Genomic DNA, 143,382 nt, shown 5'->3' on the forward strand with positions numbered 1-143,382 from the left:
CCCTGCCCTACATGTAGCCTCTCTCCCCACCCCCCGCCCTGTTTCCACCATACCTACCTATACAACAAACTCAGCCCTGCTCTGGCCATGTTGTTAGGAAAGGGGTTCACCCCAAAAGCCAGTAGAAAGTTGATTAGGTGTCAGGTGCAGAACTTGCTTCGCCTGCGATATCACTGCTGCCATTGTACCCTAACTCAATGGCATTGTGCACACATCCCTGCAAAGTGACTTCTGGTTCCTAGGCAGCCTGGATGCCTGAGTTCCCTGCAAAGGCAGGAGAAATTATGAGTTACACCATGCAGGAAGCCGTGCCTGATGCCAAAGGGTTACTGGACCAGCACCTCCACAGACAATGCTATCCCTGTACCCACTGTGACACCCCACATTTGGGCTTTTTTTTCTTGCCAGGGATGGGATCAGGTACATAGATATCCAGGCAATGTTCAGACTAGCCCACTTGAGATTAGCATAAGGGAACCTGGGTGTCTGGGGGCTGCCCAGCCAGGGAGACAGCGAGAAGAGGATGTGAGGCAGACCCAGACACCCAGGTCCTTGAGAGTAGAGAGTAAATGCACAAGCCATAAAAAAGAGCAAGAAGTTCCACAAGCAAAGTCTCAAGTCCCTCACAGTTGTGGTAGAGGGCAGTCAGGCACATGGCATGGCAAAGGACACCTCTCTCCCACCCCGCTCCAAGATCTGCTCTCACAAAAACACATCTCAACTAAAGCTTTGACTTCCTAAATGCATTACTGCTGCCAGCTCTTACCCCAGCTGCATACACAACTTCCAGAGGCTTTTTGGACATTTATGTGGAAACTGAGGTGCTCACAACTCATTGTGCAGTGAGTTCTGGTGTGGGGAAGAAAGGGCCTGAAACCCCGTTGGCTCTAAGAAGTGGCTGTGTACTGTTGTTACTGAGAGCTTGGGCTGCACAAAAGGGTTGAGACCTCCCCAACATGCCTAACATGCCCCAAACATATTTGCAGGGCCACAAGCCTTCACATGCAGTTGTTCCTATGTGGGCAGTCTCCACAGAGACCACAGAAGGGGCTTTGCACAAAATCCCAGGACAGCTACTTCCCCATCCCACATCCTCTATAATGATGGCCTCATCCTCAGCTATACCTCTTTTGAGGCTACCATGATATTCCTTACAATTACAAAGATCAGTCCCGAGGCCACCATGATCCTCCATATACTCCCATTATCAGAGGGAGAGGGCATGGAGACAGTGGTCATCCTGCAGGCCCCAAACCAGGATGGCCAAGCATTGCCACAGCACATGGCACTGAGTGGGGTGGGTGTCAGGGTGCTGGATGAGGTGGGAGCACCACTGGAAGGTGTTGTCATGGTGGAAAAAGGCACTGGGTCTGCTGTAGGCACGCAAGACCCAGTGCAGGCCCCTGAAGCATCCCACTGCTGGATGAGAGGCAGCAAGACCTCCTTAGCCTGTGACCACCACAAATTCCAGCTCAGCTGGGATGCCAAGAGGATACTGATCCAACATGAGGGGACAGCAGTGCCCCAACAGTAGGACTCTGCAGGGCGCTCCACCCACATTGCAGGCAGGAGGCTGGGGCTCTCTCTATGGTGGGTGCTGCCAGAGTCTCAGCCCTTCCTTTTCCCTCTAACTACAGTCTTTGAGGCCAGGCCCTTGTCATCCCCTTTGGCCAGCTTGCTGCACTAAGCTGCCCTCTTTACCTGTCTCCAGTGGCCTCTTGGGCTATCTTTTTTTTTTTTTTTTTTTTTTTTTTTTTTTTTTTTTTTGGGGGGGGGGGGATGCACATTGTCTTGGGCTCAGGATCCAGGTGTGTTTGGTTCAGTATCACTCCATTCTGGAGCTGAGCAGGAGACAGGATTTTACAATGGTTCTCCAGGAGAGGACTTGGCCACCATTGGGTTCTTCCACTCTCAACTGTATAGTGGTCTTGGGGAGGAGAACAGAGAGGAAAGGATGTCAGAGGAAGGATAAGCCTGCAAAAGCTCTTGAACCAACCCTTACTATACCCAGCCCGGTTTCCATACGATAGAAGGGCAGAAGGTGTCCCCAGGCACAACCTCAAGCTACAGCTAGGGCAGGAAGCCTTCTCTTCAACTTCCATCAATCTCTGCCCACATGCCATCATAAGATATCCTAATTATAAGTCTTGGCCAGAGACACAACTTCAGCACAGGTCTCAAGGCTACATTCTCATACCTAGCACTGCACCTCTGGGGACAAGATGCTCAGAAACTGCTCCAGTGTCCACTCCTGCATCAGTCCTTGGTGCAACTACAGACAGCAAAGCACCTTCTGTGGCCTCTCTGGCTCCCAAACCCCTAATGTTGAACTCTATTTCTAAGCCCCAACCCTACATTTAGCCCCACCCTCAACCCCTCAAATCTAACTTGAACCCTAACTAGCCTCTGATCCAAACCCTAAACCCCAAACTCACCCCCCAACATTGAAGTTAAAACTTAAGCCTAAATCCTGCCCTGAATATGAAACCATACTCCCAGTATTATGTCTTAATCCTAAACCTTGACATGGTACTTAAACCCAGTCTTGAATGCTAACACTCTCAACTCAAATTCTAAATTAACTAAGCCCTAACAACTGTAATGTGATTCCCTCCTTAAACCAAACCCCATAATTTAAAGCCTAACCTTCTTCTTAAATTAACCATGCTGTCAATCCATTTGAAACATAACCCTCTTACCTTAAGCCTACCATTACCACCACCACAGCCTTCCTCATCCAGTTCTTCTCATAACTCTTCATCCTGGAATCTGCCTTATGTAGGATACAGAGAAGGATATTACCCCCTCCCCCAAGCATCTTGCAACTTTGTTCCTTTATAGAATTATCAGAAATGCACTTGTTTCACCAGTTCCCTCTGTTGCTTCTTGCTCTGCAACACTCTGTCATAGAACTAGAAGTATAGCAAGAAGGCATCAAATTGCATAGCACCAACCCAGGGTGGAGCCAGGCATGTTTGAGGGCTAGACACAGTATGGAAAAACAGTATGGAGAAACACAAACAAACAAACCAACCAACCCACTAGTCATAACACAAGGCTGAGCAGGCAAAAACAACTGAAGCGTGAAAGCTTGGTGCAGCACGGTGGTTTTAAAGTTCAGTAAGTGACAGAAATGGAGAATGATGAATATAGTTCAGATAGAACAGATACAACATTTGGAAAGGAGGCATACTATTAAAAACCTATAGAGCTGCATGAAGTGCATGGCAGAATATCTGTAAACAGCACAACAGAAAAGGCAGGAAGCTAGAGGCACAGTGACTCTCAGGGAGTAGTGAGGACCAGCTGCTCCATAAAGGACAGGGAGCCAGGAGTTGAGCACATTAAAACAGCAGTGAAGGCAGGGGGGCTGACCAGCCAGAGCCCAGCCCAACAGTTTGCAAGCAAGATGAGCAGGAGGAATCTGGAGATGGTAGCTAGGTTCAAGCAACTGTCTAAATCAACAGGCAAGCTCATGACAGCTAAGTATACCTCCAGTCAAGCCAGGAAGTCAACCTGCACATCAGGATCCAGTCCAGCAATGGTAACCAGGGTCAGACACAATCCAGTGATCACTAGGCAGGTTTGAGGTCAAGTCAGGAAGTCAATCCACCAGTCAGAATGAGCAAAATCGATGGCTGAGCATAGACATGGCTGTGACTAAGCAGAAGATAGGCAAACACAACATAGCTCAAGCACAGACTGAAAGCCTACGACAGAGCTTAAATGGAGCTCCTGGGCCTGTAGGCAGGGTGTGTGGGTGAAGGCCTCAGGTGAGGTTAGTCAGGGCCACTAAGGCCTATCAGTGCACTAAGGGCCCTGACAGTGGCTAATATGCACCCAGTGTTGGAGGGAAGACACCCAAATAGTGGGGACCAGTCAGCCTCAAGTTTTAGAAGGCATTTAGAATAAGCCACTGTTCTGAAGATAAAAGCTTTGATGTCTATATATGAACTGAGTGGCTAAGCTTGCAGCCTGCTTAGTGGAGTCTGGAAAGCAAAGTACCTCAACCTGAAGCAGATTATCTCCTAGCTGCTTAGCTATGTCATGCCCTAAAATTTGTTTGCCTTGAGTAGCTCTCCTTTAACTGTTTCTTGAGTTTGAGCTGAACGCCTGCCACAATTTCTGCAACAGAATTACTCTGTCTAAACTTGTACTAAAAGCCTAACTTTACCTTTCAACTCCCCTTGCTAAGGACATCCTAATCTATCTTTGTGTATTCACCCATGTGCTCTTCATATTGTTCTCACGAGTGTTGGGTTTAATCAGAGAAAAGCAAAGAAACAAGAAACCCACTGCTGAACATCTGTGTTCCTCCTCTTAGAATCCTGGAAAAAATACCCTGCCTGTTGCTGCTGCTGCAAGAGGATAACATACATGGGATTGTTGTTACTGCTTGTGATGTGATTGCTGTTACTATTATTTGCTTTCCCTCCCCACAGTAGGAAGTGGGTGGGACCCTCAGTTTTTTGAAAGCAAAATTAACTTTTGTCTCAACTGCATTTCCTTGGCAACCTTCTATCTAGCTGACTTCCCTGCCCCCAGGTAGAATACCTATATAGACATACAGGATTTTTTATGAAGCTTGTTTGTGTAAAGGATACTACTTCTACTTTCCATTTCACTGAGTTGCAAGCTGAAATAATTCTAGGTCTTCCTTTCCACTTTCCCCCTTCTCCTCTCTGTATCCTTACCTTGTTCTTTCTTGACAGTCTGTTGGGCTAAGAAACCTTAACTGCAACCAAGAAACAAAGCCCTCTTCACTGAGCTGGTGGATTCCATCTTATGCATTCTGTCAGCTGTTTCTAATATTAATGGCTGTTTGTACGGTACCTCTGTGGGAGGCTGCTAGCTGTTTGCACAGCTTGTGCCAACTTGCTCTCAGCACCCAAGTTCTAGCCCCAGCTGCAATTAGTTTATTGACAGTAAATGATAATAATGATGAAGAAAAATGCACACCAAATGACCAAGCACAGAAACTAGGCCTTTCCAAAGTTATGGATTTCTCATCTTTATCACTTAAACTTGTTCGCAGTTGAATACGGCTGAACTGGATGAAACTCCTACTTTTGGAGTCCAGTGAAGATAAGAAAGACCTGCAGGGCAACAGTTCTCACTTTTGTCAAATCCCATTAAAAGCTGTATGTGTATGCCTCCAGGTATGTGTGCATGCACACAGGTGCGCAGACATCTGAAAAGCTGAAAACGTTTTTATCAGAAGCAGAAAGAAACCAGCTGTTTCAAATCATACCTTATAATGGTAGCAGAGGCATTTAGGGTTGCATCAATTTCTTACCATGGACTGGTCTAAATGTTTCTTATTAATTAGCCCTGGCTTGACCTGTAATCCTCAGGTCTCTAAGCAGTTTTATATAGATAGCAATCTCTTTCTAGCCCTTAGATATGAATTTCTGTAGCAGAAACTTGTGGAAAAAAAGGAACTCTTACGATATTCCTTTCATGTACAGGAAGTGATGGAATTTTCTTTGTTGAGATAGATGTAAGGTAAGCAAAAGAGATACAAAGAAACAAAGTATTTATTGTTAAAAGCTTTTCTACGAATCACTCAGCATCATACAACGAAGTTACGGTGGCTACAGAATAGAGGGAGTCTCTCCCCCCCCCATACATGTATTCTTTCACACACTCAAACCCACAGCTGAGTTTTTTGCTTTTTTTTTTTTTTTTTTTTTTTTTTTTTTAATGGAATTTCTTTCTTCAATGAGATTGGAAAAGGTGTTTTATCATACAGGATCTGGCAGCACAGACACATCCTATTAAAAAAACAGAGCAGTTACAGAAAGGAGAACTCTCTCTTCAAGAAAAAAAAGGAAACTTTCATCCCCCCCCCCATCTCTTTTACTGCCTGTGGAAGAATTCTCAACACAAAGAAAAAAATAGACAAAATACTTCCAACACCTGATTGCAGTCTCAGCAAAACTAGGAGCCCTAGTATGTGAATGAATATTGATCTAGGCACCAATACTTTCACTCAGCTTCAGCAGGATACACTCTAAAAACTGTGGTATAAAGCAAGCTGTCAGCTGAACTGATGTCTGCACTAGAACTACCAAGTCTGCTAAGTGGAACAGCTGAATCACTGTTGATAATGGTGGGAAATGTTTTGACAATGTGTCTCAAAGTTACTTGCAGAACATTTGGCTCTGCCCTGCATGCCAGGCTATACACCAGCTGAGACTGGCCCTCTCACATCTGCTCTATGTACACACGCATACACACATACACACAGAATACACCGTATCACATGGACTGTGATATTTCCAACAACATTCTACACATTATCCTGTGCTACAACTTAATGGCACTTTAGTGGTTCTCTGCTCCATCTTTTTTTTTTTCCTCCCCACTACTGTATTTTTCCCTCTAGTCTGGCATTCTCTTTCCATGATCAAACATTTGTTTTCCTTTTAATTTCCAGAAAGCACTTGTTCTGAATCCTGACTCACTGCCAACAACACTAAAGACTAAAAAATGTGCTTCAAATCTGTCACGTCAACGTCAGCTCCAAGATACATCTGTCCTCTATTGGTACTCCAAGAATTCTGCTTTAAGCCTCCCCTAGTTTTATGCTGTATTTTCTAACAACCTGTATTTTTATATTATTTATATATTAACTACTTTTATGCACAGAATGCTTTGTTGCTGTATACACAGCTTTGCTGTGTAGTGTGGCAGAAACTTGAAGTGGCAGAACTGAACTAAAAATCTTCCTGTCCTCTTTTAAACAGAAGAAACACAACCAGTTTGAACTTAACATGAATTTATCATTCCAAATCTGCCACAATTACATGCCTGTTCAGTACCACTAGCCTTCATTTTTGTATGCCTAAGCAGTATTTAGTCCAATTCCCACCAGTATTGCCCCACTGTTTCTCTTCACATATAATTTCTCTTTTTTGCAAACTGACATGTTCCTAGCTGCACTCCTGGAATGCAGGACAGACTTTCTCTCTCTGCTTCTCCAGTAAAAGCCCTGAACTGCTTCTGAACACAGGAAAAAAAGAATCAAAATATCAAACCCAGTCTAACCAAAGGAAAGACATCTGACAGCTATTTTTAAGACTCATCACTGGGAGAAGGCCTTTTTATTTACAGTAGGTATAGGAATAGTGGAATAAGCATTTAGATTTTGGCTTGGCATATTCAGCACCATCTATACTGGCTGACTGACATGTGCACGCACACACACACACACACACACACACACACACATGCATGCACACAGTGCAGTGGCATTGGTGCTTAACATAGATTCATCTTCTAGTGATGCTCTTGTGAGTCCACTGGGCAGTGACGCTACATATTACTCTATTTTAATTTGGTCTGAAAGAGACTTGGGAACAGACTCATCCAATCTATTTTACAGACAGATTCTTAAAGCAGATTGGGCTCCATTATCTTGCCAGCTGTGGCATGTGACTGAAATTTCTCTATACAAAAATTTGCCACTTGAATAGGTAAGTTCTTAAAAATAAATTTCCCTGGCAGACATCTATCCCAGTCCCATGCCCACCTCAGATCCTTACATATCTTATTCTGCATTTCTTATTCCTGGAGACTGAATGCATCCCCTGAATGTAGTTGCTCTGTTTACCACATACAGAAAAGAGCTTTATACACTGGACAGCATGCACACAACTGACACAGCAGTGTAATAAATATGGAAGCACAGCAGCAGATGACCCCCACTGTTTTTCTTCATGATGCTTGCTTGTAGTCCAATTAGTGGAGTCCAACAGTAAATAAGATCTCAATGACGTTTACTCTCTGGCAACCTCACAGTCCCTCACTAGACTCAGTTTAAGACTGGAGGATTTCATGTTTAAACATAAGGAGGGGTTTTAACATTCAAAAAAAAAAATCCAGAACAAGCCATTCCCAGCAAAAGGCCTCAATGCCCAGGGCCAAGAGGTACAGCTGTGCTTTTTCTTACACTAGTGGATGTGCATGATAGTACTGCCATGAAATATAAAATTTTCAAGACATCTCTGAACACAGTGGACAGAGAAAAAGCTATGGCACTGCTAATATGGAAGTAGAAGCATTAAATAAAAAGGGAAAAACTTTCTTCTGTGACTGGACAGAAGAAACATTTACATTCAACTAAGAAATTGGCAAAGATAGTAGAGGAGAAAAGGACAATATTACAGCAAAATACATTATTATGAGGAGCTGCCTCCCTTCACCACATACAAACTTGATTCTCTTTCCATGAAAGTGAAAGAAAGGAGGTATAGCATCAACACCTTCTTCTAGGTTACACTATCAGAACACAAAGTCATACTTTGGCAGCTGCTTTTTGAACTAGAAATCACGTTGGGTCATTAATTACAAGCTAATCTATGAATTAAAAAACTTGGGGAGGTGGGGGTAGGGGAATTTGATGCAGATGTTCACTGCTTCCAAGTAAATACAGTGTAATTTCCATAGTATGAATTTGCTGTGCATTTGCAATGAAGACGGTTTCCAAAGGATGCTTCATCTGTGCTACTGAAGGCTGATAGTGCTTTATAACTCAACAGCATCTTATAAAACCAATAAGTATGAAGTATGGGGGACTGAATAATTCACAGGAAGAGGCAGTTCACCTATGATTAGAATGTGAGACCAATCCACGGACTCTCTTAATGTCCAGAAGGAAAGGTAACATTGTCATGTTATGTGAATTTGTACCGCTTGCATTCTGCACCTACTTACAATCAGGGAAGTTTTTTTCGGTGCTGATCCCTAATGGCAAACGGAGAGAAAAATTTAAGAAATGTCATATTTTACATATATGCTTATTGTTAATATCTGCTGTGGTCAAGGTAGATGTCAGCAAAGCACCATTAAGTTACTTTCAGTTTTCAGAATGCCTCATTCACTTCAACTTCAGCTTTGCTAACCCCAGTAATACTGAGGATGCCTACGAGGCTGTTATCCTGGGAATAATTCTCTTCCTCTCAGTATGGCACATTGATCATACCCATGAATATCCAGTCTGGCTGGTGATATATATTTCAGTCCACCTTTCACTGCAGGGGCAGGAAAAAGAATGAGTATTAAGCATTTGCAGAAGAAATGTGCTGACTACAATTCTGTCTTTCAGAGAGGGTCTTCATTTCAGGAATGAAAATCCTCCTAGTTTGTTCTTTGACGTGGTGAGATGGCCTCTGGCACTGCTCCAGCTGGAATGGAAACTCTGTTTGGGAATATAAAGCATTCCACAACTGTAAGAAGGACTATCTTGCCTAATTCCAGAGAATTTACTATTTGGCACTCTTAGGTAACAACTAAAATAACAGGATGAGATCAGCCTTTATTTCTCTACATCTGTAGTCTCCTTTAACACCCATCTCAGCCTCCCCTCCCGCCCCCCGCCCAGCCAATACCACTCATAATTCTATGGCATAGCCCATTATAATTTGCTGGGTAGTGTCTGAACTTTCCACTAAAATTTAATGATGAAACTTAATGAATGAACCTTTAATCTTCTTTAACTTTGACACCTGTATGGAGCACAGAAATCTTCTGCTGTCTCTGGCCTGGAATGGTTTGAGACACACCCCCATGGGCAGAATTTTCAAGGGTCACTCTAAAGCTGGTGTTCTGACTGGTGTGCTGATGGTACATTCTCATCCAGTCAGGAAGCAGGTCCATGTGTAACAGTGAGCTAAGTAACACTCATCAAGTCCACTGGTTCTGTGGTCAAGATGCCAATGGGATCTCATGAGCAATGCTTATGTGTTACGCACTCCCAGAGACTGTTCCAGTTCCTGACGGCGTTGCTGGATCTGAAAAAAAAAAAGAGAAACTGTACAGTTCTGCAGATTTACTTGTTCAGTGGCAGAAAGGTTCATTTATAAGCCAGCAGTGTGGATCATTCCTTTTTACCTTGCAATAGAAATATCTGCTCACAGCCTCTTGGGACCACGGCTCATGATAAAATTCAGCTCTGCGTTCTTCCTCTGGGTTTCCAACCACATCAGTCATCACCTGTGACAAAGATGAAGCATTTTTCACTATAGCTCTTCTACCATGCAGAAAAACATTCAGATTTACCTAGAGTCAAAATGTATCCATGCTACTTCAAAGAAATGCCAAGAGAGCAAGATTTGAACAATCAACAAAAAGAAAAAAAATCTAATGACTCTCTCCAGCACCAGCGAATGAAGGGGAAATATAAAATTAACAACATCTTCTTCAGAGTGGTGTGTTGCAACCATAAGTCTGATTCGGTAGGACAGAACAATATAGGCAAGCCTTTTTGGGATAGGGTGTCAGTCAGGTAGACCACAGAACAGTAGAAAATAGGCAGTCAGAGAAGCTTGAGAACACCTTGGTTTGTAAGCTCTTCAACCTGAAAGCTGTTTTATTTTAACATTCTTTCAGATGCCTATCCTTCTGAATATAATATAAATAATAATTAACTATAATAAAAGTAAAATTTTGGGAGACTAATGCTTAACAAGCTAGATGTCTATTGAATGGCACAATAATTTAGTTAAAATAGTATTATGGCATCATTAATATAACTGTTTTTGAGGTGTCTGAGTTAAAGACAAAAGGTGTGCAACTTTGTGAGAAACAGTTCTTTATTTTTGTTGTCAAACAACTGAACTTCCCTACATTCAAGTTCTTGGGTATCTCAACACTAAGCTCAAAGACAGCTGATATTTAATCTGCCAGTTTCTTAAAAAAAAGATCAAATCATGAACTAACAAAAGCCCCAGATTTGTGTTATTGTGCTACAGGATCCCCTTGCTGAGTTTATAGAGCTCGAATTTTACAATCATATTAAATGAACATAGCCCTGCTCTCCAGTCATACTACTTAACCACAAATTCACCTACCATGTCCATTAAGCACCGTTGTTCCACTGGAAGTGGAGTACAGCTTGACCTGCCTTTTCTGTATACTTTCTGCTCTGGGATTACAGGGTTACACTCAATATCTTTCCTCCACCAATTTTCCAACCTGGACGTTTTAGCTATACATTCCATACATGTAGCTATAATTCTAACATTCTGATTCCACTCTCCATTTTTCTTGAATCCTTAGCTCACCTTAAGATCCCTACTTTGGGATCGGAGAAGGTCCTGAATGTATCCTTTGGGATCTTTGGAGAAACTCAGCATGAAATCACGTTGTATTTTTAACTGGTTTATGGATTCAATTGTCTCATGAATCTGATATTAAAAAAAAAAAAGTAGCTGTTACTTAATCCATCCCGTGCTCCAGTGACCCTGATGTGAGCTCCATTAGCTTCTTTGAGCTTCATATAACATACGAAAGTGACAAATGGATAACAGACTTATGAAGGATCCCATGGTATCTTTCGCCTGAAGGAGGCAGTTACTGCCAATGTTGCAGTCACATTTTGTTCTCACATGTATTTCTGCAATTAAGTATATACAGGATTCTTCTTTACTGCGCTGAACTGCTGGATGGCACACTATAAGCAATACTGAAGAGCTAAGTCACGTCCCTGGACGACGTAAGGATTTCCTTTGCACACTCAGTCTTTTCTGCCATGTCTGAGATTCTTCTGGAAAGCTGCTACATAAATATGTCTTTAAACAGGCCCCAATACAAGAAAGCAATTATTCCCCTGGTTATTCTACATCGTAACTTCGATTAACCTGTCACGATACTTAAAATTTGTTCTCGTGATTGCCTGATCAAGTCCACGTTTAAATAAAGTTACACAATAGCAATGAACTTCTAGACTCTTTCTTGCAAGAAAGCCTATTAAAATCACCGTGACTGTTCCCACCCATCTTTTAGCAATGAGCAATCATAGATATGGAAGGTTTACAGAAAATGAGTCATACCTTCAGAAATATTATGAAAGAATTTTGCATTAACCATTGGGTGAGAATGAAGACTCCAAAGAGGAGTCAAGGTTCTTTAATCATCCTGGATAACAAAACCAAGTATGATCAATGGAAGGACAGTCAACAAATCATTTGGGTATACAGACATACACACAAAAGCAAACTTCTGCTACTCTGTTCCTCTAAAATTCTACTTTAAGATTATAAAACCATCTTGTTTAATTTTCTGTATACATCTGTTTTGCCAAAAGAACTAATATGGCCAAGTACAGGGTGAAAAATCATCCTTCCTGATCTGGCTATGCCAACAAAGCCCCTAGTGTAGGCACAACTATCTGGTATATTAACAGAAGAGAGCCTCTGCCAACTTAAAATCATTACTTATTTGGGAAAATGATGTAGTGATCCTGGAGAAAACCTTCTCTGTTGGCATGCACTGAGTTTCCACTAGAGGACTCTGTGACAGCATAACTATAAATCGTACAGACAACAGTAGAGTAGTCAATGCCTGTTTGCCCAGAGGTGGCCTCAATAACTTCACTAATCACAGCTTACACTCTGCTGTAGCAAATGCTTTAAAATAAAGTGATGAAGACATGAAGAAGGGGGAGATGTCACTGCACTGGGAAAAGAATAAGCCTACATGTGCTGTAGGCAAGCCCATACAGGCTGGGAACCCACTGCGTGAGCAGTAACACTGTTGAAAAGAACATTTCTCAAGAGCCATAAAACAATAGATTAGATTCTTCAAACATTACCAGAATCCAGAACAATACTGGTGTCCAAATTCCCTTTAAAGACCACAGCTGAATATATTTTCCTGTGTTAGGGGTAAACAAACAGGAGCTTGGCCTGACTCTGTGTCACACAAATCAACTCAGTACATTACGTCACACCTCTTTTTCCCTCGCTCTGAGAAACCACATTTGTTTATCCATAAGCTGGCTCACAAGTCCCTGTGACAAGACTCCCTAATACAGCCTATAGAGCTTATCACTGCTGTCAGACAAATATGATTATTTTAAATATGCATGATCCTCATGGTTAATACAGGAAACAATTCTGCCAAACTGTTCCAACTGATTTTTCTGCCATTCATTTTACATGGTTGCATCGACTGCAGTGAGTTTTTCTGTGGCACAATACACATCCAGAACATAAGGTTCTCTTAGATTTTCCTCATAGCAATCTAGCAAGGTACCATGGCTGCTGAATAAAAACTTGTAGTAAAACAATTCATATGGTCCTTGAAAGCATTAAAAAAGGAAATAGCAAGCAGGAATTCTGCATTAATTTACCTCTGCATGGGAGAGACTCATCCTGGAAAATTACCTAGGACAGAACTCAGTTTGAGATTAATATAACTAAATTTGGCCACCTAAATGTTTTGGCATGCAATTATGTTTCTAAGTTCCCATTATAGTCAAAAGAGATCATGACAGTACTGTGGCAATCACACAGCATTTCATCTCATCCTAAAGCAGGTATTTACTATACATCCAGCTGTGTCAAACCCTATTTTCCTTTAACTGTATTAATTAAATTTCCATCTACCATAACATTTAGATAGCTAAATTTTGGAAACAGTCTTGAATAGAAAGTTATTCTTGTAGTCCATATACCAAGAAGAATTTGGAACATGAAGATAGGGTTAAAAAAAGATATATAAAATTATTCTAGGACTGAATATAATGTTCCTATAGTATCTACTTGCTCAGATTCTCCTAGTAGTTCAGCTTTGTTTTCTTCTTCCTCTTCTTTAAGGAGCTCAACATCCTGGCTATCTTACTAGGAAGTTGTGCTAGAGTTCTTATCTCGCTGTTTCCAATGTCTTTGGTGTAGTAGCAAGAGGAAGACTGGGGAAAATGTGGGCCCACTACTGAGTGGGGCGGGAGCCCTGAGGATGAAGGCTACAGAGAAGGCAGAGTTACTGAATGCCTTCTTTGCTTCAGTCTTTACTGCTAAGAATCTGGAAAGGTGATGGAACAGCTCATCCTGGATGCCATCTCCAAGCATATGGAGGAAAAGACGGTGATCAGGAGTAGGCAGCATGGATGCATCAAGGGGAATTCATGCTTAACCAATCTGATATCCCTCTATGATAGCATGACTGGCTGGGTAGATGAGGGGAGAGCAGTGGACGTTGTCTACCTTGACGTCAGCAAGGCTTTTGACACTGTCCCCTATAACATCCTCCCAGATAAACTCTGGAAGCATGGGTTAGGTGAGTGGACAGTGAAGTGGATTGAGAACTGGCTGAAAGGCAGAGCTCAGAGGGTCGTCATCAGTGGCATGGAGTCTAGTTGGAGGCCTGTGGCTAGTGGAGTTTCCCAGGGCTCAGTACTGGGTCCCATCCCATTCAACTTCTTCATCAATAACCTGGATGAGGGGACAGAGTGCTTCCTCAGCAAGCCTGCTGATGATACCAAGCTGGGAGGAGTGGCTGACATACCTGAGGGCTGTGCTGCCATTCAGAGAGATCTGGAGAGGCTGGAGAGTTGGGCAGAGAGGAACCTCCTGAGATTCAACAAGGTCAAAGGCAGAGTCCTGCACCTAGGGAATAATAACCCTAGGCACCAGTACAAGCTGGGGGCTGACCTGCTCGTTAGCAGCTCTGCAGAGAAGGACCTGGGAGTGCTGGTGGATGACAGATTGACCATGAGCCGGCAATGTGCCCTTGTGGCCAAGAAGGCCAACAATATCCTGGGCTGCATTAGGCAGAGTGTTGCCAGCAGGTCGAGGGAGGTGATCCTGCCCCTCTACTCAGCCCTGGGGAGGCCTCATCTCGAGTACTGCGTCCAGTTCTGGGCTCCCCAGTTTTCTCCTAGTAGTGGAGAGAGTCCAGCGTAGGGCTACAAAGATGATCAGAGGGCTGGAGCATCCGCCCTATGAGGAACGGCTGTGAGAGCTGGGTCTGTTTAGCCTGGAGAAGAGAAGACTGAGGGGAGATCTTATCAATGTGTATAAGTACCTGAAGGGAGGGTGTCAAGAGGATGGGGCCAGACTCTTTCCGGATGTCCCATGTGACAGGACAAGAGGCAATGGGCACAAACTGAACGACAGGAAGTTCCACCTGAAAACGAGGAAGAACTTCTTTCCCGCGAGTGACAGAGCACTGGAACAGGTTGCCCAGAGAGGTTTTGGAGTCTCCTTCTCTGGAGATACTCAAAACCCACCCGGACAAGATCCTGTCTAACATTCTCTAGATGACCCTGCTAGAGCAGGGGTTTTGGACTAGATGATCTCCAGAGGTCCCTTCTAACCTCAACCATTCTGTGATTCTGCAAATATCTGGCTCTCTGCTGATACCCAGAAGGCTGCTGCCCTTCAACCTAACCACGTACTCTCTCTTTGCCCCTCCTATTGGCTTCTCTTATTGGCATAAATCAAAGCCAAATTACTTTTATTTCCTGATTTACCAGCACCACTATTAAAACCTCAGTTTCTGCCTGTGAAGACTTCTGTAGCTCAAAAATATACCCCTGATCACTACAGTATTAATTTTTCTTCCATCACTTCCATCTACATCTTATATTTCCCCATTTTTCCTGCATCTTACTATATTTCCTCCTAGCACCTGTCCATCCAAGCTCCCATTTCTTGCTCCACTGTCTTATTAAGCCCTCTTGAACCATCTTTTTAATTTCACACTCATTTCTCATGCCTGCTGTTAAGGCAAGATTAACTTTATGTACAAATAGCAGGTTAGATTTCTTTATAGCCGGTGGAGAGAAACAAGCACTTTCATACTGTCATTCATCTGACCTATTTTAGATACTACCTTAGGATGACATTACTTTCTCCTTTATCTCTCCAGTGATTGCAAAGGGAACTGGAACAATTAGCTCAGATACAGACTTCTCAATTTGGACTTCCACAAATACCATTTCTCCTCTAATTCTTTTGCTGGTAATCCTTCTCCATAATTCCAAGCCTCTTGCACATCAAATCTTTCCCACTACTTCCTTAGATGATCCTAGGGAACTTTGGTGTCATCCTCAACCTCATTCTTTCTGGTTCCAATATCCAAACAATGCCTGGCTTTTACAATTTTTTTCCCCGTACGTCTTCTCTAAGATACAGAATTTCCTATCAGCAGATATAATTAAAATGCCTATAACACATTTGAATTACTATAAGGTTTTTATCTAGTCTTGCTAACTGTGATCTCTCCCTGTTTATATCCGGCAGAACATTGCTGCCCTTGAATCTTACCATGTCCCTTCTTTGCCTTTCCTTAGTGGCTTCTGCTTCTCAGCATTAAACAGAAGTCCATGAGGTCAGTCTTAATTGCCTACTTGTTATATTTTCAAAGACGAATCTTTCTGTTTTGTGTCAGGGTAGGAGAAAAGAAGATCTGGAGGCAAAATATTAGGAATCATTTGACTGTAGTATCTAAGTATCTGCTCTTCTATGCAGTGGACAAACTCTAAGCTTTAATACTAGTTAGTCAAACTTATCATATTTACGCCAGTTTGAACAGCAGGTGTGACAATATTTACAGAGACATACTGAACATAAAGTATTCTACTAAACTGAAATTAAAAAAAAAGAAAAGCTGAAGCTTTGTCTTTCAATATAAAATACCCACCTAGATGAGTTAAATGACTCCTCTTGGCTGTTACAGCCAAGAATACTTCACTTCATGGAGCAACCCTACAACAGTATTCACAAAGCCTGCCTTTCTCTGCACTGAGGGACTATGCCCACCACTCCTGCAAGCACACCTGTGCCACCTCAGCCCCATAATCCTGTCTACCTCATACAGGTATGTGACCATACCTTGAAAGATGGTCCAAACCACGTGTTCTGAAGTGTTTTTAATTACAAACAAGTCACCTTATTTTCCACAGAACACAATAGATCTATTAAATAGTTCAGAGGGTTCTGAAACCTTGTAGCACCCAGAGTGTTCTATGTCACCCACTGGGGAATTCCTTACTTCTTACTTCTGAAACTCTGCTTCTACCACTTCCTACCTTCTTATCACTACCTCTGCAATTGTGTCAGGCCCAAGATCATGCCCTGAGGTGGAATTCCACACCCCCATTGCATGTGACTGATTGAAGCATGTTCAATGGAAATGTATGCATCTCACAACATTACTCCCTTTGATATCTTATACCAAACCCACATATAGATACACACTGAGTGTGTGTATAAGTATGCCATTTGATACTTTTAATTCCTTTACTCCTGAGCTAGTACCTTGTTGTCCAATGCTGTAATCTCCTGCTGATTAGCTGTTGAGAGAAGAAAACTACTCATCTGTCCCTTTAATGGGTCTTCAACTTCTACATCTATGTCGTAACAAGCTGTCTTCTTCTGATCATTGGGGTCAACACTATGGAGAGGATAACAGATCATAAGAATTGCTGTAATGAATCAGAATAAATATCCATCCAGCCCAGTACATACTCTTTGATAATACCTGTTGCAGATACTGTGAGAAGAGTTTAAGAACAGGGTATCTTTATATACAGCTATATCCTAGTATATTCTCTCATCTTTCATCAGTCAGAATTCAGAGACTTCTGAACTGCAAGTTTTATCTGCACCATCAATGGTGCAGCTATTAATGCACACAGTCTTCATTAAATTGTCTAATATCTTCCTTAGGTCAACTGTAACTCCAGCCTCCATGGCAATCCCCACTGATAAATACCATTCATGTATGTTCTCTGCTCTATTGTGTCTTCTTCTGAGATTGAGTAATCAGAGCTGTACACCACCACTCCAGATGAGGGGACATCATGACATTTTATTTGGTTCTCAGTTCCTTCTCTAATAATTCCCAGAATTATAATTGTCTTTGGCAGCTATGCAGCACTGTAATGACTCCCAGATCCTTCTTAAGAACTGGTGAAGTTAGAGACTATCCCTTTGTATGTAACATTAGGATTATTTTTTCCTACATGCATTACTTTGCCTTTGAAAGAATAGGTTCTTCCATTTTACTCTGGAATGTCTCAGCTGTTCAACATTATCCCCCCCCTACTTCTAACAAAGTACTAACCAAGGATAATTTAATATCTTTAAGGGCTTCTGTGAAGGATTATGGGGAAAGTTTTTTTGTTGTTGTTGTTTTTGTTTACACCACATAAAGCAGATCATCATTATCCACATGCTTGTTTAATTCTTCAAAGAATGTAGCCAGGTATGTCTTCCTGTTACAGCAGCCACATCAAATCTTGTCCAGTATAGCACATCTATTAATTCCATTCTCAGCTACAGTTAGTAACAATTGGTCTCCAGTATCCAGGATAATTTGTGGCATCACATTAGTTACTTTCAAAATCCTCTGGCACAGGAGGAGATTTTTAATAGGTAATGCATTATATTTACTAGTTAAGCAATTTCATGTTTGAATCCTGCATGAAAAAACGCTTGCATTTCCTCTTTTTATCTGTGTTAAATATATTTCTATTTGATACTTCAGTCTGATAAAATTTTTCAAACACTCTCTTCCCCCCACCCCCACACTGCATATGTATGGGACCTTCTCTAATCTCTAAATTTAAGATTGATCAAAAAAATGAATTTTCACTAACTTATATGACTTCAAATACTTGATTAGCTTTCAGGAATAGTTCTTTTAAACTTTAATAACTTGTCAGTCTCAGTAACACCATGACAGCCTTTCTACTTCCAATATATTAAAATGAATTATTATGTTATTTTTCATCTTTAACAAGGTAAATGTCAGTATCTTTCTCTGGCTTGTCCTATTCTGACTTTAATTTTTTGGAAGTTTAGACTTAACTCTTTCTTTAGATTTAGGCTCAAGTTTATTAGCAAGAAAGTTGTTTTCCAGCCCAGTTGCTGATGAGCTAGACTTAAGCCACTGTTGTTCATAGCGTATAAATGCTGGGTTCTAAACACTGTTTTTGAAATGCCTAGGTTAAGTTCACCTGCTGTAGCTAGTATAAAATTGGCTCATAATCTAATAGAGCTTGTTTGAATTGGGAGAGCAAGAGGTACTGGCTTTTGTTACTTCTTCTGAAGATGGCAGTTATAGGCCAGCCTAATTCTAAGGAAGCTGCCAGATCACTAGCAAGTATTAGTGTCTGATAATATTAAAAAAAACCAAAAAACAAAAAACTGAGACTGCTTTGTATGTCCTGCTTAAGTAGAAATCAAAGAATGCAGCTCCAGTTGTTCTTTCCTGCACGAAATGGATCAAACTCTAGGAAAATTCCGGACCTAGGAAAGCCAAAGCTCAGTCAGAGCTGGAGTTGAACCTAGCAAGGGATGTGCTGGGCAACAAGAAGGACTTCTACAAGTGAATCAGCAGCAGAAGGAAGACTAAGGAAAACTTGGGCCTGCCGCTCAGCAGGGTAGGGGATTCAGTGGCAAAAGGCATGGAAAAGGCCAAGGTACTCAACACTGTCTTTGCCTCTGTTTTTTCCTGGCAAGGCCTGTCCTCAGGCCTCCTACGCTCCTGAGCCCAGGGTCAGAGTCGAGGGGAAGCAAAGATACTCCGAGGAACCTGGACAGGTTGGAGAAATGGGCCGGCAGTTCAACGTCACAAAGGCAAATGCAAAGTTCGGCTCCTGGGATGGAATAACCCTGTGCACCAGTGCTGGTGGGCATCAACTGACTAGAAGGCAGCTTTGCAGGAAAGGACCTTGGGGTCCTCAAGGACAACAAGCAGAGAATGCGCCTGTGGTATACCCCAGCTGTGAAGAAGGCCAACTGCAGAATGGGCTGTGTTAGAGGGAGTGTTGCCATCAAGTTGAGGAAAGTGGCTATTCCCTGCTAAGCCACACCTGTGAGATTGCATCTGGACTTCTGAGTTAACTTGGGACTCCCCAGGACCAGAAAGACAGTGACACATTGGAGGGAGGACCACCAAGATGACTGGGGGCTGAAGCACACGATATACCAGGAGAGGCTTTGAGAGCTGGGTTTGTTCAGCTGTGAGAAGGTGAAGGGTGAGATCTTATTGTTGTGTGCAGCTGCCTAATGGGACAGCAAGAGATGGAGACAACCTCTTCCTGAAGGTGCACAATGTTAGGATGATAGCCTAGGTAACATTTAGATTTATTATCATATGTTACAAACTTAAAATAGTCAATTTTAAAAGCATATTAAAGAATATTTGTTGCTGATATTCTTCAGGAAATCAAATCATTAAGCTCAGCTGATAATACCAATTAATCACTCAGATTCAGTATTTGACCAAGACCACAAAGGCACTTGGAAAAGATGTGAGTGACTAGCAGCAAGACTGCAGTCCTAAAGAATCCCCCACACACACCCTTTACTTTCTTCCTGTTGTAACATGAAGTGTATTGGTGATGAAGTATCCCCAGATACCTGAAAGTTGTATTTCATCTATTGCAAATACATCTGTTTGGATAAGGATGCCAGAACCTCAGTGTCTTAGTCATGATGACTTCTGAATCTTTTGTGTAAATCTCTTGAGGAACTCAAGAGATATAGCATTTTTAGAGTAGGACTAACTCCCAAATAGCTGTCCCAATCCCAGTACAGCATGCATGGACTGGCCACTGTATTAGAATCTTTTGTATTGTTTTATTTTTTACATAATTACTCAGTAGTTATAGTAATTGCCCACGATGTACAAAATATTACTTCAGTCCCCTTTTTGCTCCCAATCGGATTGAAACTCTTATTTCTCCCACCTTAGGAAAGAAACTCCTAAATGCCCATTCTAGTAGTGATAAGAAGGAATATAAGAAATTTTGCATTCTCCTTTGGAAGTGGTGTCACTCTAGTGAAAATAATTCAGAGTTTTATAGACCAGAATGGCAGAGAGAATGAATGTATAACAAAGTCCAGGACACTCATCTGTCATTAGAAAAACTGTATTCTGATCCCTACTACACCTACTCCTGTGTTTTATACAGTGAGTGTTTTGCATATGACAGTCCTGAGCAGCTTACCTGATTATGTGGTTTATCACTATTGGGTCTGGTGGCAGCAGCAGGTTAGTGAGTCTCTGAGGAATTTCAGAAAACTTTAGCCGTGGACAGTCAAAGATCTGGAACACAATAAAGCATGTTATCCTGGTCCAAAATGTAACTTGCAATTAAACAAGAAAGTAAGAAGTCAAAGGTTCAAAAGTAAGGTGATTTGGAAAACATTCCTCAATTCCAGCTCCATACACAGTATTACTCTTTGGTCATTTCTGCCCCTGTAAATTACCACCACACTTACAATCTAGGCTAGCTGACAGCTCATCAGATGATGACACTTTCAGGTGCCTCACCTGTGGCGAAGGGCACAGCTCACTGTAATAGATCATCAGGATCAACTGTATCAATGATGAGGGGGAAGTGACCACCACCTCACTCACTCTGGGTCTATGGCAGGTATGCAAAAAACCCATGTTTTTCAGAGAAAATGTAAAAGCACTTTTTTTTTTTAATCTGTTTCATAAAACATTTTACGTTAAAGAAAAAAACCAAGAGAATATTTTAGGACTTTAAAACCGTTTGTAATTTTTAAAGTTTTTTTTAGATTAAGAAAAAAAACCAGAATTTCAGTATAGTTTTACTTAATTTTAACCAAAAACCTAAGTAACGTATTGGAAGTGATCCACTCCTTCCCCAGTTCTTTACCAGCTCATTGGTTTCTTTACCACCCTCTGAAAGTTAAATATGTATTACACTAAGAAAGAAAAAATATAATCTTTTGAAAAGGATCAGAGTATGCAATTTTTGAATTTTTTTCTGTGAATAACTCCAATGGCTTGCCATGAACCTAGAACAAATTTTCTGAAATATCATAAGGTACTCCATTTAAAATAAAAAAGAAACTATTTTGATATTAAAATTTGCCTTAAAAATATGCTGTTACATGGAGGCAATTTGTAAAAATCTTGAGGCCTCTGCAAGAGAAAATGAAAATACCTCTTAGGGAAAATAATGTTACCTAATAGAAGAGTGATGCTACTTGCAGTATTGTATCAATGAACAGAATTGTGTTTGGCAGCTCTAGAAAAAAGGATGCAAGCAGCATTAAAAAGGATGGACTATCAAGTGGTAGAACCAATGTAAGAAATCAGATTGTTCACTTATGGAGCCAAAGTTCCTTAGACACAGTATCTTCTCATAATTTTGGAGAGTGAGGGAATTCGGTAGTAGAAATATCTGGAAGACAGCTCTGGCTTCTGAAATACCTTGCAACCTTTCTCTTGCTTTTGTTTTAACAGACTGAATTTCAAATCTGCCCACAGACATAAACACTGTTTCTAAACAGTAAAAGATCCTTCTTCATCAACTCTAAAATCCACCTATCTAATTTACTGGCCTTGTCCCCCTACAAGAATTCAGCCAGTTAGTTTCTAAAGAGCAAGGAAGTATAGAAATCTTCTGTGCCTACAACTCACTATTTCAAATCTGAATTCTGACAATTGATAGCGGTAACTGTTGACTTGCTGCTCAAAACCTTTGCACACCAACTCCAATCTGCTGTTGCCACTGGTTCAATGCTCAGGTCAGACTCCTAACATGGGTGCCCAAGAGAATAGAACTGTAAGGAGAGAAAAGGGAGCAAGGACACATGACAGAGACAGAATTAGGGGGGAAGCAGAAACAAAGGCTGGATGGAATATTTCTAAAGCGCTTCATGTTCTGTCTCTACCTACTCAACCGAAGTTTATCACCTAAAGTTCTATCCAATGCCTCTTAAAATCAATATGGCTATAGTAATTTTGGTGTCCACCGTAACTCATTCAGGGGTAAGTTTTTACATCGTACTGCCTTGTATCATTAGACATAGCCGCAAGGACATCAGCATAGGGTCTCAAAAAAATAGCTTACCAAATGGGAAGCCAGGTATCTAAAAGAAAATGCTAAGGGCAGTGATGTGTTATCATCTTCTGCTTCTCTTAGGAATCTAGGAATTTTCAGCTACGGTTGTGAAATTTTTCCAAGAGTTATGTGTCTCACAGCTAGTTTACTCCGCAGAAATGTCAGACTAGAAATAGCATCAGACTAGAACCCCCGTTTGCTCACTCTCTATATCACAGCCTTAGAGTATCTGGGTGAGAAAAAAAAAACAAGTCAGGTTAAACTGTGTTCAATCAAATGACATATTTCATTTTCCTAACATCAGTTTTGAAAGCAAGATTTAGCTATCTTTAACAATTTTGCCAGAAATCCAAACAGAAGGGCAACACTCAAATGAATCCCAGTCATGCTTTAAATCTATATAAACATTATATTTTATGAAACTATCCCAGACTAGCCAGCTCCTGCAGGGATTGAGGGTCAGCATTCTAGAAGAATCATAGAATCATAGAATTGGTAAGGTTGGAAGGGATCTCTGGAGATCATCTAATCCAACCTCCCTGCTCAGCAGGGTCACCTAGAGCATGTTAGACAGGGTTGCGTCCAGGTGGGCCTTGACGATCTCCAGAGAAGGAGACTCCACAACCTCTCTGGACAACCTGTTCCAGTGCTCTGTCACTCTCACAGGGAAGAAAGTCCCACTCATGTTCAGGCGGAACTTCCTGTGCTTCAATTTGTGCCCACTGCCTCTTGTCCTGTCACATGGGACAACTGAAAAGTGTTTGTCCCCATCCCCTTGATACCCTCCCTTCAGGTACTTGTACACACTCATAAGATTCCCCCTCAGTCTCCTCTTCTCTAGGCTAAACAGGCCCAGCTCTTGCAGCCGTTCCTCATAGGGCAGGTGCTCCAGTCTCTCTCCAGGACTCTCTGCTCATCTTTGTAGCCCTATGCTGGACTCTCTGCAGTAGCTCCATGCCTCTCTTGTACTGGGGAGCCCAGAACTGGATGCAGTACTCAAGATGAGGCTTCCCTAGGGCTGAGAAGAGGGGCAGGATCACCTCCCTCGACCTGCTGGCAACGCTCTTCCCAATGCACCCCAGGAGACCATTGGCCTTCTTGGCCACAACAGCACACTGCTGGCTCATGGTCAATCTGTCATCCACCAGCACTCCCAGGTCCTTCTCTGCAGAGCTGCTAACGAGCAGGTCAGCCTCCAGCTTGTACTGGTGCCTAGGGTTATTCTTCCCTAGGTGCAGGACTCTGCGCTTGACCTTGTTGAACCTCAGGAGGTTCCTCTCTGCCCAACTCTCCAGCCTCTCCAGATCTCTCTGAATGGCAGCACAGCCCTCAGGTATGTCAGCCACTCCTCCCAGCTTGGTATCATCAGCAGACTTGCTGAGGAAGCACTCTGTCCCCTCATCCAGGTTATTGATGAAGAAGTTGAACAGGATGGGACCCAGTACTGAGCCCTGGGGAACTCCACTAGCCACAGGCCTCCAACTAGACTCCGTGCCACTGATGACGACCCTCTGAGCTCTGCCTTTCAGCCAGTTCTCAATCCACTTCACTGTCCACTCACCTAACCCATGCTTCCAGAGTTTATCTGGGAGGATGTTATAGGGGACAGTGTCAAAAGCCTTGCTGACGTCAAGGTAGACAACGTCCACTGCTCTCCCCTCATCTACCCAGTCAGTCATGCTATCATAGAGGGATATCAGATTGGTTAAGCATGAGTTCCCCTTGATGCATCCATGCTGCCTACTCCTGATCACTTTCTTCTCCTCCATATGTCTGGAGATGACATCCAGAATGAGCTGTTCCATCACCTTTCCAGGGATGGAGGTGAGGCTGACTGGCCTGTAGTTGCCTGGGTCCTCCTTCTCGCCCTTCTTGAAGACTGGAGTGACACTGGCTTTCTTCCAGTCTTCAGGCACCTCTCCACTTCTCCAGGACCTTTCCAAGATGATGGAGAGGGGCCTGGCAACAACATCTGCCAGCTCCCTCAGTTACCCGTGGGTGCATCCCATCCGGGCCCATGGATTTGTGGATGTCTAGCCTGCCCGGAAGGTCTCTAATCCTTTCCTCCTCAACCAAAGGAAAGTCTTCCCTTCTCTGGACTTTCTCTCTCATGTCCAGGCTGCAGGATTCCTGGGGGCTGCCCTTAGCAGTGAAGACTGAAGCAAAGAAGGCATTTGGTAATTCTGCCCTCTCTGCATCCCTTGTCACCAGGGCCCCCACCCCGTTCAGTAGCGGGCCAACATTTTCCTAGTCCTCCTCTTGCTGCTGATGTATTTGAAGAAGCCCTTCCTCTTGTCCTTGACATCCCTTGCCAGACTCAATTCCAGCTGGGCCTTAGCCTTCCTCGCAGCATCTCTACATACTCTGACTGCATTCCTATAATTCTCCCAAGTAGCTTGTCCCCTCTTCCACATTCTGTGTATTTTCTTCTTCTGTGTGAATTTGGCCAGGAGCTCCTTGCTCACCCATGCAGGTCTCCTGCCCCTTCTGCTGCATTTCTTACTCATAGGGATGCACCGCTCTTGAGCTCGGAGGAAGTGATGTTTGAATATTAGCCAGCTCTCCTGGACCCTCTCCCTTCTAGGGCCTTAACCCATGGGATTCTTCCAATTAGGTCTCTGAAGAGCCCAAAGTCTGCTCTCCTGAAGTCCAGGGTTGCAATCCTACTTGTTGCCTTAGTTCTTTCCTGCAGGATCCTGAACTCCACCGTCTTGTGGTCACTGCAGCCAAGGCTGCCCCCAGCCTTCACATCTCTAACCAGTCCCTCTCTGTTGGTAAGGACTAGGTCCAATAGGACACCCTTCCTTGTAGGCTCCTCCACCATTTGTGACAAGAAGTTATCATCGATGCATTGCAGGAGCCTCCTGGACTGTTTGTGCCTTGCTGTGTAGTCCCTCCAGCAGATGTCAGGGTGGTTGAAGTCCCCCATGAGAACCAGGGCCTGTGATCCTGACGCTACCTCCAGCTGTCTATAGAAGGCCTCATCAACTTTCTCTTCCTGGTCAGGTGGCCTGTAGTAGACACCCACAACAGCATCCCCCATACTAGCCTGCCCTTTGATCTTCACCCATAAGCTCTCAACTGCCTCCTCCTTCTCCTCCCTGCCTAGGCAGAGCTCGATGCATTCCAGTTCTCTCTCACATAAACAGCAACTCCACCGCCTCGCCTTCCTGGCCTGTCTCTCCTAAAAAGCACATATCCATCCATGGCAGCATTCCAGTCATGAGATTTATCCCACCATGTCTCTGTGACTGCAACGAGATCATGGCCCTGAGATCGCACACAGATCTCCAGCTCCTCCTGTTTGTTCCCCATGCTGCATGCATTGGTATACATGCATCTTAAAGAGGTGGTCATGCCTGCAGGTTTCCCAGGAAGGGTGTACAGGAGTCTCCCATAGCCATGTCCCGAACGCACATCCCCAGCTGCATGCATCCACTGGACGCCCCCCCAACCCAACTTGTGTTTTGTTGTCTACCCTGTCTGTATGACACCCCTCCCACCCCCCCTCCTACCTAGTTTAAAGCCCTCTTTACTAGGCTGGCCAACCCGTTTGCGAAGGCAAATGTGCCCTGCTTGGTGAGGTGAATCCCATCTCTCCCCACCAGCTGTTGGTCATCAATGTTCCATGGTCATAGAATCCAAAACCCTGTTGCCAACACCAACGGTGTAGCCAGTTGTTGATTTGGGAAATCTTCCTACTTCTCCTCCCATGCCTCCCCCTCGTCAGCAGGACCGATGAGAAGACCACCTGGGCTCCCAGCCCCTTGGCCACTGTGCCCAAGGCCTTGAAATCTTCCCTGATTGTCTCTAGTTTGCTCTCTGTATCATTAGCACCCACGTGAAAGAGCAGCAGAGGGTAGTAATCTGATGAGCGTACAGTCCTTGGTAGCCTTTCGGTCACATCTCGTATCCTTGCCCCCAGCAGGCAGCAAACCTCTCTAGAGGAGGGGTCAGGTCGGCAGATAGGTACCTCTGTCCCCCTCAGCATGGAATCACCCACTACAACCACTCGTTGCCTCTTCCGAGTGGTCACACAAGGCACAAGGCTCAGGCAGCTCAGTTGCTTCCCTTGAGGCTAAGTATGGGTTCTCCTCATCCTGGAGTGCACTAAACCTGTTCTTCAACTGTGACTCCAGGTCTACAGGAGGATTAGGGGCCTTTCTTCTTTTTGCTGTGCTGTACTATTTCACACTTCACAGAATCTTCCAGCAACTCGCCTGCTGCGGGGGATTGGGACTCCAGGAGCAGCATGGTCTCTGAGGACGCCCTGTCTGTCTCCTGCTCACTTTCATGCATGTTTCGCAGTCTACGGACTTCATCCCACAACTTCCTGACTTGACAACACAAATCCTCAACAGCAGCACACTTCTTGCAGGAGGGCAGACCATCAGTCCAGGCCCTCTGGAGAGGCTCCAAGCACTCCCTGCAGCCTGGGACCTGTAAGGCAGCATCTGCTACAAGAGGCTCTGTCTGTGTTGACACTTCTGACACAGCTGATACAGCAGTTCCCACAGCCACTGGCAAATAAGCTTTACGGCGAGTTACAACCATGTTAGCAAGAATGGGCGCTAGTGGCACTGGAAGATGTCCTCTTGCACCTAACTGCGCTCCTCCTGCGCAAACTGCTATGCAAACTGCTGTGTCTGTTGGCTGCCTCTGTTAGCTGTGCTCTCAAAGAGAAATCAGTTCAAGAGAAATCTGCTACTTCTCAACTCTCTCATCTGACTGATTATCTGAAAATGAGAAGATGTAGGGCAATTATGGTCTGATGGTATTCCTGAAGGCTATATGCTCCAATACAAAGGAGACCTACGAGCTAATAGGTCCTTGGAAGGTACAGGAAGAGAAGATGGTTCCAGCAAGCTCTCATTCTAACAAGTACTTAATGTTACACTGAAAATGAAAATATATTGAAGCACAAAAATGAAAGGGCTCTTCTGCACTCTTGTAAGGTATAGCCTGCTGTACTGGGTTAGACAAAAATTTGTGTCATCTGACACAAAACCCTGCCCTTGAGAGTGGCCAAAAGCATATGCTTGAATGTAAGAATATAAGAACAGGGGAAAGATATACTGGTACATCCCAAAAGATTCTCTCAACCTTCTCTCAACTTGCAGTTACACTGTATTTATAATAGCACTAGAATTCTTTTCCATTAATTTGTCTTATCACTTTTTGAATCCATATACATTTTTATCATCTGTGATGTCCTAGCACAAGCAGTTCCAAATTTAACTCTGCTTTATTGCTTTTCAATTTGCAACCTGCCAGTTTCAGCTAATGACCTCTTATTTTTTATTAAAGGAAGCAATAAACAATCACTCCTTGTTCACCTTTTCTATTCCGCTTATGATTTTTCAAATCTTTTTCACCCCCCTTCCTCTAATCACCTCTTCTTCAGGCTGACACAAACCAAACAAAGTTGGCTACAGATAAATCGAGATCAAATGACCTAAGCATCAGAGTGAACAGACTACTAATTCTTACAAAAATTCTTACATTTTTTTATGATGGAATTTCCACAATGTATGAAAAAGATTACATACTGTAGTTCTCAAGAAAAACAGGAGGATAGACTACACAATCCAGAAGATCACTTTGGTTCTATATTCCTAAAAATACTTAAAATCTCAGGATTATTTTCCTCAAATGTTCAACAGTCCAGCGCTGTCTTTAGTGTTATTCCAAGCATTAGTCACTACAAAATGTAGTGGTGGAAGGGAGATGAATAACTGCAAACAAATGGTTAAAAAGAAAACCAGGACACACTAATTACAGTATGCACACCCCATGCCCATTCAAATACTATACACTTATCATATCCGTTAGCACTTTCCCTAGGCAGGAGTATGTCACAAACACCACCTTCAGGTACTTTCAAAATAAGTTTGATATGCTGAAGCTAGAGAAAAACAAAGCCCACAGAGACTGTGATAGCTCACATAACATTATCCGTACAAAATAAATGTAATCTTATTAACAGAAAAGGTGGAGATGCATTTGAGTGATCTTTTTGGTTAATTCTAGAAGCTGTTGTGGAAGAAAAAAATCTTAATGTGTCACTTTCAAAACATCATGCAGTTCATTGAGGGTACCTTATAATTTGAAACAGATTTAGGAAAAGTTGGCTTTCTAATTGTATCTGCCATATATTCTGCTTTTCATAGACGGCAAGAAGAGAAGGGGAAAAAATGCAAACATGTCTCTATATGATCTGTCATTCAGAATCAGCAGATTATTTGACGTTTATTGGTACAAAATGGTATAGTCAAAAAAAAAAAAAAAAAAGAAAAGGTGTACTCAAGACAGTGACAAGGTTCTTCTCTCTGGAAGGCCATAACTGGTGTGGGAGTGATGAACCACTAGATACATTTTTTGACAATGCTGGCACCTGAGGAGGGTGCTTGTTACATTAGTAGTAGGGTCTGCTGAAAGCTCTTCAGTACTGAAAAAACTGCAAATTATTAAGGGAAAATACAATTCAGTATCTTCCGCTCATCCAAAATTTGTGAAAAGATATTATAATCTGCCTCTGAAGAGGTACTGCATCCAAAAAGGAGTTACCTGCTGGAAGTATTTGTCGCAGTTAATGTATTCCTTATCATGGGAATCTTGCAGCTTGTTTGTTTTGATGTACTGCCAGAGAGCCTGGATGATGGCTGATCGGGTCTGTGTGTGTATCCCCAGCAAACGGGCTAATCGTGGATCCAATTTAAACTGTGGAGGCTATGGCAAAAAGAGAAGGAGAGGGAGATGGAGAAAAAAACAGACACATGCACAGGTTTAAAGTTTTGGTTTTAATTCTCCAGGGACTTTGCTTCTCAGAAGAAATACCCAACTCAATGGCAGAGTTTACAGAAATACAAGTTGTTCAGATGTGTACCTCCATCATGTTCTGGAAGAACTATGTCTCAGGATGAAAGTAAAGCTGAACCTCTGTGGCTCATTCAATTCCAGGTACATTATTAGCAAAGGGATACTATGACTTTTGCCATGTGGACAGAAAAGATTGAAGTGACAGTCATTAGAAATATGTCAAATACCAATGAGGTTCAGCAGGCATTAGTGGGAATCACTCTAAATGCCACTAATGCCATTTGCACTCTGCTCAATGACATGAAGGAAAATCTTATGACTGGACACACATCCAGTCTTTTTCTTGCCTTTAGTTATAAGATTGGTGAAACTCATTAATGAACATAGATTTAGTAGCCCTTTGCTTGTAGAATGAGCCTACCAATGTGCCAAGCTAATCAATAAAGTACACATTAAACCCTTTAGTTAAAATTGTGAAGTTACCAAAAAAAGGTGTTTTAAAGTCATAGCTACAGATTGAGAATAAGCTGCTCTTGGATCACGCTTCATGCTGCTTCTTGCCATCCATTCTACATGACTGCTCCTGGTCATCCACCTTTACTTGAACTCACTAAATTTGTTGAAACTAACACTCATTTTCTCATAATTTATTTTCATTGAGCTAGCACTGTTGCCCATTATAAGAACTAGGACATCAGTGTTCAAAGCACCGAATAATGAGACAGTGTTGGGCCCAAAGTGCCTATGTCTAATGAAAGGTAAAACATATGTACACCTGTATGACAGGATTACTCTCAGGATTCCTGAATCCCAGACCCAATGATGAAACCACTGTATAATACTGCTCCACAGAGAATGCTACAGCCCCAGTCTTGATCATCAGGCTATGTATCCATGCACAGAGTTTTACCTGAACTGGAACGGTTTCTAGTAAGAACAAGATTTAGGCATGGATAAGTGCAGGTTTTAGCCTAAGGCATGGCTAAACGAAGGATACAGGCAGTAGAACTGCCTCCAGGTTGCACAGGTCCTAAATTCCTGGCTCCCTGTCTATGCTCTGTGGAGCCTTAAAAGTTGAGACCTCTCTGCAATCATGTTGTATAAGCTTACTCCAAGGAACTGCAGACACAGGGTCTTGAGGGAGCCCTCCTACTGGCAACTGCAGGGTAGTACTGCAGCCCTACCAACTGCTGAAACTTATCTACAAAAAAGTCTTTGCTCTTTGTTTGTATTGATAGGTGTTTCTGCTCTAAGTATGAGTGGTCTGGTACCACTCACTCAACAGCACTTGCACCCCAATTACTCTGTTGGTACTGGACCATGAAGTCCCATTGAATGCAGGCTAAAGCCCTGCCTGATCCCTTGCATTACAGCTGCCAGCACAGGGCATCTCCTAGAGAGATCAAAAAAAATCTGTGTATGGAAGGAAGGTTATTGAGAGGTTCATGAGAGAAGAGGATAGACCTCTGCCAGAGCAGCTCCCAGAAGGCCCTCTCCCAGCTCAGCACCTGTGGGGATCACTGTGCTCATAATTCAACTTCTGTCTAAAGATGAGAATAAAATACATTCATTTTCTTAATGTTTCCTCACTTTTGAGATTGTTAGAAGCAGTTACTCTGAGATTTTTCAGCAACATAATGAAATTTAATTTTACAATCAGGAGTGAGCTCCTACAACAGACTTTTAAACAGCATAGCAGGAATTAGGATGAAGCTCAATAAGCTATAGAAAGATGGTAAGATTGAATAAGCTTTCCTAGAGGTCAAAAATGGAGCTACCTCCACAGGGTTTGAAAGGACAGAGGGACATTGTACATATGCTATACACGCAGAGCATCAGTCACATGTTTCAGGTAACAACAAGTTGCATGCAGAATCAGGGAAGAATTTTCCCTTTTCCCCTCAACACACACATTGACTTCAAGTAGTACGGAGGAGAAGAATGGTCCTTCCTCTGAGTTACTGGCAGCTGACCACAGATAGAGAGAAAGAAGTCAGGATGATGCGTCTGCTGTTGCTAGTGACTGCTCGGTTGTCTCACATTGACAAACTCCTTCAGAACTCCATTTCTCAGGAATGTGCCCACCATACTGCTGCATACCAGAAGTTTATCCAACCACAACCAATCAACGAAATATAGTTCTTCTGCTCCTGACTTCTGTGATAGTCTTCAATGACCCTAACCAGCATCTCTAATAATATATACTCCTTGGATACCTTGGCATTTGGTGCCTCTTCAAATGCACTCACATTTAGTATTTGCCACATTATTGGACAAGAGTGACTGTTGGGTGCCAAGTCACCCACGGTCAGTTTTGTAACAAGACAAAATTTAAGCAAAAGAGAACATTTATTTAACAGCATGAATTTGTAATAATGGTAAGCATAACAAACCTCATCATATTTTCTTAGTAATAAAGATTATCACTGGCCATTTCAGCATCTCAGTCAGCTCATATACTCTCAAAATGTAATAGAATTTTCTCTCTACAACCATAAAATGGGATGTCTTTATCTTGGGTGCTATTTGCGTGGGGGAACAGAATGACACAGAACAAATTCTTAGGGTTTTATAGTCAAAGTGCATCTAAGACTGAACAGCCATCGAAAAGAGAGGTCCTGCCTGTTCTCAGTAGTGCATTTCTGTCCCTTTCCTTTGGACAGTAATATTTCTTTCAAGGATGGTTTCAGTCAGATCAGTGAGCTCCACAGCTGCAAAGCTGCATAATTGCTCATTCTAAGAGAATGGAGACTGCTAGTGCACATTCATGAATGAAATGAAAGTGCTTCCTTGGAGCAGTTTCAGTCTTACATCAGCTTAAAACAGTTTGAAACTGTGCGCAGGAACCTTTTCTTCCTCTGTCGCAAGACAGAATGCCCTAATTTTGCTTATTGGGGTTCTTGTTTGTTTGTTTGTTCGTTTGCTGTGACTGGGATCAGGGAACTGATTTAGAAGAAAGTTTTGTTAGCTTTCAAATGGATCAGTTCTATGACTTGCATAATAGTTCAGCCCACAAATACTACTAGTAGAATAAAACAAATCCCAACAAAAGAGAGGAAGCAGGAATGCCTAGCAAGGAGTAAGAATGATGGCAAGTCTACCCTTGCAGGGGCAATGTTGCTTTATGCCAGATTAAAGTGACAATGTAATCAAAATTTAATAACTTAGGAAAGCTGTGTGGTCTGCTATGAAATACGGCTGCCAAAGGTACACAGCTAGTTCAGCTACCACTAGCAAAAGTGGCACTCCTTTCAATTGCATTATGTAGGACCTTACACAGAATTCATTACACATATCTGACTGTTCTCTAAGAAGCCCAAGACTTTGAGCTTTGACTTCATAGTCACTGCAATTTAAGATGCAGTTCCCTATCCTGTATGTACAGCCTTCATCTTTTGTTATTAGCAGTAAGACTTTACAACGCTCATAATAAAAAAATTATTCTTGCTAATGTTCATTTTACAAAATAATCTAGAGATAATTTGGTATAAATAATCTTTTCACTGTTTACCACACCTAAACTTCAAATTTATTTACTTACTAATTTATTATTATTTTACTCAATATATTATTTACTAATAAACAGTTTATACCTCCTTGAAGGTGGCCAATGTAAATATTAATTATCATAGTGCCAAGAACAATTCTTTACTAGACTATACCAGAAATTTACTTGATGTCCCCTTTGCATTTTAAATAATCTGTCAGTTAATTTGGTATCATTCTAACCTCTTTGGAATATTTGACATTCAGAGTCCAAGTATATTGTTTTCTGATGTATGTGACAGGGTGAATTTGCTCTATTACATTGTGCCCCAATGTCTGTATTCTCCATACCAAGAGCAGAGCACTGACCTGGTAATCTAACATGAGGAGTAATGTGCACCGCACGCTGACATCACCAGGTCTCTTCACCTGGAAGCCATCAGTCTCCTGTGTTGTAGGAGTTCTGTGCCACTGTCAAAGGAAAAACAGAGTAAGTCCTGTTTTCTCTAAGATATGGGAAGCTCTGTATGTTCATCAGTGTTTATCTGCACATTACGCCACATGAGAATAAGACAGGTATCAAGCCTTCTGAAGTTCTTGCAACTAAAAAAAAATTAAACTTTTCTCTCCCCTTACAAACCTGCTTTAGTGCACAACATATTCTGATGTCAGTAGACATTACTGCTCAGGAAAATGCACACACATTTCTCATCATTTCATACATTCTGTTATCAACTTGTACTATTTTACTACTAAAAATATGTTTCAATACTGTATAGATTCTGTTAATAAACATTCTTAAAAATACCAAAATTTTGGAATTTTGAAAACTTTGACTGTACTTTAAATGAGATAATGAATGCAAGATAATTTAAACATGACAGACCATGGATGCATAACTGTTTATTTGTGCTAATATCATGTTTGTATGCAAACAACGCATTGAGCATCCTACCTCCACAAGATGGTTGTCAGGTCCATAAAGATCTTTGTCGAGTTCAATGACCAAACTCTTAAAAAAAGAGGAAAACTTACGCTTCTGTTTGCTGAGCTGTATAAACAGAAGAAATAAATGTTAAAGATTACACATATTAGCTTGTGTTTGGTGCTTCCTTCTCAGGCTTTCTCCTTCTCGTAAGCATTAATTCCCAGAGGAACCACATGTGTGATCAATCTAATTGAGCTTTCCCTTTGGCAGCTGCCAAAAGCAGAGAAAGATGCAAGAATCTTGGCAATTGTGGAACAGTATGCACTTAAGGAAAGATTTCCCTGACTCTATTTTAAACTCATCAGAAAAGACTGACTTGTGACCTGAACAAGGACACCATATGCTTTTTAATTTAATGACGTGTATTTTTTAATGAATGCTAAATTCTTGGTCAGAATAATCATGTGGCAGTAAATTTTACAAATTAATCACGCACTAAGTAAAAGTATTTTCTTTCAGATTTTGTGTTTCCATTTAATTATCAGTATTTGCTGTTTACTAGACAGATCCTATATTCTAAATTAAAAGCTGTGAGCTCTATGATCAGGTACTATGACTTTTTACAGAATACAGTCTTGAGGATTTCAGTGAATTTCTTCCTCTTTAATGCAAAGAACTTTTGGAAATACATCCTCCTTCAATTTAAAATTTGCCAGTGACTGAGAAGCCACCCTAAATCCAAGTTGTTCCAACAAGTAAGTGCTTCCTTTGTTAAAGCAGATGTTTTAATTTCTAATTTTGTCTAACTTCAACTTCCAGATGTTGCACTTTGTTACTCTTTCATCTTCTAGCAAGACTATCATTCTGATACATGCACAAGTATCTCCAAACAGACAGACATGTCTTGAAAGCCTTGCCTTCTTCACCTATCTATGTTCTCCATCCGTTATATCACGCTCAGCTTGTGAAGTCTCTGTAAGTAAATGACATCTTTGTTATGGAATTCCAGCCTTCCCAGAAAAATCTGAATTCCATAACTGAGTCTTCTGAGCACTTCAGGATGATGAAACTTTTATTCCATTCTTGCTCTGACCATTCCTACATCTTCTTGCACTCCCTTAGAAAAAGAACTAACCTTTTGTCTTTGTTATCCTATATCTCACAGGAAGCAAGCCTGCTACATACCTGATCTATCACATCTTGCATAGCTGGAATCCTGCCCTATCTTTAAAGAAAACTAATAGTCTCAGCACTGTCCTCTCCATCCCACTCCTTCTTTAAGTCTGACCTAACCCTAACCCTGCTGCCTTCCCTAGCTCTCTCCCAACATTCCCATTATGGCTTTATCCCTCACTCCTGCTGCTGGATATAGTGTCTACCCAGAAGCAATAAGCTGATACTGCCATTCAGAGATGTCCTTTACTAGAGTTCGTATCCTCAGCAAAGTCTATCATGTAACAAGACAGTCTCTAGATCCTTGCCAGCCCCAGTGAAGCATAGGTAAATCATACATCATCCAGGAGTTTCCCCTCCACTCGTAGCTCCCATGATGCAATGCTGCCATCAGAGTCATCAGCATCAGATTTTGCAGGATTAAAAGTGTTGGAGATGTAAAGTCTCAGTTTCCGCTTTTGCTGTTAAATAAATAGAGAAAAGAAATTTACATTTCAAGCGCAAGCTCAAGTCCTTAGGCAGCCACAGGAAAGGTGATATTTAGGTACTCTGCATGTTTAGTACAGTTGGACCAGGTCATATTACAGCTCAATATTTGGATATATATATATATATATATATAAGAAAATTCACTGAAGAGCTGAATCTGATACTCCCTTCCAAAACCTCTGGGAATGCAAACAATTTGCTGTAAGTGGAGAAAGACAAGTGATTGAAGGGCCAAGCCCATAAGGCTAGATAACCTGTACTTCTTTTCCAGACCTTTGAGAAGTCATTATAAGGAAAACAACACATCATGCCCTTTCTGTTTAGATATTGGTTAGATTGCTAAGATTCAGCTGACAACCTCTTGCTTCATGAATGTCTTTCACAGTTGCATCAGTTCAGATTTGTAAATACATTCACAAACACAGCTGATGCTGCAAATTAGATGCCCTGCACAGCTGTGCCCATCTTCATTCTACCATCATGCAGAGTCTGGTAATTGTCTTCCTACATACCCATACCCACTCACACACTGCCTGACCTTCCTATTTAATTCCCTTTTACTCTAATTAAACATTATGGTTTCCCAACCTGCAGCTCCAACTTGCTGTGAGACCTGAGGGGAGGAAGGCACTGTGCTTCATCTCCAAGTCTAGTGCCCAAAACTTTGAGAGATGGAACCAAACCCACCTGTTGTCATTTTATAGACCAACCAAGAAAGTTTCTCACTCAACGTACTGGTTTATGGATATCTTATTCCTCAGTTCCCCTCCTCCCATGTGCATATGGAAAGCCTGGACATTAACTTCGATGTATAGATTTCCAAAGGTGGCAGACACATTGCCAAATATTTCTTTGGCAATCTATCCCAAATATCTGTCTATAACGTAATGACAAAAAATCTAAAAATATCAAATTCATACATTCAGAACAGTCTTCACCTAACCTCAGAAAGGAGTAGTCTTATAAAACTGACACAAATACATAAATATATATACCTATACGTAACTATGGGAGAGAAGAAAGTCTATAGAACAGAAGATACAATTACATTTACAGGGCAAGAATCTAAAAATTGGACATGGCATGAAATACGGGAACATGGGAGGCAATGACGTATGGCCCAAGTGGAATAGGGAAATGACTTTACTTTTGCCAAATCTAGAGAGGACAACAATGGAAAGGTTTGCTGGAAGAATGCCAATAGTATGCAGTGAGGGGGAATAGGGATTTTTAGGAGTGCCAGGAGTCAAGAAAGTGAAAGATTGACATAGATAAGACCAGACAGATTGGTAACAAAAATACTCCTGGAAAATCATATTGTTTTTGTGTCCTTTCTTACAGGACTTTTGTTGCTAAATTACTTTTTCATTATATAATTTTTTTTTCAACATCCTAGAATTTTTCTTTGCTGTGGAGGACTTGTGAAGGACTCTGCATTTCTAAATTCACAACTCTTCAAATTAACTGGCACATTTTATGCATTTTCCTAAATGTTGTCTCCACCTGGATTATTTGCAAAACTGTATCTATGTACATAAGCTGCCGTTTTCTTAAGAGTTCCTCCTGGATGCTATACTGACAATTTAGATTTATATCACTGATTCCATTTCCTCTCCTTCTGATTTCCAGTGACACTATCTACATTCCCCCTTTACCCTAAAAATCTCCTTCCCTCCTCATATCTCATCATATCCAGGTAGCAACTGTGTTTCCTCCAAAGGCTGACATTACCTCACCAAGATCACCCACTGCAACAACATCTTTGTTCAGATCTGAATATTTTAGCTCTCTTCATTTATTCTAGTTTTCAGGCTCCTCATACAGTCCACAACAGAGTTCCTGACATTGTCTAATTCCACTGTGAAACACAAAATACTTCTTTTTGATATTTTGCACTGTTTCCCTTTGCTAACCCCTCATCATTCAAGTCATGCACAAGCCATATGCAGCTTACACTTCAGAACTGGTCTTCTGCTGTGTTCCCTATATTTTCTCAGCTCTGCCGAAGTCAGAATCAGCATACCACTTGTTTGTTTCTCCCATGTCTCTTTCTTCAATTTACTATGTTTTCTTCTATGCAAAGAATGCTTTTATCTCCCTCAAGTTTGAGAAGACAATCTTTTCCTCACTGTAATCCCTATAAATCAGCACGCTTCTTCCACACTGCCATCGGAAAGAAACTTAGAACAACTATAAATCTACCTTTTGTCCTGCTTTCTGTGTATCTCGATTTTACACTGAAAACCATTTGGCCTTTGAATCCACCATGTTACAGGCACTACCCTAGCCAGGACTGACAATCTGTAAGTACTCTGGAATGCTGTGCCTTTAGCTTCTGCTGAACAAAGAAATTCCTTCTGACGAGCAAAATGTGTAACCTCCTCTCTAGAGGTGGTCTTCAGATTTTGATCCAAATGATACTGCAAATTTTTAACACTACCAAGGCTATGATTGGAGCTCTCCCAAATGCAACACAAAGAAAGATCCTTGCTCCTGACTGATAATAAACACTCATAGAATACATCAACTAACAGGCTAACTGAGCACCTGCAACAGGACTCCAACTTGGTCAGAGCTTTGAGATACATTTGCCTGCACTCTGTCCTCAAAGGATGTATGCTAAGAACCCCAAGACAGCTTTAAGTTGAATTAAAATCTTTATTAGAACACAAAGTGGAATAAGGTAACACAAACACAGAAAATTCACATTTGTTGGTTAAAATGGTATAAAAACACAAAAAGAGTTTGTAAACAAATTTTCCTCTGCCCACATATCCTTGAAAATGGTTCACTTCTTCAGGCTTGCTCTTAGTCCAGCAACACTCAGTGATTTCCTGGGTTTCAGAGAATTCTGTATAGTCATTTCTGGGGAGACACAGAAAATTCTCTCTTTTTATTCTCCCAGATCCAGCTGTGTTTGTGCTCCTGACTTCTCTCAGGAGTCTCCAAGTTTCTGCATTTGCTTTAGGTTTCTTACTCATTCTATTTCCCTTTCTATTTACCCCACCCTGTACTTAGGATGGTACAATCTCCCTTCCTGCTGAGGGCTCCACCAGGCTCTGTGCATCTTATAGTATGGCAAACATTAGCCTTCCCTTCTGCCACCAAGCCACCACTTTTAAAAGGAACCTAATACAGTATAGTAAACTGAAAATATGTATCATTCATCACAGTTGTCATAATCAGTAGCTGTAGATCTCAACTGCAGGGTGCAGCCAGATCTGTGTCATGGACATGCTGGTTAGCAGTCTAAAAAATTTGTTAGAAAGGTGTTTGGGCAATGAACATTGCTTGAACAGCCAAACATATCCTCCTTTGTGCAGTACTGTGCTGACCTGGAAATGTTCCAGCCTCCACACATACCTTTCTAAGGCTGCTGCCACCAGGTCCTTCTATCTGTCCCCTTAGGAGCTGCTGCTGCATCTTTCTCTTCTTCCTGTCCTTCCCAGGATTACTGCTATCACCTCTTCCTTATACATGTCTAGTGTTATCAGGCTCTCTGTAAAAACTATCTGAAAACAGCTCATCTCAAGAAATTCTGAGAGGCTGACTATCTTGGCAAAACATCTTCCAGTTCCAAGAATAAGACAAAGACATTGGAACTTACCTTGCGCATAGTTATTAACAATAGTGCTAACACCTACTTTGAGTAGTGGCACTGCAAAATAATACACTTATAAATCTCTGACAAAACATAGATAAGAGCCTTATCCTTACAAATGAGTGTTTTCTTTGGATCAGCAGGCTCCTTCTCCTCCACTAGGATCTTCCTCCTGTCAACGGTGAAACACTACTATCTAACCTGATGAAGCAAGACTCTAGCAGAGATCCAAGGGTATAGTCTGAATCTTCCTGAAGGGATCTACACAGTGAGTAACAACTTCAGTACTTACAGCTGTACTGCTATGATAAAGCTATCCAGTCTTGGACCATGTCACCTCAAAGATCATACAGAAGTCAAAGCTGAGCTCAAGGAAGAAGACTAGAAAGCTGACACTGGCTGGAGATTTTTAGCCCCTATACAGACCATAAAGTATCCTTGACAGAAGATACACACACAAAACTGTTGCATGCAGTTCACTGGCCATACTCCTGGGTTTCACAAGAGTATCAACCACACAGAATCACAGAATAGTTGAGTTTAGAAGGGACCTCTGGAGAACATCTAGTCCAAAACCCCTGCTCTAGCAGGGTCATCTAGAGAATGTCAGACAGGATCATATCCAGGTGGGTTCTGAGTATCTCCAGAGAAGGAGAATCCACAACCTCTCTGGGCAACCTGTTCCATGCTCTGTCACTCTCACAGGAAAGAAGTTCTTCCACGTTTTCAAGTGGAACTTCCTATGGTTCAGTTTTTGACCATTGCCTCTTGTCCTGTCACATGGGACATCCGGAAAGAGTCTGGCCCCATCCTCTTGACACCCTCCCTTCAGGTACTTATACACATTGATAAGATCTCCCCTCAGTCTTCTCTTCTCCAGGCTAAACAGACCCAGCTCTCACAGCCGTTCCTCATAGGGCGGATGCTCCAGCCCTCTGATCATCTTTGTAGCCCTACGCTGGACTCTCTCCACTACTAGGAGAAAACTGGGGAGCCCAGAACTGGACGCAGTACTCGAGATGAGGCCTCCCCAGGGCTGAGTAGAGGGGCAGGATCACCTCCCTCGACCTGCTGGCAACACTCTGCCTAATGCAGCCCAGGATATTGTTGGCCGTCCTGGCCACAAGGGCACACTGCTGGCTCATGGTCAATCTGTCATCCACCAGCACTTCCAGGTCCTTCTCTGCAGAGCTGCTAACGAGCAGGTCAGCCTCCAGCTTGTACTGGTGCCTAGGGTTATTATTCCCTAGGTGAAGGACCCTGCACTTGATCTTGTTGAACCTCAGGAGGTTCCTCTCTGCCCAACTCTCCAGCCTCTCCAGGTCCCTCTGAATGGCAGCACAGCCCTCTGGTGCGTCAGCCACTCCTCCCAGCTTGGTATCACCAGCAGACTTGCTGAGGAGGCACTCTGTCCCCTCATCCAGGTCATTGATGAAGAAGTTGAACAGGATGGGACCCAGTACTGAGCCCTGGGGAACTCCACTAGCCACAGCCCTCCAACTAGACTCCATGCCACTGATGACGACCGTCTGAGCTCTGCCTTTCAGCCCGTTCTCAATCCAGCTCTCTGTCTGCTTCTCTAACCCACAATTCCAGAGCTTCTTTAGGAGGATGTTAGGGGAGACAGTGTTAAAAGCCTTGCTGAAGTCAAGGTAGACAACGTCCACTGCTCTTCCCTCATCTACCCAGCCGGTCATTTCATCATAGAAGGCTATCAAATTCCAGGGATGGAGGTGAGGCTGACTTGGCTAAAGTTGGCGGATGTTGTTGCTAAGCCACTCTCCATCATCTTTGAAAGGTCCTGGAGAAGTGGAGAGGTGCCTGAGGACTGGAAGAAAGTCAGTGTCACCCCAGGCTTTAAGAAGGGCAAGAAGGAGGACCCAGGCAACTATAAGCCCATCAGCCTCACCTCCATCCCTGGAAAGGTGATGAAACAGCTCATCCTGGATGTCATCTCCAGACATATGGAGGAGAATAAGGTGATCAGGAGTAGGCAGCATGGATTCACCAAGGGGAACTCATGCTTAACCAACCTGATATCCCTCTATGATGGAATGACTGGCTGGGTAGGTGAGGGAAGAGCAGTGGACGTTGTGTACCTTGACTTCAGCAAGGCTTTTGACACTGTCTCCCATAACTTGCTCACAGATAAGCTCTGGAAGCATGGGTTAGATGAGTGGACAGAGAGGTGGATTGAGAACTGGCTGAAAGGCAGAGCTCAGAAGGTCGTCATCAGTGGTGCAGAGTCCAGGTGGAGGCCACCCTGTCAGGTGACCCTGCTGAGCAGGGAGGTTGGACTAGATGATCTCTGGAGGTCCCTTCCAACCTCACCAATTCTATGATTCTATGATTCTAAGGGAGAGTCTTCTTTTCTCCTGACATTCTCTCTTGTCTCCAGGCTCCAGGATTCTTGAGGAGTGGCAAAAATTTTGTAAGATTTTTTAGTAATGCAGGTTACTGAAAGGCTGTCATACCTATCCTCCTCGCTGTATGGCATCTTCTCAGGAACAGAGGGAAAAAAATCTGTGGCCTTGTTTTTTACTGCTAGGATTCTCAGGAACCTAGAGTAATTACTGAAGGGAAAACTTACAGCTCTGGAGTAAAAGGAAAGCACCACAGGTAATCTCTTCAAACACACTGAAGTTTTACTGCCCACAAAGACAGAGGGGAACTTAATGGAGATTGGTCAAGACTGTGAATCAAATAACCTCCAGTGTAAAGATCAGTAAATGCTTAACTTGCTTATTCTTGAAATGGAAGACATGCATCTTTGACTTGTCTTCAACAAAATGAACTTGAAATAGCAATCTTATTAAAAAGAAAAGCTTGCCCCCAAAGCACTATATTTCATTTACAATTTCTCCTTGAGAAAAAGAAAAGCGAAAAAGAACCATATGTGACAGAAGACTGGTCACGTCAGCAACAATCTACAGTAAAGGGCTTAGGTAGGATAGCAGCACAAATGGTAGGAGAGCTCATGTGGAATGAAACAGATCCAACCAGGAGGCTGACAGGAATGCTGGAAGAAAAGAACTATAGCTTCTTCTCTCTCTCCAAGTTCTTCAATATCATTTTCAAACAATTCAGTAGAGCTTTAAGTAAAGAGGAGAAATGCTGGAAAGCCATCAAATCCTTTAAAAAGGGAACTCTAGTTTCTTTTGACACATTTTTACAGTTCCCATTAGCATTAAGTTCCCAAAATGTCAAATCAGAAACAAAGCATTTGGAAAGATACCAAAATCTGTGCGACATTCCAAAGGCAAGTATCTCTACTGACTCACATTTAAAGTTTTCAATGAACTCTCAGGGAAAACACAGTACCTCCAGAACTCTTCCAAGAAAGTTTTGCCTGAGACTTCAAACAAATTAAAGAAGGCATAGACAGATAAGCTATTGCTAACTGAATCAAAGAAATCTGGATGCAGATCCTGGGTATAGTATTAAAAACTGTATGCATGTCTTAAGTATGGGCCTCCCTGCTGCACCTCAGCATAGCATAAAAACCTCATGCACAAAGCACAGGAAAGATGAAAATTTGTGAGAGCAACTGTTTAGTGGTTTCACAAAAAAACTTTCAGGAAACAAAAAGAAAGTGAAAGATATATTAGCAAGGAGATCAGAAATCAGGTGAGACAAAAAACATAGTGATCACTAGTAGCAAGTGCTCAAGTGTCATCATTATAGAAGAATTAAATGAAACAGAGAACGTTCATACCAAAACTAGAATACAGAGGTATCACTCACCCAGCGAAGTAGCAAACAGATTTGTCAAAATTTGCAGATGAAATAAAATTAGTTAGGTAATTCATGATCAGAAAAGATTGACAAGAACTTAAAAATGGCCAGCTCAAACCAGGAAAATCAGTGACTTAGTAGAATATGAATGTATTGTGACTATTAAAAGGACTAAAAGGAACTATGCAATATTTAAGAGTTTGAAACACAGGAAAAAAAATCTGTAGACAGTTCTATGAAGACTTCAATTAACAAAAAAAGACCCAAACCCCAAAGAAATACTATAAGGGAATAAAATGGAGAATATTGTGTATAATAGTCTACAAAAATCAGTGATACAGGTCCATTTGGCAGTTGTATGCAGTACTCTCTCAGGAACACTACTGCAGAACCAAGAGGTGTATACTGACAGGTGATAGGAATAGCTAGGTGTACAGAAAAACTCTTTGGGCAGTGACTGGGAGTATAGAAAATTTTATCTTAGAGAAGAGAATATTGAAGAACATGAAAGACGTATTTGAAATATTTGCTGGTCTAAAGAAGGAGACTAAGGGTTTATGTGTTTCCTTGTCTCACAATGCAAAAAGCAGAATACACTAAATGAGTCCAAAAGGCAGTAAATTCAGATCTGATCAATGGATATACATATATATATATATATGCTATACAAAGCGTAGCAAGTCATAATTAGCGTGTAAACTCACTGTCAAAAAACACTGCTTTAAAATGTGCAGGTTTTTAGGCCAGAAGAAACTTTATGATCTGGTTTGATTTCCTGTGCAACACAGGCTCTAATCACTCATCAAACATGGCAGCTCTCTTTAAAGGACATCCAATGTTGACTTAAGGACGTGACATAATGAAAAATCTATTACATCTCTGATACCTTGCTGCAGTGGTCATAAATATGCACATTACTTTAGCCTGAATCTGTCTATTTTCAATGACCAGCTCTTGGACTAAAGCTGAAAGCTTTTATTTCTTAAGAAAAAAAGGAAGGAGGAAAGAGTGGGTATATACGTAAAGATCCCAGTAAAATCCAGTTATACCAATATATGAGATTTTTAAAAAAGATATCAGACCTTTCTGTGTGCAAGTATAAACTGATCTCCAATTACTGGAACTTAGGCGGAACTGTTACCTACAATTGCAGATATTCTGCAATAGTTTCTGTCACCTTCTTAAGAAGTATTTAGTACAAAGGGTAAGCCTTCTTGCACTGTATGGATCCTGGATCCATGTCAGCCTCACAATTCTTGTCATCACTGCAGCTGGGCAGAGTGGGAGGGTTAAACAAGATTTAAGCATGTCAGTTCTCATCAAATAGTTAAGCAAATTTTTGATAGGTTAAGAATGCACACATTTTGCTTGTTTATGCAGAAGGTGATAAACTTTTGCCCTGGTGGATAGATCCAGCCCTAACTCCTTAAAAGCAATTTAATGTGGCAAGGCAAGGGGCACAGTTTCTGATAGCAAGTAACTATCCAGACAATAAGTGAACAGAAATAACACAGTAACACATATTGGTGTGGTCCCATCAACTAATGAAGTATGTAAGAATCCCCAGATTCAGTCAGAGGGAGATCACTGGGAACACCCAGGGCCAAATTCAGATCAATGAGCATGTTAAGGCTAACCATAGCAACACAATCACAAACTCTCCCAATGTATGGCTGACTCCTATTGGAAGACACATTTGTTGCCAGACTGATCTCTTCACACTAGGGAAGCTGTGAGCTACTTTTTTTTTTTAATTTTGTAAATTTTATAGTCGATGGTTAAAGATGAGAAAGTTCCTAATGGCATATTAAATTGAAACTGAAACTATCATAAATTCTGTATTGCCTGCAGCAAAGTCCGAGATGAGTGGTTATATGAGTGGACAGCGAGGTGGATTGAGAACGGGCTGAAAGGCAGAGCTCAGACGGTCGTCATCAGTGGCATGGAGTCTAGTTGGAGGCCTGTAGCTAGTGGAGTTCCCCAGGGCTCAGTACTGGGTCCCATCCTGTTCAACTTCTTCATCAATGACCTGGATGAGGGGACAGAATGCCTCCTCAGCAAGTCTGCTGGTGATACCAAGCTGGGAGGAGTGGCTGATACAGCTGAGGGCTGTGCTGCCATTCAGAGAGACCTGGAGAGGCTGGAGAGAGCTGGGCAGAGAGGAACCTCCTGAGGTTCAACAAGGTCAAGAGCAGAGTCCTGCACCTAGGGAAGAATAACCTTAGGCACCAGTACAGGCTGGGGGCTGACCTGCTCGTTAGCAGCTCTGCAGAGAAGGACCTGGGAGTGCTGGTGGATGACAGATTGACCATGAGCCAGCAGTGTGCCCTTGTGGCCAGGACGGCCAACAATATCCTGGGCTGCATTAGGCAGAGTGTTGCCAGCAGGTCAAGGGAGGTGATCCTGCCCCTCTACTCAGCCCTGGGGAAGCCACATCTCGAGTACTGCGTCCAGTTCTGGGCTCCCCAGTACAAGAGAGACATGAAACTACTGGAGAGAGTCCAGCATAGGGCTACAAAGATGATCAGAGGGCTGGAGCATCTGCCCTATGAGGAAAGGCTGTGAGAGCTGGGCCTGTTTAGCCTGGAGAAGAGAAGATTGAGGGGGAATCTTATCAATGGCTATAAGTACCTGAAGGGAGGGTGTCAAGAGGATGGGGACAAACTCTTTCCGGATGTCCTATGTGACAGGACAAGAGGCAATGGGCACAAACTGAACGACAGGAAGTTCCACCTGAAAACGTGGAAGAACTTTCCTGTGAGAGTGACGGAGCACTGGAACAAGTTGCCCAGAGAGGTTGTGGACCTCCAGTATCTTCTCTGGAGATACTCAAAACCCACCTGGATACGATCCTGTCTAACATTCTCTAGATGACCCTGCTAGAGCAGGGGTTTTGGACTAGATGATCTCCAGAGGTCCCTTCCAACCTTACCCATTCTGTAATTCTCTGATTCCATGATTCTACTTTAAATGGCTTGTGGAGATATTTCTCTTAGAGAGTTTTAAGTCATTTTTTCAAAATCACTGTAGTACCTTCGTACCTGTTTAGCAATGGGCCCTAAGAACACTGCGCTGTCAGCAACAGTTAAGTTTAGGTCATAGGCATCTACAAGAGATAATGGGTTTCAGAAACTCATGAAGATCCAATCTTAAAACAGAGATTCTTATTTCCCCTCCTTGACTTGGAGGAATTTCTCTTCTCTCACAATTATCACCTCTTTCTAATATCAAGTCTAACATTATTCAGAACTGTCTTTTGCCCATTTGTTCGTGTGCCAGCATTGTCCATTAACATTGTCTGTGGCCCTTCTTTTCTCCCCTTCTACAATAAACAAAACCACTCTAGTCCCTCTCAACCTTCATTGTGCTGGCACATTAAAGCCAAGTGATGAGTCTTCCTTTCCTGAGGTGGTTCCAAAATATTTTTTTCCAGAATCATTCCAGTTTAAACTTTTCGAGTATTGATGACACTGTATTCCAGCTTCAACAATCAAATGAGATGTCACCAGGACCTTCTGCTGTTACACTCAAACTTTTTTATTGCTACAGAGAATTCCAGTTACTGATATACCCTAAGGGTTTTTTCTTTTTTCTTTTTTTCCAGGTACATCACATTAAGTATAGGACTGTTATTATGCAAGTAATGAACCTCACCTTTAGTGCTGCTTCCAACCATTTGGCTCCTATTTTATAGCAGAAATTCATCCTATTAATCCCTACATGCACTTAATACTAGTAAGTATCCTATCTCCTTAAGATCATAACATTCTTTCTACAAGATAGTCAAATCTTCAGCATTGAAAAGGCCTGCCAACCTGAGGTCATCAACAGATTTCACCATCAAATTTCAGAATTAGCTTCCTAAATTCTGACTTCGAAGTCATTAATGAAAATACTACAAAGTTGGTCAGAAGTTTTAAAAAAAATTTTTTTTGATTAAGTCAAATAATCAGCCCCCTCTCCCTAAAAATATGCTTTCCAACATTCTCTCCTACAGCCAGTTGCTCACCCATGGGCAGCTCTACCCCAGGAGACAACGGTTCACCAGAATTTCACGGAGGGTCAACTTGGCAAACTCTTCTTGAACTATCCTCTGCATTAAGCATCATCAGTGGCACACGTGCCAGCACCAAGTCGAACATCACAGCCACAGAAGATGAAGTACATTGTCCCAGCATCATAGAGATCAAGGGGCAGACGGGAATCTCCAACAGCTAAAATGCATTAGCCACTGCTCTCAAGTATCTTAAAATTCTTCCAGTAATCTCCATCTCCTCTTTCTCTGCAATATCCCATGAAGAATGAATAAAATGTTTTACTCAAGTTAGCGCAAAGAGCATCTACTGCATTTGTTGATTGTAGTGAGTACAGGCTTGATTCCAGGAGCCGAATGGCAGCTGGGCTCAGAGTATGACACAAAAATCTCCACAGATTATTTGTTCTTCTGCCCCTAAGAGTATCCCTTGCATGCTCCACATTTAGAAGTCAATACATGGACAATACGGCAGTCTTAGAATGACTGAGCAGCAGAGCTCAAATATGAGGTTCTGTGGACACAAAGACATTCTAAGCAAAAATAACACTCTTGATCGAGAGGACACAGGGCCAAGTGGCAACCTTAGTGTTCCAGGAAAACAAAAAAGAAATTCCCTTCTGACAACAATCACACAGCAATACCTCAGTCATCTTAAAACAAACAAAAGAGGAAAGTATCCGAATCTACAAAGTCACTGAGAGACACTGAGACTTTGTCACTGTACTCAGACACTGTTTTTGAACCTAAGAATGTGACTCTGGATGTACATCACTTAATGCGAGGAACCATAACACCAATCCATGGTGAAACCTTGGTTAAGTCTTTGGTTTGGGCGAGAAATCAAATTATTGTCTGTGGCCAGGACTTGGAATAGGAGACTTGCATGTGGGATGGGCCACAAGATGCCTCTCTTTCAGATAGGAGACTCCCGAGTCAAATCTTGGGACGACAATCATCTTCCCCAATTTTAAATCATCATGTTATATCCACAACTGACTAGTTATCAGTCTTTAATGACACTTCTTGTCTGGAGTAGAACCATATAGTTTTTGGTTTCCTTCAAGCCATAGACCTTGATCTATCTGTACGTCCAGTCCCACTGCAGTCCAAAGTTCAAACAGCCCTGTCTGACCGACTGTCTCTTAAAAAGTTCTTTCTGGTATCTGTGGACAAGAATGGGTGGTTCTTTTATAAAATTAGTGTACGGCTTCTTACTCATAAGTTGCATATAGTAAATGCTGGTCTGCAGATGAGAATTCTGAGAATCTTATGATGGGTGTAGTCTAAGAATGTAGGCTAGAGGAAAAGGAGAAAACACACTAGTACCTTAGAGGCAGAAAAAAAGACAAGGCATGATCTGTACTGGAAAAGTTGGCAGCTGACAGGGGCTGCTGACAGTGGTAAAATGAGCTGGCAGGTGGTGAAGGCTGACTTCTCCCCAACCCCAACCAACCTCCAAAATTCCAAGGTCTCCTCCTTGCTTTCTGAGCAATCCCACAGCTGTCATCTCTTTCAGCAGCACAGCTGTTCATAAAAGACCAAAGCAATATCAATAGACCCAGCGTATTTTATGCACCGTCCTTAATCAAAAATAGTTAAATGAATACCCCCCTGTAATTTCTCAAGAATAATTAATCCTTCAGACAGAAAACAAAGGCCTGAGCAATACCAGATTCTAACACTATGGTTCCTGAGGACTCTTCCTGGCTACAAGCTCATCGTTTTGACCAATATGATAACTGTAATTGAAACTGATAATTCCGACCAGTCCTATATATTATCACATGCCTCACACAAGTTTAAATTTTTCCCAGGATTACAATCTCAGTTTGTGAAACACTGCTGAAAGGCAAATTATTTCAAAGTTATATGAGCTTTGGTAGGAGTTTTGAGATGGAAATGCAGAGATAACTTTTACTGCTGTTACCAGTACTCCAACTAAAATAAGATGAAAATATATAGTATCAGAGCAAGCAAAATTTATCATGGCTTAGCTCCATTTTGGTACATCTTGAATTTCACAACTGTTACATCTGAATTCTAGAGGTGAATTTGACAAACATCTGTTGACCGTTTTTTAGAAACAGGTTTAGACATCAAGTAGCTGAGTAACTGGTATTTAAAATGTGTTTGCTGGCCCCTAGATGGAAACAGAATTTTCTGGCTACGGTTTTTGTAGAATATTCTGTCTCATATTCTCTTCCCCCTTACAGACCCTAAAAATCTCCACTGTACAACTTACAGCTGGGAACTCATGCAATGCTCAATTCCATGGTTGATGACTTTGTCACAGAACAATCATCTTCCTGCAGATTTATGAATGCAAATCTGAGTTTTCAGTTACTTTTAAACATGGCCAAGTTCCTAGCTGGTATAAAATAACGGTGTTCTGCCCACATTAAGAAGCTAAGACACATTATATCTTCTGAGAGGCTGATCTACTATATGCAACAATGTCATTTAAACCATCCACACTTCATTTTCCTATCTGTAATATGGGTATCCTATAGAACTTAACTTTTTCCTTTTTTCTTCTGCTTCATCTATTTCAATTGGAAAAACATTAGGAAAAAAATCATCTACATTTCGTACAAATGTGACAAACACAACAGCACCTTGATCTTAGTAGAGCTGATACCTACTACTGTGGTACAAACCAGAATGACAGCTTTACTTCACAGTAGACTTACAGTTACAGAACTCTTCATACTACGGCATTTATTATATGAACAGGTATGACCATTCAATATAATCACAAGAACTACTAAGTAGGACGTAAGAAAAAAAATCTTCACAATGAGAGTGAAGGCCAAGTATTGGAAGAGGTTACCTAGAGAGACTGTGAAACCTCTGTCTTTAACAATTTTCAAAGCTCAACAAGGTCTTGAACAACCATATTTTGAGCAGGAGTTTAAACTAGACGACTTCCACAGCTCCCTTCCAACTTAAACTTTTCCACGTTTCAATGAAGCAGACTTGGAAAACGGAGGAAAAGATCATTGCAGTAAGATGTAATGAACAGGGAAAGTGCTGTACTTGATTTAGCCGATATTGCAGAAAACATTACCCATCCTTTTCTTATATGAATTGTTCTTTTATAGACTATGTAAATGCATGTATTTTTGCAGGCTCTTTAACAATTTCCTCTAAGTAATTCTTCCCATTATATGTTTTATTATCTCAGAAGTTTAGCCTTTAACTGAATTCTAATAGGAAATTCAGCATGTCTTCACTGAACTCCTCTATTTTTTTCTAATTATTCGAATACAAAATTTCAAAAACAGCATTTATAATCCCAGAAGTTATTATTCCCTTTATTAAAGGCTTTCAGAAGCAAGAGCTGGTAATATACACTGAATGTTTTCCACCACCCTTCCATACATGCTGTTCCCCAGCTGCTTATTCATAGCAGCTTTGTCTGACTATTTCAAAATGTCTCTGTTAACAGGACTTTTCCTGGTTCCCCAGTAGCATTTAATACATTTTTTCCCCAACTCAACCTACAGATTTTTTATGACATACCTTCATTGGCCTCTTCAGTGCTTCCTGAATATCCACACGCTTCCGCATAATGGTCTGGTCTAGTTTGCGTTCAAAGGCCAACAGATCCATGTAGGCCTGGGACTCAGGAACCAGCTCTCGGATCTGAGAAGGAAGCAAGGAATATCCAAGCACTGGAAGCAAAGAATCAACCATATTCTGGAACAATATTACTGACACCCGCCCAGCCCTTAGACAGATGAACTAAGAAGAGGCTATCCCTAAGACTGTGGTTCCAAACTAGTGGGGCAGGTTTCAGGGACATGGTCTCAGTAACAACTGTATAACTGAAAAGCTGGAGCACAGAATTCAAGCTAATGAACTCTGGGAGATGCCAGTTGGATCCCCAACCCCTGGAGCACTGCTGACCTTTTCAAGGGAGGCTCAGCTATAAAGAGCCTGGGAACCACTTGTTTTGGCAATACGAAGTATTTTATATTTTCCTGGTTTAAACCAAAAAAGACTGTCTCTCTCTAGACTAGGAATAAAGGCTGGGTGTTCTTTCTCTTCCTTTTTTTTTTTTTTAAGTGCTACCCAGCATAAGTCAAAACTACAATTTAGGAAGGCAATCTTTGTTAATACATCTTCTTGATTAAGGTGAAATCTACCTTCACAAGTAAGTTTCAACATGATCAACTATGAAGTGTCAACTTATGACTGGGCCAACCTTTACTAAAATATTATAAAATATTAGCTAATCTATCTTAACTCTATTAACAAAACCCTTTCTTATCTTCTCTATTTCAGAGAAGCTAGCAGAGAAGGTGATAGGAAGTAGGTTAGGAGGAAGAAAGAGACGGAAGTAAAGAGGAAGACCTAAAAATTTGAGCTGAGTGATGGCAAGCATACACTTATGTAGAAAAGTCAGTTCTTACTTAGGAATAAATCACATAGGCAAACCATAAAAGGAAAAGATTTATAAATAATTATAAACAATATACTGGTATGCCTTAACATATTCACTCTAGCTTTCATCTTTATGACTAAAATACTTAACTACTAGAATATGTCTGTTCTATAGCAATTAAAAGCTAGTTGGCATTCCTGTTTTGCTTTAGAATCAGAAGTCTACAGTTTGAATTCAGTATAAGACAGAAACACACATGTGAGACAGACTGGGCAAAGAGGAAGAGGCCAAGACAAGTCAGACTCCCTGGTATGTGTACAACTTTACCACTATGTATACATTTTGTACAAATCTCTCTTACTTCACAGAAGAAAGCTCCAGCCTTCTCAAGAATTAAGTCAGTCATGGATCAAGATTAGTCAGTTTCTGCTGCAGAAAGAGCCACTAATGCTATTTGGTTCTTGATGCTGACTCATGGACACCTGACACCAGATCTTAAAACAGAGGAGGCTACTCACTACGCTGCCCACTACTGGCATCTGTTCATCTAGCCTGTTGCTCTGTATATAAATTGGTGAAGATCAAGGGGATGCTAGTAAAATCATCCTGTTTTGTGATTTTATCTTGTCCAGCTACCTGCTCACTGTGTACTACGAAAACATAATCACAGAATCATAGAACCAGTAAGGTTGGAAGGGACCTCCGGAGATCATCTAGTCCAACCTCCCTGCTCAGCAGGGTCTACAGCATGTTAGACAAGCTTGCATCCAGGTGGGCCTTCAATATCTCCAGAGAAGGAGACTCCACAACCCCTCTGGGCAACCTGTTCTGGTGCTATAAGAACTGCTATAGTAGGTATTCCAACAATCCATCTATCCTAATACTGTATCTCTGACTGTATTTGGCATGGTGTTGCAGGACCTCAGTAGGCAATGTGTGAAGAAATAGCTGCTTTCGTTCGTTTAAAACCTGCCATCACTTTATGTCTCCTACTTGTGGAGGTGGAGAAGCAGTAGGCAGTCATTCTCCATTTACCTTCTCCGTATAGCTCTATAGATATAAACATCTTACTGTTTTCTGTCATCTCTTTCTTATTTTTTTATTTTCCAGGCTGAGAAGGAAAAACCACTCACTTCTGTATTTAGAATGATGAAGAATATCAAACAAATACCTCTTTAAACCTTATTTATTTGTTTGTTCTGAAATGCTAGAATACCTGTACTATTTGCAGTAGAACTGACACTTTGGAGAAGCAGAAATCACAGAGCCAAAGAAATGCTTTGGTTTTGTCCCATAAAATGTGCTCTAAAACACTGTTTTTTAACTACTTTTCTTCAACAAAGTCTTAGTTGCAGCAGAATAATAAAAGAACATTAACATTTTAGAGTGAAGCATAACCAAGCATTGTCCTGGGAACCCCAAAGAGTTGCCAGACAGCTGCTGAATAAAGAGAGCTAGGAAATATTTCCACTGCATAGTGAGTACAGGTCTTTGGACCAACAGAGTACCACAGTGCCCCTATCCTGTCCCAAACAGAACAGAAGATTCCTCAGTTTCTTCAACAGAAGGAATCGATCAGGTTGTACTGCTATCATTTAAAAATTCTGGACCCAAAGCAAAGTTTTAGTCATTTACCTCTGAATCGCACCACAGTCAGTTCATGAACTCCTAGGCACAAGAGGAAGCTGGGATCCAAATGGATCCAGGAACTATGACATTTCTAGTTAAGTACATAAAAACTGCAGTAATCTTCAATGAACGTTTCTATTCTGAACTTACAATGAATTACATCTCCTATCACATGAGAATGATAGGGCATTTCCTAATCCAACTATAACCAAACTGGATGTTGAACCGCATTTAAGAAAGCATAATTACTTTGAAATTAGTTAATAAACACAAAACTGCATGTAAGTCTCTGAACTGCATATGACTGCTGGTTGGGAGAGTACTTGGGAGAAGTACTGCATATATTTGCCTGTGTTTGTATTTTTTTGTAGGTGTGTGTTACGGCCACAGTGAAGATGGGATACTGGATTAGACCAATAGTCCACTTAGCACTGTTTGGCTGCTCTTCTTTTGCTTTCTCCGCCTACTAGTGGAATAATTTTTTGATGGTAGGATAATGATTCAATCTCATACTGTTTCCTAGTCTCTCCTTAAGTATGAGACACAATTAAAGGGGAGTCCCAGCAGTATCATGATGAAGGATCTTCTTTGTTCCTGGTACATATTATCTCAAAAAGATAAAATGTCCCAGCCAGAATTCAGTTTTCATCATAGCTAACTGAACATCAGCTGTCTTGGTGTTTATGTGATAAGGATCTGGGCAGCTTAAATAATTCCTTCTTGTTGTGTGGTTTGTCCTAACTTAAAAGTTCATAGCTCCATGTAAGTCTCATCTATTCCTCTAAAAAAGTTCTGGGTGTAGGCATGCAGAGTATTTCAAGACCTGACTTCTTTTTTGTGGCCTTTAGCCGTCACAAAGAATCTACAAAAACCACCTAGCAGAAGCATCTAAACACCTGAGGTTCTGAAGTATGTATTTTAAAACTTACTTCAATGCTTAACATGCAAAGGACTTAATGACAAGGATGTGTAATGACAAGAATTGCATTTTAAAAAATCTATTCTCTGTTTCAGTCATGGAATTATAGGGAAAACTAGAACAACTTGTTATTAACATTACTAAGATAGTGCTTCTGTAGGGACTGGGATTCTTTTATTTCTATTATGAAAGTTCAAATGTTTCAAAAATTAAAATAGTAACAAGAGCATGTTATTATTAAGCTATGCATTTTTATGTTTGACTTTTTTTTTAATCAGTGGTGACCAAAGTTTAAGAATGCATCTGTGAGACTGCATCTGGACTCTGGGTTGAACTTGGAGCTCCTCAGGACCAGAAAGACAGTGACATATTGGAGGAAGGCCAGCAGAGGACCACCAAGATGACTAGGGGCTGGAGCACATGATGTACCAGGAGAGGCTGTGAGAGCTGGGTTTGTTCAGCTGTGAGAAGAGAAGGTGAAGGGTGAGATCTTATTGCTGTGCGCAACTACCTAACGGGACAGTGAAGAGAAGATGGAGACAACCTCTTCTTGGAGATGCACAGTGATAAGATGATAGGTAAAGTAAACAAGGTGCAACAGGGGAAATTGAATCAATGCAACTAACACTGTTGCTGCTGCTGTTGTTGCTTTGGTTTTTAAGCGATGATGGTAATCAGACATTGGAATAGGTTCCCAAAGGATGTTGTGGGATGTCCATCCTTGGAGATACTCAAATTCCAAATGAACAATGCCCTGAGCAACCTGGTGTTGCTCATCAAGTGATGTAATTTGAACCTGCTTTGAGCAGGGGTTGGTCCACATGACCTCCAGAGTTTCCCTTCAATCTATATTTTTCTCTTATTCCATACGTGTAACACAGAATAAATTACACAATTAATTTTTATTTAGTACTATGCAACTGTGAATGGATTTAATAAGTACAATATGTATTATAAGTAAAATGTACAAGAAATGTATATAAATTATGTAACATAGGAAAAGAATACTTATATTTTTGCGGGAGGAGCTCTGAAGGAATCCACAGAAATGATAGTTTATCTAATTTCCTGTAGGTAAATTTGAGCTTACCTCTGAACCAAAACTGTGGAGGCCATTAACACTGACAGGAAGTAAGCAATGAGAATAGAGCAGCCATACAATGCAATAGGGTCGTCATCACAAAGTTCAGCTATTCAAGCAAATTGTCTTTTAATAGAGCTAGATGTAGTTATATATCTGTAAGACACCACTATTTACAGAGAAGACTTATGAAGTCAGTCTGATCATTTCTTCTTGGATCAGCAGATTTGTCAGGAAGAGCTTTAGGCTGGAAACCTGAGGAAGATTTCTATCAGAAACAGAAAGTTTTTGAACAGCCTTCCAGCAGTTTCTTGCCCGTAGTACTTCTAAGTATGTTAAGCTGGTAAATTACAAAAAAGTTTGCATGATATAATTCATTGTAGTAACAGCACTCTGGATTCCATGAGCAAGAGATCTTTCCAGTCCCAAGTATTAACTAGAAAGAAATAATTTAGGATACCAGAATAGAGAACAATCTATTGAAAGCAAAAGTAGCGACAAGACTGAGAAGTCTTGGTGAATAAAAGAAAAAAATATGCAAAGTTCATGAGTATAACAAGAAGTGCTGTTACACTTCTCATTGAATAAAGTGGGAAGTAATTGCAAATAAAAGCTTGGTGGCCTTAAGACCTTGCTGAAATCAACATAGAAATAATATGGACATTCCCAGAACGAACATTTTTAAGGCTTTAGACATACTGTGGAGGATATAGAAAAGAGCTAACATAATTATTCAAAGATGACAGAAAATGTCTTTCAATGACACTATCTGGAACTGAGTAAGGCATTTGACCAAGCACTGTGCATGAAATTGTGGCTGAGAACAGGGAGTTTAGCATGAGAATTGTACAATAGGTAAGAAACTGAGTAAAGAGGCCAAGATGAGCTGCAAGGAAGCATCAACCTACAACTGGTATAGGAGTTCAGCAAGGACTGATCTTAGAGGCCAGTCTTATCACATATTTTCAAAACTATCTCAGTATCTACTCTCCAAACCGAAAAGATTGCTCCCTCGGATGAGCTAATGAAGTATGCTGATAATAAACTTGGGTTATCAATTTAGAAAAAGAATTCCAATTTAACATAAATGGGAAATTTAATAGAGTGAAGAAATTTAATCGGGCAAACTGTGATACCATGTACTTTGAAAAAAGTATCTAAATTTCTGTGACAAATTGAGAAATTAAACCTGAAAAGGGAAACTTCAAGCATTTCTGTTAGGGGACACAGATCTACCCAGTCACCAGGGCTATGGTAGACCTTCCCTTCCCCCTGGACACACATTCTCATTCTCTCTGCCCTTCCCCACCTCTCCCACCCTCTCTGTCCCCCTTCTCTCACCCCTCCTCTCTCTCTCTCTTCTCCCCTCCCTTCTCTCCCCTCTCTCTGCTCCCTCCTCTCTGTTTCCCTTCCCCCCTTCCTCCTCTCTCTCTTCCACCTCACTCTCCCTCTTACTCTTCCTCCTCTCTTTCTCCCTTTCCTCCTCTCTCTCTCTACCCCCTACATTTCCAAATATTCTTCTCTTCAGACTAAGATCCATGTTCCCAGAGTATAATATTCCAGTTATCCTGAGGGTCCCTACTTCACTGTAAAAATACAGCAGTGAGATAAAAACCTTTCCTGAAATTTATGACTTTCATTGGCTTCCTTTCATACTCAGTAATTAAAGACAATGATTTTCTTGGGGCTTCCAAGGTGTGGAAAGTAAGTGCAAAGTTGCATGTTAGTGTGTTTTATCTGTAGATGCAGACTGTGCCATGCACCTTCTACCTCTAAACTATTGTTTGGCAAGCCAACCAGCATATAGGAGTCATACAGCACTTCCAATGAGACATTTCAACTCTGAAAAGAGCTAGAAGACTTCTTCAATCTCAGAAATAGAAATAGTTTTAAGTTGAAGATGTGCTGTTCCAAGAACAAATGGATTTAAGCTGAATGTTGATCAATTTAGATTTTAAATCTGAAAAATTTCTAATGATCAAAGCAGTGAGATTCTGTCATCAGAGCAGTAAGAATAACAGGAAGGAGGGGTATATCCTATTTTCTTTCAAGACAGAGCATGATCAGGCAAAGCAGAAGTGAAATTGCCCAGTAATGATACTCATCCTTCCAAAATACTGGTTGAGTAACCTCAAAACTTCTGAAAACAAGAAATTAAGATCTATAGTACATCTTTGTCCTGCCATAGTTCAGATCTGGCACTAGCTACTGAGAACAGCTAATTTTTCATTACTCAAACAAACAAACAAAAAAAATCATGGATTATCTATCTCTTGAAACCCTCAATTCAAAATTGATTATTTTAGTTTGGTTAATAGGTGTATGAGGTAACAGGGCTATGAAAGTAGTAAGGTTGAGAGGGAGAATCTTTTGCTTGGCTGACAGCATGGCTGGAGAAAAACAATTCTGGAAGATAAGGCCTTCCTTCAGGTTTGAAGCTACAGCTTCACAACTGAAAGTAGCACTTTCTGCCCAAAACATTGATCAAGATCAGCTGCAGGCCCACAGTCATGTTTCTGTCACAATACCTAGATTACCTGGTGCACAATGTATGTTGATCTTAAGCCACTTGTCACGTCTGTGAGGACAAAGTCAACCTAGTAAAACTTCTTTTTAACATATTTGAACTGTCACAGGGAGTCGATGCTAGATCTAGTACATGTCCACAGTATTTCTGCTCCTGTATTAGAAGCTGAAAGTGACACTTATCATTAGACAATGGCTTGAAATAGAAGCATCAGTCTTTAAAACAAGTACATACTGGAAACAACTGATCTGAGTGTATGATAATTTAGTTAATCTATTACATGATTTGAGAAAAGGATGGTCACTATCTGTGCAGTAATGTCACTAAGGAAAGAGATGACTGGTTGCTAGTTCCAGCAAAACAGAGACAAAGAAAGGGCCATAACTGTCACCTGAAGAACGCTGAGATGGTAGCAGAAGGTGGAACCAGGACTACCATAATGCCTGTACCCCAGCTTGAAGCTGTCTGGACTATGCTATACAGGCGATGAGCCAACTCCTCCCAGTCTTAACAAGTATAAGAAAGTATGAGAAAGGCTAGTCTAAGAATGTGTTGCTGCTTGTGCTCTGCCAACTGCATCTGCTTCAAGAATATCTGAATCACTGCTTTCCAAGACAGTCTCCTTATTGGGGGCAGGTTTAGCTCACTTGGTTCGAGTGTGGTGCTGCTAATGCCAAGGTTGTGGGTTCAGTCCCTGTATGGGCTCTGCTGAGGGTTGGACTAGATGACCTCCAGAGGTACTTTCCAACCTTACGATTCTATGATACTGCCTGAATTCTCAGTTTAGGGAGGCACTGCACTTAATTGTAGAAAAACAAATTTTGCTACCTTATGATCATATTATTGGGCAATGCAGATTATACTTTGTAGCAGTCCTCCTTGTCTTTACTGTTCCATTAATCTTATCTCATCCATAAGGATTATCACCAAATATTATGTACTATGTGCTACACTGGGAAAAAAAGAAAAACCTACACAGCACTGGGCCAGTAACTGATCTTTCTGATCCCACTAGAAATAACCCACTCACTGATATGTCTCCAAACTGACAGCAAGACAATTTTTAAATTAATGTATCTAGACTAACCAAATTCTTTCACCTACACCAAAGAAACAACCCTACCCTAGTCTCCCATGCTGAAGAGAAAGACGCATATTATGTCAAAACTATCTAATGTGTCCATTCCAACTTCATCCATGCTGTGGTTGGAGGAGTATTAAAAAGTATCATGTAAATTCCAAAACTATTCTTTTAAAAATCAAAAGACCTAGCTATATTACTTCTGAAAAAAAAAAAAGAAAAAAAAAGAAAAAAAAAGTTTCATCCCTTCCTAAAGCACATCAGAAACAACAGATAAAGGAAAACAGTATCTTAGGCTTTCAAGTGGCCTTTAGAAATAAAATCCTTCATGAGAACTTTTTAATGAATTCAAAGAGACATGCAGATAAAAAGCAAATACTGGCTAGGGGTTGCCCAAGAAAGCAGAAAAAAACAGTAAGCTAGAGATTCAATTTTCATCATGGCCAAATGATATATCTGGAATGTTATCACTTTCATTAACTCAGACCTGGTATTTTTTAAAGGGATTCAGGAAAGCATGAAAGAGAGGCATAAATACATTAAAAGCTGTAAAATTATTTAGTTAATCAAACTGTAAGAAGACTGTGAAACACTTCAGAAAAGACCAATAAAGTTTGCTGACAGAGTAGCATGGTAGCAGACGACTCGCAATGCTAAGCAAACACGAGATGCACAAGGAAGCAAGCAATGATCTATACTACCGAGTTCCAGTAAGAACATGGCTTCTGATGCAAGTGACCAAAACTGTTAATGAAGTAACTTGCATGATAGGCAGCAACAAGAAAACAAGTAAGATGTAAGATACAAAGAAGAGGAAGGGTCCTGGGGCTTATATAATTTCATCTTGAGATACTAAATCATAATAACTAGAACCTGCAAGTGACATAGAATAAGAAAACAGGAAATAAAGACGACAATAGGGCAATACAGACCTATATCATGGTAAACAAGGAATGAGAAAACAACGTGAATTATTGAAGATACTTGTACAAGCAGAAAAACTAGAATGGAAGACATATTTACAGCATGGGGATTCTCATTGCTTCCCAGAGAAGACTTAGAAAGTGGTGGGAAGAGTTAGAGGAGGAAAAAATAGCCTATAATATATAGGCTAAATAATAGCCCACACTATAAAACACAAGGCTCCAGGAAGCCAGTTCATTTAGCTTTGCTGATGAGTATATACATAACCGCATGAAAAGGAAAAAAAAAGAAAAAAAAAGAAAAGTTTATCTATCGAAGTGACAACACAATGCAACAGAAACAGAACTTGAACTTGTTAAGCTCAGATTAGAAATAAGGTGCAAATATTTAACAGTGAGAGTAGCCAACTACTGAAAAAAACTCCCATCTGCTGCAGGGAACTTTTCATCACTACTGATTTTAAATACCTATGCACTTAATTACAAGTAAATTCTCAGGCCTGTCTTGTAAAAGAAGTTCAACTAAACTCAAAACAAATTAGCTGTAAATTGTCAAGGAACAGTCAGACTTCAGATTACTTGTCTAGTTGAGTAATACAAAAAATTAAATCCTATTTTTTTCTTCTCCCAGAAAATCAAATATATTCTTTCTCTTTTCAAAATGCTCCATAAGAAGGCTTTCCTCTCTCTAATAAAATCAAATGGACCTCTCAATACAATTATTAGCAGTTAATGTACAACTATGCAGACAATCAGAAAACTGTGACAGAACATTAATAGGAATGACAGACAAATACCTGAGCCCAAGGTGGAGTCAGAGGTGTTCCTGAGTTGCACTTCCCATTGCCATTGACATGCCTGAGATCAGAGGTTTTAGCAGAAACACCTGTGGGAATTCCGCTTTCTACAGAGAAGAGAGGCATCTCCTACAGTCTTGATATTATACAAATAGACTGCTATCAGGTCTCCAGTATTGCAAACAGGTTATCTCTTGATTCTTCCCTTTTGGAAAAAAAGTGAATATTTCTACAATTTCTGTCATCAGAGATCATAAATTCTGGGAAATGCATTTTTGGCATGGACCATTTTCTAAGGAGAGGTTGGGTTTTTTTAGCAACCCTTGGTGAAATGTGGACCGTAGTAAACCTAAGAAATATACCCCTCTCAGTCTCACTGACTTGCAGCATGGGATGTATAGTATCTTCCCTGGTGACCAGGTATATCCCACTCTGCTATGATCTTTTAACATTGTATAATATCGAATTCTGAAAGAATTTGGGTCTTTTCGAGTAGAAGGACATTTGAGATCTGATAGGAATATTGTTTGGCTGCAAACACATATAAACACAATTCAACCTTCCTTGACCTCCACAAGCCGTTGATGCTGAGGCAGTCCTTCTGTACTAATCAACTCATATCAGAAGCATCTACCACAGTTGCTTCCAACAGCAGACAAATGCTGAAATCACCTACGTTTTGAGAACAGTCAATTTTGAAACTGCTAAAGCAAAATTACCAAGTTGAACTTCCTGGGTTATGCTTATGCACAGTCCTCAAACACACAGAGGTGTCACTGAGCAACTTGCAAAACAAGTGATTTGGGTAGATAACTGCATAAACTTTAGCAGTCACAGAATAATCTGGGTCAGAAGGGACCTCTGGAGGTCACATAATCGTTTGGGTTGGAAGAGTCCTCTGGAGAACATCTGATCCAACACCCCTATTCAAGCAGGGTCAGCTACAGCAGGTTGCCCAGGACTGTGTCCAGTCACATTTTAAGTAGCTCCAGAACCTCTCTGGGTAACTTCTTCCAGTGTTCAAACAGTGAAGAATTGTTTTCTTATGTTTAAATGAGATTTCACGTGTTTCAGTTTGTGCCCATTGCCTCTTGTGCTATCACTGGACACCACGGAGAAGAATCTGGCCCCAACTTTTCTACACCTTTGCATCAGGTATTTATATACATTGATAAAATCTCTCCAGTGCCTTATCTCCTCTGGGCTGAACACTCCCAGCTCTCTCAGCCTCTGTTCCTATGATAGATGCTCTAGTTCCTTAATCATCTTTGTGGCCTTTCCCTGGACTTGCTCCAGTAGATCCGTATCTTTCTTTTCCTGGGGAGCCCAGAACTGGACACAGTACTCCAGGTGTGGTCTCACCTGGGCTGAGCAGAGGAAAGGATCACTTCCTTGGTCTTGCAGCCCAGAATACCATTGGCTTTTGCCATTAGGATGCAATGCTGGCCCATGTTTAATTTACTCTCCACCAGGACCCCCAAAACCTTCTCTGCAAAGCTGCCTTCCAGCTAGTTGGCCTTCAGCCTCTACTTGTGCATTGGGGCTCTTTCTCTCTTTCTCCCCAGGTGCAGGACTTTGCATTTCCCTTTGTTGAACTTCATGAGGTTCCTCTCTGCTCATATCTCCAGCCTGTTGAGGTACTTCTGAATGGTAGCACAACCATCTGATATATTAGCCATTCCTTCCAGTTTCGTGTCATCTGTGAACTTGCTCAGGATGCATTTGGTCCCATAATTCAGATCATTAATGAAGATCAGGTCATGCAGACCAACTCCTGCAGGTTCAGATTACATCACCTGATGAGCAATGCCAGGTTGTTCAGGGTATTGTTCAGTTGGAGTTTGAGTATCTCCGAGGATGCACATCCCACAGCATCCTTAGGGGACCTATTCCAACGTCTGACTACCATCATGGCTTAAAAACCAAAGCAACAACAACAATGTTACTTGCATTGATTCAGTTTCCCCTGTGGCAGCTTGCTTCCATTTCCTATCATCCTAACATTGCGCACCTCCAGGAATCACAGAATCAGTAAGATAGCAAGGGGCCTCTGGAGGTCACTTAGCTCAACCTCCCAAAGATTTCCTGGTGCTGCTTCCACTGGGGCTTGAACCCAGGACCTTCAGCATGTAAAGCAGATGTGATAACCACTACACTATCCAGATCCCCCAAGCTCCATCTTCTCTTTGCTGTCCCATTAGGCAGCTGCACACAACAATAAGATCTCACCCTTCACCTTCTCACAGCTGAACAAACCCAGCTCTCAAAGCCTCTCCTGGTATATCGTGTGCTCCAGCCCCCAGTCATCTTGGTGGTCCTCCCTCCAATGTGTCACTGTCTTTCTGGTCCTGGGGAGTCCCAAGTTAACTCAGAAGTCCAGATGCAATCTCACAGGTGTGGCTTAGCAGGGAATAGCCACTTTCCTCAACTTGATGGCAACACTCCCTCTAACACAGCCCATTCTGCAGTTGGCCTTCTTCACAGCTGGGGTATACCACAGGCGCATTCTCTGCTTGTTGTCCTTGAGGACCCCAAGGTCCTTTCCTGCAAAGCTGCCTTCTAGTCAGTTGATGCCCACCAGCACTGGTGCACAGGGTTATTCCATCCCAGGAGCCGAACTTTGCATTTGCCTTTGTGACGTTGAACTGCCGGCCCATTTCTCCAACCTGTCCAGGTTCCTCGGAGTATCTTTGCTTCCCCTCGACTCTGACCCTGGGCTCAGGAGCGTAGGAGGCCTGAGGACAGGCCTTGCCAGGAAAAAACAGAGGCAAAGACAGTGTTGAGTACCTTGGCCTTTTCCATGCCTTTTGCCACTGAATCCCCTACCCTGCTGAGCGGCAGGCCCAAGTTTTCCTTAGTCTTCCTTCTGCTGCTGATTCACTTGTAGAAGTCCTTCTTGTTGCCCAGCACATCCCTTGCTAGGTTCAACTCCAGCTCTGACTGAGCTTTGGCTTTCCTAGGTCCGGAATTTTCCTAGAGTTTGATCCATTTCGTGCAGGAAAGAACAACTGGAGCTGCATTCTTTGATTTCTACTTAAGCAGGACATACAAAGCAGTCTCAGTTTTTTGTTTTTTGGTTTTTTTTAATATTATCAGACACTAATACTTGCTAGTGATCTGGCAGCTTCCTTAGAATTAGGCTGGCCTATAACTGCCATCTTCAGAAGAAGTAACAAAAGCCAGTACCTCTTGCTCTCCCAATTCAAACAAGCTCTATTAGATTATGATCCAATTTTATACTAGCAACATAGCAGCCAAGCAGCAAAGAGCATAGCAGGCAAGGCTGCTATGGATTATCACATCCCCAATCTCTTCTTTCTTGTTAGTGAATAGCAGAACCAGCTGTGCCTCACCTTTGATTGGCTCAGAAGGAGAACAAGCTGAAGGACAGCCATGCAGTAACCAAATAATAACAGAACAGGTATTCATGTATGAGAGCAATGCAGAGGAATCTCATGTGGTGGCCAATGTACTGCAGCAGGAGTTGGTTGACTATGTTTATATAGGAGAATGAAGAAGAGAGGATGAAAAGGAGAGGAGAGCTGTGCAAAAACTCATCAGTACAGTTGGGCAAGAAGTTTTGCGGGGCAGGTCACAGTAATGGTGTCTGAAAATAAACTTAATGACTCAGAACTCAGAGAAAGGAGCCTGATATCTGGTCATGTTTCTTTAAGCAGTTTGTGACATGAGGTCATAACAGAGGCACAACTGCTAGACTTGAGCTGCAAAGGCCATGTCAGTTCAAGACATCTGGGTCTCCAGCTATGAATGAAGATGCCAATGAACTTTTCAGAGATTGAATGAGTGTTTCACTGACCAGTAAAGAGGCAAAGAGAGGGAAATAGACTGGTGGATTAGAAGGGAATGACACAAAGGTAGGGAAAACAGAGTCGGGTGCAGCATGTGGCACAGAACTGGAATCAATAAACTCCAAAAAACTCTAAGCCTTGTAATGTTACAGTATGGCAGACTGTGCTTAACTGAGTCTCTTTCTTTTTAATGAAATTGCATTTTAGACAAAAGATATGCAGTAGATCCAATCTACTTGCATTTAAGTATAGCACTTGCCATAGTCATAAAGGGAAGCACTAAAGACTGAGAAATGGGGATTAGAAAAATAACACTGCTGTAAACTGGATAAAGAGGGACAACAACAGATTGCACATAAAAAGAAGCACTAAGCAGGACTGTGGACTGGTCTTGAAACTGATACTATTTTCATTAATGGCTAGAGCGCGAAAAGGGGAAGTATGCTAACAAAACTTAATAATGACATATTTGTGTGGCATTGGCAATACAAGTACAGAAAATGTGAGGAAGCTGAGAACTGTACAGTAGAACTGGGATAAAATTTAACATTACAAAGTACAAGGTCACCTGCCTCAGTGTCTATACCAACAGTTTTGCTATAGTATGGAAATTCACCAGTTGCAACAACAGAAAGCAGAAATACCTAAGAATTTTAGTCAATCACAGAAAGACTATATGCCATATCAATGTGGTAAGGCCATTAATAAAAAAAAATCACAATGTGCATCACTCAAGCTATTTCCAGTAGAGATAAAAATGCAGTAACGCTATTCAAGCACTGTAGAGGCTTGTGATTTGGAATACTATGCATAGTTCTGGTCTCCAGAAAGGAAAATTTAAAGAGATTCAAAAGAGATGAATTTAAATTGAGATAGATATAATGAAACACTGTGGAGGATTAGAAGTGTGGGGAGCCATTCTTACCCAGGAAACTAAAAGCATTTGACTGGGTGGGGGGGAAAGCTGCTAGAGCTAGAATATCTCAGAATTAAAGACCCTAACTAGTTTTGAGGCAGTAATTGTGTGATGCACCCTTTGTGATAGAGGGAATTGGACTGGATGCACCAGGATGTTCATATTCTGATGTTCCTACATGTAATAGCTAGGCTGAACTGTTCTTGTACAACTAAATCTGGGCAAAATTACACTCTGCTCAAATAACTAAACTATAGCAGCTGAGTGACCCTATACAAGCAGCACCAAAGCACAGACTGTGATACTTTCTATCACAGAAACTACACTGGGAGCCCACTTCCTTTTCCGTTATTACATAAGAGGGTTTTCAAGAGTAAAATTTAGTTAAATATCCTCCTCATATCCCTTCACAGTTTGCAGAAAACATATGCAAGAGTCTGCAAAAAGCCTGTGATGCTGATTGGCTGGAAAGTGCTCTAGAAGTTGCTCTGGAAAGCTCAAGGTTTTGCTCTGGTTTGGAAGCATTCCATAGCCACAGGTGCAAATCTTCCACTTGGCAGGACACTGATGGACTGATGTACAAAGCATTTTCCCACTGTATGAATGGTGACAGCAAGGAGGTTCTAATATATTGATTGCAGCCTAATGGCATACCTTAATCCAGAAAGTCCTATCATTAATTCCACCACTTCAATTGCACTGAGAAACTCCACTGTAGACAGGACACCAGCAGTTTGTGGTGCCTTATCATTGTACCAGCTAAAATTACATGGCTGACAGCAATAAAGACACTGAAAAGCAAGAAGACTTGGTGACAGCATGGCTCTGAAAGGTACTAGCATCTGTATAGCACTTTGATGCAGCTGTTGAAGGTGCTAACTATTAAAGAACTACTGTGGATTTGATAAACGAGGTATAAGTCTTCTGTTGCCAGAGAAGTTTGGTTATACCTGTATCATCTGAGACTTTTTATTTTATGAAAGCACTGGACAAAAAAAAGCCTTCAGATTAACACATATTTAAAACTATAGTCTCATCAAACAGAATGTACAGTCATCTCTGAAGAGAATGAGAGACTCATAAATCTGTGCAAGACAGACAGAACTGAAAGCAAAAGAAATGTAACTTTCATTCTAAGTAAGTACAGCCTCCAAGCAGAGCAGGAATGACACTTTAACACAAACACTATGAAGGCTGCAAGCAGTTCAAAGGAGCTGGATCTAATGGTAGCTTAGTCCTTGCAAGGCAGCAGCATGAGGAAACTAATGGCTAACCTGTGAGGGGCTGTGCTTTCAGAGGGTGGCAGAAGTTGCAAAAAGAGAAGTGATAACGTGATGTTAAGAGTACCAAAGTGGACTCACTTCTTCAGTTGGTTGGCACTAGGTACCTATGGAGGGTCACAGAAGAGAATTGGAGAACTGGAATCCTGGAGGTTGCCAGGAAGTGGAAAGGTATCCCTCAAAAGGAAGTGGAGCTCTATATTCCTGTCAAAGAAATCCTGAGTCCAGAAAAAGCACCAAAAGAAACTGCCAAAGAAACTGGATCTGGGGTGTGATATGGGAATATGTTATGAAGATTAAGGAAGCTTGAATTTTGGAACCAAGTACATTATGGGAGAACTGTAATTAAGAGGGCATAGGAAAGGAAAAGCCTGGGGAGAATGAAAGAGAAGGAGAGCAGAGAGAAATTCCAATGTTTGCAAAAGAAGTGGAAGCATTGAGAAGGAAGCTGTTCAGATCAAGCACAGAGAGACACTAAAAACTAGACATATCCCCAGGGGACAGAAGTATTAATAACTCTCTGGACAATTCAGGCCCCTTGCACACTGTTGTACACTTACACTAATTCACTTTGGTCCCACTAGGACACAACTGCAAAAAATAGAATCTGGCAGCCCTACTGGGCCAGAGAGACCTAAGAAGGAATCCATCTCCTATCGGCACGGTTGAACTCTGAACCAGCTTTTGACCAGCCTCAAATATTGTTCTAAAACATCTTTAAAACCCAGAGGGTCCCAGCATCAAGTCATGTACTTTGCAGCCCAGCACCACTGTCCATCCAGCAAGTGGCAGTGCTGGCACAGCTAACCCAATACACAAGGATGACACAGGCCAGGCTGCACTCCACACTCCCAGCCCCCAGCCCCAGCCCCAGCCTTGCTCTCTAGACTTTCACCCACTGCTTACTTACTTTTTAATTAGATTTTTAAACAAAAAGTGAAAGTATTTGCTAAAATCCCCCTAATTACACTAAGATGCTGAACTGATTGTGAAGGGAATAGGAAATGAAAGCGACTCACCCTCTGAGGGAGAATTTTGTCAGCCATCTTCCTCCTCTTGGCACTGTACATTTTTTAAAGAAAAAAACACGTTACCATGGTGACAGATCTAGGAGTAACGAGGCCACCTGCTAAATTATCCTGACATCTCCACATGCTGGTGCACAGCTGTGCATGCATCAGCAAAAGGGTCTCACCCATGCCCAGGACCTAGGACCCTATCTCTCAGCAGTCTGGGGAGATGGTTAGCTAAGAACAAATCAGGGCTGTCTGTTATGCATCTTGGAAAGAAGTGTGCAAGTTCTTTGATCACAGGATCTTCTTTGGTGCAGGGCGGCAATGTATGCAAGTACATGTGCACATGCCATCTATGGATACAGAAAGAGCATGTAGGTGGACAGAGTGCATATCTGAAAGTGTGCATAGACATACCTACGCATATGCACACTTAAGAGGTGATTAAGAGTGAATGCCTGCGGACTGAATGTGAACTTCTTCAAACAGATCAGAGTATGCATTCATTCATACCCAAAACTGAGTGCCAGTGTTTATGTGTGTATGCAGACACATATGTATGTACACTTCTCTATGTACATACATTTGTTTCATTGAAACGTATTTGCCTATGTGATTTTACAAAGGTAAATGAGTTACACTTTTATATACATTCATCTTTATGAACGCATATGTGGGAAGACATCTCTGTGCCTGCAGTGCATATGCATAGCATATCCATACCCATACAAAAGCACACACACACACACACACACACACACACACATATATATGCATTCTTTTAGAAACATGACTGTGTTCATATACATACACACAAATGTATATGTGCTTAAGAAATGGTACTGTCAGGAACATCTCCAAATATATTCCCTTTCGAATTCTTCAGATTCTAAAAATTCATTTGTGCCCATCAAACTGTCATCTAGCTTTCTCTAACAGGGCCAAGAGGGAATTCAGGCCTAACTCTTCACCTCTATATTTTGTGAGGCCTATCTTATACGCAGGAGATGAATCACTGAATCTGTGACAGACAAATGGGAGAAAGAAATGCCTGCTGCCACTCTGTCAGGGCAGAAAGATACCTTACTATTTCTATAGAGGAAGTCTCTTATCAGCCATGTCCACGTAAAAGCTGATATGACAAAAATCAGGGTGGCATACTCCTTTCCTACACTTGCTTGTGATAAACCCAGCCTGAAATACCATATTCTTTCCCCTCCCAACAAAAGCCAAGCCTGAGGCACTCTCTGTGGCTGGAGGTACAAACTGCATCTAGAACTCCTTCCTTAGGGCCAGAAAATTAATCCCCACAATCATACCCAACTTCTTAGGTGAACAATGTCCCTTTTTAAAAGTGCAGGAATAATGGGACTTGAGAATTTCACAGTGTGAACCTCCGAGCAAAATCAAATCTACACTGAAATACCTCACAGAATCCACAGAAAAATGCAGGAAGCAATGTCTGAGCAAGCAGCATTTTCCCCAAGGGAAATGGAATATGCACCTGCAGCACCCCTAAAGGCTTGCAGTTAAAACAAAAGAAAACAAAACAAAAAACAGCAAATTTCATTTCAACCAGTTCTCCAAGAGTCTGTTACAGAAAGGGGATTTAATCTGCTTTTTGTTTCTACCAAATCTGCCAAAAAAGCAGATTACACCTTCTTGGCCCCTTTTGTGCCATAAAACACATCTGGCTTGATTAAAGCCAGAACTGGACCCGAGGTGCTGGAAAGGTTTGCCTGAAAAACTAGACAAGGTTCAATGGGAGACAACTGGGAGGCAGAAATGAACAGGGGGAAAGCATTCAACACATTACTGGGAGGGAAGGCATGGCAGAAGGAACAGAGAAACTTGTCTGAGTATCTAGGAAGCACTGGTATAAGCTGGACTCACTACAATAGAGATTACTGTTGGGTTCCTAAGTCGATGTGGCGAAGTTAAGGTGGCTGGGGAAAAAATGCTTCCTTCTGTGATTTATGCCATTAAATTTTAGGAAACAAATTATTCTCATTTGATGATCCCTGGAAACTGGTAAGTGCCTAAAGATTACATTAAATATCCAACAGTAGCAGTCCATCAGATTTATCTACTCAGTATATCTGAAGACTAGGCATTATTTTGTGCAGTTTCCTGAAAGATCTCCTGGGAGGTACTGTGGAATGCACATTTTAGTTAGTGCTGGGCAAGGCCTCCATGACGCACATACATCTCTTGTACTCACATGCTGCACCCACACACATTCCTTCTGTATTCAATCTTATTATATTAATACTCTTGGGACTGGTGTCCTTTCCAGATGCATCCCAGATATAAACATTCCCAAGTCTGGCTTGCTGTTCCAAGGCATACAACCTGGACAGAGCATGGTTCCTGAAGCACTGAGTTTAGAGAGTCATGCTTTACTTACAACTAGATGTGATGACACCACCAAAGCACGGTCTAAACACAGTCTATACATATCTACAATGATTTTGCAAAAGGCAGATCATTTAGATGACTGAATCCTATGTAGTTGTCAGGAACTGGCTCACACTTAGGAATTCAATCTGTTGAGGTCTCATAATTTGCAGACAGAAAGTAAAGAACTGTTACTGAAGAAATAATGCATTCAGCAGTGTACAAAGTGAGCATATTTTCTTAAAAAAACTTACCTTAAAAAAATCTTTTAATTCTATGAAATTATTTCCTATTATTCCTATTATTTTCTCCAGTGACTTTATACATAGGAATGCTTGTGAAAACTGAAAGTTTTACGACCATGCTGCTGACATAATCCCATTGTGACCATAGAATAAGTATTCACATGACCAACTAAAAATCTTTCCATTTGTGTCTTCTTTACAAACCATTTTGTTAGTCAGTTAGAAAACAGAGAAATTATAAAGAATAGATAAATAGCGTTTGTACTATATTTGAAGAGAACTGCTCATTAACAAGTACTTTATAGGCTAAATATAATGGCCAGATTTATAGCCTGATACACATGCAAGGGGAAAAGATTGTAACTGCAGAACCAAACATTAGTAAAGGTCAGTTTGTTCAAAGACCATTTGCAAACAGAGTAAAGAGTAAAATTTACCAGTGCTTTTTCCTCCTTCAAGAAACTGACAATCTATAAATCTTCTGTCTGTCTCACTCAAACTAAAAGGTCTTACCTACTGATAAAGAGACCAGTTTTTCTTCCTCAAATTGTTCTCCCATGTTTCCTTTCTGGAACACTCACCTCCTGGTTCGGTTCTGAGTGGCTTGTTGCTGCTGCTGCACTTGCTGCTGCACCTGCTGTTGCTGGACTTGCTGTGGTGCAGTGCGCTTTCTTGTTGTTTCCATCACAGTCTGGGGCATCCCAGGTCGCACTGAGGGGCTTCCAACATATGGGGGGCCTGGGGGACCCATGGGAGCCCCCTGATGGGGCATTCGAGCTCCTGATGGCATCCCAGGACGCTAGGGAAGAAGCAATACAGAAAGAAGAGCCACTTTGGTCACTGTTTCCTCAGCAGAAAAGATATTTGTATATAATCAGACACCAGGTCAGGCAAGTTCCCAATTTTGGTCATTCTGATAAGCACTAACTAGCAACACTGAGCAGAAGAGGTCTGGCCCGGTATTCCCTACCCATCAGAAAGAAGAACTCAGTGATAGAGCAGGCAGGAAAATGGATGAAAAATATGAGGCTTGGGAAAACACTCAGTGGTCAATAACTTATCCAGGCCAACTTACACCAGAAAGCTCTACTTTAACACCAAACAAAAAGTTCATGGTGGCTACATGCAGTCCAAGATAGTGTGGTCTACGTGCTAATCAAACCTGCAAGCAAGACCACATCTCCACTGCTCCAGATTTTGCACTGACTAGCAGGCTGCCGGGTTGCTTTGATCAGTAGGCACATTGCAACAAGCAAAGGTGAATCATGAAAGACTATGGCAAAGCATCTTCTACTGACAGATCTCTCTTTCACTTACACTGCAGAGTGACAAGAATCCTTTAAGAAAAGCTCATCTCTGATCAAGCCTCAAAAAAAAAAAAAAAAAAAAAAAAAAAAAAAAAAGATGTTTTTTCAGTGCTCCCTTTAGGCATTCTAAAGTTCTGATATTTGTGTTGACTTCGCTGTGCTCTGGAACAGACATTTTGGGTCAGACCACAAGCTTAATGCTCTATAACACAGACAGTAAACTCAACTCTAAGCCCTAAAAGTTTACAGCTGTCAAGGAAAACACAAGTAAAATAACTCTTATCTATAAAATGTAGCTGAAAACGGAGAGAAGACATTAGCTCCATTCTAATAATTATCAAAATGTTTATTAGATATGCCTATATACTTATGAAAATACACACACATGTACAGACACAGTATTTTCATTTGAACCAATACGTAAATAAGAATGATCATACATGAAAGTTGCTGTTTGAGAGAGTAACTGGAGTGGATCAAGCTCTGCCTAAGGGTGAATGAAGAGCAAGTAGAGAGCTTATGGGTAAGGATTCAAGGGGAAGCTAACATGGGTGACACTTTTGTGGGTGTCTACTACAGGACACCTGATCAGGAAGAGGAAGTCCATGAGGCCTTCTACAGACAGCTGGAAATACCGTCATGATCACAGGCCCTGGTTCTCATGGGGGACTTCAACCACCCTGGTATCTGCTGGAAAGACAACACAGCTAGGCACAAAGTGTCCAGGAGGCTCCTGCAGAGCACTGATGATAACTTTTTGACACAGGTGCTGGAACAGCCCATGCAGAGAGGTATGCTGCTGGGCCTTGTACTAACAAACAAAGGACTGGTTGGAGATGTGAAGGTTGGGGGCAGCCTTGGCTGCAGTGACCTTAAGATGAGGGAGTTCAGGATCCTCTGAGAAGGAAGCAAGAAAATAAGTAGGATTGCAACCCCGGACTTCAGGACAGCAGACTTTGGCCTCTTCAGGAAACTACTTGGAGGAATCCCATGGGTTAGGGTGATAAAAGGAAGGGAGGAAGGGGGTGGAGTCCAAGAGAGATGGTTAATATTCAGGCATCACTTCTCCCAAGCTCAAGAGCAGTGCATCCCTATCAGTAAGAAGTCAAGCAAAGGAGGCAAGAGACCTGCATGGATAAGCAAGGAGCTCCTGGCAAAACTCAAACAGAAGAAGGAAGTACACAGAATGTGGAAGCAGGGACAGACTACTTGGGAGGAATATAGGAACATTGTCAGAGTATGCAGGGATGTAATGAGGAAGGCTAAGGCCAACTTGGAATTAAATCTGTCAAGGGATGTCAAGCACAACAACAAGAGCTTCTTCAAACGCATCAGTAGCAAAAGGCAGACTAGGGAAAACGTGGGCCCACTGCTGAATGGGGTGGGTGACCTGGTGACAAGGGATGCAGAGAAGACAGAGTAACTGAATACCTTCTTTGCTTCAGTTTTACTGTTAAGGTCAGTCCTCAGGAATCCTGCAGCCCGGAGACAAGAGAGAAAGTCAGGAGAAAGGAAGACTCTCCCTTGGTTGAGGAGGATTGAGTTAGAGATCTTTCAGGCAAACTTGACACCTACAGATCCATGGGCCCTGATGGGATGCACCCACGGGTACTGAGGGAGCTGGCGGATGTTGTTGCCAGGCTGCTCTCCAGCATCTTGGAAAGGTCCTGGAGAAGTGGAGAGGTGCCTGAAGACTGGAAGAAAACCAGTCTTCAAGAAGGGCAAGAAGGAGGACCCAGGCAACTACAGGCCAGTCAGCCTCACCTCCATCCCTGGAAAGGTGATGGAACAGCTCATCCTGGATGTCATCTCCAGGCACATGGAGAAGAAGGTGATCAGGAGTAGGCAGCATGGATTCACCAAGGGGAACTCATGCTTAACCAATCTGATAGCCTTCTATGATGGAATGACTGGCTGGGTAGATGAGGGGAGAGCAGTGGACGTTGTCTACCTTGACGTCAGCAAGGCTTTTGACACTGTCCCCTATAACATCCTCCCAGATAAACTCTGGAAGCATGGGTTAGGTGAGTGGACAGTGAGGTGGACTGAGAACTGGCTGAAAGGCAGAGCTCAAAGGGTCATCATCAGTGGCATGGAGTCTAGTTGGAGGCCTGTGGCTAGTGGCATTCCCCAGGGCTCAGTACTGGGTCCCATCCTGTTCAACTTCTTCATCAGTGACCTGGATGAAGGGACAGAGTGCCTCCTCAGCAAGTCTGCTGGTGATACCAAGCTGGGAGGAATGGCTGACACACCTGAGGGCTGTGCTGCCATTCAGAGAGACCTGGAGAGGCTGGAGGGCTGGGCAGAGAGGAACCTCCTGAGGTTCAACAAGGTCAAAGGCAGAGTCCTGCACCTAGGGAAGAATAACCCTGGCACCAGTACAAGCTGGGGGCTGACCTGCTCATTAGCAGCTCTGCAGAGAAGGACCTGGGAGTGCTGGTGGATGACAGATTGACCATGAGCCAGCAGTGTGCCCTTGTGGCCAGGACGGCCAACAATATCCTGGGCTGCATTAGGCAGAGTGTTGCCAGCAGGTCAAGGGAGGTGATCCTGCCCCTCTCCTCAGCCCTGGGGAGGCCTCATCTTGACTCTTGTGTCCAGTTCTGGGCTCCCCAGTACAAGAGAGACATGGAGCTACTGCAGAGAGTCCAGCGTAGGGCTATAAAGATGATCAGAGTGCTGAAGCATCTGCCCTATGAGGAACGGCTGTGAGAGCTGGGCCTGTTTAGCCAGGAGGAGAGAAGACTGAGGGGGGATCTTCTCAATGTGTATAAGTACCTGAAGGGAGCGTGTCAAGGGGACAGGGACAAACTCTTTTCAGTTGTCCCATGTGACAGGACAAGAGGCAATGGGCACAAATTGAAGCACAGGAAGTTCCGCCTGAACGTGAGGGGGACTTTCTTCCCTGTGAGAGTGACAGAGCACTGGAACAGGTTGCCCAGAGAGGTTGTGGAGTCTCCTCTGGAGATCTTCAAGGCCCGCCTGGATGCAACCCTGTCTAACGTGCCCTAAGTGACGCTGCTGAACAGGGAGGTTGGACTAGATGATCTCCAGAGGTCCCTTCCAACCTTACTGGTTCTATGATTCTATGATTCTGTGAAAGTACCTGGGAGAAGTACTCAATACAAATGTCCTATCTATTTAACTGTTTTAGCCATCTGCTATGGTTGCTGTCAGAGACAGCATTTTAGGCCCAGAGGTACCCTTCCTCTAACCCAGCAAGACTCTCCTACATGATGTCCTGACTCTTACATTTCCCAGTACTGAAGCATCTGTTCTTTCCGGAAACTTTAAGCAACAGTGATTAGCTGCATTTCCAAATTAACCACCCAAATCCACCACAGTCCCCAAAGCCCTGATGATCATCACAAGTCTTAGTTCTTGGGCTTGGATCCACCAAAGAAATGGGAGAGTTGAAGAACGAAACAATCAGTAAAGAATCAATGGCAATAATTGACATGGTTAGAGAAAGAACGTCAAGGTAGAAGAGAGATCAGCACAGGAAGCTAAGTGGATAGAGAAAGCAAATATTGGTGTAGGAAACTGATTACATGCAGTAATGATGGTGCTCTTAAGTATGGCCACTGAGCAGAGAGAAGCAGGAGGCAGCCAACAGGCAAAACAGAGGCATTGTGCAGGGTTGAAAACATTTTCTCACATAATTATGGAACTATGAAAACTGCTGGGTCAAAGCAGCGCTCTCCTTTCCCACATACTCACTCCCACCCTCTGACCCAGGCAGAGTCAGCAGAAACAAATGGCCCAGAAAATACTTCACACTTGCGCTTGTATTTAAGCTCTTTCTGTTGCCTGCCAATCCACAAACTGTGGCTCTCCTCCAGCAGAGATCAGACCATGGGGCCTGTTGTTGCCTGTCTATCATCCTAGGACATTTGACAGCCATTCAGAGGAGACAGGATCCTGGGCACAGTCACCTCATGTTCATCCCTCCTGGAGACTGGCCACAAGGATCAAATTGCAGGCCCACTTTTCTTATTCTACAAGGACACCTTAAGGCCTGGAGAACAAGGCCAGCAAGCCAAACCTATTCTTGATCTACGTTTGACATCTTAGAACTTCCTTCACTTCCCTCTGTTAGGTGTTAAAATAGAGAAAGGTAGGGAAAGGATTAAACTGAGAAAAAGGAAACTGCTCAAGCAAATGAAGCAACACTGTAGACAACATATTCAATCCTACCCTTTGGCCTGCCTCATTTCTTCTCTTCTCATACTCCTATCTCCTGTATTGTCTGTAGATAAATATCACTTGCAATGGAAGTGCCATCTCCCTGCTGCAAGTCCACCAGACTCCCAGCAGAGAGAGACAGAAAAACTTTCTCTACCTAAACATAGCTAACAGAAGAACACGAGCCGTACCTTCCCAAAAGCTTCTTTCTCTCTCAAATACATATGCAAGAGAAGACAGTGACAGACACTTCACACTATCTTTCACAATGCTGACATCAAGAAAATGCCACAATACTGAAAAGTGTACTATAACATTAGTATATCTTTTGAAAGAGATCTGTGAGGTACCAGTGGCTATGGGCTAGGATCTGTCTCTTCCCTTCTTTCTCATGTTATCTTAGTAGCAGAACGGGATCCATCTTGAATAAATATCATCTATGGTGAAGACTGCAGGGCAAAACAGCAATGATATCTCTTCCTTCCTTGGAAATCCTGTACCCCAGACCCACCTACCCAATGCAACTCTGTTTTCACCCACAGACGTATCCCTCTTTTTCCTCCAGTGATCTCATATACATGCGTTACTCTGCATGACTCCAATAGTTTAAGTGGACAGAGGGCAAAAATACTGCTAGGTGTAGGAAACAAGCAAGAACACAGTATGCCTCCAGCTGAGGTTACAGTCCTTAGGTCGAAGAGGGAACACCCTCCCAGCTCTGAGAAGATAAAGCAATGAGCTCCTGCATGTGGAGCAGCTGGGTAAGGCCAAACAGAACAGCATACAGAAAATGGCACACAACTAACTGCAATCCAAACAACCATACTGGTCACAGTACCGGTCCCCAAGAATTCTGCTGATTGCCTGCACTTCCTCACCACTTCTGTATTAGTAAGTGGTCCATCACTGTCCAGGTTACCTCTTTCCAAAGTGAACACTGTCAGTGCAGCAAGCACCCCACCTCCACAAATGCTGCCAAGTCCCTATCACTACCTTCTACTGTGCTGTTTCTCAAGCCACCTTTCTTCCCCTCCTGACCAAATCTTGTATCGCATTAGATGATTGCCTCTTTCCTCCTCTTTGCTATTCTTCAAGTGGACTTCTGTCTGATGGCAGAAATGAGACAACAGTGGAGTGGTCCTTTTCTATATATTTCTACTGCAGAATTCTTTCTCAAGGGACATCAACATCACAGCAGCCAAAATGCTGCAGCAGAAATTCCTGACTGAACATATCAACTGGAGGACAATAACCTGGAGAACTCACAGGTAAAAGAAAATCCCAGAAGCAGCAAAAAATCTACACAAGCCTTAGGAAAGGGATTGAACAGTATGCTGGGAGTCACTGCAGTGCAATATAACATTGGGCTGTACATACAGCTATTTCCTGTTCTGAAAGACAAAGACACTATACATCTTTGTACCATATAGGAGGATTCTGATGACATACACTGAGCAGCCCTAAACTCCTGGTTAACGCAGAAACTGTCAGATTTTGAGAAAATAACAGAAATTGAAAAAAAAAAGCTAGCTTGGCTAGGGAACATAGAGTGTTAAGGCATTACAGTAGCCACTAATGTCTGTAAGGTGTAAACATAAGCACAAAGAGATGTCAGATGCTATGTGGACATGAGAGGGTGTAGAAGTAACTAGATGTAACTGGAACAGTTAAGAAATTTAAGCTAAGCTGATATTCCCTGATGGTAACAGGTGCCTGACCATACAAATGGTCTCCCAACATCAGACGTCCTACTGATGTGTGTCATTTAAAAATGGACTTGTAGAAGTGCAAAAAAATAGCTCTATACAGCTTCTCTCCTCTCCTAAGATAACTACAGATGTGCTCTCATATGGGTTTCCATTTTTGATGTCTACGAATCTCTTTGAGAGTTAGCAATCAGGAATGTCAGTAATTCAATTCTTATCTACCACATTTATCTTCTGTTTTCCAAAATCCTAGAATTAGGGTCCAGGTGTTCCACAGCTGTGACTCCAAGTTCCACTCATTACAAAACAGAAGTCTTTAATTTAGAAAACACTGCATTTACCATAACTGTGAACTGTAACTTAAGACAAACTTTTTATTTCATGCATGTCCATGCACAGCTCAGAACAACTAGACACTCAACCTCAACCCACTTAGATGTAACAAAATTATCTCTTTTTTTAAAAAAAACCATTAGAATTGTACCTAACAAACCCTATATACGATGTTTTAAATCCCATCAGCTTCCTGGTTCTAATAGATCTGATTACACACGCTACTGTGATCTACTGCATGGAATTGATTTTCTGTGAAGAACAATTTTTAGACTAGGCCTCCTCACTCTTTAAAGGGGGTGGGAATGAGAACAACAAAGTTCCCCAATGTCATGAGTTGAATGGAGAGAGTGCGAATGGAGAGAGTGGCCCACTGTCTCTTCAAGTACAAGAACTAGACAACAGCTAGCAGTTGGCAGAATCAGGTACTTTTTTATATAACACAACCTGCGGAAATTCTTGACACAGAACATTGTGATTACTAAAGTTTATGTAGTTTCAAGGAAACAGTGATTGGACTAACCTACAGAAAGCAAACCTATACAGAGGTACTCAAGAGGATTCAGTATCAGATCAGAAAACTCCTGAACTACTGAGTGCAGACATACTTGCAAGAAGCATCACCATGTGCTTGTCTTGCTCCTGTGCTTTAATGTAGCCTTCTGCTACTGCCCTTAATTGGAGACATGGAGTTAAATGATCCAATGTGGTTGTCTTTATGTTCCTACAAAACTTCTTCTTTCAAAACTCAGAAAAGCCATTCATATTTGTTTAACAAGGCCATTTTGCATAAAAATCACACTGAAAACTATTAAAACCTTAGACAGAATTAATTGGATTTTTTTTCTTAATTACATGTTATCTTTTCTGTATTTGCTAGCCTGCAGTTAGTCCAGGGTCCACGTAGGACAAATCTACAGTTTCTGTTGCCACCTTGCTTACCCTTTTGAGCACTGTACTATCACTCTACCAGTTTTCTGCAAGTATCTTCCCAATCAAATTGGCTCACTGAGATCAGATCATTTTTATTTCTCCACCCTGCTCCACACTTACTCCAAACATCTCCTTCTTTAAAGTGATAAAATGAGATACAGACATGAAGTAAGTGATTCCATTCCTGAACCCTTTCTCTGATAATGTCCTAGCACAGGTAGCCAGCCATACAGAGAGACCTCTACTAAAGAAGTGGAACAAATTGTCCAAAAATGACTGTTCATGAGGCTCCTTTCTGCCCCTTTAGTGTTAGCTGACTTATGTGCTGACAAGATGGTATTTATATCCATGAAAATATAAAATTAGTAGGATATTCTTCACTAGTAAAGTTACACTTTTTTCCTACCTAATATTCTCCTCACTCTGTGATATCTCCTACAGGTGATCTCTACAGATAAAAAAGATCTACAGATTAAGAAAGATCCACTTAAAGTAGATCACCATTCAATTTGGGGGAAAATAGCTTTAGTTCTTCCCATTACAGTAAAACAAGTAACATGTTTTTAATATACTGACATATGAAGACACAGGGCTGGAAGAGCCCTTGACAGGTCACCCTGTCCTTCCACCTGTTTCAAAGAAGAGTAACCCGTATCTCCATCATCGTGGACACATGCTTACTTCTTTAACCAGTTCCTAAGAGCCTCTACTGATTTTAAAACTTTCCTAATCAATCTCCAGCTTTAGGTATTATGAAAAAGAAATCATTTCCTTCCAAATCTAACCACTCTCAATCTTCCATTTTTCTTACTGACGCAGTCTTCACAGGCCTCCCACTATCACTGCCCTGAGTTATTTCTCTTTTTGCTTATTCGTCATGCAGATGACCAAAACAATATTCCTCTAAGTATATGCTGCTGATTTACAATGTCTTCTGTATTACTCTCTGCCCCATTTCTTAACCAGACCAACATTTTATTTTCTTTCTTAGTGGCAGTGGCTGCTGCTATACATTGCAGCCCACAACGACATCCAGGCCTTCTTTCCAAATGATTACAGTTCATTTAAAACCCAGCAATGTATGAGGAGATGCTCTGCAACATTTGCTTATGAAACTCATTGCTCATTCTCATCTCCAGAGCCTGATAAATCTATCAGATACTCCATACTTATCTTCAGAGCACTAGACCTATCTTTTAGTCTGTTTTCACATTGTCAGAGTTATTTATCATTACATCATATATTTATTTATACTATGCTATGCTTTGAAACTCTTCTTTAACTGTAACAAATGCTGTTCCATATAATATAGTTTCTGTACTTACCATAAACATCCATGACCAGATTTAAGAAGCAGATAAACAGACAAATAGACAACGGGATCAGTAAAAGTGTCATATAAGGGATACTTAAGTTTGTATAAATCAGCAGTTTTGACATCAAACTGATATTAAACAGTAGAGATTAGTAGGAACTATGAAAAAACATATATTATGAGAAAATATGCATAAGGACTTATTTTAATAGGAAGAGCTCCCTAAGCACAGCACAGGGGACAAAGAACAAGATCACTCTGGGGAAAAGGTGATTTGAACTGACACCTGGTATATTGTAAATACAGATACAACTTGATCGTTAAGAAAGGGACGTAGACTTTTATACACATACCTTGTGCATAAAAGGCAAAAGATTTGTTTTGGAAGGAAGATAAAGGGGGAACAGAAAAAGGACACACAAGCAGATTAAAGAGCTTAGAACAATAGGAAAAGAAAATGAACCTCTCAGCAGCTTCCTGTGTGAAGAAGACACAGACAAGACTAACAGTATGAAGTATCAATGAGGAAAAGATTAGTGCAATTGAGTCACAAAAGTGCAGATATCCAGAGAAGAGCTTTGACAAGATCTGTACCATTGATCTTAAGGCTATATGGAAAGATAATTATTTGGGTAAGAAAAAAAAATAACGAGAAAGAGACAGAGAAAGATGATATACAGGCAAGGAGTCTAACCAACAGGGAGTCCTATGATGGGATCTACTGTATAGAAAAAAAAGAAAAAAAGAAAAAAAAAGTGGATAGAAAAAAAAAGAGAAGAGCAGTGGCCAGCAGGAAGATTAATAGCTCGGTTTGGGTCAACAAAATTTAAGGCAACAGCTGGACACCCAGAGGGAGATGTCATAAAGACGGGCTGAAATGTACTACTGGACAGTAGAAAACACATCAATAAGGAGATAAATCAGCATATAAATGGTCATTAAAGCCATGTTTAACCATAAAAAGGCTAGAAATAGAGCAGAGAGCAAAAAAGGACAAAGTGAAGGATGAAGCCTTAAGAAAAAAAAATCCTTTATCTCCTCCTGAAGAAACAATGTACAAGATCCTGATGAAACCAAGTAAGAATGACAATTATAAAAATACATAAAACAAAAAAAGCCTAATCTTGTTTAAATAACAGAAGGCTAACCAGAAATATAACAAATCATCAAGAATTCAAGTGGGATGAAGATGAAATGTCGTCCTTGAGATTTTTTAACCATTAAGATATTTCACATTACGGGGGTGTCCCATTTGAATGGGATAGAGAGGGAAGAAGACTCCTTCTAAGCTGCCAATATGGACAAGAAGAACAAAGGCAAGATGAAGTATACAAGAGCAAAGGGCAAAGTGACCTCAGCAAAGGAGAATATGTTTCCAGAGAGATCAAATGAATCCAAATTCTAACTGCCCTCAGGAAATGCTGCAAAATTTTCCTTTTCATTAAAGTGTTCACATAGCAAAAAATTTTCTCACAACATTCTACCTCTATTTACATCCCTCTATCTTTGCCAAAAAAAAAAATGCCTTCAATAATCAAATAAGTATAAAGATAAAATAAAAAATAAATAACTTGAAGAGGAGGTTTTTCCTGAAGTGAGAGCAGACTCTGAGTCTACGGAATTCTGATAAAGTTTAATTTTTCAAGGACTTAATTCAAATATTGCCACACTGTATGTGGTAATAAAACTGAATATCTACCAAGATGTGAACACAAGGCAACAGCTGTGATAGCACATTCATTTATTTGGGAGAATACAGGACCTGAAGAGGTAAAATGAAGTATGATTTTTTTCTCTTTTTTTAAGTAATGCAAGACTGATTACCTCAACTTGTGCTTTGATCAAAAGATACCTGAGGAAGAGATTGATGGAAAGAACAAATAAGGAAGCAAAAGCCAAACTGAAGAAGATCAAGGGAGGGAGGACAGCATAGGTAAGGGTAGGGTCATAAAAGAGGTGTTGAGGCAAGAGAGTAACAGACAAGAAGCCCCAGCCTCACTAACAGCTAGCAAGAAGATGACATACGAATGCATATATTCCATGCAAATGCACACATTCAAGTAAGACGCCACTAGTGGCTGAATTCCCAGGGCAAGTCAGACTTTTTTAGCATCCAAATAACTAATGGAAACCAGTTCTGCTGTATTCATTCTGGTACAAATTAAAAATTCCAATGCTTAAAAGGAGAGCATGCTCATTTCACATGAAGTCCAGCTAGATGTAGAAGAAACACATTCATGCAACTATTTTAGCCACTCTTCTTGATACTGAAGGAAGTTTGTTGGTATGCAAATACCAACATAAACCTTGGAAAAGGAAAAAGCATTCCATATGCCAACACCTCCCAAGTTGCCTATGCTTCAGTCTAGCTACAGTCACCCCGAGCCAGAATATCTTAATGACCCCACATGTCCACAACAAAACCACTGCCACAAACCTGCACACCAGTCACTTGATCGTCTCTGTACATCTGCCCATCTAGCAACAGACTGCTCCTGCACATTGGCACCATGTCATCTGTTCACTATTCTCACAAAAACAGAATGCCACCTAGAAGCCCTTAGCCTTGCAGGTCTCACCATATCCAGCATCTGTAGGTCACTAGCCAGATTCTAAGCATCTGGAGTAAGCCTGAACTATGGAGACAACCTTGCAGCCTGCAGTGAGCTCCCCAGATTTCTGTTATTGTTGCACAAGAAACCCCACCTGATGTCTTCAAAAAGAAGGTGTTGTAGAAGATGCCAGAATCCTCAGGAGAGAAAACACCCAGGACTACTGTTAACCAAACAGTATCTGCATTCTTTTGGACTTTTCAGTAATCTTTTTTTTCTTAAATGTATATCTATATAAGAAATCCAAATGTTATAAATGGTGACTGCATTCAACCATTAGAAAGTCATCTAAAAAATATGGTTTCCAACGACAGCAAAACAGGGGTTATCATTATCATTTCCCCTTAAAAGGAGATTGAAGACCTGATTCTTAAACAAAAGCCAGAAAATTTTTAAAGACCTGAAGGATTCCTTTAATTAACTATGGCACTCTGAAATTTTGTTGTGGGTGAGTGCCTATAGACTGTTACAGATCTGCAGAGTTAATCTCTTCAAGCCCCTGAAAGTCACCTGTTAAGTAGCCAGAGGATACATAAGAGCCAAGTGTGGAGACAAGAACCAGAGGCTGCACCACACGGCTTCATCAGGCTTTCATCAGAATTGTTTTTCAAAACACAAGTTTGATTACAGAACAAAGTGTCCTACAAGCCTATATGGGTCAGATCCAGTGCAGATTCTGCACTGTGAACAGGCTCTAAAGAACGCTATTCACCATTCATGGAGAATCAAAGCAAAAATCACAGCACACATCCCCCCAGACACAAGCCTGTATTATCAATGAATCAGTACATATTCTGGGGGCTTTGCAGACCCCGGTGCTCTCCTGGCAAGGCAGTCAGCAGTGCCCCAAGAGCACACTGCAGGAGCCAATCCAGCCCAGCACAGAGCCTCCAGTTTCCACTCATCCCTCTATTCAGAGCCAGCCAGCTCACTAACTTTCCCGACTCACCACCCCATGGACCAGAAACTCAAAAAGTTTGCTTTTCGTAGCTTTGCGAGCCCCTCCTGTAACTTCATCTGTAGCCATCAGGGTCTGCTCAGCCTCTCTCACTCTCTCTCTTCCTCTTTCTTTCCCTTTTCTGCCTTTTTCTCCAACTCTCCCCTCTGAGTCCTGCTGGGCTCTCACACTTCTAATAGCGCGGAGTGGGGAGGGGGCCCCTTCAGGGCCTTCCTGACGGCCCACTCGCTCTAAGCCTCAGCTGCTGCATTCCTCCACTGATAAGCCAGAAATAGTTTGTGCTGCCGGGTTCTGTGTGTTTACTCTGCAGGGACAGAAAATCCAGCTTTTTAAACCTCTCTGTCCAAACACCAGAGATAAGCAGGAGGCAAATTGAAAACACATCTCAGCTTTTTAGTGGCAGTGCTGCAACCTCTCCTCCTCAGCATGAGGGGATGGTAAATTCTGGGTCAAGAGGGAAGGGGGAGGGGGCAACTTCAGCAATAACATAAACTCGCTGCCTCACAGAGAGACTTTTCCCATTAGAAAATGCAGCAGGCAAGCAGTGAGAAACAATGGTTTTCCCTTGCTCCCACTGCTCCGCCTGCAGTGCATTTCCAGGCCTTTTCCCCAGAGACCTGGCAGGCAGCACAGAGAAACATTCACTGGCAGCATTTCCAGCACACGAGACTGAGAACTAACCCCTTTGGACAAGAGAGAGAACAGCAGGAGACAGAAAGCTGGGAACGAGGAGGGACAGTGTGCGAGAGCAAAGGGAAAGAAAGAGTGCTGGAGCGGCAGTGGAGGGGGTGGGGGGCAACATGGCGACAGGGCGCAGCGCAGCCGTGAGCACTGCGCCGGCCTCGATTCCACTGCCTGCTGCCTCGTCGCAGCTGCTCCCAGCCGCCGCCCTCAGGATGCTTCAGTTCCACTGTGACGGGGCCATCAGAGACCCCAGGTGACTGACAGACACAAACTGCCAATACCATGGCTGCCATTACACGCTGGGGCTGGTGGCTGCCACTCACACAAAGCCCCACACCACAAGGCACTGGGTCCCTGCTGGGACCATGGACCCACCGCCACCGCACCCATGCTGGGAGGGGCGAAGCGGAGCGCTGGCGCCCCGGCGCCACACAGCCCTGCCACCCTGGCCGTGTCCTGGCGTGGGCATAGCAGCGGCCATTCTGCGCACAGTGCTGGCTCCTCCGTAATGGCAGAGCAGGCGGCGGCCTGGGGCGGCGAGCTGACTGCTGACAGCTCCTCCGTGTCTGCATTTGCGAGGGCTGACGGTTCCCTGTCTGCCTGCCACAGCAATAGAGGAGACGTTGCCAGGTTACAGGAGGGGATTATCATACTCCTCTGCTTGAAATTCTTGTCTAGGGTCTGTGAATTTTCTAGTGAGACCACGAGCTGAAGAGAATCAGACCTGAAACAATTAAGTAAATAAATTTCTGCCCTCAACCTGTACTAAGAACAAGCAGAGAAGACACTGAATTTAGCTGGCAGCAAGCAGCAAGTCATGACCACCACACAGCCCTTTGTGCGTGGGGATGAAGGCAACAACCTCCATTGATTTTCAGGGTGACCCCAGCCTGAGCACTACTCTGTGGGGATACCCACAGGTATTACAGAAATTTGGAGATGGCGGGCATTGCTGCCCGTTCTTCCTCCCGCCTCAGTCTAGTCTATTCATATGTCCAATAAAGCAGCATGGTCTTGTTCTGTGCAAAATCTCTTCCTGAGATTCTTGCTGGCTTGAATTAAATGTACTTTACCTGGAACCAAGCTGTGTAGTGCCAGCGTGCTTAGCAAGGTGGCAATGGGCCTCTGTCTCTGCCATTGTTTTCAGACCCCAGAAGCAGGTAACACTGTCAGTCCTGTCTTGCAAGCCATAGCCCCTGTACCCAGCACAACAATATGCTGATTTTTCTTTAGGGATCACACTGATTGTTGGCTGCTGCACTTGCTAGGGAGCGCCGCTGCTTTCACTGCAGTGCGATTATTGACACGTCTTTGTGCAGGTGTTGCTATTGCCATTGCTAAAGGGGAATGGGGTTACAGTCTTGGTTTTGTGAAGACAGTATAAACAGCGGAAGACATGCCCAAACTCAGAGCAGCTTGTAGAAGGCTTGAGACAACAACTGCCAGGCATGGCCCAGTGACCTCTGAGAAGCTGTGACCTAGCGGAGACACTAGCCCCGCCTGGCCCGGGGAGCGTCCCCGCACCCAGCAACTCAGGCCCCGAGCACGGGGAGGCCCTGGGTCCTCTCGGTGGCCACCCGGCCCGGCCCGGCCCACGCTCCCAGCGCCGTGGAGCAGAACGGGGCTGGACCGTTGGGCGGCCGCCCCAGCCCCCCGCCGAGGCGGGCGCGGCTCCGGGCTGCGGCGCGACGCAGCACGCAGTCCCCCCTCACGTCCCCCCGCGCTCCTCCGCCAGCACCAACGGCACCGAACGGCAACGGCGCGCCCGGCACGGGCAGGGCGCGCGCCAGCCGCGGGCGCGCCGCGGGCAGGCGGGCGGACAGGCGCGCCGCGCTGGGCCGGGCCGGGTCGAACCGAGCCGCCCGAGGCGGGCGGGCCGCGGCAACCGCCGGGCTGAGCGGCACAGGCGCGGCGGCGCGCATGCCCGGCGCGGCTGCCGTGAAGGTCAGCCCGCGGCCTAGCGGGGACGCGCGGGCGGGGCGGCCGGACGCGCGGGCAGCGCGGCCTTAACCCCTTCCTCGCCGCGCGGGGGAAGGCGCCGCGGCTCGCGCGCAGCGAGCGGAGCGGGGCCGCGGCGGGCGGAGGGGGCCTCTCGCGGAGGCCGGCTCGCTGCTTGCTACCCCAGCGCCGGCAGCGCAGCTGCCTCTGCGGGGGCCGGGAGCGGGGCCCGCTCCGCTCCCGGCGCTGCACTGCCCCTGCTGCGCGAGCTAGGCGGCGGTTCGCGCTGCGGCGGCAGGCTTCAGGGATTTTTATTTTTCTAATCAGTTACAGATAATAAGCTACAGTTGTGCCCATCTCCACCAATGGATGTCGTCTTTGTTACAGTCTGGAGCAGCAAAATTTATTATGAAGTGTTACTGAATTTCAGTTCAATACAATACTGTATGAATTGTATTTTATCTGGATGTTCTTAATAGGAAGTATATAAAGAAATTGCCTTAAAAGAGCATTAGATAACCAGGTCAACCACATGAAAATTACAGGATGGCAGATTCAGTGCTGCCATAGACGGAATAAGTAGAAGTCCTGAAGGATAAAAAAGAAAAAAGTCCATGTAATAATAAAACTCAGCTCTTGGCGTTAGTCTCAAAGTGCTTCAGAGAAGAAGTCAGTATAACTATCACTTTTTCTGCAAATGGAAAAACAAGGTATAAGTGAATGGAAATGACTTGCTGGACCTTACCTAGCTAAGATTAAACCCATTTCCTGCAATTCTTACGCTCACCACAATGCTGTGAAGAAAAACTAGTGCATAATGCCTGTGCACAAAAGGATGAGAGTTACAGTGCAAGAATGACTTTCCCCAAATCACAATTGCTTGACTCTGTAAATTAAATAATTTTACTTTAAATCCATCCTTTTTTTCTATTTTTCCCACATTTTCTCATTAAATGTAGAAAATAAGTATGTTTTTAAAAAGTGCCTGTTTCAACCTAAATATCTTTCTCTTCCCCAACTGCTACAACTATCTGGGCAGCTCCTTGACATTTCTGATATAGAACACGTCAGCAGCATGGGACTGGCTCTAGAACGGTTGTATTCCTTTACTGGTTTTTGAAGGTTGAGCAGACTGTGGAGTTCTTTCAATCCCTCCACTGCTCCCTTAAGCTCCTTTTGTGCTATTTTATTTCAAGGAAAGCCTGAAATTTTGCCTCCTCACCTCTTGGGGCTATAGAGGCCACCTCTGTCCAACCAATTTGTTTGCTTTCTTTTTCTTTTTCTTTTTCTTTCTTTTTTTTTTTTAATCTGTGTTATTTTTCAAGCTTTTAATATTTTTCAACTATAGTGATCAGGCTGTAAAAGCTAGAAAAGATAAGGTGTTTTCTGAGGATATGTTTGTAGCTGCCTTCAATTTTCTGATCTACAGGTAATTAAAGAAGTAGATAAAACTGCTGGTTGCCTTAAGAAGGTATGGTTTCTCTCATCCAGTTTTCACTCCAGTCAACAGGGCTCTGTCCACTGAAATATTAAAATGACTTTAAAATAACTTAAAATATTCTCTACAATTTTAGAGCTGATGACAGAGAAACACTGAAAATCAGGAAGAAAATGTCCCAAGGATGAACCTTTGCTTATTTTAATAATGTTTTTCAAGAAAAAGAAAAAGCTTGAAGAAAAAAATAGCAACTAGGTCCTGAGTTCAGAATTATTTGATATTTTCATTAACAATCTCAATAATGAACAAGAGAACACACTTACTAAATTTGTTAGCAGCATAAAGTTTTGGGGGGGAATTATAGGTATACTGAGAGATAAGATTAAAATCCTGAGAAGCTGGAGAAGTAGTCTGAAATAGTTCAATACGAAATATTGCAAGGTTCCACATCAAGGTAGGAATAATCAACTACATAAATACAGGACGGAGAACAACTGGCTAAAGAGTAGCTTTTGAGAAAAATATTTGGGCAGTAGATCATAAGCTGAATGTGAATCAACAGTATTGCCCACACAAAATAAGCAGACAAGCCATAAGCGCATTAGTAGTGAGTGCTGCCCCACTTCTCTCTTCCCCTTGGTGGCAGCAAAAGCAATGACAATGATATTCTAGATTCTTCTTTTTCTCCTCATTCTATCTCTGCTTCTTTTCCATCCTTCCTCTTTTTCATGGCACAAGCAGTCATGGCACAGTTGTAATAGTGCTGAGGAACTCTTCTGAACTAGTCCTACTGTGGTAAGAATTGCTATTGCTTCAGTTGGACTATTCTTTGCAGTTTGAGGCTCTGTGCATCAAAGACAACATAGTGGAAGGGAATAAAGATGGCTGAGAGAACAGTAAGTGTGGTCAGAACTGTAAAGTGTGAAGACAGAAAGAGGAAATAACAGTCTTCAAATGTCCAAAAGCTGGTGCAAATAAGGAAAAACACTTCTACATAGCACAAGAATTAATAGGTTGAAATTGCACCCAAGGAAATTTAGGTTAGATATTAAAGAAGAGAGTACAGCAGTAAATGTAGAGATATTCTGGAACAGCTTGCCCAGTAAGGATGTGGAATCTCCATCACTGAAGGTCTTCAAGAACAGGTTAGACAAGCAGAGTGATCTGGACAAGCAGTGCAAAGTGATGTAGGTGGTATTGATCCTGTCTTCAAAGAGGACAGCTGGAAAAAGAATAAGCATCTGATTGCTAAAACAATATGACAATAAGGAATCTAAATATGCAGATTGCACTAACTGTTTTTCAAATCTACCTGCAGTGAAGAAATATCATAAGAAAGAAGACTTTAAACAAAGGCAAGAAAGAATAAATGTGGCCAAAATCAGCATTTATATCTATCTACAGAGTTCCAAGCATCCTTCTACAGAGGTGCAGAGATGATTACAAGTTTACATCCTGATTTATTTTTTAAAGTAATCAGATACAACAGCAGGGATGTCAAAAGATGGAGAAAAAGATATGTAATACTATAGGATGCAAAATGATGAGTCATCATTCAACCATATTTCTATACTTCCATACTTCAATCACATTAACAATACTTGTTTTATCCAACTCTGCACAGTCCTGTGTGACCTCACAGTATGTTGTCCGGTCCCACTATGCTTCTCCCTCCACTCTTTCATCCTCACCAAAACCACTTTGCACAGGTTGTGCAGTGACATATGTGCATGGCTTATTCCATGCTTTCTCTCATGGCTCATTCACTTAGCAGAGAAGCAGAGTGCTACAGGCCGCCCACAATCCTCCTCCTTTCTTTTTCCAGGCAAGGGTCAGAGCAGAACTGCCAGCTATAAAAAGTGAGTAAGAAGGGTTGTATTTTGGAAGGATAATAGAGAAGAGACTGTCCTGGAATAGATTCTAATTTTTCAAAAGTGTCAGAAATAAAGGAATGCTTGGTTGCTCAAGCCTTTAGCATCCACCATGGGTTTAAGTTCTTTCCTAAGATTATGTCCTACTTCTAAGTGGACATTCAATAACTGCCCCACATTTCTTCTGTGAGTATGTCTTCTGAAGCTCAATGACACTTTCAGGTACCACTGTATCAAAGGCTTCACTGAATTCTAGATAAATCAGATATATTGTTTTCTTTGTCTAAAAATTAGTTATTCAAGAAGGATATTAGGTTAGTAAACTCAAGCTGCCTTTTATCCCATCTACCATTTTTGTCCTCGCTGTATTGTTATTTTTTCTTTCAAAATTCATTCTTCTGTATCGCATGCAGTTGGGATCCAACTAACATAACTGCCTGGAGCACCTTCACCCTACTCTAATGTAGGAAAGCCAAAAGGATTTCCTGTTTCTTTATCAGGAAAGAAAAAAAAAGATTTCTGAAAGCACTTTGATTAATAATGCTAAGATGATATCCAGTTCTTACTCAAAATTCAGTTTGAAAAAGATCTTTATTTTGAGCAAATCAATAATAAGTAAGTGCTGACTGAAGGAGGTATTAATATACATAGCTAAGGAAGAAGTGAGAAAGCACTAGCAGAAAGCACTAGGAAACTGGAGAAAGCATATAACCAAAGAAGGAAAGCAGAGCAATCTTGGCATAGGCAAATAAATCCAACTCCTATTTCAGCTAAACTAGTAGAACAATTATTAGGTGAATAAAACCACAGCAGACTTAGAGGACAATGGAACTGAGACCAGTAATTAACACTGGTGAGCATAAAAGAACTGCGTTGCCAGACAAGCCCAAGTGTCCTTTTAAAAGATTTTATTTTGCAGAATACTTACAACAATTGCAAAGAGATTACCCCTAAAAAAGTAAATGTTAATCTCAAACAATACCTAATTAGAGTGAACATCAGTGAATCTTTGGAAAATGGCAGCCAATGGGAAAATGACAGATGTAATTTAAATGCAATTTAGTAAAATGTTATTATATGTCTGAAGTTCTTAACATGAACATAATTTGTACGTAATGCCAGGCAAAATTAATATTAGCTGAAAGGTTATAAACAAAAGGGGAATGCAAATGATAAAATCAAGTGGAAAGGAAATGACTGTTAAGGACTCCAAGGATAAGTGTTATATCCAGATATTTTTTTTACCATCTTCCTTAACGATCTAAAGGAGGGGATAAAAGGCATGTTGATTAAGTCCTCAAATGACAAAATTTTGGAAAAGTTTCATAGCCAGTGAGGACAGAGGAAAAAAATCAAATGGGCCTAATATTAGACATAAGACTTAAGCTGGAAAAATGCAAGCAGACAGTGGAAGATAAATCCTAAGGTGAAGGAACATCTATGTTGTGATATGTCTCTAGAAGCAGACTAGACAGTTTCTAATCTTTTCAGCTTTCCATTCTCCATTCCATTTACTTCATAAATGCATATGGATTTAGGATTCAGAATTCAATCTGGACTTCAGGAGAGCGGACTTTGGGCTCTTCAGAGACCCAATTGGAAGAATCCCATGGGTTAAGACCCTAGAAGGAAGAGAGGTCCAGGAGAGTTGGCTAATATTCAAACATCACTTCCTCCGAGCTCAAGAGCTCATAGCATCCCTATGAGTTAGAAGTGCAGCAGAAGGGGCAGGAGACCTGCATAGGTGAGCAAGGAGCTCTTGGCCAAATTCAGACAGAAGAAGAAAATACACAGAATGTGGAAGAGGGGACAGGCTATTTGGGAGAATTACAGGAATGCAGTCAGAGTATGTAGAGATGCTGCGAGGAAGGCTAAGGCCCAGCTGGAATTGAGTCTGGCAAGGGATGTCAAGGACAATAGGAAGGGCTTCTTCAAATACATCAGCAGCAAGAGGAGGACTAGGAAAATGTGGGCCCGCTACTGAATGGGGCGGGGGCCCTGGTGACAAGGAATGCAGAGAAGGCAGAATTACTGAATGCCTTCTTTGCTTCAGTCTTTACTGCTAAGGGCAGCCCCCAGGAATCCTGCAGCCTGGACGTGAGGGAGAAAGTCCAGAGAAGGGAAGACTTTCCTTTGGTTGAGGAGGAAAGGATTAGAGACCTTCTGGGCAGGCTAGACATCCACAAATCCATGGGCCTGGATGGGATGCACCCACGGGTAACTGAGGGAGCTGGCGGATGTTGTTGCCAGGCCGCTCTCCATCATCTTGGAAAGGTCCTGGAGAAGTGGAGAGGTGCCTGAAGACTGGAAGAAAGCCAGTGTCACTCCAGTCTTCAAGAAGGGCGAGAAGGAGGACCCAGGCAACTACAGGCCAGTCAGCCTCACCTCCATCCCTGGAAAGGTGATGGAACAGCTCATCCTGGATGTCATCTCCAGACATATGGAGGAGAAGAAGGTGATCAGGAGTAGGCAGCATGGATTCACCAAGGGGAAATCCTGCTTAACCAATCTGATCGTGTTCTATGATGGAATGAGTGGATGGGTAGATGAGAGGAGGGCAGTGGACATTGTGTACCTTGACGTCAGCAAGGCCTTTGACACTGTCTCCCCTAACATCCTCCTAGAGAAGCTCAGGAAGTGTGGGTTAGATGAGTGGACAGAGATGGTGGATTGAGAACTGGCTGAAAGGCAGAGCTCAGAGAGTCATCATCAGTGGCATGGAGTCCAGGTGGAGGCCTGTAGCTAATGGCGTTCCCCAGGGCTCAGTACTGGGTCCCATCCTGTTCAACTTCTTCATCAATGACCGGGATGAGGGGACAGAGTGCCTCCTCAGCAAGTCTGCTGATGATACCAAGCTGGGAGGAGTGGCTGACACACCTGAGGGCTGTGCTGCCATTCAGAGAGACCTGGAGAGGCTGGAGAGTTGGGCAGGGAGGAACCTCCTGAGGTTCAACAAGGTTAAAGGCAGAGTCCTGCACCTAGGAAAGAATAACCCTAGGCACCAGTACAAGCTGGGGGCTGACCTGCTCGTTAGCAGCTCTGCAGAGAACGACCTGGGAGTGTTGGTGGATGACAGATTGACCATGAGCCAGCAGTGTGCCCTTGTGGCCAGGATGGCCAACAATATCCTGGGCTGCATTAGGCAGAGTGTTGCCAGCAGGTCAAGGGAGGTGATCCTGCCCCTCTCCTCAGCCCTGGGGAGGCCTCATCTCAACTCCTGTGTCCAGTTCTGGGCTCCCCAGGATAAGAAAGACATGAAACTACTGCAGAGAGTCCAGCGTACGGCTACAAAGATGATCGGAGGGCTGGAGCATCTGCCCTGTGAGGAATGGCTGTGAGAGCTGGGCCTGTTTAGCCTGGAGAAGAGAAGACTGAGGGGGGATCTTCTCAATGTGTGTAAGTACCTGAAGGGAGGGTGTCAAGGGGACGGGGACAAACTCTTTTCAGTTGTCCCATGTGACAGGACAAGAGGCAATGGGCACAAATTGAAGCACAGGAAGTTCCGCCTGAACGTGAGGGGGACTTTCTTCCCTGTGAGAGTGACAGAGCACTGGAACAGGTTGCCCAGAGAGGTTGTGGAGTCTCCTTCTCTGGAGATCTTCAAGGCCCGCCTGGACGCAACCCTGTCTACCATGCTGTAGGTGACCCTGCTGAGCGGGGAGGTTGGACTAGATGATCTCCAAAGGTCCCTTCCAACCTTACTGGTTCTATGATTCTATGATATATGAAGTGAAAGAAACATAGAAATGCCAGGCACAGCAACTCATGTCACAAAGACATGATTACAGTACTCAGGCTTAAGTGGGACAACAGACTTTCAACTAAGGCTCTTTTTTGAGCAAGAGATTATTGCAAAAGCAGCTGACTTCCAGCACAATACAGTTGGTTCTCTCCTCATCTCTCTCACCACAGTACAGGCACAGCAGGTTTGCAGGGCACAGCTCAGAGCAACAAACTGCATTTGGCAATGGGTCGTGAAGCCATAAAGTGTGCACAGTAACACATTGCTTATGTTCCCAGAGGAAACGGGTCTAAATGACGAGGGACATAAATGGTAGCACAAATTACTTACTAAACATAAATGGACCTCAAGATGTATGCAGGGGATAGAAGAAACCTAAACTGAATCATTATGGCATTCAGTGCTTTGCAAAATAATTAAAATTTACAGAGATACACTGGAAAAACTCAAACAGTATGGGGAGTGTGTATCTGTGTGTGGATGTGAAGTGTGACAGGGAAAAGAGTATGTATGTGCTGTGCCTTATGTCATATTATTGGTGACATTTCACTATTCTTCCCATTCTTGGTACTAAGTTGTGTCTAGGGCCCAGCAATACTAAGCAGAACAGATACAAACAATATGATCACTGTCCTTTACAGTTTACAAGCAAAGTTAAGAAATAGAAATTGAGAGAGCACAATGTAACAGACAGTGCTAGTCATGGTGACAGGCAGCAGACTTGGCACACCAGCTATTTTGAATAGCCACCAAATTCCTCCTCTAGGCACTCCACCCTCAGCACCTGTTTTCTGACCAATTTATACCCAGCCTGCAACTTGAAACCATAGAAACAATGTACTTGTGGGGGATTTTGACTACCCTGCTCTCTCTTGGGAAACTAGTATGCTTCATTCCTGGGAGAGACTCTCTAGTGCTCAGATGTTGCACTCAAGCTAGTACATGTACATATGTTACAGCAACACTGACTGCTGGTTATAAATATGATGGCAAAAATAAGGCATAAGTCTCTGCTAAGATTATAGAAAAGCTTTCTAGATTGTTAGTTATCAACTCAAGGATGATAACAAAACCAGAAAAATATGTAATTAAAACTAGGTAGTTAATATCCCAGATAGTAAGTCTGGAGTAGGATATTCACCTAGTATAAACAAACATTAAAAAGTTAAAAAATGGTGAAAATTTTATGTAACTGAATTTAAAATGACTAATATTCTAGCCATAAAGAATATGAGGAGCAGAACACTGGAAGAAAAAAACCTACAAACATAATAAAGCTTGTCAAAATTCTCCTCTTCAGAAAAGTTTTTCTGTCTATAACATAACTGATTCCTTTGCTACTTTATCTGATCAATAACAACTCTTCTATTTATCTGATTTTGTCTTCAACCAACACTGCTACCTTTTGGATTTTTTCCATCATTAACTTCCTTTTTTCCAACCAATGTTTTTTTTTTCAGTTTCTCCACCTACTTCTGCCTTTCCAGCCAATCCTTCCTTCCTGCAATCAAACTGTTGTCACTGTGTATCTCACCACTGCAATTCTGTCTTTTCTGAAATCTGCAAATACTTTTGACTCTGATTAAATCCACTTGGAATGTTGCTGACAAAAATTTGCTCTGAAACTGTCTTAGATGCCAAATAAAGGAGCAAGAAAGTGCCCACTTATGTATTCATCTTCTCTGTTTGCTAGTTTTACCCAATCCAGCACAGCTTTGCTGTGCATTTATCATGCCTCAGGGCTGCAAGAAGTATGTCAACAATCACAGTTCCTCATTAGAAATAATTTAATGAGAAATCAGCTGCGGGTCTGTGCCCCTCCCCCTTGTTGTGGCCTTATCATTATGCTTATAATTTCTTTTCCCTATTTCTCCCTTTGTATGTTGACTTCATTATTTATTAAAGAACCAGTTCTGTGGACATTCTCGCATGCTTATGGGACACAGCCCTCTGGTATTCCAAACCAGATGAAGCCCTGAAGAATACCTTCAGGAAACAACTCCATTCTGTCTGGCAGCTGGAGAAGAATGGACCACACAAAACTAACACAGTTAATAGTCTTTCAGCTTCTAATCTTGTTGCAGTCTCACAAAACAAGAATACTTAGGCTCCTCACTGCAGCAGGGACCCAAAGACACAACATGAATGAGAGCAGGAGTTAGGCATACTCTATGCTCTTTCAGTCATTTAGTTTTGGCTAGAGGACAGAAAACACTCTCTTAAGGCTTATAAAGATGAGACTTACTCTCTTGATTCATATACCAACAGTGCAACATCCGCTTCTAGATGGACAGGCCTTTTCTCTCTCCTCCTCCAAAACTCCAGGATCCTCTCTACACACTAACTGATGTGCACCTCTCTGTTTTCTTTCCCATCCTATAAACACACTGAATTCTAAGGTAGCTGATCTGCTCATATGACTGAAAATACTGTGATGGATGTATACAAGCTCTTTAGGAAAGACAGGCCAGGAAGAAAAGGAAGGGGATCTACCCTTTATGGGAGATGGCAGCTGGAATGCCTGAAATTCTGTGTGGAGATGGATGATGAACTAGCTGAGTGTTTATGGTCATGATTGGCAGACAAACCAACACTGATCTCTGCCACAGAACCCCCAATGAGGAGGAAGAAGATGATGTGGCCTTCTTCAGACAACTGGAAGAAGCCCCATGTTCAGAGGCCCTGCTCCTCATGGGGGACTTGAACAACCCCAATATCTGCTGGGCAGGGCACAAGCAATCCAGGAAGTTTCTGGAGTGCACTGATGACAACATTCTAATAGAGGTGATTGAGGAACCAATGATGAGAGAGGCTCTACTGGACCTTATTCTTACCAACAAGGAAGAACTGGCGTAGAATACAATGGTCAGGGGCAACTTTGGCTGCAGTGAGCATGAGATGGTAGAGTTCAGGATCATGAAATGAAGGAACAAAGCAGAAAACAGGATCACAACCCTTCAGGAGTACAAATTTTCATGTATTTGGGAATCTGCTGGCAGGAATCACATCAGATATGGCCCTGAAAAAAAGAGTGGTCCAGGAAAGTTGGTTGATTTTCAAAGATCTCTTCCTCCAAGTTCAAGATTTGTCCATCCCAATGACCAGAAAATCAAGCAAAGGCAGTAGGAGGCCTGCATGAATGAACAAGGAGTTCCTGATGACAAAAAGGAAGCATACGAGAGGTGGAAGCAGGGACAGGACCTAGAAGGAATATGCAGACACTGTCTGAGCATGCAAGGATGGAGTTAGGAAAGCCAAAGCCCATCTGGAGTTGAATCTGGTGAAGGATATGAAAGGCAACAAGAAAGGATTCTGCAAGTACATCAGGGCCCACTGCGGAATGAGGAAGGGGACCTGGTGAAAAAGGGCATGGAAAAGGCTGAAGTACTCTATGCCTTTTTCACCTCAGTCATTACTGGTAAGACTGGTCTTCAGCAAAGCCAGGCCCCTTAGTCCAGTGGGAAAGTCTGGAGCAAGGAAGACCTACATGTGGCCAAAAAGGCCAATGGTATCCTGGGCTGCATTAGGCAGAGTGTTGCCAGCAGGTCGAGGGAGGTGATCCTGCCCCTCTCCTCAGCCCTGGGGAGGCCTCATCTCGACTCCTGTGTCCAGTTCTGGGCTTCCCAGGACAAGAGAGACATGGAGCTACTGGAGGGAGTCCAGCATAGGGCTACAAAGATGATCGGAGGGCCGGAGCACCTGGCCTATGAGGAACGGCTGTGAGAGCTGGGCCTGTTTAGCCTGGAGGAGAGAAGACTGAGGGGGGATCTTATCAATGTGTATAAGTACCTGAAGGGAGCGTGTCAAGGGGACAGGGACAAACTCTTTTCAGTTGTCCCGTGTGACAGGACAAGAGGCAATGGGCACAAATTGAAGCACAGGAAGTTCCGCCTGAATGTGAGGGGGACTTTCTTCCTTGTGAGAGTGACAGAGCACTGGAACAGGTTGCCCAGAGAGGTTGTGGAGTCTCCTTCTCGGGAGATCTTCAAGGCCTCCCTGGATGCAACCCTGTCTACCATGCTGTAGGTGACCCTGCTGAGCGGGGAGGTTGGACTAGATGATCTCCAGAGGTCCCTTCCAACCTTACTGATTCTATGATACCCTCGGTGGAAAAGAATCCAGTTAGGGAACATTCAAACGAAATGGATATACACTAGCTGATGTTATGGTGAGGCCACTCTCAGTTATCTTTGAAAGATCATGACATCTGGGAGCAGTTCTGGAGGATTAGAAGAAAGCAAATGTCTCTCCTATCTTCAAGGACAATGACGAGTATCTGGGGAACTACAGGCTACTCAACCTTATCTTGATCCCTGAGAAGAATGAAGCAACACCTCCTAGAAAGCATTTCCAAGTACATGAAGGACAAGAAGGTGACTGGCAGTACTCAGCATGGATTTATGAAGAGGAAATTGCGCTTAAACAGCCTGGCAGCCCTCTACAATGAGATGACTGGCTTGGTGGGTAAGAGGATATTAATGGATGATGCTTATCTTGACTTTAGTAAGGCTTTTGATACTATCTCTCATAACATCCTCATAGACAAGCTGATGAAGTGTGGAGTAGATAAGTGAACAGTGAGGTGGACTATAAACTGGCTGAACTCCTGGGCTCAGAGTTGTGATTAGCAGCACAAAGTCCAGTTGGAGGCCATTCACAAGTGCAGTACCCCAGGGGACTATACTGAGCCCAATACTGTTTAATATCATTTATGACCTAGATGAAGGGACACAGTGCAGCCTAAGCAAGATTGTAGATGATACAAAACTGGGAGAAGTGTTTGATATGCCAGATGGTTGTGTCACCATTTAGAGGAACCTTGACAGGCTACAGAAGTGGGCGGAGAAGAGCCTCGAGAAGTTCAACAAGGGAAAGTGCAAAGTCCTCCACCTGGGGAGGAATAACCCACATGCAGCAGTACACACTGGGGGCTGATTAGGTTGAAAGCAGCCTTGCAGAAAAAGCACTGGAAGTCCTGGTGGATAAAAAGGTGAACACCAGCCAGCATCGTGCCCGTGCTGCAAAGAAGGCCAACAGCATCCTGGGCTGCATTAGGAAGAATGTTGCCAGCAGGTCAAGGGAGGTGATTCTGCCCCTCTATTCAGCAATACTGTGACCACATCTGGAGTAATGTGTCCAGTGCTGGGCTTAGTACAAGAAAGACATGGACACAGTGGAGTGGGTCCAGCAAACAGTCACAAAGTGAGTGATCATACAAGGAGAGCTGATGGAATGAGGATCCCTGATGAGGGACCAGATAGGACGTCCCAGCTGAGACAACTGGAATTGTTTAGCCTAGAGAACAGAAGGCTCAGGGGAATCTTATCGATATGTATAAATATCTGATGGGAGGGTGTAAAGAAAACATAGCCCGACTCTTCTCAGTGCACCCAATGACAGAAGAAGAGGCAATGAGCACAAATTGAAATGTAGGAAATCTCATTTAAACTTAAGGAAAAAAAAAAAAAGCTTCTTTACTGTGAGGGTGGTCAAACCCTGGAACACATTGCCCAGTGAGCAACTTATCCCATCCCTGGAAATACTCAAAACTTGACTGGATGTGATACTGAGCAACCTACTCTAGTTGACTCTGCTTTGAGCAGGGAGGTTGGACTAGATGATCTCCAGAGGTCTCTTCCAACATCAGTTATTCTGTGATTCTCGGATTCTACTCAGAAAAAACTTAAGCACTGCAAATAACTCAAATACACCTTCATTCAACATGCAGTAGGTTCAGATGAGGTAAATGGAATGGAAAATGCTACCAGAAACAAGCCTATGACACAATGCCAAGGAATGTCCTTTACCTAAAAACACATGTGCAGAGCTAGCTACTGTCTTTTTGTTAAGTATAGCAAAATTAAAGAGCACAGAGATGCAGAAAAGGAAAAATCAGGGGCTATAGAGGCCACTTCAAGAGTAGAAATTGAAAATGCTAGGCTTTTTTTTTTTTTTTTTTTAATCTTATAAGGTCTACATTAGGGGCTACAATGTAAGGATAAATAAGGTGAATAATACATTTCCATTTACCATCTCATGATGCAAGACTAGTGGAATTAAAAGCAGGCTGTTCCTAAAGAAACTTGTAAACAAAAGAGCAAACATACTGCACAGTCAGACACCTGCTCAGTAATACATATACCTTTCTTTTCTTTCTATGCATACAAAATGCCACTTTTAAAATCATTTTCTGAGTTTCTCACTCTGAAATCATCGCTGCTCTACCAGTGCTTCTGCATCCCACACCTCAGATTTAAAAACAAACCCCAAAAGAATAAACTGTGTTTAGATCCTACTTCTGGCCCCTGCCAAATCTATTTTGCCTACTATATTTCTTTCTAAATTTCTTTATTGTATTATCAGATTATTATTTGTTGGATGTCATGCAAACAGACCTGCCACTGCTTCTGCATAGCTCTCCATTTTACCCTTCAGATATCAGAAAGGTTTGCTGAGGTTCAGACTCCCTGTATACACTACTTTTTCTACTTTTTTTTTTTTTAATTTGTTCTGCCTATTCCTTTCAAAGAATAGTATCAGAAGCTCTGATGCCTCTCTGCAGAGTTGCAACCAAGTCTTTAATGCAGGCAGTTAGTGACAGAAGAAGGAATTCCTTAGAACAGTGCACAATTAATCTGTTTTACAGGGAACCAAGAACAGCAGCACAGTATTCGCAGCTCACTCCTCCCTGTCAGCTGCACAAGTGGAGCACCTGGGTGCACAGCCAGCCTCCGCCTCAGGTACAGTCAACAAAGAGCGTGGAGCCTGCGCTGTTAAGCTCTGAACAGAACCTTCCCTCTACAGCGCTTCACAGTGTATTTCCATGGGAACAGACTCAGGGCTTTCCTGTTGCCGGGGAGACAGTCACTGCTTTCGGAGACTGAGGAACCTTGTCTCTGAAGCATTTCAGCGTCTTTAGGATCATAAGAAGTTTTACACAAACATAAGCACTTCCCCCCGGATAAACAGATCAACGACTCTCATTTTTTTTTTCCCAGAACCTATTTTGGGCACTTTGTATGTCAGATTATTCTCAATAGCTGGTTTTGATATCAAAATTTAAAATGACATCTTTCCTGCTATTGTTATGGTAAATCTTCTGAATCACTGTCACTGACCAAGCCTGCAGTAAAACTAATTCCTTCCTCTTAGTGGGTTTCCTTTGGTATTGATCTGCACTTAAAGCTGGCCAGCAAAGACAGTGTCACTCCCACTCCATCTTCCCCCACTTCCACTGTTTTGAAATAGAAAACACGTTTGTAGAATCAGAGGGCTTTCTGTACACTCGAGGCCTCAAGATGGCAGTAGTGCTGGATGGCAGTACAGGCACAAAAGAGGAGGAGGATTCCTACAATGTTTCTGAGCTCTGCTGTCAAGTATTTGAAGCTGTGGGCAGCACGGAGACTGCTCCCCGTGCAGTTTCCTACTGCCCCTGTGTGGCAGCCTTTACCAGTTAACTGATGAGACGTTCTGCCGTGCAGGACCTCAGCAGAGGAAGGACCTGGAGGGCTACTGTGGAGGAGTAGCACTACCAGCTTAGCAAAACATTTCTCAGGTTCCTGTGGACAAGCAAAGGTGGTTCCTTGGGGTTGCAGGCAGGCAGCACCTGCCTGACTGCTGATGCCACAGATTCTCTTTCCACATTTTCCCCTCCCTCACACAACTTTTTCCCCCATCCTTTCTGGCACAAACAAAGCATAGGCCCACCACAAAGGTCCTTGGAAGTTGAGGATCAGCAATTCGGGGAGGGAGTGACAACTGATTTGGGAGTATCGGGCTCCTGTTTATCCACTGTGGGGGAAGGAGGGGCAGTTAGAGACTATGCTCAAAGGAGTGATGGATGGTCTCCCACAATGGAGGAGCCTGGAAGCTCGTAATTTCTGGCAGCAGAAGGGCCCCCAGTGAAGGGGAACAAGCACTATTCGCTACAAGTGGCTTTAGAGCCATCTGGGTCTGAAACATGCATTAACATCCAGAGAAAAAGGCACATGACTGGCTGGAGATTCTCTTCTGCAGGGGACAGAGGCACTCATCTGCCAGCCAGACATGCTGTCATGGGAGGCTTGTTAGTAGCTGGGCACTCTCAGAGGGAGACTACTGAGGCTCACCCAGCCCTTGATGCTCATTCACCTGGACAACAATAGTATTGCCTAAGGAGTCCTGGAGCAAATTAAGAGGGACGTCAGAGTTCTGGGGACAAAGAGGTAGAACATGGGAGCCCAGGAAATCTCTTTGATCTTACAGGTGCAGGGGAAAAGCCAGGTAGGAGTAGGTGCATCCTGCAAGTTAACAATGAGCTATGTGGCTAGTGTTACATAAAAACAGAGTCTTGGCTTTTGTGACCATGGTTCCCTCTTTGAGGGATGAGGGCTGCTAGCAAGAAGAAGGATTAATTTGACAAAGTGGTAGAGAAGCATCTTTGCCAAAGGACTGTGGTAACAACCTGTATGTTAGGGGATGGTGACAACAGCTTGCAGTTAAGTGAGGGAATAGAGATGGGGCAGGGTGTTGAGAGTGAGTGAGCCCCTGAGAAGAATAAAGCAGGTCAAAACAAGCCCACCTTAAAGTGCCTAACAGCCTGGGAAATACGAAGAGGGAGCCACAGCTCCATGTGCAGATGCAAAGCAATCATATTATTGGAATGACAGAAAGGATGGATACCTTGCACAACTGGAGTGCTATGGCAGATGACTATGGGCTCATCAGGAAAGACAGGCAGGGAAGATAAGGAGGGGGAATGCCCTTTGCTTGCAACACCAAGAACCTGAAAATTTGGAGGTGGTTTAGAGCCTGTGGATTAGGAGCAGAAGAGAGGCTAAAAAAGGCAATGTGGTGGTGGGAGCCTGCTACAGACCACACAAAAAGGGTGAAAAAGTGTATGAAATCTTCAAGTAAATCAGAAAGTATCCAGATCATGGACCTTAGTTCTTATGGGAGACTTAAACCTCCCTGACGTCAGCTGGAGGGGCAACACAGCAGGATGCAAACAGTAATCTCATGAAGTTCAACAAAGGGAAATGCAATGTCCTCCACCTGGGGAGGAATAATTTTGTGCACAGGGTGTCTGTATGGGGGTGGGGGGAGAGAGAACCTTGCCAAATCCTGGGCTGAGCATGGCCACATACCTTAACTAAGGGCAGCAGCAGCAGCAATTCCTAAATTCATATACAGCAAGAGGCAATGTTCATCTGTGCTGTGCGTATCAGACCAGGAATCCTTACTTTCAGATAAAAAGGCCTCCTCATATAGAGTTTTTCAGATCAGGACCAAATCCCTTTGTTAATATTCTCTTGGGTAAACTAAATATACTGAGTCCTTCTGGTTGCTCATAATCATGTTTTCCTAAAATTGGGTTCTGTTACCCAGTGTGCAAGCAAGCACCACTAGGTGGTAGATCCACAAAGCTAGCACCCATCTCTGCACAGAAATGAAATAAACAAATATCTTGACCCTGTGTGTCTATTGGTTGCTTGCACAACGGGTAACAGAACCCAATTTTGGGACAACAGTTTGGCACTCCAGATGGAACCTGATGTAGTTGATTCAACATCCACAACTATGCAAAGTCACAAATGATACAAAAAGATTTAAGAAAACGTTTGAGTAGCAAAAAATTCTTAGAAATGATTCACAACTGATGCAATATCAAGAAGTTGTGTAATTGTTGACACAAAATTTCTATTAAGTATTTAGAAAGAAGCCAGAGGATATGTTCACACCTTATATTGATGACAAAATGCTTATTACTACAACTGTTCCTATACAAAGGTGGTAAAGGCATAAAGGCAGATAGTTTTAAATCATTTGCTTGATACTGCCATTCAACATTTTACAAGAGATGACTTACGTGCTGCTCGGACCATCACTGTGAATTTTTAAGAAATCTTGATGCACTGGATGAGAATAGAGGAAAGGTACCATTGTACCAGATAACTAAGAATTATGAACTGGATGACTTGACTAATTACAAGCCAGTAAGTTTGACAGTCTAACAGTACTGTTGATATACAACTCAGTAAATATTGGTGCTATTGAAGAATGTTTTTATAGTTAACATAGATTAAATTAGTTTTTATGGAAAACATATGTTGTCAAACTAAGCTGATAAATTTTCATAAGGCTATTTAGGAAAAATATAGCCACACCCATACAGCTTTCCATTAAACACCAACTGTATGGGTACACTTATATCGTGAATATAACTGAGGTCAGAGCTGAGGCTCTAACCAGCCACCTGGTAACACAAGATGTAACTCACTGCAGATGTATGTAATATATGCATCTATTGATAAGCTGAATACTCTTGATCAATGGAGAGGAACAGGCACTTTTACAGATGTTTCAGGAGATTACAGAATGATCTATATTCAGCCTTTATATTACAGTGTGGTGAGTTAAACCCTCTATTGACCGTGAAGAGAGTCTACAAAGACTAGTTCAGATGTAGACATATGCAGCTAATCAAATAAACCACATCTTTTTTATTCATTTGTAATGCATGCTGCTAGAATCTAAGCAGAGAAACCACAGAATAGTGTAACAGAAGCATTTTAAATAACCTAACTACTTAACAAGAGCTCTAATGCACAGTTACAAAGTGACTGGTGTATGTAAACTGCTACTCTTCAATTAGGTGCTGTGATAACAAATTGCTGAGCAAACTCCAGGAACAATGACTATGTCACGATCAGCATTAGCTGAAGAACATTTTGTCTCACTATCTTAAGTTGAGCCACAGAGTCCTTGTTTTTCTCATTTTTCGAGAATTTCCTTAGAAGTTAGTAAATGACAAAGGAGTATTGTTCAGGTTGAGAACCAGTATTCATCTCATTTACAGGTCCCAAAAGTTATTATGGCGAAACAGTGAAGGGGAGAAACAAACTACCACAAGAAGCAAGAATAAGCAGCCAGAGCAGAGTAAGAGCTTCTTAAATCAGCTTTACCAGTAAATCCAATTTGCATAGGGAAAAGTTTTCCAAGATAAGAAAGAAATAAAGCAGTGGGAAAAGTGTTTTTCAGATAGGAAGCAGGAAAGGGGAAGAAAATTCACAATAAAACACTTGTAACTAGCTGAGTTTGTAGGTATTTGAAACAAACTAATTTGGATTAATGCAGCATAATCAGAAAAAGAATAAATGCAAGATTTTCACATGTTGCTGGCTCAGTGCTGACACTTCAGGAATGGTGGGTTTTGAAATAAATGTCCAAGAAAGCCCAAGGGACTGTATCAGGACATCAAAAGTTTTAAGTGCTGGCCTGGTCAAGTGAAACTCTATTTTGATTCAACTATACAATGCTGAGGTATCTGCTGTACCCTGTAGCATTTTGAATAAAATACTCAACCATCCACAAAATCAGTACACCACATATTTAATATATGTCAAAAAAATTCTAAATAATATCAGCTGAATGAAGAATTCACAGTAGATAGGATCTGTTGTCTGGTTAATGTCATTTAATATATTTATCAATAATACAGAAGTATGAAATGGAAATGAATCCTTAATACATTTACATAAGACACAAGGAAAAAGGTAAGCCACTTACACTGTCATCCAAATCATGTGGTGAACTGGGAACAAACCCCATCTATATAAACATGTATTCAGAGAATCTGAAATAGGGCTTCTTGGGAAGCAACAAACCTGAAAAGGTCCTCCCAAACTTTGAAGAAACAATGGACACAAAATGCACATGCAAAGCAAGAGTCAAACCGTTGATGCAATTCCAGATACGTGAGCCAGGAACTACCTGGTACAAGCAGCTAGTGTGTACTTCCGTAGCACAGGGGTCATCTTGGCATACTGTAACTACCATGAGAAATAAAGCACAGGTGTAAGGGCAGAAAATAGGAGGAAGGGAAATAGCAATAGAAACTCTAGAAAAAAAATACAGTTAGTACAAAAACAAGGGGGAGGAGAAAGACACAGTAGGACCAGATAAGGAGAAGGGATTGAGGAAGGAGCTAAGGATGCAGAGAAAGCATTAGCTAGAAAATGACATAAAAGACACAGAAAGATGGTGCAAATAAATTATTGACACAAGAAAAGTTAAAATAGAGCACAGATAAGTGCATACGGAAAGACAGGCAAGAAAGAAAATCTGTGAAAGTACAGTCAGTGATGGAGGAGAAGGAAAAACAGTTGCAGGACAGAGAAGTAAGAGGTAAGTTGTACTAGATGGTATCAAAGCCCTATGATGGGGTACAGTCAGAATCTCCTGTGGCCTCTGCCAAGAACTATTCAAGAGCTTGCCAGAAGGTATTCCTCTGCTGAATAACTGAAACACAGGAAGTTCCATCTGAACATGAGGAAAAACTTTACTGTGAGGGTGACTGAGCATTGGAACAGGATGCCCAGAGAGGTTGTGGAGTCTCCTTCCTTGGAGATATTCAAAGCCATCTGGACAGTTTCCTGGGCAACATACGCTAAGTGACCATGCCTGAGGAGGTAGTTGGACTACGTGATCTCCAGAGGTCCCTTCTGAGCTCAACCATTCTGCAATTCTGTGAATATCAGAGTGCCACAAAGAAACTATGGGGCAGCAAGTACCCAAGGTAGGCATGTCCACACAAGCCCTGTCCACATGAGCTCAGCATTCAGGATTCAGACAAGGAAGAGATTTAACTGATCGGGAGAAAGAGGTGAGAGATGGAAATACAGTCCAGGCCCAGGCCCTTCATGTGCAGCAAAGCCACAAGAGTATTGTTCAAGGTCTGGCTTCCTCAGCACATGGCCAAGTGGCTGTTGCTGGAGACTTGTCATACATTCTATTCATACCTGAAAAGCTAGGAAAAATTGGTAATAACCTACAGATGTTCAAAGGAACGAGCATGAAAGTCTGTAAGTAAGAAGTGACCTGAAATACTTGAAGAGAAAGTAAGCAAGTACTTTATCATATAACCATAAGTACCATTACCCACCTTAATGTTTAATATTTTTGTTGTAGAATTAAATGTATCATAAAGACAATGTTTAATATTAATGTGCATTCTAATATGCATAATAGTATTTCTCTCCACAACTGGAGATTATGCTACCATGATAATAAAAAATGTGAGACTCTCCAAAAGCCAAGTGCTCAGGTCAAGTCTGGTTCCTCCCACTCAGCCACCATACACAGCTCAGTTCCTGCAGCTAAAAATTTATCCCCCAAACCACCTGAAACCAGTTCACACCATTTCCTTTCCAACTCTTTTCTAACAGGAGCAAAGTAGATAGCAGGTAAATAAAGGAGGTTAAATTGTCCTGGATGAAGAAAGCTTGCCTATTTACTGCTCTTTCCCTCACCACTTTTTATACACTCTGCAGCTGGCTTTTGTTTCCTAATCTGCATTTCATCTCACAACACCCATGCCTACCTCCAGAACTGGTCATTCACCAGAGCTCCCTATGGATTCCCTAATCTGCACTGCAAAACCTCTTACCCTTTTCCTCTACCATTTTCCAGGCATTGCTTCCTAGCTCACTGCTGCTCCTCTGCGTTTTGACTCCTCCTTGGACTGCATGCTTCAGCCTTCACTCAGATGTCCTTACTATACTGATGCAAAGATGTATTCAGCTCTCAGCTATGGTAAGAAGCAGTGGTGAATAAGAACAGCATTCTGCACAGTACAAACAGAGCATAGGATAGTCCCAGTTTGATGTGCAGAATAGGCTTCCATGGAGCAGTTGAAGGTGGCCCAGAAGGGAAAGCAGGGGAAAGAAAAGAAAGGACAAGTCAAATGGAGCAATGCATATCTAAACAGTGAGTAAGCCATCATAGTAGCATTAAGTGCAGGTGCATGCTTGCTAAAATATTTTGAAATTTCTTACTCTTTTACATCCGAATTAAGCAATATAGACTTCAGGGGATTTCATTTTAATTTTCTAAATAGAGGTTTTTTTGGTACTTCCTATGTTTGTTTTTCAAATTAAAGATGATGGTACTCTGCTACGCACAACTCTCATCAGAGAGCAGCATAACAATCCTGTTAATCCTTTCTCTCTGTTCTGTAAATCCTTCTCCTATCCCATAACACCCTAACCTACTGTTGGCACAATCTGTGTTCTACTTTTCCAAGATACCTTCATCCTTCCATAAGACTCGAAGAAAACTCTGACCTTACCACCTGCTCCCAGGGATTTCTCATCTATTAGCACCATGCAGAACACCCACAACATGACTTGCTAGGAAAAAGACAATCGGGCTCGTGAAGTTTTAATTCCTTTTGATGAAAACGGGTTTTCCAAAAAAGTTCTCCTATCTTCACTCCTCTCCTCATCCAAAATATACTCTATAAACTGAAACAAAATATTTTATATTAATTTTTAAATCAATAAAGACAACTTACATAGGTAAGGGAAATTTATCTAGTCCAGAGGGACTCTAATAGGCTACAGAAACAATGAAGTCAAAGATGGAGAACAGAGTTTCAGCTACAGTATTTAAAAAGTCAAATTTTTTCTTTTAAAAGCTGTTTAAAGCCAATGACTAGCATCTGGAATAAAAGTAGCCTTTATTATTTATTACCCTTATGCTTAATAAAAGAGTGCGAAAAATTCACATTTCTGACACCATCGGATCTCAGATTAAAAGTTCATTTAGCCGACAATTCTCTCTCCATCAACATTCAGTAATAGATGTTTGAAGAAAGACTATAAGGAAAAAAAAGCAACAATAGAATCTGAAGGGCTTATATCCCCCAAATCTTGTCTATTATTAACAACTATATCAGATTTTCTAATAAAATATATTCCTGCATATTAAAACATTTGCCTTTTTCATATATGCGTAGAGCGTCATAGCCACAGAATACTATTGCTGTAAGAAACAAGGCATACATATTCCCCTTGTACGACCTTTCTGTTTTCAGCAATCATGGTTACTAACATCCTGAGCCAGAGCCTTAATCTAGGCTACCATGTTTAATAGCCACTAATGAACTTGTCTAACATCCTTAAACCCATTTATACTATAGGTTGCTAAAACATCCTCTAGTAATGAACTCTACAATCTGATTTGGCACTATTAGAAAAATACCTCTTTGTCTTAAATCTGCTGCCTGATAATTTGATCACATGCCCATATGTTCTGTAAATCACGTGTCCACATCTTCTATAATTTGTACTTTGCCTTTCCCCCAAGGATAATCTCTAACATAAAATCACAGAATCATAGAATCAGTAAGGTTGGAAGGGACCTCTGGGTTCTAGTCCAACCTCCCTGCTCAGCAGGGTCACCTACAGCATGTTAGACAGGGTTGTGTCCAGGCGGGCTTTGAAGATCTCCAGAGAAGGAGACTCCACAACCTCTCTGGGCAACCTGTTCCAGTGCTCTGTCACTCTCACAGGGAAGAAAGTCCCCCTCACGTTCAGGCGGAACTTCCTCTGGTTCAATTTGTACCCATTGCCTCTTGTCCTGTAACATGGGACAACTGAAAAGAGTTTGTCCCCGTCCCCTTGACACCCTCCCTTCAGGTACTTATACACATTGATAAGATCCTCCCTCAGTCTTCTCTTCTGCAGGCTAAACAGGCCCAGCTCTCACAGCCGTTCCTCATAGGGCAGATGCTCCAGCCCTCTGATCATCTTTGTAGCCCTGCGCTGGACTCTCTCCAGTAGATCCCCAGTACTGGGGAGCCCAGAACTGGACACAGGAGTCGAGATGAGGCCTCCCCAGGGCTGAGGAGAGGAGCAGGATCACCTCCCTCGACCTGCTGGCAACACTCTGCCTAAATGCAGCCCTTCTTGGCCACAAGGGCACACTGCTGGCTCATGGTCAATCTGTCATCCACCAGCACTCCCAGGTCGTTCTCTGCAGAGCTGCTTCCCAGCACGTCAGCCCCTAGCTTGTACTAGTGCCTAGGGTTATTCTTCCCTAGGTGCAGGACTCTGCGCTTGACCTTGTTGAATCTCAGGAGGTTCCTCTCTGCCCAGCTCTCTCCAGCCTGTCCAGGTCTCTCTGAATGGCAGCACAGCTCTCTGGTGTGTCAGCCACTCCTCCCAGCTTGGTATCATCAGCAGACTTGCTGAGGAGGCACTCTGTCCCCTCATCCCGGTCATTGATGAAGAAGTTGAACAGGATGGGACCCAGTACTGAGCCCTGGGGGATGCCACTAGCCACAGGCCTCCAACTAGACTCCATGCCACTGATGATGACTCTCTGAGCTCTGCCTTTCAGCCAGTTCTCAATCCACCATCTCTGTCCACTCATCTAACCCACACTTCCTGAGCTTCTCTAGGAGGACGTTAGGGGAGACAGTGTCAAAGGCCTTGCTGACGTCAAAGTACACAACGTCCACTGCTCTTCCCTCATCTACCCAGCCAGTCATTCCATCATAGAACACGATCAGATTGGTTAAGCAGGATTTCCCCTTGGTGAATCCATGCTGCCTGCTCCTGATCACTTTCTTCTCCTCCATATGTCTGGAGATGACATCCAGGATGAGCTGCTCCATCACCTTTCCAGGGATGGAGGTGAGGCTGACTGGCCTGTAGTTGCCTGGGTCCTCCTTCTCGCCCTTCTTGAAGACTGGAGTGACACTGGCTTTCTTCCAGTCTTCAGGCACCTCTCCACTTCTCCAGGACCTTTCAAAGATGATGGAGAGGGGCCTGGCAACAACATCTGCCAGCTCCCTCAGTTACCCGTGGGTGCATCCCATCCGGGCCCATGGATATGTGGATATCTAGCCTGCTCTGAAGGTCTCTAATCCTTTCCTCCTCAACCAAAGGAAAGTCTTCCCTTCTCTGGACTTTCTCTCTCATGTCCAGGCTGCAGGATTCCTGGGGGCTGCCCTTAGCAGTGAAGACTGAGGCAAAGAAGGCATTTGGTAATTCTGCCCTGTCTGCATCCCTTGTCACCAGGGCCCCCACCCCATTCAGTAGTGGGCCCACATTTTCCTAGTCCTCCTCTTGCTGCTGATGTATTTGAAGAAGCCCTTCCTCTTGTCCTTGACATCCCTTGCCAGACTCAATTCCAACTGGGCCTTAGCGTTCCTCGCAGCATCTCTACATACTCTGACTGCATTCCTGTAATTCTCCCAAGTAGCCTGTCCCCTCTTCCACATTCTGTGTATTTTCTTCTTCTGTCTGAATTTGGCCAGGAGCTCTTTGCTCACCCATGCAGGTCTCCTGTTCCTTCTGCTGCACTTCTAACTCATAGGGATGCACCGCTCTTGAGCTCGGAGGAAGTGATGTTTGAATATTAGCCAGCTCTCCTGGACCCCCTCCCTTCTAGGGCCTTAACCCATGGGATTCTTCCAATTAGGTCTCTGAAGAGCCCAAAGTCTGCTCTCCTGAAGTCCAGGGTTGCAATCCTGCTTGTTGCCTTAGTTCTTTCCTGCAGGATCCTGAACTCCACCGTCTTGTGGTCACTGCAGCCAAGGCTGCCCCCAGCCTTCACATCTCCAACCAGTCCCTCTCTGTTGGTAAGGACTAAGTCCAGCAGGACACCCTTCCTCATAGGCTCCTCCACCATTTGTGACAAGAAGTTATCATCGATGCATTGCAGGAGCCTCCTGGACTGTTTGTGCCTTGCTGTGTAGTCCCTCCAGCAGATGTCAGGGTGGTTGAAGTCCCCCATGAGAACCAGGGCCTGTGATCCTGACGCTACCTCCAGCTGTCTATAGAAGGCCTCATCAACTTTCTCTTCCTGGTCAGGTGGCCTGTAGTAGACACCCACAACAGCATCCCCCATACTAGCCTGCCCTTTGATCTTCACCCATAAGCTCTCAACTGCCTCCTCCTTCTCCTCCCTGCCTAGGCAGAGCTCGATGCATTCCAGTTCTCTCTCACATAAACAGCAACTCCACCGCCTCGCCTTCCTGGCCTGTCTCTCCTAAAAAGCACATATCCATCCATGGCAGCATTCCAGTCATGAGATTTATCCCACCATGTCTCTGTGACTGCAACGAGATCATGGCCCTGAGATCGCACACAGATCTCCAGCTCCTCCTGTTTGTTCCCCATGCTGCGTGTATTGGCATACATGCATCTTAAAGAGGTGGTCATGCCTGCAGGTTTCCCAGGAAGGGTGTCGCCCATAGCCATGTCGCAAACGCACATCCCCAACATGGTCTTCTTTGTCTATCTTTTCCTAAAAATTTTCATATTCCTCCTCTCCATGTCTCACTATCCTCATCACCTTTTCTGTAATTCTTCCAGTTTTACTAGTCACTGCATCTCAGAGGATATAGATCTGCATGAACTTTTCAGGGCACGGGTGAATCACATATATATACAATTATACAATAAGAACTTGAGTTCTGTTAATTATTTTCCTGTAATACCGAATATCAAATTTTCCATTTTAATTGCTACTGGTTGTTAAGCTGTTAGTATTTGCAGACAACTATCTACAAAGATCACAGAATCAAAGAATGGTTGAGGTTGGAAGGGACCTCTGAAGATCATCTAGTTCAACCCCCCTGCTCAGCAGGGTCACCTACAGCATGTTAGACAGGGTTGCATCCAGGCTGGCCTTGAAGATCTCCAGATCTCTCCAGAGAAGGAGACTCCACAACCTCTCTAGGCAACCTGTTCCAGTGCTCTGTCACTCTCACAGGAAAGAAGTTCTTCCTTGTATTCAAGTAGAACTTCCTGTGTTCCAGTTTGTGCCCATTGCCTCTTGCATGGCACCACTGAAAAGAGTCCAGCCCCATTCCCTTGACACCCTCCCTTCAGAAACTTATAGATATTGATAAGATCCCCTCTTAGTCTGCTCTTCTGCAGGCTAAAGAGGCCCAGCTCTTGCAGCCTTTCCTCATAGTGGAGATGCTCCAGTCCTCTGATCATCTTAGTAAGGATGCTGAGGTATCTTTCCTGAGACAAAAGAGGTAATTTTGACGACGTGTCTACACTAGTACGCTTATCTTCTCCACATGCATTACTCCTGAATTCAACATTCAGTTTAATCTGCCATATTACAGGTTTAGGTTTAGGTTTTATGACCTAATGTCACTTCATCAGCTAATGTTGTTGCTTTGTCATTTACCTTTTTCCAAATTATTTATGAATAAATTGAATACCAATGAGACACCAAACTGTCATTCCTTCCACTATGAAAACTGAATATTTATTCCTTCTTCTGTTTCCTACCCTTCCCTATTGCCTTTGAGGAATTTCCTGATTGATTACATGCTTCCTTTATTAACCTTTGTATTTTTTAGAAACCTTGCTGAGAGCATTTTAAAAACATGTAAGTACAATGCACTTGCAGACCCACTCTTGTTCATAGGATTCTTCACAGAACCTAATCCTAACAGAAAATGGGCACAATAGACAACAGAATATGGGCATAACAGAGCTGTGGGGCATAGTTCGGCTCTATAGAAGACATGCTGACTCCTCTGCAATGGCATGCTTACAGCACAAAAAGGATACCAACTCTTTGAACCTACACACCCCAAAAAGCAGGACTTGACATCAATAATTACAATTTCATGTACAATTTACAATGCTAAATACAAATTCAGGAGGAAAACTGTAGCTCTTGACAGAAGCATTCACTCAGAAAATAAAACATGAAAGATGTATAAGAAGCCTGACAGAAGATATTACAGAACATGATGTCAGTCAGTAGTTTTCTCACCCTTTTATCACACTGCAGCCAATACTGGTCACATCTCAAATATGTGCACAGCAAAATTAATAGAGATCCAGAAATGAAAAAAAAAATTAGGAATTAAATAATTCTCTTATGAAGAGAAGAGGAACTGAAAAAGTGTGTTTACATTACAGAGGAGAGGAAAAATATACAAAATATACAAAAATATACAAAATTAAGATTTGCACTGAGACAAAATTAGGAGCACATTATCTTGTAATAGAAGAACTAGGGGTCCACCAAATAAAACACAGGGCAACAAATTTTAAAACAAGAAAAGCTTTTTCATTCAAAATAGTTAGCCTGAGGTACTAACTGGCATAGGGCTTGACAAAAGACTTGGAAGATGCAGAAAGGAACCACCTAGGCAACAAGGATTCAGTTTTCTTGACGGTATGAGCCACACAGTAAAATCTTTGTGTGGCCAACAGCCATGAGAAACACAGCACATACTTCGGTGGCAGGGAGAGGAAGTACCAGTCAGTCAACAGAAATGTTATGGCAGCAGATATCTCACAGGTTCCTTCACACTGCCCTGGGCCCAAGCTGGTCTATGCACACCTCTAAATCCCAGGGAGACCCAGTGATGGTATTCTTGGCAGAGCCACCATTTTGCTTTCTTCCAAAGCTAGATCTGGATTTCCAGGCACAAAAATGGCACCAGTTTTACTAACAAACCATACACAGGCATCCTTCGACTAGACACTTACTTTAATACAATAATATACAGAGCTATAATGTTACAAAGAGAAAGTCTGGAAAGAACAAAGACCATAGAACAAAAGCAAACTCCACTGGGAACTAAGAGGAACCTTTTGTGAGGGCAGCTTATTGCCTTAAATTAATCATGAGGAATTTGAAAGACTGCTCTAGTGAGGTGACTGGTGATTGGGCTATTTTTTTCTGATTATGAATAAGCACTATGTCATATAAATAATGCACCTAGTTTGCTGGTACAAATCAAACAGCAGATGCCAATAGGGAAACATAGTTAAAAATGAAGGTACATTTACAGGAGTGGTAACTAGTCCAACAACATTAAACAGCATCATTCACAGTCTGGAAGTGAATACAAAGTCACCTCTCATAAAATGAACTGGAGAGGAAAACAGAACTGTCAGGTCAAGACATAAAGACATCATATTAAGATGGCTCCATTTAAAAAAAAACTGTGTGTTTAAATGCAATGATCAATAAAGGAACAAAGAACATCCCCATAAAGTGGGACATCATATCTTGAAAAGCAGAAATTCTGAAAAGGAAATAGGGATCACAGTGGGAAAACAACTCACTCTGAATTACCTGTGCCACACTGAGGCATAGAGAGCCAAAGCAACCTTGGACTTACAAAGATAGGAACAGTAGGATGATTTTCTTTATATAGTTTCCACACTAGTGAAATCTATGTTTGAATACTGAATAAAGTTGTGCCATGTACAATTTATAAAAGAGCCAAGAAAGCAATTCAGATGGCTGAAAAACGTTGTCATGAAAGATTTGAATAACTCAACATGTTAATGAATGAAACTTAATGTTGGGAGATGACATGATTATGGTTTTTAAGTATATTCAATGTATGTACAAACATATTCAAAAAATACCTAGTGAGGGAAAACTTTTTAATAAAATCAGAAAAGACAAAACAAGAGGCCAAAAGCTGACACCAGACAAATGACACTATAAAGCATTCACACATAATGTGTAAGTTAGGAGCACAGAAGAAAAATTCACTCTCTTAACAGACAAGCACAACTGGCACTGCTGAAATCTTCATCTCTTGCATTCAGGATAGCCTGTCAGAAATGAGATACCTACAGAATCAAAGAGGCTAGCATGACCATTAGAAAATCTTCAGATCTTCTCTTGCCCCAAGACTGGTTTTGGCAGGCCAAAACTTTCTTAACCAATGTTTCTCTAAGTTCTTGAAATCTCCAATGATAGAGACTCTACAGGCAGCATATCTCATTTTCAATTTCTAATACCTAACCAAACTACTAGGACAAACTGCATCCTGTCTTTCTGAAAGACAGAAGTTATTTGGCTCACAAAGGGAAGTCCATCAGTGCCCTGCAAAATATAGGTGTCAAATCGTCCAAAGGTCTGTTTTAGCCATAAGATCCATCAATCTGTAAATAATCATCCAAAGCACAAGCTTTGCACTTTCTCTTACAACTACTAGTATTGCCATTGTCCATGTAGTAACTGAACTGGCTGGTTTGCTGATCAGATTCCATGTGTTTATCCCTACGACCTAAAAGAAGAAAAAGCAAGAATAAAAAAAGTCTTAAATAGCCTTGCAGTATCTCATTTCTCTACCACACAACTGGAAAGATTTACAACATTATCTACAGCTCACTTTCAAAAATCATTCTTCACTGGCCTAATGGTTATACAAATACAGCTCTTGCTTTCCATCTGGACATCACCTTGTAACTATAAATCCTTTAGTTTTGATGAAATATATTTATTTTGCTAAGGGAAGAATGACTGTATATGTGCTTAAAAAGATGAATTTAAAAACTCTGAACTTTATGTCTTGTTAAGCCTTACAATTTCACTGAGTCAGGTCAAATATCCCTCCTGTAATCAAAAGCACATTTGCAAACTGAAGTCCTTGTGCTTAACAAAAGTCAAGTTTATACTGTTTTCCACTTTAAATTTATAGGCTCAGCTACAGCACCAAAAACATATAATTGGTAAATTTGATTTTCTGCCCTGCAGTCTAGGATCTTGAAAGGTGCTGAACCATCTTTAAACAAATATGTTTAAAATTCATTCACAGGCAGAGAATGTGTGTGTCAAATTTCTGAGTAAAAAGTAAAAGACAGGCTGTTGATGAACTGTAACTGGCATTTATGCAGCAGGCAAATTCTTCAATTTCACCTAGAAGCCTAATTTAAAAAAAATAGTGACAGCTACACTCAAAGAAAAACACTTGTATCCAAAGCTTTGGACAACTACTATGGGCAAAGACAGACATTGTCATTATAAGAAGAATAGTAAAGACTGCTGGACTATCAAAGGCCATAAGGGAAAGAATAGGAAATTTGTGTCTCAAATATGCAAGCCAACTAAGAGGCAGTTTTAAAAATAATAGAAGGGAGATCAAAACAGTTTTGTATAAAATTGATGGGATCCTTGTCCAATATTTTGGTGCCAGTGCTCCAATATATACAGGTATGAGAATGACCACGTCACTGTTACTTTCATCTTTATTCAGAAACACTTCACAAGAGCATCTCAGGCTGTCAGTGCATGAAGTCCAATCGTATCTCACTTGATGACCTCTGCCTAACACGATTGCCTGGACAGGAAGATCTACTAACCACTGTCTATGTTACAAAAGCATTATGGAGAATACAGCAATTTCTCTGTGAGCTAGAAGCAAAAGTATGCATGTTATAGTTATTTGCCTGTTTTTATGCACTTATGACACTTCCAGAGTCTGGTAGCCAAAAGTGAAAAGCCAGATATAGCATTCACTAGGCAAAGTTCTTAATTGTGCTGAAGCACACTAAGTGCTATGTTTGTAACAGGCCAAGCCAGATGGCAATTACAGGGCTAACATTTCATAAAATCAAAAAAGTTATAATCTATGTTATTTCCAATCCAAACTGAATTGCATTCTTCCATCATACAATTTACTCAACCAGTGAAATGACCTGTGCAAACTCTAAAAGGCAAAAAGGCACCAATTCAGCCATGAGAAAGATATCCCTTACAGACATACTGTGTATTGACTGAGAAAAGATAGGTGGATGCAACTGCATATTCAACAAGGGAGGTAAAAAGGACAGAGGAACTAATAGTCAAAATAAAGACCTGAACAGCAGATTTGAGTGTTTCATCACAGAGATGACCAATGCACATCAAATGACAGCAGGCATTGCAGAAGCCTACCAGCTACGAAGAGCTAACTCTATTAATACAAACCTGCCTGTGAGAAGCATGGTAACCTCACAAAAATCAATAGTCATCTGACAAGAACTAATCACATTTACTCCTAGCCAATGGAGTATGAATTTCTGCAAAGACTACTGCTACTCTTCTTCATTCTTTCCTCTATCAGGCCTACTCTTAGCTCCTGCTATGAGCTAGTCTACTTTGCCCAAATCAGTTCCCTCCCTGACATCACTGGAATATAGAAGTAACAGGCCTAGGAAAAGGATAAGTCAAGTAGCAGGCTAGTAAAGGACAAGACAAAGTCAGTAAAAATAAGCAGCCAGGTCAGGACTTCAGATGACACCAGTACTTCCCAGATGTCCAAAGCCAAGTATTTTCCAATCCCAATAAAAGCAACTAACACCTTCTTCCCACCTAGAACACGTCACTTTTCAAAGGATTAAACCTACCTGTACCACAGTAGGTAGATGATGAACACCTGGAGTCACATGTGTACGGAGCAAGAGGAAACAGGAAACTTATCCAACAGGATGAGGCAGGAGACCAGATATTATGTCATGGTGAATTAGCAGGAGATATTCTAATTGAATGGAAGCAGGAACAGCTCTAAGAAAGCAGGCCCAGGATGCATTTGAATCCAGCTCTGAAATGAGAAAGTACATACTGAGTGTGAGAGAAGGAATATCCAATATAAATAAAACTTGCTAGTACAGCACCAACCCATGTGACACTTCACAACTGAAAAAGAGAGAGAGAGAGAGCAAGCAAGAAAAGAGAAAAGCTGCAGATGACATAATGATTAAGGACTTCTCTACATAGACAATTGCAAATAGATGCATGTCCAGGTTGCCAAAACATGGTACTTTTCCTCAGGCACCAGCCATTCTAACAGGCTATTCAACTTTCAGACTGGAACCAGCTTGTATTTGGGGAAGCTGGAGAAAACATTAAGAAAATAAAACACTTGTCGATACCTGTAAACAGAAACATACTCTAAGAAGACTTATATATTCACAGAATAGTTAAGGTTGGAAGAGACTTCTGGAGACTCCCTAGTCCAACCAAGAAGCAAGGATAACCGAGTATTTCTGTGAGAAGATATATTTCTGCTGTTGGACATCTCTGACGACCCTTGCAAAAGCAAGCTAGTTCAGGAACTTTGATCAAGTCAATTTGCTTTCACTCTTCAAAAAGGAAAACTTTAAAGGTTATCAGGATACCACACTATTTCAGCAATACTGCTGGCTGTCCTGGTAGGCTGGTGAGAACTTTGCAGACTGGGAGATCCCACAGATCCAGTGCACAGTCATGTAGCTTCAATAGCTGCATATTCATGACAAGTCCCAAAGAAGATGAGACAGGTAAGAAGGAAAAGGCAGCAGCTCCTTGGAAAGAGCTGAGCCAGCAGCACCTGTGTATACAGAGCACTGCTTCTTTTGACAGGTCTCTGCTGCAGCTGATGAAGGAAAGAAGCATTACAGAACAGATGTGAGCACCAGTATTCACAGCATTCATGGGTGTAAGTTCACACCTAGTCAGAAGGTTAGAGGCAGATGTTCAAAGAATAGATAAGTAAGAAAGGAAAATACAAGTGGTACAGTGCCAGCCTAGGCAGTGCTGGTCAACATAAAAGAGACGACTCCATCAGAGATGGTAACAAGGCTGTGGGTCCAGAAGGATCAAAACAAGGCAAAAACAAAGGGTAGAAAGAAGAGCACGGTGAATTGTGCTAAAATAGAGATGAAGTCAAGCAAGGATAGTGTCCAGAAAAGTAGTGGCTGATGCAGAACACAGCAGTGTAGCCAGTGTAGGCAAGAAAGGATGGGCCAGGAGAGCAAAGTAAGGCAGCACATAAGGCATAGAAAGAAATATCACTACAGCACTACGGAAAAGGAAGCAACCACTGGCTGGCAGTGCTGGGAATATCAGCCATCACCCAAGAGGCAGGGCTAGGCTGCGACTTTCTTACCACAGTCAAAGGCAGGGGATTGCATTGGGGGAAGAGGGTTGGTTTCTCCTGGTGTTGTCCCAGTGGCAAATAATACCCAAGGTTGCTGATTGCTCCTGAGGCAGCACCAGTGAGCCAATCATTTGCACCAGTTGGATGATTCCCCTGGGTGGGCAGTGCTATGGATTCAGTCTCTCCAAGAAAGGCAGTGCTGACAACAGCAGGACAACACAGCCTGGACTAGCACTAGTGCCTGGGAATGACTTAGTCTCCCAGACAAGTAGATGGTGCAGAGCAGCAGCTTCCCTGGGAAAGGAGGCAAGTCTCTCCAGTAGGCCATGGCAGTGGGTTATCTCCCCCAAGGTATGTGTCTCTCCTGAGGTAAGCGTCTGCCCTTCCCAGAGATGAGGAAAAGAGAACAGGAACAGTCTCCCACAGGGAAGGCTGCAAGGCAGTTGGTCTCTTGCAGATTCGAAGTTGGTCTCTTCTGGCAAAAAGCTCTGGGAGCACATGTATCCCCAGAGTGGAGAGCTGTCCATCTGTCTAAGGTGAGAGATGCTCAAAGTCATCAGTCATCCCAGGGTACAGTGTTGAAAATCTCCACCTCTGCTGAGGGATGTCAGTTTTTCCTAAATTAGGGAGAGAGATTGGTCTCACCCAAGGAATGCTCTAGAGGTATCAGCAGGAGATCAACTTCAGCGGTCGGATGCAACTACTAACAGGAAACCAGTATATTGCACAAATGCTTCCCAGACCATGCTAACAGTTGCTCTCTCCTCAGTCCACAGGCTGGTTTCTACTTCTGTGTCTCCCAGCAGCAACTTGACACGTAATCTCTCTGTGGGCCGTGCTGATAGAGAAAATGCAGGAGAGTTCAAAACCCAGGGAATGGGAGGGAGGGAACAGCAACTTCCAGCAGCTAGAGTGTGGTGCCAAACGGGCTGGTTTGCTTGAGGAGGGCAGGGGTGTCAAGATCTTCTGGAAGGCCAAGCAGAGGATTAGTCTGCTATAGACATGGACCAGCTTCTCCTGAGAACATGGGGGAGTACCTAGGACTACGCGTCTCCCTCTGACCTTACATCTGGGGGGCAGCTTACAGGTAGCAAGAGAGACACTGTCTCACAGAAGGTGCTGCAGGCTGGTTGTTCTGGGAGCACTGATGCCAGGCACAGGACCCTCCCCTGGAGGACACCGCGGGGCGGGCGGCTCCTCCCTCTCCCCGCGGAAGGGAAGGTTCCCGAGGGGGTTCGCAGCCTGGAATTGGGAGGCATGGTCGGGAATCGGGCTTCCCTCTTGGCCTGCTCCGCCCGAGGGGCGAGGCCGCCACAGCCCGGCCCGGGGACGCGGGCCGGGACGGTTGCGGGGCAGCACCGAGCCCGACGGGAGCGGCGCGCCCGCCGCCGCCGCCGCTCCCGGCCGGGCAGCGCGCAGGAGCCGTGCGGGGGCAGCGCCAGGCGGCAGCGGGGCGGCGCAGGGCCGCGCCCTCGGGGGCGGCTGGGCCTGCCGGTGCGCCGGACAGGGGCCGCGCCGGACGGGCGGGGGCCGCTCCTGCAGCCAGAGCTCCGCGGGGCCCGGGGCGGAGTCGCGGCGAGGGCTGCCGCGGAGTCGGGCTGGACGAGCGTGCTTGGGGCGGGGGCGGCGGGACCCGGGGCAAGGCTCACCGTCCCGTCCATGCTCCTCCCCGCCGCGCCGCTCTCCGCTCGCGCCGGGGCCGCCGTCCCAGCGCCGGGCGCGGAGCGCCTGCGCGGCGCTGCGGAGAGCGGCGCAGGGACCGTCTGCGAAGTGCGCGCCGCGCGGGGGCCGCAGCCAAGCGCCAGCGGGCTGCGCGCAGCGCCCGGGCGCCGGGGAAGGAGTCCCAGTGCGGCGCGGCCGCGCCTCTCCCGGCCTGCGTCCCGGAGGCGGGAGGACGCTGGCTCGCCGATCCTGCGGGGGCGGCCGGCGCGGAGCTCCTCCCGCGGACGGGCGGGGGCGGTGCCCGCACCTTCCCTGCCCCTCGGGCAGCGCCCGGCCCCGCGCCGGTGGGCAGCCTCAGGAAGCGGGTGGGCGAGCGGCCGTGCGCCGCCGCCGTCCCCTCGCCCCGCCTCAGCGGCCGCTGCCTCCCCTCCGCCCCGGCCATCTCCTCCGCTCAGCGCCCCTCACCACCTTGCCCCCGCCGCCGCCGCCTCAGCGTCCCACACTCTCAACGCCTTCTCTCTCCCCCGCCTCAGCGCCCTCTCGCCGCCATCTGGCCCGACCCGGCCCGGCCCCCTCCGTCAGACCCTGGCCGTGAGGCCGCTCAGGCCCAGAGAGCCCGGGCAGGCCACCGGCGGCCCCGGCCCGCCCAGCAGCGCTGCCATTTGCGCCCGCCCGCGGACCCACCTGGCGGGCGGCGGCGGCCGGCCCCCGGCTGGGGGCGGGGCGCGGTGCCGGGCCCGGCCCGGCCCAGGCCCGGGTGTCCTCGACGCGGGCCGCCCGTGCTGCTCCCGGGCGCTGCGGCCATCCCGGGCGCATGTGAGTGAGAATAACCAGTGTCCTACAAGTGAACGTGGGACAAAAGCGTAGGAGGAGGTGTAATATTTCAAACTTTAAACAGATCTATGCCAAGAACTATTACCCTACGTATGTTTTTGTATGCCCTTCTCTTAAGAATCCATCAAGCATTGGGAGAGTGAGGATATTGGATTTGCTGGACTGTGACACTTCCCCAATTGCTATTGGGGAAAAAAAAAAAAAAGGAAAATTATTTAGTGAGTATCCAGTGAAAGATATTTATGAAGTACACTTTCAAACAATGATTTTAAGGAAGTTGAGGAAGCACTGGAAACAATGAAGGATGAGCATAAAAAGAAGATTTAGAGGGAACAGTTAAGGGACTGAGTAAGAAACAGCTGCAGAGGAGTTAATATGACATGACTTATGATAGCTATGTGAATAAGTAATGCTCAAGGCCAAATAGTAGAGGGCAAATTCTTCAGAAAACAAGCCTGCATTCTGGAGTGAAGAATGGAGGAATCTACTGAGAAAGAGTATTCTAATTTTCCTGGAGAAATGTGTACCCGTGGATGAGCCTACATTGTCCTCTGTAACTGGGCACCTGACTTGACCAACAGGAACTCCACAACTTCTCAATGGAATGGCCTAGGCTATCTGCACATGGTTGGTTTGCACCCTGTAGCCCATTACGATGACCAGAGGGTCACCATTGCCCTCAGGAGTCTGCCCTCCCTTTCCTTCCAGAGTGCTAGCAATTAGCTGCGAACTACTTTGGAGGGAGCAGATCCAGCATCCTGTCAGCTGTGATTGCCTGAAGAAAGTTAAGTGCACACAGGAGCATGACAGAGTAAGCACAGCTGGAGACACAGTAGACTACTAATAAGGCATTGTATCTTCTCAGTTTTACAAGGCCAAAGATGACAATCATAGTAATTTGTCTTCCTGGCCTATCTACACACTCAATACAGGCAAAGGATTCTGTATCATGATCCTCATACTGAGTCCATCATTTCTGGCTGAACTAAAGCACATCCTTGAAAAAGATCCTTCCCAGCTTTGCAGTTAGTGACATAAAAATGGTGGTTCAAGGTCAAATTATAAGTCCACCTGACCCACTTATTTCTGACAGTTGCCAACACTGAATGCCTAGAAACAATCATGAAAATAGGGCAGATATGTAAGCGATACTTCCCTGAATGCCCTCCTAACTCATGGTGATTTACGATTCAGAGACCTCCTGTGATGGAAGTGGTGGCTTTGCATTTAATAGCCTTTTATGGGTTTCTCTTCTGCAACTTTCATTTACTGTGTATTCATGGTAATGAAATTCAAGGCCTTAAAGGACCATTCAGTTTGCCTGCTTATGTATGACAAGTCATTTCACACATCCCTCCAGTAACACATACCAAATAAATTGTGGCTTCTTGAAAAAATTACAGATCTGTAATTTCAGTGGGTAATCACTTTTATCATTGAAACCATGTGCTTGTTATCATTTGGAATTACCTGTTTCAGTTTAAAGCTGTTCGCTTTGGTGTTGCTATTCTTATGCCTTACATCCACCTGATTAAAAAAATTTATAGTATCCAGTATGTTTTCTTCAGTGACTGTACTTATACACTGTAATCAAACCACCTCATAACATTTTTTCTAAGTAATAAGAGTTCTGCATCTCATGTTGTAAAATATTTTTCTAATATTCAGATAAATGTTTGTGCATTTTTTTTGTTGTTGTTTCCTTCAAGTCTTCAAAAAGAGCTAGGCTGACAGGGGCCTTACTGTTGTCTCTCCAATCAACAGTGTTTGTTTCCTCAAGTTTGTCTATCTGTATAGATCTATTGTCTCATGTCTTAACCTTAAATGGCAAACTTCTGGGGACTGGGGTAGCTCTGTATTTTAGTGCCTAAAATAATGGCCCTGGTCAGATTAAGCTGCTTCCCCATTAACAAGGTCAAATTCTATTCAGACTTATTTTTCTTTTTGATACAGTCCTCTCTGGAGGAGTGGCATGCCTTCATTTGTCCCAGGTACGTAAGTTGTGCTTGACTGCTTTGAAAGAAAAAGACATTTGAATAGCCTTACCCTGCTACATAGGGCTCTTTGTGGTTATCTTACCTTAATAACTTTCTGCCTTACTCATTTTTATGCCATCTACAGATTTTATCAGTAGAAACATTACATGTACTTTCAATCATCAATTCAAGTGTTAAATAACACTGGGTGGAGAACTGTCCCTCCCAGGACCTAAGAAGTGCCCATATCCAACAAATGACACTTTTTGATATGTCAACCTGTCCTCACTTGACATTATTTGCACTTTCTGTCTGAACGTTAGAGCATTGCCCTAAATCAAGTGATTATCAAGTCTGTGATGGCCCTATGATCATCCTTAACTTGCAATTTAAAGGACTGAAATGAAGCTGTTCGCTGAGTCCTATTTGTTATACCACAACCTTGACTAGTTATTAGTTATACAGTAATGCCAGCTACACCAAATTTCTTATCAGTTAGCATTTCTGATTTCAATTGCTTACAGTCTAATGTTAGAAATCAGTGAAGAGTGCTTAACATTCTTTTTGCTTTGTATAACACTGGATGAATTCACTCAACACTTAAATTTGACTTTTTCTTTCTTCTTTACAGCATTTGCTCTATTAGTGTCTTACTATTGCACTTGTAGTTTAATATCCCAGGGCTATTCCTACTAGAGCTTAACCTTGAAGGTTAACCATCTTCCTGTAAGATACAAGCAGTTCCTTTTATATAGCCTAATCTCACCGAAGAATGCAGACTTTTGATCAACAAAATCTTCAGCTCACAGACTTAGTAGTTCATTATCAGTATTTCCTACCTTTTCTTTCCCACAAAGCTGGATTTCCCCACAAAATTCCGCTTCATTCAGATCTGTTCCAAGATACACTAGTAGTGACTTGCTAAACAATGTTTCATTCCTGTTTTATTTTGCATCTTTGTTTTACTTAAACAATGGATGACATTTCACTGTCCTGTCTCCCATGATTATCCTTCTACTCTAATAAGGACTCTTGCTTTCCCTGCACCATTTTTCATATCTTTTCCATAGCAGCTTCTTTTACATCACAGATATTGCCAACTGGTATGATCCCTATAGCTTTCCATCTCATTACAACAGAGAAATTTTCTGACAATTGACTTGCAACATCTCTGTCAATGTTTAATATTTCAGTTTGGTTGTATGGCACCATTTTCTTTTCTCCCAATTCGTCATAAGTTACCAGATGCTTTGTCTTGCTTACATTGCCTTTTATAGCCTCAAACGCTCATTGCTAGTCTTTCCAAATGTGTGATACAAAGACTCATTGGGTATCACACCATATTGAAACTTGCATTTATGCATGCATCCTCTCTAAAGCCATCAGCTCATATTTCATGCATCAGAATCTCTTTTGCCTTCAAGAAGAAGCACACAACACACTGAAAGCAAATAGCAGCAGAGATTCTTACACTGTCCATTTTCGCTACTTGGACAAAACCATTTCTCAGATATTTTCTCTTGTTCTCCCTTCGAAGGTTTGCTTAGCAACAGATATGCATCACAGTAAAACATTCACTAGAGATCTGACTTCTTCCTATGTAATCAAGACACCTCTTTTTTAATAAACAAATGTAAGCTTTTTATCCCATTTGAAGCATTTTGCCAGACACCGAATACTTCTTTTGAAGCTTTTCTAATCTTTCAGCATCCCTTTCGAAGAAAGGCAACAGACCTCTAGCTCATACTCCTCATGAACATAGCAAACGCCATCTCTTTCCTTATGCACTACTTGCATAGCCATGAACTGGGTTGGTCATCTTCACTAGCTCATCATACAGAAATTAACAGATTTATACCATGGCTTTGGCCTTTGCTTTTTAGGATACAGGCTGGAAAACAGCTTTGCAGAAAAAGACCTCGAGATGCTGCTGGCTTATGTTCTGCTTGGCCACCAATGGGCCCTGGTGGCAAAGGCAGCCAACAGCATGCTGGGCTGCATTAGGAAGAGCATTGCCAGAAGAGCAATGTTGCCAGGCTCGGGGGCGGCGGGGGGGAGGGAAGTCTTATCGATGTGCATAAGGAGGACAGAAGAGCATAAGGAGGAGGGCATAAAGAAGACAGAGCCATATTTTTTTCAGTGTCACACAGTGACAGGACAAGAGGCAATGAGTACAAATTGAAATATAGGAACATTTAAACACAAGAAAAAACTTCTTTGCTATGAGGGTGCTTAAACACTGGAACAGGCACCTGGCTCCTCTCTAGGGCATACAGGGTGTAATATTTGCTGCTAAGCACAACTGAAGCAAGTTTGTTGCACGTCAAAGGGAACTTACTCCTTCCCCTTCCTGAATTACACAGCAGAACAAACATTCTGCAGTTGCAGAGGAGTCAAACACAGCAAAGGGAATGTGCAGTGGACAATTTTGTCCAGTAGCAAACCAGACCAGCCGTGTTATGAGTGCATGGAGACACACAAGCACACAAGAGGGTAAAAGGACAGTGCAGAGTGTAGCACAGCCAAGCTAATCTTGTTCCAGTAATTTCATTGCCTTTCTGCACTGCCCAGCAGAATTGGGTGTCTTGGTAAGTTGGGCTCTACAGCTTGTTTTACATCTTTCATCTCAGATTGAAGCCCTGTATGTCAGTAACCTATAAAAATTGCAAATAATCACATTAGTCTGCTTGGAAAGAAACTTTTTATTTTTTTTTTTTTAAAAACAAACAGCCTCTCTCCACAGCCCATGCTTGTGCCTTAGAGCAAGGCTGTGAGCATCTTCCTCTTCCCTTCACCTCTCATGCCCTTCTCCCATAACCAGGCTGGAAAGAGGGCAGAAAGTGCCAAATGTTAAGGTGCTAAGAAGTCTCTCAAGTGCTATTGGCCTGTTCCTGCTCAAAGAGGCCCATGGCTAAATGTGAGCGGGATGCAAGTCCCTCTAAGTTACTGAGCATACAGCGATGGTATAATTCCTCACTCAGTCGTGGATTGCAGCTCCTCAGTGCATATTTCTGCACTAACCCTGGTTCCACAGCCCGAAATAGGTGCAGGCCAGAATAGTGGAGGAAGACATCAAATACTTCCATGCTCTCCAGCACCTCATCCCGGTCTACGACATCAGCTGCTAGCTTGGTACGTGCTGTCATATAGTCAGAGTTATAAAAGCAAGCCTCAGCAAAGGAATGTCTATCAAAATGCCCATCTCTTAAGAAGTCAGTGCTGGAGGAAGCAGCTTGCTCACCATGATACACCAATGCGGGGTTGAACTCTTGGAAATGCACTGGAAAAAATACCTGCCAATTGCTGATAGTATTCATGCGACAGCGGTTCAAGAACTCCATGTTGATTTCTGTCCAGACACTGGCTAAAAAGAACAGGGTGTCCACAGGGTGCTTCTTTGACACTATATCCATGAGTTTCACTTGAGATGGCACCTCAGTTTTGACACTAATCCAGGGGATTTTAACTTCTGCATAGCGTTTCTCCAGCTCTCCTACCATAGCTTTGACTCCAGCAAAAACATCTACCTGGCTGACTCGCTGGGCATCATAGGGATGATAGATGAAAAGTAAAGTCAGCAGTGCATTATCATGGGTGTCCAGTGTGTTCATAGCAAACATATCCAGGAAGTTTGCCACAAAATCCAGATCCTGCACAGTCAAGGGAAGCACCAGTTGCACCCGTGTGGCCTCTGTTACATATGGCATGGGAATAATTTCCACCTTGCTTAGGGGCCGCACCAAGCTCACTCGTTTGACCAGAACATGACTGTGACCCTTTTGGGTCACTGCCTCCAGCAGGAGATCCAGTGTATACTCCATGCCCCGTGTGGGGTCAAAGCGCCGATAGCCATTCAGCAACTGTCGCTTGCTGAAGCGGAGCAGAGGCTGGTAGCGGCTGTTAAGTTGCTCAAGTGCTGACTCAATTATGTCACTGACATCTGATTTGCTGGCTCCCGAGAGCTCACACTTTGGGGAACCATCAGGACAGGAGAAGAGGTGCTGCTCCGTGAAGTAGTCCCAGCTGATTACCTCAAAACGAGACTTGGGAAGAAATGGGGCATTAATGCCCACAGGCCACGTCAAGCCTGCCTCGCCTGCAGGGGTCAGTGATGTCAGGTTCCTGATCTGCATCTGTACAAAAAGAGAACTCTTACTGATCACTTCCACTTACTCCAAGAGGTCTGGACTATCTCCGATACAGACCTGTCTCACCAACTAGAGCTGTATCTTGACAGTGTCACACCAAGAGTTTTGGATAATTAGTAACAGAAATGCTGCTTCTCCCTGGCTGACGGTAAACTACACAACAGAAGCAACTATGTCCTCTCACAAAGCTGGAAGTGAAGAAATTCTGGCCCAAGAGTTTCCGCTGATATCCCTCACCGGCATACCTGGAGTTCCTGGATCTCCTGGTAGGCTCTCCCCAGCTGGATCCTGCTGAAGTGCTTGTGCAGCCGATACATGAGAGTCACATCAGAAACAGGGTGCACAGCAAGAGCGGCTTGGAATTCCTCTTTGTTCTCCTTCTCTGGCTCAGTATTTTTGGCCAATTCATAGGTGTGATAATGCTGGCCCTGCAGCGGACAAGGGCCAGAAAGACTGTCTTGGAACTCTAGATTTCACAGTGAAGCCTTCCCTCATCTCAGGCATGCATCCACCCCTCTCTGTGCTGGCTACAATACCCATAGACAAACATGCTATGGGTTGCCATGCTCCGCCCCATACTAAACGCTTGTTTCTTGGTATCAACATGCTTTTTATCCCAACTGCCTCCAAAAACCTGAGAATGATTGCAAAAGAAATTGACTGTCTCCACTCTCCACCCCAACCTCTCTGCTTTGGTTATGGGCCTCCTCCACACCGTCATACCACACAGCCTCTTCCTGCACTGTGCCTCACAGCAAAGGCTCACAGAAAAGCCCATTTACTGTGCAGCAGGGGCTAGTGAGGGTGTAGGTTCTTAGCTAACACAAAACCCTGGAGAGGGAGGTAGTACCTGGAGCTGGGAAACACAAGTGATGCCAAGGAAATCAATGATGCAACGTCCCAGCCACTCATCTGGGCGCATGCTAAGGATCTCATTGCGACAACTGTCCAAGTACTGATGGAGCTTAAGCAGCAGGCTGCGGGAAAGCAGGTAGCCAAAGCCACCGTGGCAATAGCGGGCCTGCTCATCTCCCCCAATAAATTCCTCTGCTCGACCCAGGTAGACGTCTTGGTTGATACTTAGGTGCGTCACCAAAGCCTTGACCTGTTCTGCCTGGGCATAGGTATCATCCTGCATGATGTAGAACCAGTCATAGTCAGAACCAAAATGCTGGTGGATATAATGCATGGTCTCATACATCAGCCAGATAGGACGCTCATCCCCATGGGCCACCAGTACCATGCCATGGGGCACCTTGGCACTGCGCAACCCTGTGAAGTACAGCAGGCGAGGGAAATGGTGGGCAACTGTCTTGTTCACTGCCACTGCCAGTGTATTCAGGGTAGCTTTAGAGGTCAGCACAGCCACAAATAGTCTCTCATGGAATCCCAGTTCTGTCTGGATGTAGCGAGTTCTGTAAAGGAAGGACATACCTACATCATAAACAGCTGGATGACACAAAGCAAAGGGATTGCTTTCCATGCTTATGGGAACTTAGGAGCATTCTGTTTGCTGGAGTTCACCAGTGGTTAAAACAGTTCAGCATAGGTCTAGAGCCTTAAAGAGTAGAGTCATTAGTAAAAATCCCATTTGATAAAGATACTTGCCTCCTTCAAGGATACTCATATTATCCATCCAAGCTAGGAATCTGTGCAAGTATAAGACTTAAAGAAAAAAGAAAAAAAAAAAAAAAAAAAAAGCTAACCACTAGTTATACACATTCTTATTAATTGAGCAGAATTTCACTGATCAATAGACTGATTAGAACATGTCAAATCATTCTTCAAAACTTTCGTTAGACATACATAATAAAAGAAGGATTAAGAGTTTCCAATCTTCTTGTCTTTTTTGGGGGGGATGGGAAAAGATCAGTTGTTATATACTTCTGTTGTGCCCATTTGTAGCATTTAGCACATTTACCTTGTTATTTCGTGCTTCTACAATTGGTTTTTATTATGAATTGAGATATTTCAAATGGCTTTTTTCAGCCTGAATCCATTAACTTATGCAAAACCATAGAATCCTTAGTACCATCTATACGTGATTATTTTCTGTGAAGAAGTTTGGCCAAAGGAAGACTTTTACCTGAGCACTTTTTTGTAAGGCTTGTTGGGGTCTCTGTAGTAGGGAACGATCCTGGGCCTGAAGTCTTCACGGTCCTGGCCTGGCCCTCCCTCTGCTGCCTCTGTCTGTGCTCCATCGGCAGGCAGCCCAGGCCGACCTGCCGCCCCTGGGCACGCGTCCTCGCCGGCCTGGCTCCAGGAGGCGCGCAGCAGGCTCAGGCTGCAGCCCAGGGACAGGCCCAGGAGGAGCGGCAGCACGGGCCGCAGCGCGGCCAGCACCGCGGCCAGGCGCATTACGGCTCAGGCGGCGCCGGTGCCTTCGGCAGGCCTGCTACGGCCGGCACAGGCCCCCGGAGCCGCTCCGGGGCCCGGGGAGCCGGCAGCCGTGGGACATCGCAGGCGCAGGGCGTCAGGCGCGTCAGGCGATGCGGGGCGGGCAGCGGCGGGGACCCTGCGGGAGAACGGGCGTGTGAGCGCGCGGCCCCGGGCGCGGCGCGGCCTGCTGGCGGCACGGCACCGCTCTCACCTGTCGGCAGAGCAGGCCGCGGGCGCGGCCGGCCCTGGGCTCCGTGCCGGAGGCGCGGGGGGAGACAGCAACTCCCACCCGGCCACACTCCCGTTGCTGCCACCTCAGCCGCCTCATCGCCGCCCTCGTGCGCTTCCGCTTCCCCTCTCAGCTCTATGGTGCCGCAGCCGCCGCTCTACCCGCCGGCACCCGCCGCCTCTATGGTGCAGCGAGCCACAGCCTTCCGCGCACTCGCTAGGGCGCGCCCTGCCCCCGCCTGCGGCACGCGCGCAGCACGGCGGAGGCCGTGCGTGGCCGTGACGCGCGCTCAGGCCGAGCCCCTCGCGCGGTGCGGCGCGGTGCACGCCGGGACCTGCAGTGACCTGGCCGCACGAGCCCGCTCGCGGCCGAGCCGACAGAGGGAGCTTGGACTCTGTTTCCCAGAGTGGCGTCAGCGACCCGGCGTGGGTGACGTCTTGTGTTGCTACTGGCTGCTGTTCCGGAGGGGGGTGGAGTGTGCGCACGCGGTAGCAGCTGTCCTGTTGCGACAGAAGGAAAGCGCGGAGCAGCCGGTGCGGAGCCGCGCCGAGCCGCGCCGGGCGGGTGGGCGGTGCGGGCCGGGCCGGGCCGGGCCAGGTCAGGTCAGGTCAGGTCAGTCAGGCGGCTCTGTGCAGGCGGCCCGGGGGGCGGGTGGCCCTCGGGCGGCCCGGAGGTGCCCCGTGCCCCGGGACGGGCGGCGCATAGTGCTGCCGGGGCGTGGAACAACGGGCGGCGCGGCGCGGCCTGGCCTGGCCTAACGGCCCCTGTCGTCCCGCAGCCGCAGCCCACCGTCGCAACATGCCCTCGGACCTGGCCAAGAAGAAGGCGGCCAAGAAGAAGGAGGCGGCCAAGGCCCGGCAGCGGCCCCGCCGGGCCACGGAGGAGAACGGCGATGCCGGGATGGAGCCGCAGGAGGCCCGGCCCCCAGAAGCCAACGGGACGTTGATGCCAGGTGAGAGACGGCCCCGCCGTACTGGGGCCCGGCCTCGCCGTGGCGCGGCCGACTGTCCGGCTCGTGGCAGCGTGCCCTGCGGAGGTTGGCACTACTTGGTATGGCACACTTGGCAGGCTGTCCTTGCCTGGGGTCAGCTTGGCAGCCCCGTATGTTCTGGGCTTGGGAATATCCAGCCAGAGACTGTTTATAGATAGCAACTGTGCATATCTGTTTTTGCCCACAAATTAGTAAACTGGGATAGTTTTCCTCGTCAGATGAAATTACATGTGGACATGGACTTGTGCTGAACCAGACTTGCTGCAGTGTCTCCCATTAGGGCTACTCTCTCTCCCTGCAGTCAGTAGTATTCCATAACAAACTGTGTGGTTGTTTTCCACAAGCTGGGTGACCCAGGTATTCACTACATGCTCTCTTGAGGCTAGTAGAATAATGATGGTTGGTGCTGATGGGCCATTTCCCTCTCAAGCAGATACTGTCCTGATTTTCTGGCATTTGATGCCCTCACTTGGGTCTCTTCTGCTGCAGTACCACTGTGGTGTCTTGCTTCTTCTCTGCTCTTGTTGCAAACCTGATGTTGCTATGAATCTCTATTCAGCTGAATCTCTGGGACATATCTGGTTTGCCAAGCTTAGGAGCCTGGATAACTTAATGAAAGAAACTTTGTCAACAGATGATGATCTTCCTAAAGGAAATAGGCAAGGTAAAGCTTGAAGAGAGAACTTATTTTTTGTCCTTATTTTAGTCTGCCTGGTTGCCCCCAAGCTGTTGAGCCAACAACTTCTTTTCTGAGGCAGCAAAGACTCCAGGCATATCCTCCTCGCATTTTTGTTGGTGTTGCTTTTAAAAGATGCTGAGTGCGTGGAACAGGGCCCCCAGGCACCCGAAGCGCGGGGGTCTTAACCGCGAGGCAAGGCTCCACTGCAGAGCGCCCTGACCTGTGTAGCCTCCGCGATCTCGGTGACTCCTGAGCGCGGCGCGGCTGGCAGCTGAGCGGGGTTGCTGGGTGACGGACTCGGAGCCGCCAGGAGGCCCTGCGGCGGCTGGAGGCGGCCGCGCGAGCGGAGCTCTGCGCGGCCGTGAGCGGTGTCCGCCGGCCCCCGCCCGCCGCGGCGCCGCCGGCCCCGGGAGACGGTGCTTCTGCGCGGCCCAACCAATCGCTACCCGCGTCCTGCGCTCATTTGCATGCCGCCCTTCTATTGGTAGAGCCGGGGAGCCGCGGGCCGAGCGGGGGTGTGGCCGAGCCCAGGGCGCCGCCGTCGCCACGTGGGGTCGGGGCCGGGGGATTCCTGAGCGCGGCGCGGCTGGCAGCAGAGCGTGGTTGCTGGTGGCGGACTCGGAGCCGCCACGAGGTCCCGGAGCCGTCGGAGTCGGGGCTCGCTCTGCGCCTTGGGCTCTCTGCTGCCAGCGTCCAGCCCTTGCTCTGAGTCCGAGTTGGATTGGGGCAGGCAGGGAGCGCTCTGCCTGCAGCCGCGGGCGCATTGCTGAGGAATAACACAAGCAAAGCAGTTGCCGTCGGTTCGGGTTGCTGAAGAGAAGTGGTGAGCAGGCAGTGGGAGGAATTGGACTCTGGGCCACTTCTTGGCCTTGGCCTGCCTGCAGTGTTGGTTGGGCACTGTGGAAAAGAGACTGTTAAACCACTATATGATTCAGAAGGCAGATTAAATGAGTCAGTAAATGCATATTCTTCACTGGCAATTCCCTGTGAAATAACTGCAAATAAACAGATAAAACTTCTATGCCTTTCTTGTCACTCATCTGGTTTGCTTGTTTATGCAACTCTTCTACTTACGTTGCAAGTTCTTTTAAAGGGCGTCCTATGTCAGCATGGTCTGCAATGTCTGCTCCTTCTTGCCTGACACACATCTTTCCCCAAGATGATAGTGATTTTACTGCATGACTGATTTTGCCAGGAATGTTAGGTTTTGACAGCCAGGCTGGTATCACTTACTGACCTGAACTCTGACAGTCTGAACACCAAGTCTCTGCTCTCAGAAGCTGGAGCTTGCTAAGATCCCCAATGGCATTTTCCTCTTCAAATGGCAGGGTCTCCCCAAGGAGTGAAAATTGGATTGTAACCCAGGGCTTCAGGACAGAAGATCAGCAAGGCAGGAAAGATCTACTTAGATTATAAGAGGAGAGGAAGAAGGAGCCTGCACACAGACAGATTTGCTTCTTGAGAATTGGTAGGGTCTCTTCCAGTGCTGCTTCTCTCCTCCTCTATTCTTTCCTGTCACTTATTTCCTAGCTAAATTTTCCTTATGCCAGTGCTTTCCTTAAGAAGCTTGCAGGCAGCACTGCTTAGCTCCTTCCCTCATCCCAGTCCTTCCTGCAGAGTGTTAGTCCCATCATACTGGTAGCAGGCTAACTATCCTGGCAGCTCACTTAGTTCTAATGGTCAGACTTTATAGATTAGGTGAAAGTTGCTCTTGGACCATATATATCTATCTGCAGAGCTGAAAAAGTGTATTAAAAACCTTTAGGCCTCCTTAATGTTTCTGTAGAAATGGGAAAATGGTGTTTGTTTTTTGGAGTTCTGGGCCTGTCAGCATAGGGGCTTGTGGATTCCCTTGTGACTGTGCATCAATAACACTTCTGATCTGTCTCTGCATACAGAGGTGGATGCTCTTACGAAGGAATTGGAGGACTTTGAATTAAAGAAAGCTGCTGCCCGTGCTGTGACAGGAGTGCTGGCTTCCCATCCTAACAGTACGGATGTGCACATCATTAACCTCTCATTGACCTTCCACGGTCAGGAACTGCTGAGTGATACAAAACTTGAGCTAAACTCTGGGAGGCGCTATGGCCTGATCGGACTCAATGGGATTGGTAAGCTGTGGGGTACAGTGATATAGGCTTCTTGGAGCTTGGTGAGGATTCTGTAGTGCTGAAAAGCTGAACAGATGGAGGTGGTAAATGCTAGAAGCCAGAAAAAAGGTTATTAGACGTGCCTTGGACATGAAAACTGTCCTGCCACCTTGCCACCAACAAAGAGGAATTGCTAGTAGGGTTATGAGGTTGCATTCTGGCTTTGAACTATGCATTTAGACTTGCTCCTGTGGAGAGTAGGAAGAAATGCCTGTCATCTGATACCTGTTTGCAGATTTTTTTTTTAAGCAATGTCGCTAATGCTACTAGTGAAAAAAAAAATCCTGCAGGGTGTGGAGGAGTAGGGAGTATTTGGTTTAGTCTGACTGGAAAAACAGCTTCATCAGTCCCTGGAGAAGGTGACACTGTTGTACATGGGAAGATGCAGAATATGGGTGTAATTGAAGACGAGCTACTAAGAGGAACCAGCTAGTTTAACTTTCAGGGAAATACTTAAGTTCTCCAGTGGTGAATGCGTTGCTTTCTTCTGCATTAGGAGTTTTTAGAGTCTGGGATTATATCTTCCTGCTAAATAGGTGTTAGACAGCAGGCAATGCACAGCAGAGATAAAACTCGTTAAAGCAGGGCAAGGGCTGAAGTGCAATAGTTTTCAAAGAACTTCTTCATTGTCTCAGTCCTGTCCTTGGGGTGGTGATCTTGAGCTGGGAGGGCAGCCTATTGCAGTGAGGCAACAGGCTCTGGTTTTTCTGGCTTCTTTGCTGCCAAGGAACTTCCAAGGTTTTCTTGGATTGGAGAGGAAGGGAGTCTATGGGACTTGAGTATATCTCATGCATTGCTCTGTTACCTTGAATCTCATTGAATCTAGTGAATAATTGTGGAGTATCTGTCTGCACGCAGGGAAATCCATGCTCTTGTCAGCTATTGGGAAACGAGAAGTCCCCATCCCAGAGCACATTGACATCTACCACCTGACCCGAGAGATGCCTCCCAGTGACAAGACCCCTCTACAATGTGTGATGGAGGTGGATACTGAGAGGGCCATGTTAGAACGAGAAGCAGAGCGTCTGGCTCATGAAGATGGTAAAACTTCTCAGAATCCCTGTGGGCAAGGGACATTTTCTCTACTTTCCCTCCTCATTGAAGAAAAAGCCTCATTTGGGTTCCTTGGCAGAGTTTTTACATGTTACAGTACCTCTTTCTCCTTGCTGCCCTGTACTAGTTGAAGAGTCCTATGGGATTCCACTTCCTCTTTAGATGAAATTATCCCATGCAGCTTCTTAAGGAGTCTCTCAGACTTGGGAGTGGAGGGGGCTGAGTAGTGAAGCAGACAGACTTGAGTTTTCCCAGCTGTAGGGAGCTGCAGTGGAGAGCCTGTTATTGGTAGAAGTACTGACAGGCAGGCTCTCTTTCAGCGGAGTGTGAGAAGCTGATGGAGTTGTATGAACGTCTGGAGGAGTTGGATGCTGACAAGGCAGAAGCACGGGCCTCGCGTATCCTCCATGGCTTGGGGTTCACTCCAGGCATGCAGAGGAAGAAGCTGAAGGACTTTAGTGGTGGCTGGCGAATGAGGGTAGCACTTGCTAGGTGAGTGGTATACTGCCTGCTGCCTCCTGGGAGAATGCCTCTCTGCTCCCGACTCTTTCCAGGAACTTTGAGAAGAGCATGGAGGCTCTGAGTGCCTGCCTTTGCCCTACCCTGTCATCTCTTCTCTCCTTGCAGAGCCCTATTCATTCGGCCATTCATGCTGCTGCTAGACGAGCCCACAAACCACCTTGACTTGGATGCCTGTGTGTGGCTGGAGGAAGAGCTGAAAACGTAAGCATGAAGGAGTTCGCTGGTTCCATGGGTTGTGCTTTCCTGCAGGAGCATCTGGTCAGCAAGCAAGCAGGCACCACAAGAGTAGCTGTATACTGTTCTGGTGGCTGTCTAACTATGTTGCAATACCAGTGATGCCTTACTGTGCTGGCTACTATGTTTTTCTACAGAAGGGTTTCTGATGCAAGGGTAACAAATTCAAAATAAGCCCCTGTCACACCTTCAGTGAGGAAAGGAGAAATGCTGATCTGTGCTCACTGGAGAAACTTCTTTCTGAAAGCTGAGAGGGGCCCTGGCAGCCATAGTAGCAGCCCTGTTTGCTGTACCAGCAGTGTGAACTTTACAGACCTGCCTGCCTGCTCACCTATCTGCATATTTTTCTTTTTTCTTTTCTTTTTCTTTTTTTTTTTTCCAGAACTGGAGTATCTGAATCTGCCAGCTTCATCTGTTCGTAGTATGTCAGGGAGATACTTTAGTAAACAAAGTTGAAGTATTGATGCTTAAAGTGAAAGGTTCAGGAATAGTTATGAAGCTTAGATTATCTGGATTGTGGGTTAAAAGCACCTGATGCAAACATTTGAGAAAGGCTTTTCATTTGCAGAGGTTATTCCATTAGCTGTATCAGCTGAAACTTTTGCATGCTTGTTTTATAAATCAGATATTTTAGGAAGGTAATTTGAGCCTCTCTCTTTTTTGGGAGGCCCTTGACTCTTCATGAAGACTGGGACCCCTAAACATACGATGAAGAATGTTGTGGCCCAGTGATGGATATCCTTCGCTTATTGTAGCTGTGTGTAGCTGCTTTACCCCAGATTTCCCACAGAATCACCAAGGCTGTTATCTTTGCTCCTAATTTGGCTGTAGACAAGACAGTTCTAGTGAATGTCAATCCTTTGCCACTCTCAGGGCTGCCAAGCACGAAGCCTTTTCGTAGCTTAGTCTCTAACGGCTTATATGGTGCCACAGGTTCAAGCGGATCCTTGTGCTGATATCCCACTCCCAGGACTTCTTGAATGGTGTCTGCACCAACATCATCCATATGCACAACCGCAAACTGAAGTACTACACAGTGAGTGAATGGCACCTGGACAACCAGCAAAAACAGAGGAGCTGACCTCTGGGACATGTCTGATGTTTCTATGGTCTCTGTCTCTAGGGAAATTATGATCAGTATGTAAAGACCCGCTTGGAGCTAGAAGAAAATCAAATGAAGCGTTTCCACTGGGAGCAGGATCAGATTGCCCACATGAAGGTACCTGCCTAGCTGCATGAACATCTGTCTGACCATACATGTGAGCAACCCTGTACCTCCTCAACCTTGTCACTGTGGCTTTCAGGCTAACCTTGTGTTTTGTTGCAGAATTACATTGCACGATTTGGTCATGGCAGTGCCAAGCTGGCCAGGCAAGCCCAGAGCAAGGAGAAGACCCTTCAAAAAATGATGGCTTCTGGCCTAACAGAGAGAGTGGTGAATGATAAGGTAAAATCAGACATGATATGGTATATAGAGATCAGAATTGTGAACATGGGCTGGATAGGTAAAATGAGCTTTAGCTGACAGCTAGAATGGCTGACAGACCTGGGAGCAAGAATGGGATGCCCTTCGTAATGCCAGGAGGGTGATTACAGTGAGGATAGTGTAAGGTTGAAGAGTGGAAAGAACAGTCTTAATCTTCCAAGGAAGAGACGGAGATTTATCACACAAATAGGGACATTTTACAGACACAGAAATCAGTTTTTAAAGTTTGGAGAAGACTGAGGAAGATGCTCAGAGCACTCCTTTTTTTTTTTGAAGAGGATAAGCCCGCATATGCATCAAGAGGAGAGAAATATGTGATCATTAGCCAGTAAACAGGCTTGCAAACAACTAATTGGAGTAAATCTGTTGAGTGAATTGCTGGAGTGCCTCATAAATTACAGATGACTGTAGTCAGGCAGAGTTATCCTGGAATAACTAGGCTGTCTTGTACTCCAGGATGTCTAACAAGTGGTATTCTGTGTTAACAGACTTTGTCATTCTATTTCCCGCCATGTGGGAAAATCCCCCCTCCTGTCATCATGGTGCAGAATGTCAGCTTCAAATATACCAAGGATGGGGTGAGTATGTGCAGTGTGCTGTAATGCTTAACTCTTGCATGGTTTGTATGGAGATTACTCCTGTCTCTGCTTTGTTTTTGGATGTGAGGCTTTTGACTAAGCTCTCCAATCAGGCTGCAGCTTATTACTAGCTGATGAAACTTCTTGGTAGTGTTCGTACTGAGTCTGCTGAGGCTAGAGCTTTTCAGGTGCAGCATGAATGTTCTGAATGGTAGTGGAAAGACATAATATGTGTCAATCTTTGTGGTTTTCAGCCATGGATCTATAATAACCTGGAGTTTGGGATTGACTTAGACACCCGGGTAGCTCTTGTTGGACCCAATGGAGCTGGAAAGTCAACACTGCTGAAACTGCTCACAGGAGAGGTGTGCTCCTTGCATTGTCTATCCTTTTCTGCACTTTTAGTCTTGAGGTGATCTCCAGCTCTAATTTGCCTGACCACCCCAGTCGGACCTTGGAAATCTAAGGTCTTGCTGCAGTACAGGATTTTCTCTCTCACACCAGCTATTCAGACTGCCTCCTCTGTGTTGGGGAAGAGATGGCTGGGATCTGTTTGGTTTTGTGTACCACAAGAAAGAGGAATTTCATGTTGAAATGCTCTTATCTTCCCCTTCTAGCTGCTGCCCACAGATGGTATGATTCGCAAGCACTCACATGTGAAGATCGGCAGATACCACCAGGTACTCAATGCAGCTGACACCAAGCACATGACATACTGAGGAAAAAGCAGCTAGGAATGAGGAACCTTGTCCTTCAATTTCTGCTTCTGTCTAAGCTTCTCCCACTGCTTTCATTCTGTTCCTGGAGTCAAGGGAAACAACTGTTCTATTGGCTGAATGGGATCTAATCAGTATTCCTCCCCTGAAAAGAGGCTTTCTTTGGTCCTTTCTGTTTAGCTTTTCACCTTCTATGTGAGAGAGAGTACCTTGTGATTGGTGGTGAATAAGCTTGCTATTCTGAAGAAGCACCTTGACTGCTTCAGAGACTCCTTCCCTAATAATTCAGCACAATTGATTTACTGGGGGTGGTGTTGCCGCCTCTTGTTTGGTGCTGGTATCAGAGAGGTGTAAGTGGGGAGGTGCTCTCAGTCATGAGGTGGATGGCCTGCATAGCCTGAAGCTGACTTTTCTTCTTTGTCAGCACTTACAAGAGCAGTTGGATTTAGACCTCTCGCCCCTGGAATACATGATGAAGTGCTACCCAGAAATCAAGGAAAAGGAGGAGATGAGAAAAATCATTGGCAGATATGGTCTGACAGGGAAGCAGCAGGTGAGCATGAGCTGTTGGAGTTTGCTTTTTGCTCATTAGGGAAGCATAGCTTCCACATTTTCTGTTGCTCCACTGATGTCTGACAGTGTGACACAGTATGCGGCACTGCACACCACAGCTTTTAAATGTTTTCTTCATCTCCGCATTTAAAACTGGAGAGAAAACAAATCGTGGTTCATAGGAACTTTCCCTGTGTTGCAGGAATGTGTGGGTTGGAATAGGTGGCCTCCTGAGAACCTGGGTAAAGAAGAGACAGGTTGTGGCATAGTGCTAGACCCAAGTCTTTTTCAATCATAACTTGAACTAGTTATACATTTGAGATGTATACCAGACAGAAATGCTACAACAGATTCTTAACTGGGAGAGGGAACTACCTGGTTCAGACAAGAGGACAGGTTTCCACACATCACATGTATGACAGGGATTGACCTCACCACTGCAGTTCAGCCTTGATTTTTATACTATCCTTCTCCATTGGTCACTCCAGAACTTGAAGGTAAATTTAGGCTTGTGTTAAGATGTAGTAACATTGTCCCTTGGAACCTCTTAACACAAGCTGGATCTTGTTACGGACACTCTTTCAGAGGCCCCTGGAATCCCTTTGTTCTGCTGGTGAAGGAAATTTAATCTAGGTGTAAGCCTGATGCATGTAGCTGTTGCAAACAGGTTGAGATCTGAGTATTTTGTAGCCGGTGCTGTAATCCAGGAACTGGTGCTATAAATATACCTGCAGAGCTGTGAACAGTGTCTGTGTTTGTCAGGTGAGCCCCATTAGGAACCTCTCTGATGGGCAGAAGTGTCGTGTGTGCTTTGCGTGGCTGGCCTGGCAGAATCCTCACATGCTTTTCCTGGATGAGCCCACTAACCATTTGGACATAGAAACAATAGATGCTCTGGCAGATGCTGTCAATGAATTTGAAGGAGGAATGATGCTCGTCAGCCATGACTTCAGGCTCATCCAGCAGGTAAGGAGGGTAGTGAATTTTGGCAAAGCACCTTTCCAGCACCTTTTGAGCAGTCATTAAAATAAAGTGTTTTCAGCTGATTGGCTCTAACTCATCTCAAAATGATGTGTGAGTACAAAAGTCACTGGATGTGGTTCTCTTGCCTTGTTCATGCTGAGTGACGGTGTAGTCTAGAAAAACCGCAAGCATTTAAAAATAAACTAAAAAGCTAAGAATAAGTCAAATAGACTTGTCACTGTGGAGGTCTTAATTAGTGTGTGTTTTTTTTTTTTTTTTTTTTAATGATACTGGATTAGTTTTACCAGAATATTTCTGTATTTCGCACACAGTCTGCAGAGGTGAGGAAAACTGTTTTTGGTTCCACATACAGGGAAATGTCAGATGTTGGTTTACCAACTATGGCTTCTTCTGCAAGTTCAGATAAAATTTTGTCTTTCTGTGCAGCATATCCGAAAAGATCAGCTAAAGAACTAGTTTTTCAAGTCCCAATTTAGAAGGGAAGGATTTTTTTTTTTTTTTTTTTTTTTTTTTTTAGTCCATGAATTAGAAGGGGTCAAAGACTGTTATTTCTAAAATCTTGAAGTACAAAATATTCAGAAAACACTGTACAGGAGTTTTTATTTGACAGTTTAATGCATGAGAGTTATTAAACTCTTTCCTTATCAGCTTGTAGAGGCTATAGACTTCTCCTCTCTCCTTGTGTGCTTTCAGGTTGCACAGGAGATCTGGGTCTGTGAGAAGCAGACAATCACAAAGTGGCAAGGTGACATCCTTGCCTACAAGGAACATCTCAAGTCAAAGCTGGTGGATGAGGATCCGCAGCTCACCAAAAAAACCCACAATGTGTGAGCTCGAGCAGTCGGTGAGGTGCTCTCTGTGGAGACTGACAGTGGCCAATGTGACTCTCCCACCTGCTGACTGGAATGGGACTCTGCTGCTATCTCTGTGGCTGTGTTCTAGGATTGCTGCAGTACTGCTTCCCCTTGACTTGCCTTGCGCCTCCAAATCTGGACAGATCTCCTCTTCTCTCCTGATCTGGCTACGTTTGGGCAACCATTTCCCTATTTAGATGATGTCCCATCTAGAGCCAGGCCTTGGAATCTAATTGCCTGGGGTCTTGGCACTGGCGGTTAGGGTGTCTGGATTGCAGTGATACAGAAATGGAGACCCCAGTCCAGCTTCTCCCACGTCCTCCTTTCCAATTTCTGCTTCAGTTTAGGAATTTCACTTCAAACTCCTTTGGCCTTGGTTTGTTTTTAACTATTATTTAACAGTGTAATTAACAGATCTGCCTGAGAATCCATCAGTAAATAAAGAGGGAAGAACAGTCTCCTCTTGTTTTGTGAGCTGTAGTAGTTATTGGGGCATGGTGTGGGGCAAATTAGCCAGTGCAGAGCTTTTTGGGTAAGGATGTAGGGCCCTCTCTTGGGGTGAATGTTCAGTTCTTCAGTACTGCAGTTCTCTTGTTATAGGCAGAACTGGTGGAGTAAATGAAGGGGTGAGAACTGAGCTCAGGGGGAATGGAACAGTGAGCAGGATTCTTGTACCTGGGGAGCCTCTGCTAATTCACAGAGCCAACCCTGTTTTTCCAGCTGATGACAAAAGGGGCCAAGTCACGTCTGCATTTTGTTTTAGCAGATACAGCTCTAAATGCTTCTGAAGATTCAAAGTTAGAAATAGAAAGTAGAGCTATAAAGTATCAGTGTGTTCTCTGCAACAGGGCAGCTTAGGTGTATGCTTTTTCCTTCATGTTGGATTATATGGATCTAACCTGGGACTTTTAATAATTAAGAATTTTTGGACTATATTTGGCTGCTTGATCTCTGCAGGTTTGACTGATCAGGAAAAACGTTATTTTAATATTTTTGCTCTTAATACAAATTTTTATAAAAGTTGGTGCTTAAACCTCACCTTGTGCCACACAAGCTTGAAACTTAAATACTATATTGAACAAAATACATTTTCATGTATTTTTAAATAATGAAAAGCTACTAAAAAAAGTAGTGAAACCAAAATACTTGTGATCATGATTTATCATTTTAATTACTTTTAACATACGAGAATGGCAACACTGGTCATGTGAAAAGTTCATGTAGCACAATAACCTGTTTCAACAGCACATGTTTAGAGAAAAGTAGAAGGGTAGGACAAATATGTAGTTGTACTTTCTTGGAGTACTCTCTCACGTGCCAGCTGTTTCTGGCTATGACTTCTTGAGCAGCATAATTTTTTGTTTTTTTCTGAAGGAACCACCCAAGTTGTGGACTGCTGTTACAGAAATCCATAGGGGAAATATCACAGTGGAAGTTGTTTCCATGTTCTTGTTCAAAGCAAAAGTGACTGTTACTGCTTAAGGTGTTAGTTCCCTGCACTAGAGATACAAATCCTGAAATACTCATTGTTCAAATGGAACATGCATGCATGCTTAAGCAGAGAGATTTCAACCTGGATTTAAACCTGATCTTTGGTGACAGTTTGTTAGACTGCACTGAAGCAGTTACAGCAAGCGTATGTCCCAGGTTACTGATTGCTGTGTGAAAGGCAGCTGCCAGCTGGAGCAGCAGTATCTTACACTATCTTAGCTAAGGCTTATCTGATCATACACAAAACCAGAACTAGAGCTAGACAAACTGATGAAAATTGCTCCTTAGCTCCAAGAAGGGTTAGTTCTGTGAAAGAGGTAGGTTGGAGTCTCCACACTGTTACTCTTGCTTGTAGTCTAAAAGTGAGTTACAGCCAAAAATTGCAGATGCTGTCTTCAGGGTTATGGGATTCCCTAGCTTTTGTTGTGTTGCGAGTCGACACATGCTCTGAAAATAGTACGAGTTAAGCCAAGCACTGAGCTTTCAGAATGGACAGCCTCCAGCTCCTGCAATCTACTGAAGCAGCTATGAATAAGATAGTAATTCCCCAAATCTGGGAATACAAATTTAACTATACTGTTCAGTGGATCAGCCTCTGTCCTTGCTATATTATATAATGACCAGCTATGCTTAATGCTGAGTGCTCAGTCTCTGCTCCTCATCCACCAAACTGCTTCCTTGTCACTAAACATTTTGTCAGAAAAAAAGCATAACCCATGTGTTCATAACTGCCAGTGCCAGCTACAGCTGCAGCTGAGGATAAATACCATTTATAACACCTAACAGCTCCTTCACCATTTGAGAGCCTCTGCTATGACCAGTGGAAAAGGCAGAATAGTTCCAGGTACAAATCATTCCCTCTTTGGTTGGTGAACAGCCTCCCACACCACAAGAATCTCAGCTATTACAGCTCCATAAATCAGTGGGTGAGTGGAATGCACACCAGAGGGGAAAGCCCTGTGCTACACCTGATCAGTGTGTAGCCTCTTACGAAATGAAAGTGATGATGATGCTAGTTCCTTCCTCCCAGTTTGAGTCATCCACCGACAGCTCCTGACCTTGATAGACCTCACTGAATAAACTGCTCCCTTTCCCAGAAGAATACCACCTATCTTCTGTGCCCAAGCCTGTTCATCCTTAATAAACACAGTGATGCGACCATTTCAGCCTGCTCTACGTGATCATTGATATTTCAGTTCTTGGGTGGAAGAAGTAGCCCCTCTACAACACTTGGACCCAGCTTTTCACTGTGATGTTCATTTGCACTAGGAGCAGGCACTCAGATGTCTCTCTATGAGGACAGGCCTAGAATAAAGGAAAATTCAAAGAAATGTTACTGGCTGTAGAAGCACTGGCAGTGCAACCCACACAGTAGGTCTCCCACACTGAGTCCTTTGGAGGATATGATTTGTTAAGAATGAGCCATGCGAGCAGCACAAGGTGTGCCTCCAAGCAGGGGGCAGTGCACATGCTGCCAGTATCCTGTCTACCGGATATTATGTATTA

General features: G+C 43.4%; 3 protein-coding genes and 1 non-coding gene across 11 annotated transcripts; 1 reads left to right on the plus strand and 3 right to left on the minus strand.

Annotated features, from left to right (window-relative positions):
- Positions 1-5,519: 5,519 nt before the first annotated feature.
- SMARCD3 (SWI/SNF related, matrix associated, actin dependent regulator of chromatin, subfamily d, member 3) lies at positions 5,520-120,083 on the minus strand. 6 transcript variants are annotated; one of them, XM_062568590.1, is made up of 15 exons: positions 120,008-120,083; positions 118,368-119,196; positions 116,848-117,041; positions 70,471-70,688; positions 67,254-67,296; positions 50,408-50,530; positions 35,363-35,485; positions 33,879-33,974; positions 33,293-33,394; positions 29,186-29,347; positions 20,747-20,844; positions 17,046-17,181; positions 11,067-11,189; positions 9,895-9,996; positions 5,520-9,794 (listed from the first exon to the last, which is right to left on the minus strand). In XM_062568590.1, the coding sequence occupies exons 4-15, from the start codon at positions 70,677-70,679 to the stop codon at positions 9,741-9,743; spliced, it is 1,371 nt and encodes a 456-aa protein (XP_062424574.1). In that variant the 5' UTR covers positions 70,680-70,688; positions 116,848-117,041; positions 118,368-119,196; positions 120,008-120,083; the 3' UTR covers positions 5,520-9,740. The 6 variants fall into 6 exon arrangements, 5 of the variants coding, with proteins under 5 accessions (XP_062424574.1, XP_062424575.1, XP_062424576.1 ...); XM_062568591.1 differs by having other exon boundaries at positions 118,368-118,975; positions 120,008-120,074; XR_009957523.1 differs by lacking the exons at positions 116,848-117,041; positions 118,368-119,196; positions 120,008-120,083 and adding an exon at positions 83,230-83,386 and having other exon boundaries at positions 5,520-9,202; positions 9,485-9,794.
- Positions 62,322-62,390, minus strand: TRNAV-UAC (transfer RNA valine (anticodon UAC)). The gene has a single exon. It is a non-coding gene; the product is annotated as a tRNA-Val (tRNA).
- A 5,429-nt stretch (positions 120,084-125,512) lies between the features above and the next one.
- On the minus strand, positions 125,513-129,704 carry CHPF2 (chondroitin polymerizing factor 2). The gene is made up of 5 exons (XM_062568593.1): positions 129,569-129,704; positions 129,065-129,493; positions 127,829-128,393; positions 127,224-127,406; positions 125,513-126,963 (listed from the first exon to the last, which is right to left on the minus strand). The coding sequence occupies exons 2-5, from the start codon at positions 129,334-129,336 to the stop codon at positions 125,701-125,703; spliced, it is 2,283 nt and encodes a 760-aa protein (XP_062424577.1). The 5' UTR covers positions 129,337-129,493; positions 129,569-129,704; the 3' UTR covers positions 125,513-125,700.
- A 341-nt stretch (positions 129,705-130,045) lies between these two features.
- ABCF2 (ATP binding cassette subfamily F member 2) lies at positions 130,046-140,843 on the plus strand. 3 transcript variants are annotated; one of them, XM_062568595.1, is made up of 15 exons: positions 130,046-130,119; positions 130,365-130,538; positions 133,155-133,367; positions 134,265-134,447; positions 134,780-134,951; positions 135,087-135,182; positions 136,149-136,251; positions 136,339-136,434; positions 136,543-136,662; positions 137,190-137,279; positions 137,534-137,644; positions 137,897-137,959; positions 138,420-138,548; positions 139,310-139,513; positions 140,225-140,843. In XM_062568595.1, the coding sequence occupies exons 2-15, from the start codon at positions 130,385-130,387 to the stop codon at positions 140,360-140,362; spliced, it is 1,872 nt and encodes a 623-aa protein (XP_062424579.1). In that variant the 5' UTR covers positions 130,046-130,119; positions 130,365-130,384; the 3' UTR covers positions 140,363-140,843. The 3 variants fall into 3 exon arrangements, with proteins under 3 accessions (XP_062424579.1, XP_062424578.1, XP_062424580.1); XM_062568594.1 differs by having other exon boundaries at positions 130,093-130,198; XM_062568596.1 differs by lacking the exon at positions 137,534-137,644 and having other exon boundaries at positions 130,093-130,198.
- The last annotated feature ends 2,539 nt before the right edge of the window (positions 140,844-143,382 follow it).

This window comes from Rhea pennata, chromosome 2 (genome assembly GCF_028389875.1).
Source record: "Rhea pennata isolate bPtePen1 chromosome 2, bPtePen1.pri, whole genome shotgun sequence".
NCBI lineage: Eukaryota > Metazoa > Chordata > Aves > Rheiformes > Rheidae > Rhea > Rhea pennata.

Excerpts from the sequence above, each read along its gene's own strand:
- SMARCD3 (XM_062568588.1), bottom strand. The coding sequence starts at position 83,307 with ATGGCTACAGATGAAGTTACAGGAGGGGCTCGCAAAGCTACGAAAAGC. Across the intron at positions 67,297-70,470 it reads ACTCAGAACCGAACCAGGAG|TGCCAAGAGGAGGAAGATGG; the intron begins GTGAGTGTTCCA and ends AAAAATGTACAG. Across the intron at positions 11,190-17,045 it reads TTACAGCATTGGACAACAAG|ATTCATGAGACAATTGAATC; the intron begins GTACTAGCTCAG and ends TTTTAATATCAG.
- CHPF2 (XM_062568593.1), bottom strand. The coding sequence starts at position 129,336 with ATGCGCCTGGCCGCGGTGCTGGCCGCGCTGCGGCCCGTGCTGCCGCTC. Across the intron at positions 127,407-127,828 it reads CTTGTGTTTCCCAGCTCCAG|GGCCAGCATTATCACACCTA; the intron begins GTACTACCTCCC and ends TGTCCGCTGCAG. Across the intron at positions 126,964-127,223 it reads AGGAGATCCAGGAACTCCAG|ATGCAGATCAGGAACCTGAC; the intron begins GTATGCCGGTGA and ends CTTTTTGTACAG.
- ABCF2 (XM_062568595.1), top strand. The coding sequence starts at position 130,385 with ATGCCCTCGGACCTGGCCAAGAAGAAGGCGGCCAAGAAGAAGGAGGCG. Across the intron at positions 136,252-136,338 it reads GCAAACTGAAGTACTACACA|GGAAATTATGATCAGTATGT; the intron begins GTGAGTGAATGG and ends CTCTGTCTCTAG. Across the intron at positions 138,549-139,309 it reads GTCTGACAGGGAAGCAGCAG|GTGAGCCCCATTAGGAACCT; the intron begins GTGAGCATGAGC and ends TGTGTTTGTCAG.